This window comes from Lepisma saccharinum, chromosome 14, assembly GCF_977018435.1.
Source record: "Lepisma saccharinum chromosome 14, izLepSacc3.1, whole genome shotgun sequence".
NCBI lineage: Eukaryota > Metazoa > Arthropoda > Insecta > Zygentoma > Lepismatidae > Lepisma > Lepisma saccharinum.
The window spans coordinates 32,620,347-32,764,525 of record NC_139242.1 but is presented as its reverse complement, the minus strand read 5'-3'; the positions used below and the strand labels follow the sequence as shown (position 1 = coordinate 32,764,525).

Here is a 144,179-nt window from a genome sequence, read left to right as displayed (position 1 = left end):
AATCGTAAACAGCAAGTGCTTACAGGCCTACAACGGAACATGGAAATCTGTTAGATCTCGATAATTAGAGATAAATGTACACAAAAGGAAAGGAACGATAATTCCATGCGTGACATGATGAACGAGACTGAAAACGTGAAGTGATCCTTTCAAAGAGAGGAACAATGTAAACCTTCCCTGTCGTGACTCCCACACAACTTCCTAAGTGAATGCAGCTTGAAAAAGGTAAAGTTGGACCTAAATGCCACATCAGGCATACGATATGGGTCACTGCTCTTTGAATAATTCAAATTAGGTGACCCGCTTTACGATTTACACTCACGTGTTCCCTATGCATTTCACGTTATTAACAACCACACGGATTCCGTGGATACTCGTATAAATCTGATTTGCATCTCGATACCGTGTAAAGTACCGCTCCAGTACAGAAAGGGATTTTTAAGAAACTGTAAAAATTGGAGAAAATAAGATTGGTGTTCATTTTGTTGTATTTAAAAGAAGTAAACAGATTACATGAAAACAATTAATTAAGTATTATTTTAGATTATTCACAAACGAACTGTGTAGTTTTCAAAATGAAAATAATTAATGTCAAAATATATATATACCTTCAGAAACAATATAATCTTGTAACGTGTGAGAGCTTTGAATATGCCGGCCCCCGTTGCGGAGTGGTTAGCATATCGCGCTACGACGCCAGGGATCCCGGGTTCGAATCCCTTCAATGGGCATGGATGTTTGTGAGCTTCCATTCATCAATTTCATCATATCACCCATCCCCATCTTCGCAAATTAGCCAAAAGTGGCACAAGAAGGCGAAGTAAAATAAAGCAAAGCCTTGATCATTGTTCTGCAGCAGGTTTTTTTGGGATGGTTGAAACTAGTAGAATTTGTCATCACCACCAAACATTATAGTGGTTTTGTTTGTACTGTTATTAGAGATAATTCGTAACGTGATGACTCTCAATTGGTTTTCAGTATTCATGTCTTTACAAGTACATTGTGTTTGCCAAGTCATAATGAAGTATTTAATTTTTTAGTTCCTATACCCATACGATTATTTTCATAATATCTAAAATAAAAGCTCTTACGGACATTAATCTAAGTGTAGTTAAACTCCCTTGTGTGTGTATATGTATATGTATATATATATATATATATATATATATATATATATATATATATATATATATATATATATATATATATATATATATATATATATACTATATTGTTATTGCAAAGTTAACATTCATTATGAAACACTAGCAATCATCTTTACTTGCACGGACTCAAAACTCAATTAGCACAATGTCCGGATTAACGGAACAAATGTGTGGGTTCAATATATTATGTACGAAAAGTGAACATATATGCAACAGAAGAGGAAACACTTTAAAAACTTATATATACAAATGACAGAAAGGTGAATATCCATTTCCAGCTTTTAAACCTAAGCACTTCCTCAATTGTGATGTTCACATTGCATAAAATTTATTGCCGCTATTATGTTAGTACCGAATGTCTCTCTTCATAGTCGGTCATCTATTTATACATCATGGCAGTATTACGTTGTACACCTGTCTTCCCGTACATCATGATAATGAACTTCTCTTTTACACAATACATTAAATGTATGAGTCCCTTGTAACTAATTTCTATGCTTGCCAATATGCGTTTTATTGCTACCTTGAGACGTTACGGTTTTTCATTCTTTCCAAAGTACGATTTACAGCTAGCCACTCAAGGGTGTCTGCACGTACAGAGAGAACACACACACAGGGAGAAAGAGGCAGAAGGAAAATAGAGAGAAAATGAGACTGAACTAGAGAAAGTGCCGGAGATAAGGGAGGAAGAAAGAGCGCAGAAGAAGAGGTAGATAGAGAGAAACAAGTAGGTAGATAGAGACACTGAAGCAGATGGAGAGAGAAAGAAAGATAAGGAGGCAAGGAAATAAATAAATAAAGAAATTTCGAAAGAATGAGAGAGGGAGGGGGAGCAAAGAAAGAAATAAAGAAACGCGGAATAATGAGAGAGAGAAAGAGGGGAGAAGCAGGGAGCGAAATAAAGACACTACTAAGGAATGAGAGAGAGAGAGAGAGAGAGAGAGAGAGAGAAAGAGAATGAGGAAAGCAGGGAAAGTAAGAAACCGCGGAAGAATAAGAGAGAGAGAGAGAGAGAGAGAGTGAAGCAGAGAAAGAAACAGATAAAGAAACAGAGGAAGAATGAGAGAGAGGAAAAAACGTAAAACAGAATAGAGAGAAAGAGCCAGAAATAGAAAATCTCATCAGACATGGAAACAAACCCACAGGAAAACATTTCGTGACGACATCCCCTAACCACTAAATAAAAATGACGCAGGCAAGCCATCCAGGCATGTATCAAACAAATTAAATCGAAAAGCTGTTCCTTTCATGACTACACGTAGATAGAGGAGAGATGTTATGAAAAGAACTGGTTCCATTGTGTTGTAATTTTGAACAAATTTTCCATCAGGAAAGCCTACCAGCTCTCGTTAATAGCAGGTGCAAACCAATTTGACTTGATCCCGCAAGATACGATGAGTGTGTCTTCTCACATTTTAATTGTTTGTCCTAATCACTTCACGAATGGACGTGGACTTGCAATAATGGAATATTACCAATCTGTACTGTATACATTTCTTTAGCATGTTTTCAGTAGACACAAAACTAATAGACACGTTGTTATTTAAGTACTATTCCGCCTAACAATTTTACAACGTGTTTTATAGGATGTTGGGCACTTCCAGACGCCCCTGTCCTGGTTTCAAACATATAAAACAAGAACGAAAATAGCGATAATACTAGAATAAATCAGACTAATTAAGACAAATATGTATGCACATTACATCTGTTAAATACAACAGCATTCGACAAATACTAAAACATCTCTAGATTATATTGTGGTGATTCACCTTCAAAACACACAAAACTGATATAAAATCAAAATACCGAGTGAAGAATTTCATGCACAATCTTATCCGATTAAACGTTGCACGAATTATGTTTAGAATTTTCGTCGCTCTAGGAATTTTAAATGCTCGATTACATGCCGCATACTCATGCACGGATATCAGTTTATTTCTGAAGTACAATACCACTGTGACAATACCTCAAGAGCAAGAAAGGAACTTAATTGCTACATTTTTATCAGTGTGTGCAAGTCGTGTGGCGTGAAATATGACAAAGAAAGACATTCTAGATTATTCTCGCTTACGAAGAAAATTAATTTTGGATCTGGGGTTACGGTTCTTAATCACGTTTTGCTTCGTGGAAAACATTATCATTTACCTGATACATCGATAACTCAGTTGATGTAGATTGTTATTTCAGGCGATACATAATGATTTCTCACATGCAGTGCTTTTATTATAAATACAGTAACACCTCGTTAATCCGGACCCCGATAAGCCGGACTTAGCTTAATCCGAACAAAGAAAAGCAGAACGCAAGGTTTTAAATTTGGCTAGAAGTCAACAAGAGAACTTCCCAAAGAAAAGGCAGTCAACCACTGATGAAATTCTGTTTCTCGCAGACTTTGTACTGCACTGTATAGCAGGCCCGTACTCAGGATTTTTTTTAGGGGGGAGGGCAGACCCATAGGCGAATTTTACATAAATTTCCTCTCATATTATACATTGTATATATACATATATATGTGTGTGGGGGGTGTATAGGAGAGGGTTGGTAGAGAAATTTGCTCATTTTGTTACGAAATGTTGAAGAACAGCATTTTCTAACCTATATGTATGCAACCACGTGATAAATATTTGCAGTTGACACTGACATTGGTTTCTGTCAGAGAGCGAAAAAAAATGTATGATACGGGTAGACTACATGTGTGCGTAATGCAAACAATTCAAATAGCCTACAAAAGGCAACATATGTGTGTGGGGTTGATAGATAAGGGTTCACACCCACTTTCCAAAGTCCCTGACTTTTCCTGGTATTTTACATAACTGTGTAATGATTTAACATGCTAAAAAATAAGAGTTACACTTCAACACGTTTGTTGAACATTTTTGAAAATAAATGAAAAATTAAATGAAAGAACCTTTTTATAAGCAGTATTACCCAAAAAGGAAGATTGTTGGGAAGATAAAACGAAACGTGTTTCCGGTTACAAATTCTGCGAAGCAAAAATCATATAATTCCCCTGACTTTTCCAGGTTTTAAAAGCTTTTTTAAAAAAATAATTTGTTTCCAATGACCTCAGTCCTAGCCTTGTTGTCCTGACTCCTCCAGTTGTCCAGGACTTTGGACAACTTCCTCGCTACTTGACCAACCCCGATGACTCCGGGATGGAGTCGAAAGCTTGGACAGACTTCTAAAGTGTCTTTTATCATGCTGTTTATTTGTTTTGTGCGGTTTTTGACATGAACATATCTACACAAGGTTGTTATTTCTATGAACTTGTGCCAATTTTCAATATCACTCAAACCCTGTAAATAAATAATCTGAAGGGAACGGCTAAGTGACTTCACCCTGGCAGTGTGTCTGCTGGCGTAATATTGTTTCTATGGTGTATTTTCGCTTTTAGGATCTTATTCGACAGTAAAAATAAATGCCAGTGGCAACCAAGAAGCTAATAAATGGGGATGCATACATGTGGGATAGAAAATGCCATTATAAACTGTTCGTATCATCGAATGTTTTGGCCTTGTCTTCTGCACACTGTGAAAGTTGTCTCTTGTACGGTCACACCACTGTGTATTTATGTTCAAGCCAATTACGGTACAAGTAGAAAAGAAGAAAAGTTGCAGTAAAACAAATTTCGATTGACAGAATTTCGTAAATAATAATGTACTTATTTCTTGAGTGTTTTGGACAAATAACAATATATGTTAAAAGTACTTCAGGCAATTCCCCCCCCCCAAATCTAGCAACGATTCTACTGTGAAGTGGATTCTCCTACTTACATAATATTAATTAACCCTAAGCCATTGAGTGGTAGAATGGACAGTTGTAGAAAACCCCTGATGTTGGAGAAAGAAAACAAAGCTTTTTATCCTTCTGCTCAGTGGTGGCGAAAAGGGATCACAGACTCTTCTTACGGTGCGGGTTGACTCTTGTATTGCATTCATTGAGGAACCTATCTTCCATAATGTAAAGAGTATAGAAGATTCCCCTCTATTCTAATTATGTGAAACATTTGTGACACTATAATAGAAGAAACCATTCAATAATCAAGGGGTTCCTATTTGTCGAGTGTTAAACAATTGTTTTTGACTCATAAAAAGTTCAGACAATTTTAATAATGTATACAGTTTTCTACAGAAAGTCCTACATAACCAGTACAATGTCTGTAGTGGCGCAAGAGTCTTTCTTCCCTTATGGCAAGTAGTGTCCGAGCAGAGGCAAAAATGTCAGGACTTGGACTAAAAGGAATGGACTGTCCCGACTAAATCGGAATGTCTGATAGCCTTGCCTCAATGGTTATAGAACTAAAATAGCCCAATTTTGCAGACTGCAAACTTCTAGAGCCTGCCTCCAGAAACAACCTATTCATTTGTGCAAGGACAAAATCGAAATTCATGCAAAATTTGAAAAACCATCAATGTAATTTTTGTAGCTTTTATACGTTCAAAACGGCTCGAGACGAGGGGACATCGCCCCCTGGCTCCCCCTTGGTTACGGGCCTGCTGTATAATGTATTTCGGCCTATGCCCTTTAAATACACCATAATAAACGTGTTTTGTTGCTATAAACGGAGTTTTAATGCACTTTCTACTGTTCCGGTCAACTTATCCCCCAATTATTCGGATTAACTAGGTTTTACTGTATCTCAAGCGGTTGTAGTTTCTTGTATAACTGAAGATTACACGGTATTGTTTTATTGGAAGAGACAAAGTTGTCTGGATATTCTACATTTCTCCAGTGGACAAAGAGATGGAGATAGATTAAGATATTATCACTCATTAAACTTTGGTAGATCTATCAGTCTATCAATTTTATCTTTGTAATCCCAGTAGTTTCTGAATTTTTGATAAATGACTGTGACTAACAGACAACAGGACTTAATTCAACTGTACTGATTACTACTATCCTATATGGTTGGCATTGTTTCGTGTAAAGAATCAATTACATTCTCAATGGGACATGCTGCCTCTCCGATGGCGTAGTGGTAACGTTGTCGACCTGTAATAAAGGGTCCCGGGTCGATACCAGATAGAGGTTCTTTAAATTGTAGGTCCAGTCTCTATTTGCCTCTCTGTGCGTTAAGTGTACTAAAAAACACCCTCAAATATACAAACTAATTAGGAAGATACTGTCGCTAATGTACTCTAACGTATACGGAATATACAGTCTACATGAGATAAATATACTCTAGATTGTGCGTACGAGTATGTAATATTTCCATTGTATTAGGATTAGTGGTAGCCTAGCTTCTAAAATAGTTGCTTTGTAATCAAGGATTGATTGATTGATTTAGTTAATTTTACTTCGCGTTTTGTGCTTCTTGGTTAATTTGCGAAGATGGGGATGAGTGAGGAAATGATTAAATTGATGAATAGACATTCACAAACAACCAAGCCCGAGCGGGATTCGAACCCGGGACCCTTGTAATCAAGGAATCGCAACTTCAAATCCCAGTACGATCTCGAAGATTCTCATCGTGTATGTGCTATATTATTAACCACCGTATAAAGAATGCAGGTCATTTTATATAAGACAACAATTTAATACATGGCTCGAAATTGTACAAGTCTACATAATAACTCCATACTTGACAACGAATAAACTCTTAACATCTACTTACAGAAACATTATAACAGTATAGATATTCCATAATCCATCTACTACAATACAGAAATACTGCTTCAATTCCATTTAAACTCTGGGCATAAACTAGACTTGAATATAATATTTTTGCAAACGTCCAACTTCATTTCCTTCCATCCGTATAATATGGAAATAAATCATCACGTTACACATTTCTCAGCAGTCAATTTCGCTTGGAAGTCGGTTAACCCAAATAGTCAGTCCTTCAACATATTGAGATATGAAAGTCAAGACAGTATTCCTGCAACGGAGAATTTTAGGTTAAAAATTTCATTTTCAGGACTAAGCTACACTGTTCACACGCGCTGCCTCTTTTTCTTCTTGCATCTTGTGTGAAACCCAAGCAAGTAGCATGTGACGCCTTTCTAAAAAAAAACATGTTAAGTCTTTGCACATAGTGGCAGGTTTTCCTTAACGTGGAAAACTTGGCACAGAGGGAATCTTCCTTCTGATTTTAATGCTTTTCTCGAAATAAGGTCACCAGGTAACGCTCATCGCCAAGATCTAGATTGATATCTGGTGCTGTTGAATAAACCTGATGTGAAATTTCCAGTATCCGAATTACAAGTTCTCGCTTTTTAACGACAACTTAGTTCTCATGGGAAACGCAACCGAAGACAAAATGAAGTGTTTTGTTTCATTTCTACTCGCTTGATTTCTGTTAGCCAGATATAGAAGTAAATTTCTGCTGCATGATATCTTGTATTTCGTCTGTGTGATAAAAAAAATAACATTAGATACGTTATGATTATGACAGGGCTTCTCCACCACACCAACACACTGTTTCGAATTAATTTTTCTACACGTTGTAAGGACTGTAAGTGTAGCCAGAATTCAGGGCCATATTGTTTTCATGTGGTCAAGCTGGCAACACCACCACACAGCTGCTTTGTCTCAAATGAACGGTTTCACACGGAATTGTTCATAATCTAAGTTCGGCCAAGCCGTCGAAGACCTTCAAAGGCCATCAAAATGTATGGTGGCATCATGAGAAGTAACCTTTTAATTCATGAATCAGGAGTCAGAGATTTTTGCTTTTATTTTACCAGTCCCAATTTGCAATCTGATGAGTTGCTAAGAAAACTAAACTGCTAGTTTTGAAGACAATTTTTAATTGTAAATTGAAGTTTATAGATTTCGAGAGTTATTACTCCAGATTTTCAATCGATAGTCTGTGTTAGTCCCGCCAAGCCAAATGGTTACTGACTTCTGTAGGGGAGTGGTTAGCACAGCGCACTACGACGCCAGGGATTCGAATCCCGGGTAAGACATGGATGTTTGTGTTTGTCCTCAATGAGAAAATAGAGAATTGAGTGAAACGTGTATAGGCTATATGAAAACAGAGAAAATGAAAATGGTTAGCGCTGTCGCGTTCAGTTCGAGAGATCCCGGGTTCGATTCCTGGTGAGAACCTTCAAATCTTCGGTGTTGACCCAGCATCGTGAGAATAATTGTGGATCTGCTTAACAAGAAGTAGCGGGCTCAGGTCTCCAAGGCCAGAAAACAGCGGCGACGGGACTCGATGCGCTGACCACTCGTCACTAACTGAAAAAGCCCCTTGGCAGGCTTTGGTTTGAGTTGTTCAGAAGCATTAATATGTTCCTTCACAAGCTATGTATCCTCAATTATCCACTTTGGTACTTACAAAGCAGTTCTGAGAAGCTCCTGTATATATTTTAAAACAGCGTGGGAATGTTTTTCACTTTCATGACCAGAACGAGAAGAAAACGACAAATGAGTTTTCACTTCTCAAATTACCATGCTGTTATATGTGGTGGAATTCCCACCTCGGATGGTCATTGTGGAAAAGAGTGCTCGTGCAAGAAGTGAGATTGGCAACCAGCAGATTCAAAATGACAAATATTGTACACTAATCCTCCACTTTAAAGGCACACACGCGCGTTTTCCCGAATGTGACAGTAAACGGGATGCGTGTTCGAGGAAACATGGGAAAAAGCACCTTGCATAACGCACCGGGAAAAACAACAAACGTGTAGCACTTCTCGCCCCCGCGACACGAATACAAAGCGTCGGTTTAAGCTAATGTTGCTGGAACCAGTAACGAGACCATGAACTTGTTTTGGCTTCTCAATCCATGTCGTTGTCCTTGTTCGAACTGTCTCGCTCTAGAGTAAGGCACGGATAGATTTCGAAAGTTTATCAGTACGAACGTCTTAGTTTTCGTCATCTGGACCGAAGACCATTGCAGCGTTTTTCGCCAAAGTTCTTAATTTAAAACTGTGTGCAATTTTATGTGTGCCACACAGGCAGTGGCGTAGCAACATATCGCGAGCTCCCCCTTTTTAAATTTGAAATCTCAACGTGCAAAATCTTCAGGGATACATCAGCAAATTATCATATTTAAGTAGTAATAAATTACTGAAGAAAATGATATTTAATAATTTAATATCTTTCTTCCTTTTCCGGGAGCTGAAATATGAAGCTGTAGCAAGGAAGTAAGAACTGCTTATATTATCCATCGCCTTCTTGAGTTGCAAACAATCTAAGCATTTAAATGCCTCGCATTTGCTTCGTGGCAATTGGAGTTGCTTTATTGTTAACATATTAAAATTGGGAGTGCAAGGTCGAGAGAAAGAAGATAAGACAAGACAAATTGCTTTTTATTCGAGAAAATAATTAATAGGTAAAAATGTCCACGCAAGTTATCGTGAAATTTGGGTAAATGTTTCACATGAGAAATATGACAATTCTTACTTTTTCCGGCCCTCCTTAGGCTTAGAGCCCGCCCGCCTGCATATTACGCCCCTGATTTGAGGTATCTTAACGTTTAACTAGAGTTTAAAGCCAGATAAAAACAAAGTGCTATAATTTTATTGCCTATAAAAATTAGACTTTTCCATCTTTCTTCCCCACACTTCTCTGTAATACATTTTTTGTATCAACCCAATGAGGCGCGAAGCCCCCGGGCGGTCGCCCACTTCGCCCACCCCTTGCTACGCCACTGTGCGCAAGCACTCTGATTAAGAGGGGCAAAATCCTTCATGAAAGTTCAGTCGGAGAAAGAAATACCTCATTCCATCTCACTGTTTTATTGTATTGGTAAGTAGCAAACAGGGGCGTATATATAGTGTGTGTCCGGACCCACCGAAAATCGCTCTTATTAGCTCTTATTAGAAAAATTCCGTTCAAAACAACTACACATAATTTATTCATTTCCAATCTATGGCGCCCGACCCTGTGGCCGAGCGGTTAGCACATCGCGCTGCGACGCCAAGGGTCCCGGGTTCGAATCCCGATCGGGCTTGGTTGTTTGTGAATGTCCATTCATCAATTTCATCCTTTCATCACTCATCCTCATCTTCGCAAATTAGCCAAGAGGCACAAAACGCGAAGTAAAATAAACTAAATCAATCAAATCAATCAATCCAATCTATGGCTAATTTATTTTGCGACCAGTGTAACACAACTAGGCTGATGAATAAAATGCGTGATTAATAACAAATATTTCCAATTACATAGGAAATAAAGCCGCCGTAGTTCCTTGGAACTTTCGTCGGCTTGAAAATACTTCATTTTTTAAAGAGAATAATATTGTTTAATAACGGTCTCTACACTAAATTTTTAAGTGAGAGTATTAGAAGAGGAAACTGCCCCCTTGCCCCCCTGTGTGCCTCATACTGCTAAAGATAGGGAGAAAGGGAGAGAGAGAGAATGAGAAAAGGAAAGAGAGAGAGAGATAGGGGAAGAGGGAGAGATAGAGGAGGAAAGAGAGAGAGAGAGATAGGGGAAGAGGGAGAGATAGAGGAGGAAAGATAGAGAGAGAGAGAGAGAGATAGAAAGAGAATGGAAGGAAGGGAGAGGGAAAGAGAAAACGAATGTGAGAGAATGGGACATATAGATCGAGAGAGAGAGAGAGAGAGATAGAGAGAGAGAGAGAGAGAGAGAGATAGAGAGAGAGAATGAAAGAAACAAAAAGAAAGAGAGCTAGAGCAGCTTTTATTGGTTAACATCTTAGTTCGCTGAGACCTTGTTTCGGCTCTACTAGCGGTCGCAAAGCAGCATTTTCTATGCTCTGTGTGTGTATGTAGCTATCCACTAGTAGACATGAAAAGCTCGTGATCACTGATTCTTTCAGACATGGTCGTTCATGAACTGCAGAGGCACCAAATTAATTGAAGGGATCGAGTGTAAAACATGGTCAATTTCATTTTGGTTATTTTTGTGTTACAAAGTAAAATGTGCCATCCTTCAATTTTCGAGTGAAATTGTCATGTCATACAATTGGCATTGGACTCAGTGAAGCCTTCTGAAATTGGTAAACACAACACGAAAACAATTTATCTACAGTATAGCTTCTAATAACCTTTTTTCTTAATGAACTCAGGAATGACCAAAATATCACCATGGGTTACACCCGAGCCATTCTATTAAGTCAATTTACTAATTTTCCAACTTTACATTGCATAGCATAAAAAGCCAAATTATGTATTAACATATATTCCCAGGAAGGTATGCAATGTTCCGGTATGAATCAGCCCACACACCGGCATGAACGTATCCAGATTTTTTTCCAGGAGGGATATGCAATGTTTTTCCCCCCTCGAGGGGAGGACACACGAGGAAAAATACCCCCATAATAATGTTGCCTCCTCAGAAACACCCCTTTAGTTTATTACGTTCCTTCGACCCCGTTATAATAATTAAAGTAGATTAATGTGACTGAAATTGTATGTGTGATGACAGTTCCTAGGGGGGACATGGTCTCTCTCCCTTGGCCCCGCTTCCGGACGTTTATGTCCACCGTGTTCCCTACTAGTGTCGTTGTAGGCTTCCTGATCTACGAAACAACTAACTCCATATGTTCTATGAGCGCCTTCCCGATGCCGTAGTTGTAGCGTTGTCGATTTGTAATCAAGGTTTTCCGAGTTCAATACCCGGTGGAGGCACATAGTGGTTCGCATCCCACTTTAAACTGTAGGTCCAGTCATGATCAACACGAAATCAACCAACCAACCATATGTTCTATGTATCGAACCCAGGACCACTACGCCATCGGAGAGGAGCCCTGTATTTGTTTGTGATGCCTAGATTGATTTGTAAATAATGTATGATTGCGGTCTCAGTTTGCTTGTGGCCTGGAGTGCATGATTGTATGATTTTCTTAATTAACTTTTATTTCTGATTTTACATTGACATATCACAAGATTACTTGATTCTGATTTGGACTTTATAGCCAAAATAATTACTTTGAGTATTTTTTTTTAAAAAAATGTGAAACTTGACAAATTTCCAGTGAAGAGAAACATTCAATAATTTATTTTCAAGAAACAAGTAACCGGAGAGGGGGAAAGCAGTATCCAAGGGAATTCCCTCTTGTCACCCCCCTTTAAATTCCACCCTACGTGCTGAACCATTTACAGAATCATTATTTTTATCACTATCCGCCACTGCTCTCAGATCGTGACGTTGGCAGTCATCGTATGATTAATGGTAATATGTGGAGCAACATATTCAAGCTTATGCTTATCTCCTTACTATTAGCATCATATCTTGGTGTTCACAGCTGGTGTGACCTTCACTAGGTAAGAAACAATCAGCATGTAGATAATAGAAGCATGTAAAGAATATCCGCTGCTCCTGCGCAAAGAGTATAGTTACTCAGAAATAAGACATGTTTGCACGTGTGCTGCACCCGCCCATATATATCATGTGTTACAAGAAGAGTAGATATATTAGAAAATGTTGGGAAAGGATAACTTGCCCAGTGTAGTATATCTATCCCCCTGATATTGGAAATTTTTCATTCTTATCAATTATTTCGTCATCAATGTTGGACGAAAGTAATAAATTTGGAACTGCGACCTTGAATTATAATACAGGGTGTCCCAATAAAATGTATACATACTTTGAATGAATATGACGTTAGTGTTTATTAAGATACAGTTAATTTTCAACATTTAAAATAATCTACAGAGATGAATATTTTTCTCTGTTAACGCCTGTTTCCAGCAAGACGTAACTATAAAAGTAACTCAAGTTAGTTTTCAATTTCAAGTACCAGTAACTGTGAGTTACTTTTCAAATGAATAACTGTACTTAGTTACTTTTTGATCCAAGTAACTGCAACTCACTTACATTTAAAAAGTAACTTTCCGAACTCTGATATTTTCGTAATTAGTTATCTTAAATCATTTTCAATTTTCCGCGCAGATGAACTGTTAGCAGTAGTCATTCCTTTCTCACTGTAACTTCAATATTTTTGCACATCGTTTAGCAATGTCGCAGATCAATATAAGTGAACTTGAATAACTAACAGTATATCATGTAAAGTCATAATTCAATCCATCTAAACAAAAGTTCCGAGTTCCGAGTTCCGAACCAAGGCAAGTCAAAATATTTTGCGGTTCGTGCTTATCTGTATTGTCATCTCATTTACATTGGCATGCTGGCTGACCTTGTACACCGTTATCACACAATGCATCTAGACCCTGACTACTAGTAATGTATCCTAGACTTTTTCCGCGCTTAGAAGGGACTGCACTGTAAACACAAGGGCAAAGGTATTACTCCGCCAGGCTTCAGCGATTGGATGATCGTAAAGCTTCTGCTGCTTCCACCACGTGTGAGAGAAAGTTGGAGCGAAAACAATGTTACAAGCTACGAGAAATTAAATAAAAAAGAAAACTATAACTATTCACAAGATAAGCTGAACTTCTGTACTTAAGAATTTAATTTGAAGATATAAAAGTGTTTTACTTGCCTAAGCAGAGTCAGATAGAAAGTCGATTCCTTCTATAGATTCCCCCCCCCCCCCTTTCACTGTTGGTGCCACCGCTACTGCTATCAGCTGGATTGATAACAAGTTGGTCAACAACCGTGTCGCACTTGTAATCTGATTCCCAGAACCGTTCCTCTTCTTTCTTCAATATGCAATACAATAAGGCGTCTGCCTTTGCCGGTCGGGTTTCTTAGCCCTGTGGTTAATCCTGAGAGGAAAGCCTGTTTTTTAGATTTTACGGCAGAATCTACCCACACCTTAGAAACAGTATGACCTTCATTCACCCACGTTTCATCAAGGAAATACAACTTTCGCCCCTCCCGCCTGTATTCGCGTATTTTCCTCAGGTAGTTCCGGCGCCACAACAATAGGCTATGTCTTCTCGGTCAACATTAATATTTTTTTTCTGTTGCGTTGCACAAACTCGAAGCTGATTTCTTTCAGAAGTGAGTGGAAACTTGTTTTCTTAAGGTTCGGCAGATCCGGATCACTATTCACACTCACCAACACTTTATTTATTGTTGGCGCTTCGTTCCTCTCCAAAAAGTGATGAACCTTACGACGGATGGCACTTCTCACAAACTCATCGCACTGAACTTGTAACACAGGCTTTTGACGTTGACGCTTTTTCCCTGGTGTTGTTAATATGCCCTTATTTAGAACCTCGCTGCGCGCAGATTTTACAGTCTTAAACGACACACCAGTAAACTCAGATGTCAATTTCATCACGTCCTGGATAACCATAGTTGGATATTTCTCGCAAAACTTTGCGAACACATTCAATACAATTTGTTTCTCGCCGCTTTTCAACGGTTTCCCACTGCAGTGTTTAACGTAGCCAACGCGAACATCCATCTCGCACAAATTGAAATTCCCTCCCGCCTGCCCAGCCTTTACGCATGCGTGTTGTACCCAGAGTAAAAATTGTCACCTCTTGTGTATTTATGCCAACCTGGAGTTTATTTACATACTAAATATTGGTAATGATAATTCTAGAGTACGATAATTACAATTGTGTTGAAGGAATGTTCTATTCTTGCAAGTCAGAAAGTGGACTATATTTTGTTGCGCATGGCAGGGTCTGTTGTTCAAGCAGACTCAATGAGAAGTGTTGCCAATCCACCTATTCTTTTGCTAAAATTAGCTGTTTTGAACTTTTTGGTCCTGCATTGGTGACAATAATGGCTTTCAGATATTTGCACAGTAGTATCATACTTATATGATTTCATTCAAAAATAGACACGGAAGTGACCTATTTTTCGTTTGTTTATTTATTTTCTTTAACAGCATTATTAATCCTTGTGGTATTGTTGCAGATGTTCCTATTCGAACGTTCTCTACGTCGCTGTTTGTAAATATGATGATAGATTTTCAAAATTTTGAAAAATGGAAGAAATAAAGTGGCTGAAGTTCCATTTCGTTGGTAATTTTCGATTCGTCAAACCTCTTACGATTTTTGAGTAAATTAGACGAAATTCTGCACATCTATTCTCTACGTCCATTGCAAGACAGCGTCTACTTCATTTTTTGATAGCATAAAAAATAAAATCGCGGATCCACGATATTGGATTTTTTTTTCAAATTCTCTTGCAATTTTTGTCAATTTGCGTGAAATTTGGAAAACTCTAAAAATGATTTTTTTTATTTGATTTGGTGTTTTAAGTTCACTTTATGCACAGTAAGGCTAATCGTGACTGGACCTACAGTTTAAAGTGGGATCCGAACCACTATGTGCCTCAACCGGGTATCGAACCCGGGAACCCTTGATTACAAGGCGATGACGCTACCACTGCGCCATCGGGGATGCTGGAAAACTCTAAAAATGTATGCAAAGCTACTCTAGTTATGTGACTATGTTTATACTACATATATATATATATATATATATATATATATATATATATATATATATATATATATATATATATATATTTAATAAACCTACGGATATACAAAGACATCGCGCTGCGATGCCAAGGGTCCCGGGTTCGAATCCCGGTCGGGCTTGGTTGTTTGTGAATATCCATTCATCAATTTCATCATTTCATCACTCATCCCATCTTCGCAAATTAGCCAAGAGGCACAAAACGCGAAGTAAAATAAAACTAAATCAATCAATTAATCAACGGATATACAAAGATTACACTCGGAAAGAACTGGCCATACAAAAAATGGCTTTTATTGTGAGGGAAGTGAGGAGGAAAATTTGTATTCTTTATTCTATGAAAACTAGCAACAAATAGGGCATGACATGTCCACATTGTGATTATGGTGATTATCCATAAAAAGCATTTCTACAATATAATGTAGAACCCTACACACTGTGAGAATTCGCTTTTCGCTATATTCTGCAGTTATTGGTTGGCAACACTGTATTCATACATGTGCATTTGTTTACCGTACAGTTCCTTCTAAGCGCGGATCCAGGTTAGTTCCAAGGTAGATTAGCGGCCTTAGCTAACCAGCTTGTTGCCTTCACACATGCACAGCTTTGTGTCGATTAAGTCCAGGGTCCGTTCTTGTCATTAAGGCAAGTAAATAATGCAAGTTATCTGAAGACCTCGGTCATTATGCAGCGCTGAAAAGGCGTATATACATACATATATAAATATAATAACGTAATAGTGTATATTCCGTATGACAGTGACTAAGTATTTGTAAAGCTAGTTTCTTTTATACAACTTGCAACACGCGGTGCATATTGACGTTAACCTAGAAATAGTACTAACTTTCATTATTTTTAATAATAAACCTAGTATGTTGAAATATAAAAGTATAAACACTTACACTTAAAAAAATATGTTATCAAGATATTTGCTTGCAACGAAGATACGCTACATGTTTATATGAAGATTGAATTTATATTTCTACTTTTTTATCAAACCTTATATTCGTCCAACTGTTAATTCTGTTAATCTTATCAGGAGTGTCGGCGATTCCGATTGGGGAGAGGGGCGTAGAGGCAGTTGACCCCCCCCCCCCCCACTTGGTCTCTTAATGCTAACTAAGCCTTCTCTAGTATGAGAAAGTAAACTGTCTTGCCCCCTCCCCTTATAGTTTTGGTACCCAACCGCCGGTACTGCTTACCAGTGTGATATTTGAAAAATGTCAGTTCATCGTCCATCCTTTTCATCGTCACCATTAAACCAAGAGGTAAAAAGCGACATAAAATATCCAAGATAGACATATTTATTTCTGCAGCATTTATGAGGAAAACATAGCAGCTTTCGCCCTACGTAAATAAAAACAATTACAATATCAGAACTCTTCTAACTAATAGGCCTATAGGCCTATGTTAAGGCTACGAGGGCCAGTTTCCAAGTCTAGCAAGTCGCGAGAACCCGAAACTGGTCGTCCCCCACCAACCTTTCCTCGCTGCCAGCTGGAGAAAGAGAGGCTGTGCCCTGAATGGTTGTAGGAGGAGGAGAAAACAGCATTATGCTTATGTGAGTATTATTTTACTTGTTTTCATGGGAATATCAAACTTCCGATGATGTAGAAAAACATATGAAAGGAATAAAAAACATTCTCAGTATTTCATTTGCGGTTGGAAAAGTCAAAATGTTCGTTTGATTAGACGGAACTTAAAGTTGAAGTTACCTCTCCATAAGATATACATGGGATCCTGTACAGTAGAATAGGTAAGACAAGAAACTCCTCGCGGCCTCACGCCCAAGCCATACGTAGGGGAAGGACGCACAGAAGCAGGGTTGGCAGTGCATACGGGTCAAATGTCTACGCAGAACGAGAACACAAGAAAAGTAAGCAAGACGATCTGAGTGGTATGGTGGTAAACATACAACTGAATGACCGCGTTCTGCTAAGATGGAATCAATTTTGAACATCTTCAAACTGGGTTTGTTAATTTTCACCAAGGAATACAATTCTGGTGTGCGTCAAAGGGTTGTTGTTTTGAACGAGCCACTGAATGAATCATAATGTCTTTTCGGGAGGAGGAAGAAGTCGCAGGATTTATTTGTACGTTATGGCATGAGGAGTTGTCAACAACAACAACACTGTTTCGTGTCAAATTTGTGATAAACTTGTCCCGGACCCTGTGGCTGAGTGGTTAGCACATCGCGCTGCGACGCCAAGGGTCCCGGGTTCGAATCCCGCTCGGTCATGGTTGTTTGTAAATGTCCATTCATCAATTTCATCATTTCATCACTCATCCCCATCTTCGCAAATTAGCCAAGAGGCACAAAACGCGAAGTAAAATAAAATATATCAAATAATAATAATAAAAGAATTGGCATTCATATCATGGTATTAATCGCCAAAAGATTTTCCAGATTTGAACATTAACCTCCAGCATGTACAACAATTACACGTTGCCCTTTAGACACCGGTGCTTTGACGGCAGCCGCGGTTCCATCCACCCAAGCTTCTTTCTTTGTTGTCGAGCTGTGAAAATAAGTCCGTCAACGTAAACAATGGGTCGTCTTTGTCGACGAAAGATTTTTATGGCTTTGAGGTACGATGAACGTAAACTTCTTATTTCGTCCTTTTCTATAAGCAATTGTCTATTATTTTCTGCTTTTCCCACTTAAACTCTAGGTCACGTATTATCTTGCGCACACACCAGACACTGCCTTGGAACTCTATTCTTTGTTTCAAAACCCTTCGGATACCTTCCCCGTCCGTAAGGTGAAATTCGTGCACAACACGCCTAACAACACACTTATCGAACTCGTCTATATGACTTTTGATTTTTCGGCGAGATCGTGTTATATGGGGCGTATGAAAGTGTTTCTTCAACGTAGTGCATGCTTTACTTTCTATTAGTACAATTCTTCTCACACCTGCTGAATGAAACACCACATGCGCGAGCCACCCTCCTTTGCAACTGGTTTTCGGACATACGAACTCCCACCTCGTCTTTCATAAATACAAATATATTATATACAATTTCTCGCCCTTGGCTGTGGATTACTTTCCGTCCACCGAGTTTACTTGCTTTCTCTGAACTGCAAGCTTCCATGCTAGCAAGTACACTGCACACAAAACAAACACACACTTTAAATGAAGACAGGCAAGTCGATCGCGTTGTTTCTCGGTGCTCACACAACATTAAGACGTTCGGCAACCCTGCCTGTGTGCACGATAGGGGAAGTTCGCGCATGCGCTTGCCGCGTTTCCGATCCAGCACATCGGTGGGAGAGTTTCTTGTCTCACCTCTTCTACTGTAAATACTTATTCATCATATTTCTCACAGATCGTATCTAGCTTAATAATCAACTTAAAAATACTGCTCCCACTTCCGACATGGCGAGGAATTCATGCTCTCTTTTGCCTCTGTCGTTTTTTGTTTTCTAAATAGCAGTTCATATTTCGACGTTATTGAAGTAAATGCCCACGGTGCGAAACTCTCCCTCGTAGCCTTAATACAGGTAAAGTAGAGAGAATGGCCAAACTATAGAATGTGAAACGTGAAAATGAATGTCATATTAATAAAATAAGGCTAATACAAACAATTTTACAATTTTATGTAGGAGATTAGCTTTAGAAGAAAAGGAAGAAAAATCACCCATGTTCATCACCAGTAAAAATCGACGTAAATTGACTTCTTGTTACAGTTGTATTGTACAGCTTTTTTCACGATATTATTATTATTATCGAGGCGAAAATTTGGGGGAGGGGGGATGACGATAGGAAGTTTAAAACATGAGGTGCATCCAGGGTCGGATTAAGACGAAATTGGGCCTGATGCTTAACGTAAAATTGATAGCATTAACTTGAAATCTTCGGTGAACAATAAACACAACGACGTTATAGTTACGTCACAGCGCAAAGAATAATAGTAACTGTATAATAAGTAACGTTGTGTCTAGACGTCCGAAATTGGGGCTCCAAATTTCATTCTAAGATTTATTTTCAGGCTAAAATAGCAAAAGAAAACTGTCCAGCTTTCGGAATATTCTCGTCTGTTTTCATCTGGGCCTATTTCAGGAATGGGCCTAATGCTGCAGCATCAATAGCACCCGCCTTAATCCGTTACTGGGTGTATCACATCCCCATCTTACGCCGTTGTGGAGTGGGTGCTTTCCGTAATTGATATTGTCACGTCAGTATCCGGTACGAAAGATCTTGGATATGCATTGGTAGCAGCAGCGTCTAAGTTGGGGAAGGTGAAAGGGGGAAACAGAACGAGAACCTCAGGTTCCAGAAGGCTAGAAAATACCCTTTATGTAAATTTTATTGAATCTGGAAATTAGGGGGCGAATGTCCTCATTGGCCCCGTCAAGTTACGCCTATGATTGCTATATTAACATCAACGGGTCCATCGCTGAAAGAAAAGACAGGAACAACCAGTTCCATTAACGGAGGTTTGATGGCACCGCAGCTTTGGTTCCAGGTCATTTCCCTTTCTACCCAGAATGCAATCATCCATACTGGAAGGACACTGCCGCTTGTCATGATGGCGTTCTTAACAGCTGTTGCGTCACATTTGAAGAAAAAGACAAAAGAAAAAGTAGGTTATATCGACAGAAAAGGTGCCCAAAACCCGCATCATGAGTGTGAAAGGAAATAAAATGGTTTTGAAGTAGAACAGTATATACAGGGTGGCCATAAAATGCGGAACCAATTTGAGAAATGATGAACGCAGCACATTTCCTTGATGCAAAACGTGCTCCCAACCAGTCTCAACACACCTTCCTCGAACTCTTCAACGTGTTTTCTTGACTTCTCTTTAAACGGTGAGGTTCCAAAGCAACGGTTGCGTTGATTTTAGCAATTTCCCAAGTGCGCTATGACATATTCATATGACCTGTCTCCTGTTGATTTTGATTTGATTTTCTTTAATTAACTTCGATTTTTGTGCGACTTTAGGCTAATTTGCGAAGATGGGGATGAATGATCATATGATGAAATTGATCAATAGACACTCACAAACATCCATGCCCAGGCCGGGATTCGAACCCGGGACCCTGGTGTCGCAGCGCTAACCACTCCGCCAAGGTTTAAGTTCACTTTATGCACAGTAAGGCTAATCGAGACGACGTACAGTTTAAAGTGGAATCCGGACCACTATGTGCCTCCACCGGATATCGAAACCGGGACCCCTTGATTACAAGGCATGACGCAACCACTGCGCCATCGGGGGTTTCCTGTTGAATTCGACCGCAACTGCTAGGCACGTAACTAGCAGCTGCGTGACCACGGGGAGGGGGTTGGTGTGGGCCATAACCCCCCCCCCCCCCCCGCTTTGCCCCAGTATTCCCAAAAAAGAACATCAAATACAGGAAAAGTTGACAAAATGAGAACCGACTACTTAAAAAATGTATACGTAACCCTCCGCATCTTTCTAAAATCCTGGGCACGCCACTGGACTACTAGAACTACATTTCGGAAGAGGTACGAACCAAGTGTCTCGCAATAATAATAATATTCATCGTGAATATCATAATTATAATAATAATAATGCAGTTTAGAAATAATAGATTAATAAGATAAATATGTATATTAATAATAACGATATTAAAATAGGATAAATTGATAATTATTATTATTATTATTATTACATAAAGAGCTACATAGACGACAGAGAATAGAGATTTAACAGTATGTATTCATTATCTACCTTATGTCTAGTTAAGATAGCTAAAGTATGTACAGAAACAACTGTCCTACCAGAAATTAATGCCAAAATATTTTAAAATTGATTATTTGAGGGAAACCTTCACTCCCACTCCTGTAAATTCATCGATATTATCATGACACTACCTGGCTTAAACACTCAACGAACAATGAACAATAATGTACGACTCGCGAGTTATAATTAACCAATTAACAGAATAGTATGCATTCTCTCTTTCAAGTTGTGCATCATCTCTTGACATTATCTTTGAACGAATTCTTTCACAGTCTTTTCTCACAGTAATCTTTGTTAGCATGTAGACAATAGCATGGTGAAGGGAAGAGATGTACACTTTCAGATTGTTCATGAACATTATTCGCATCATTTGTTCTGAATCACTGTGAAATATGTGACAGTGAGATTTAGTTCAAGCAATACTACTCACAGTATTGAGGAATATGTCAGTATGTCGTTCTGAAATCGATATTACTTCTGTACTATTGCCTTACTAATTATGAATTTCAGCAGGCTCTTACTTGGATACTAGCAAGAAATGAATTATACAGGATTAGGTATAATAAAAAGTTGCTTTCTGTTTTTCTCTCTTCTTCTTTATATATATATATATATATATATATATATATATATTATTTTTTATCTCTTTCTCCAATGTCTCAACCCACTTTTTCTTCCTGTTTCTCTCGTTGTTCCCTCTTTTATCTGGTGTTTCCCTTCTTGTGCTTTCCCTCTCCTTCCTAATGTTTTGTTTTCTTCTTCCTCTGTTTTCTTTCTTTTGCATTCCCACTCTTTTCTTCTGCTTGTTTACCTTGTTTTGCTTTCACTCCCTTTCCTTCTTTGTCCTTTTTCTGTTTTGCTTTCCCTCGCTTTCTTTGTTTGTCTGTTTCCTTTGTTTCGCTTGCTCTCCTTCTCCTTCTTCCTCTGTTACCCTCCCTCTTTTTTCCTTCTTTCTCTGTTTTCTTTCTATTTGCTCTCACTCTTTTTAATTAATCTGTTTCTCCTGAAGTGCTTTCCCTCTCTTTCCTTCTTCCCCAGTTTCCCCCTTTTATGCCCTCCCCCTCTCTGCCCTTCCTTCTCTGTTTCATTTTGTTTTGTTTGCCTTCTCTTTTATTCTTTTGCTTTCTATATTTCTTGCTTTGCTCCCCTTCTCTCTTTCCTCTGATTCTCTTGTTTCCATTTACTCTCTTTTCTTTTCTCTATCACTTTCTCTTTTTTCGTATCTTATTTTTCTGTCTTTCTGAATCTTTGCATGCTTGCTTCTGTGTGTGAATTTTACTCTGATGAAGCTATCTGGATAGACAGAGACGGTGATTATTTGGCGAGTTTTTTTTTAATTATTTAGTTTCGCCTTTAAACAGTCCCACCTTTGACAGCCAATAGAAGAACTTAGAACTTAGTAATTAAGTTTGGATCAAGCAGCAATGAAAATGTGTGGAAGGAATGTGTTTCCAACAAATAATGACGTTCACAGCAGAGTTAAATTGGCTGGAAGAAAACACCGAATGAAACGAAACTTTCAATCCTCAAACCATGCAAATTTGAAACAAAACTGCACAAGCGTGGCACTTTGACATATTCTTATCTTATCGACACTCCTATAGAAACGACTTGCTGTAATCTACCATGATGATCGTAAAACGAACATGTTGTTGTAAAACATAGAATGTGATTTTTTTATTTGCTCTTTCATTGAGAGATAATGGTGCGGGATAATACATCGTTAGTCATTTCCTTTTGACAACAATATCAGTCTAAGAATATAATCGGCAGTTCTAGCTGCATTCAAACGAACACACGTTTGAAATGTTCGAATCGTTCTACTGTAGTACAACCTGCAAACAACGGGTTTTACTGCAAGAACACGGTTTAATCGCAATTTCTCGTCCCCACAGCAGCAAAATGCTGTTCATAGCTGTACAAGAAAGCAAACATCACATCGCCAGCGGATTAGGTTTGGGTGGTATCAAGGGCAGACAAAATATTTTCAGAAATTCTTTTCAAAGCTCTCTTTTCTAGGGCTGAGCCGATACCACCTTGAACCGATTCCGACCGATACCGATGCTTGAAAATTCCAATAATTAAAAGTTTTTCAAAATATTGATTAATGTTAGTGTATATGTATTCCACGCTAATTCTGTTCATCAAGATTTTTGCTTTAAAATATTCAAGAATTAATCAATAATCAACAAAATTCAGTTTTCCACACAAAACTGGTGTAAAATAAAAAGAAACTTCGAATTTTACCTAATTTCCAGGAAAAACCCTCCACGATAGAGTCGCGCGGTACTTTTGCAAAGCCGTGAAATACCAAAATGCCAGAAATGTATCGGCCGGTATTGGTAAATATATTCCAACTGATACTTTCCCACGGCATCGGTATCGTCTCAGCACTACTTGTTTCCCCCTTCTTTCAGTATTACTGTCGCTCCATTTCTCTCTCTCTACCTCTTTCATTCCTTCTTTCCATTCTCTCCAATCTATTTCTCTCGCATTCTCTTTCTCCCATTCCTTCCCACTTTTATCTCTTTCTCAATCATCTTCTCCCTTTTCTGTCATTTCTTCTCTTCTCATTCCTTTCCCTCCTATTCTAATTCTCCCTACTTTATTAATCTCCCAGTCCCAGTCGTTTAACTTATTCTCTTTCTTTCATTTTTCTCTCTCATCACCTTATTCTATCTCTGCATAAACTTGGCTTCAATACACGGATTGGTTATGGTAATGTATTACTGCACTTTTGGAACCATATTTTATAAATATACCAATCTGCTTCCATTGGAAGTTGCTTGTTGATGAGCCCAAAGCTCCAGATGTAACATCCTCCCAACAGCCCCTTAACAATTCCCAAAAATTCATAAACACCCCCTTAAAATTTGTCACAAAATGACGACTTATCTTAATTTTGGCCCTAAAATTACACTTACAACCTCCTAAAGATGAACTTTCACCACCCCAGATGGAAAATTCAGGGTGAACCCCTGCAAGGCTCATCCAGAGCCGAGTAGTAGGAAAGGTGCACCGCGCCATATGGGGGTTATGTGGAGGTAGGGCCCCATATATTCTTGATCTCGGCCATTTGTGGAGTTGACGTGCCCAGCAACACGCTCCGGCCACCTCTACCCCCAGGTACCCATTTATTTAAGGTGGGCGAACCACTGAATCTCTGTAGGTAGGAGCAAGGCCGGAAAAATTCCGACCTTTGATCACCCACCTAGGAAGTCGAACCCGGGACTCCTGCGTGGCAGCCTTTACAAACTAGACCGCCATGACTCCTGAGTGGTAAGTAAAATTTCATAGAGAAGGGAGAAATTTGAGCGAATGTTTGATGCATGCGGATACATAACCGATTACAGGAATGAATTAAAATAAAACCCGTTGTTGTCACGGTAGTATCTTTTATCACAAGCAACCAAAAGGACAATTGATTCAAGATTTACACGAGGCATTTCGTAAGTTTCCTTATCTCTGCTTGAGATATATTTTACCAGACATCATTTATCTAATTATGATAGCACACGCGTGTAGATTAAAATATAGCTGATGAGAATTCAACTTCTAATGAACGTGGTTGTAAAGTGGGAAGCAGAACGTGAGGCATTACCAACAGTAAGGATAAATTCCAAATCCCCAATGCTAAAAAATGAATTCAACTAACAGAGATCGATTCACATATAAATCCGAAATAAACTGCAGTAAATTATACATGTTGGGGGTTATTTTAGTATTTTTTCTACTCTCTACGTTCATTGTGACGACACGGCTGTTGTGCCAACGAATTTAGTACGCCGTTTTCAATCATGGGTGCCTCCATAAACTTTTGCAAGAGGGTTTAGACCACTGGCATAACATTGAACATTAGAAATAATATTAAATTAAAAATTTGTTATTATATACTATTACCTTCATTGCAAAATTATTATTTTTACCCTACGCTGTGTGACCTCGGGTAACCATTTATTCTCCGGATTAAGTAAGTAGCAACGTAGCATACATTGGCGTCACAGGATTTCCGAAAGGGCATGATTACATATACTTTTACTAGTAGTAAGACCTCAGTTTGTCATTCTTTCCTGCCTTTGACGTTCTTTTTTTTTCTTTTAGGAATACTGGGCCAAATGGGTCCACCTAGTCACGCCATTGGTAGTACTATATGAAACAAGAAGTTGTTGTTTGCGGATTTAATTTGTATTACTTCGCTTTTCTGCCACTTTTGGCTAGTCGCGAAGGTGAGGATGGATGATGATATGATGACATTTATGAAGGACACTCACAAAGAATACCCGTGCACAACCCGGGATTGCTGGTGTCATAGGACGCTGTGTTAACCACTACACCATGTAGGTCGGCATGAAGTTCTTATCTGGGTTCTTCTGCCGGAATATTAATTAATTGCGCTCAGTATGGGCACCAGGAAAAATGGGTGGAGACATTAAAAAGTATGTACAAGAGGATTTTCTAGGAATCAGTCAGTATACACGTAAATACAACACACACAAGTGTATTTTTCTTTGCTTACCAGGGATTGGTAGGGAGGGACGGACAAGTTGACCAGAGGGTTGTCCGCTTCCTTTGTCTCCTTCTGGCGCTATCACTGCCTGGGTACCTGGGCTTTATCACTCTTGCCAATTACCTAATTTTTTTTTAATCCTTTTTGCTTTTCTTCTAATTGAGGACCACAGGGAAAGAACGTGCTTTGTCCATTTTCTTGATTTTGCAGCAGAACACATCATTTCCTTGTTATGACCACGTTAATAATAATATTGCTAATAATGATAATCCGTGGCTCGACAGCCCTGGAAGGGTCTTGGCCGCTACCTACCTCCCACAATCCTACCTAGAGGTGTGGAGTTATTCAACCGGTAATGGGGTGACGTGGGGTAAATACGTCGAACCCTCAATCATTATAGGAGATTTTCCAGACCGGATTACACTACTCACTCGTAGCTCCCCAATTTCCTCACGATGGTGGGTTGCCACCGGTCCCATACACAGGCCGAAAACCCAGAGACCGAACCCATGCCGTATACGCAACCAAAACCTCTTTGTACTGGACGGAAAAAAAAAACATGTTCTATACTTGTACAATTCCTAGTTAGGAAGAACCTTCACAGAACTATTTGATAGCACCTTTACCTCAATTTGGCTAAAAATAGACAAAGCAAGTTCTTTCCCTGTGGTCTTCAATTCGAAATGCCACTTTTCGAGGTTGATGACCAGTTCGACCCCTTTCCCTCGCGACTAAGTGCTGAAAGTGAGGAGAGGGAAATCAGAGGATGGCATCTCCCCCTCCGAAAAAAAAAATATGTAGAATCCCTCTAGTTATGTTCATTTGCATACTAAGCATACCCTGACCCACCGCATTGTCTCCACGTTGATTCATAGAATCATCCCCCCCTTATCCACAAATTAAGACAAACAGCCTCCCCGCCCCTTTCCCAAGCTAGGAATGTTCACTGCGAACACTAGTCTCGCCACCCGCCGAGGACTTTTAAAAGGGTAGTAGCTAAATTATTACTAAATTTTGGTTCTGGGTTAATTTGGTTGGAACATGGATTATTATTGGCGTAAACAAGCGGGGTCGGGTTGTCTGGTTAATTTCCTTCGGGGGATGGGGTTTAATTTTTCAATTGAAAGTTTGACATTTAGTCGAAGTGCTTAGCACAGCGCGCTCAGGTTCGAATCCCTGCGTGGGTATAGGTATTCATTTCCTTGTGAGTGTCCTTTGCCTTTCATCACTTATCTCTTCATCGCCGCGATTACAAAGGTGGCAGGAGAAGCGTCGCTAAATAACAAAAAAAAAAAAGACTAAAGTAATTGATTAGGTCCCTGTTCCCTCCATGAAAAAAACCCTGCTAATGACGTCTATGATGTGGACAAATCACTGAGCAGACGAACTGAATCGGCGAGAGTCTCGGTTCTTGGAGACGCTTATTTTCGCAGCCATGAGAACAGGTGAGAACACTTACCACTTTCAGCAGAAGTGAAGTACGCTCCACTTGCAAATAACCAGCCAATCAGCAGAGAGCTAGGTCCTCCTCCAGTGACGTTACATGCCGTACTTCCTTCTGTGCATATGTCACAATTTCTTACACAGACTACTTGCAGTACAAACCCATTCTTCGTACAATCTGTGTGTCTCTATTGGAGCTAATGTGGAGGACGCGTTACCCAAGTTAGAAATGTACACTTTTGGTATTCTTACCAACGCAAGTTGTTTCAGTGTGGCCTTCATGTGGATCAAGTGGTTGGTGTGAACGAAATAAGTATCAGGTGAAATGTATTTCAGGTGACATCCCTAAACATTGGCAAGAAATTCCGAGACCATGCTAAGACGCTCATTTCGTAGTCGAAGGAGGTACCTGTGTGTGTTTGCGTTTGTTTCAGTCACATTGACTTGTGTGTTACTTTGGTCACAACAAGAATTAAATGCAGAGAATAGGGATGACAGAATTAATGAAATTATTGCGGACAGGTTGGAAGTAAAGGAAAGCGGCGAGGGCGATCAAAATGTGAGAAATGTACCTGTAAGAAGTTCTTCAGTTACTAGTGAACGCTCCTTTGATGATGATCCTTCAAATTCAGTGCTACCGTATGATAAAAATGATCTGGAATCCAGTGTACTTGGTGTTAATATTTCATCAATTAATCGCATAAAACGGCATCGTCAATATGAGTCTATGATAGCAGAGGAGGAAACTGGGATTGTTCCTGGGTTAGGCGAAGGTGGAGTTCCGGCATATTTAAGTGGAAAAGAAGCAGAGATTGCAGAAGAATTAATAAAGAAAGAAGCTTTCAACATTATTTTAAGTAATAAAATTTCATACACGAGATCAGTGCCAGATGCAAGGGACCCTGCGTAAGTAGAATTTCTTATACGAATTTGATGTGATTAAATAGAATTAAGGGTAAATTTCTCGTATCGGACAAACGGATTTCTTCAAATTTACAGGAGAAATTACATACCGAATGCAGTTTCTTTAGACTTGTGGAAGTTCGGAGAAGTGTTTTCTTGCATCGTTCATTGAATTTTGCCGGTAAATCATCTATTTTTCGATATAAATGTGTGACCGATGCACGAAAGCTCTTGCATCCATTTACTTATTTTGTTCAATATATGCTTTCGTAGTTAGGTTAGGCATGCCAGGTTTGGTTCTTTTAGCATTAAAATACAGTCCCTAAATGCATTGTACTAAGGTTCCGATTTGCTTCTACATTAATTCCCACTAGTCTACGATACTTACAGTCGCTTGTCAACGGAAAATACATTGTCCATAAGAAGATTCCACTAAATAACTTTTTTTTCCCCTCGAAATGCAAACAGTGTTCATTACTTCAAGGAAGGTTCGGTACTATTGTAGTATAAGGGAAACACCTATAAATCATATTTTTTACATTGCTAACGTACTATTTTGGAATGCGGAACATTTCCTAAGGTGAAATAATGCATTTCGAAGCGATTTTACAATATCGGGAATTTCTCCATTTTGTTTGAAATTCGGCATACTCACTAAATTAGGGTTCCTAATCACGAATCTGAAGTTAAAATTTGGCGCTCACGTGTCAAACTTGCAAAATAAGAGGGTCAGTCATCGCAACCGACAATGCACAATTGCTCATTATTTATCGCAAGATTTTCCGTTTCGAATACTTACAGAACGAAATATATATATTCCTGATATTACTACGAACCTAAAATTTAACTATGTTTCCTAACCTAACCTAACAACGTGCCAATGGTTCGTGGGGCTAGCGCCAATGGTCCGTGGGGCTAGCCATAATTCAGGAATTTCTATACGTGAGCACCAAATTTTAAGTGCAGATTCGTGATTATGAGACCCAAATTAGTAAGTATCCGAAATTTCAAACACATTGGAGAAATTCCCTGTATTGTTAAATTATACCTGCATTTCTAACCAAGATAATGTCTATTTCTTCTGTACTCTCGTGCAGAAAGCAAATGGCGGCAGAAGAAACAGTGTGTCGGACAGAGATTTTCGCAGAAAACTACATGTTTTCACATTAAAATGGATCAAAACTCGATTCACGAACTTCCAGAATGCTACAGAAAATGATTTCCGTAAGTACTTTCTCCTGTAAATTTGAAGAAATCTGTTTCCCTTATACTATAATGTTACCGAAGGTTCAAATTTCGAGTGACAGTGATTGCCAAAATTCTACGATAAATAGTCTTCCTGCTAGCAGGGGCGCCGACTTGTCAAAAATAATTGGGGGGGGGGGGCTCTGATCACTGAAATAAATTAATGAATGACTCCCTCTCTCTCTAAGTTTTAGCCTCAGTGTTCGAAATCTCATAAAAGCTAGGGGTGTGCGTGATACCGAAAAGTCGGGACCTGGATCGGGAAAAAAATTTCCCATCCCGATCCCGACTTCGGGAAATGATTTCCCGACTTTTCGGGATCCCGAGCAGTCGGGAAGTACCGAATGCTCATTTTAAAATGTTGTTATTTCTCGACGTTTTCTGCATTGTAAATTTCTGGAACTTATCGTAAATTGTTAGTTTTTAATCCAGAAATCACTTAAAGTGAAAATGACGTGTAGAATTCGAGATTTTCAGAGCTTTGGGAAATTTCGAACATTTCCCGTCCCGACCAAGAAAATTCTTTCCTGCACACCCCTAATAAAAGCCCATGAATTCCTCAAAGATATCAATTTTTTTTATTCACAGTTCGAGTGCAGAATATTAATGTTACAAGTTTCGTCAACCATAATAGTAAAATATTCCCAATTTTTCATATCTGCTACCACGGAGCGCAAAACAGATCTCCCTTATATATCAATGATCTCGTTCTGAATGTCATGTGAGAGCCATTTGTAACCCGAACGTCCCATCCACTGCCCTAGCTCATGCACATCATTTTTTGAAACTCTTTTTAGTAAAAAATTTAACAATACTCATAATTACGTACTTAGTATATAGTAATAAGTCATGTGTATTGCTGTCTCTGGTCATAGCCCCCCCCCCCCAAGTTGATGGTTTAACGGTCTCAGCCCCCCAAAGTTGATGGTCTAGAACATTTCAAATGTGTATTTAAAGTTAAGTTCATGTGGCACAATTCAGAGTAAACTTTACAAGAGAAGCAAAATATTACATTAGATTCTCTTAAGCAAAATTATTGGGGGGGGGGGGCCTCTGCCCCAAACAATGCACTCCAATGATATATTTGACATGACGTGCAATAAGCATTTGAACAGAACAGTAAGAGCATAGTGCAGGGAGAAGGCTGGAGTTACGATATATTTTGTGGGTGTGTGTGTCTACAATATGACTTTGTGCTCCAGTGAAGTGTACTTCTTTCATATTAAATTTTAAGGCACTTTTGCATCATTGTAATCCTTACTTCTATTTTTCAAATATTAAATGTTTGTAAAGCTACGCAATCATTGTAATGAGTTAAAAATGATAGTTTTTAGGTGTTGAGCAGTCAGTTCAGTATCTCTACATCTAAGGCTTAGGATTTGTCCTTGTCAGAGCGTGTTCTAGTGCTGACAAACTGTATCATGCCCTAAGATAACTCAGCGTTCCTCTTTCCATTTCTCATTTCCTGTGTTCTTGGGAACTAATCTCTTGTTCGAAACTTTAATGGCCCTGTACCTCTTAATTTTCCACATAAACTTACTTTTTATACTGTGGTACCATTATTTAGTGCAAGTCAATGATAATACATAAGCAATATTTTTTAAAATTAATATTGGTATTGTTACAAAAAAAAATTGGAACAGTGTGACTTCACCATTCTTCAAGTCAGCTAATGCTATTAACCATATGTGGTGGCTCAGTAGCTGATCACTTTGGGCAGTTGAATTTCAATCTTGCCACTGAAATTCCCAGGTTCGAGCCCTTTCTTGGGAATGGGTGTTCTGTGTGAGTGTCCTTTCTTCAATTCCATCTAGGGAACACTCATTCCCTTTGTCAGAATTAGTAAAAAGGGACAGAAACAGGCCTGTAGCCAGAATTTTATTTTGGGAGGGAGGGGTCTCATCACACACACTGGATATGTAACAACAAAAATGGTGTTTATGTGCTTGTAATAACTGTAAGCTGCAAGAAAAATAACTTCTTCCAATATCTATGTACAGTAACCCACCCGACTTACATAATACGCGACTTAACGTAAATATTTTCTTTATTTATTTTTATTTAAATAAATTTTTTATATATTTTTTAAAAATAGCTCAAAATTGCTTGTTTTTTGGCACCATACCTGTAGATATGTTTTTTTTAAATATAAAAAGTATTTTTCTAGTAAACGGCCCTGTAAATTATTTAAAGCCTTTGTACCTGAATTTTAGCATTTTTTAATGATAGTTGCAAGTTATTAACTGCCATGTTTATTTGCAGTTCAATGATGGCCTTTAGGTTTAACATGAATACGCCACTACAGAGGAATGCAAAGGTTTTTTTTTTGTTGTTGTTGTATGAAAGTATTCTTACCTTTACCCTTTACCACAATCCTGTTTTTGAACTGGCTTATTATGTTTCTATTTTTTTTCCACAGATGCAAAGGCCTCACATATGACAATAATTTACCCTCAGCAAGTGTGATCATTATCTTCACAAATGAAGCCTGGAGTCCCTTAATTCGTACTATATATAGTGTTTTGCAGGGATCACCTGAAGAATTTTTGAAGGAGATTATTCTTGTTGATGACTTCAGTGATAGAGGTAGTGTACATTTTTTTGTGATGAGTCTTATATATATATATATATATAGCCTGACCAGTTAAGTCCCGATATGCGCAGATCGCTGCGGAGCACTTCCTATTATGTCATCCTCCCCACCACTCTTCGACGTACTGATCTGGCCTTGAGACTACGAGTGTAGCCAACTCAGCAAGATTAAGCTAAAACAAATGTGACAAACTATTTTTACTGTGTAGATTGTCGGTGCTGGCTCATATCAATTTATCAGTGGTTCATTTGATTTAATCCGGTCTTTGAAAATGCGTGCGGTGCGCAGATCGTAAACTGTAGTATTACGCACGCACGTTAATGTTTATTACGAAGAGAAAGTACTGTGCAAAAAATGACTCAATTTTCTGAATGCGACATCGAGCAGTGGCCGTTTTTTTTTAAAAAACTAAGTGGAGAAGGCAATCTGATAACACGCTTGCCTGTGTTCTTTTTTAAAGCACTGAAATGTTCTTGCTCTTTACTCTTGGCTGTATATTTTTGAAATGCAAAAATCAAATCATGCCGGTCCAACGAAATCCACAATCTGCTCTGGAAAGCCCCTTTGAGGACAGGCCAGAGAAATTGTTTACAATGTTGCAACATATTTGCGAAATCAGGAGTTACATAAACTTAAGTATAGTGTTGTCAGGTCTGCAAGCGCCGCCACGGGAGTATCTAAATGGATGGTTTCTTATGTTTTAAAAGAATTGGATTGGATTGTATGCACAGTAAGACTGGACGTACAGTTTAAAGTGGGATCCGAACCACTATGTGACTCCACCGGGAATCGAACCCGGGATCGCTTGATTACAAGGCGACAACGCTACTGCTGCGCCATCGGGGAGTTCAAGTTTTAAAAGAAGGAAGAGAGTCGTTGGCGAAAGATGAGCTGAAGTTCTGTAGTCCGACAAGTAGAAAACAGCCCAGGAAAAAGCGAATACACATTTTGTTGAAAATCCTCAGACCATTCCGCTCCCTCCAGGTTGCAACACTGCGAACCAATGTCGCTGCAGAGAATGGAGTGGGGAAATGTGGTGTGAGCTGCGCAACTGCTATTTGCAGCATCTTGTTTTTAAACTTGTCAGTGCTATTTAATTGTAATAATAAGTATTATAGTGGGAGTCGATCTTCCAACTAGTCTTTGCATAGTTGGAAATAATACATAAGTAACAGTAAGTAATAATGGTGCTTAATATAATTGTTGAATGAAGTAATAACTTACACTTGGGAATGCTTTTCATTTTGTTGTATTGTGCTAGGTTTACATAATTATTATGCAAGTAATTTTAATGGACAAGATAATTTTGTTATGTATGCTTGTATACCTCTCGTTAAGTCCTTTTTCGTACATTCCAAAAGCAAATGCTCTCTTCTCAGATGTTCTAGAACTCATATGTATGGGTTAGAGGGCTGCAGCGAGAGTTTTTGCTCGAGCATCCAATAGGTTGCGCAGATGACATTAGATGCATACAAACTTGACAGCTTCTTCGCTTGAATGAATAATGCCCAAACAGGCAAAACAATCGGGATAAGCTCAAAGCCCACTAGTTCGTATAACTGTAATTTGTCTCAAATGTGGATCGCGAGGTGAAAGACACAGTGAAATTGAAACTTAAGTGAACATAAATCATCCATGTTAAAATGTAGTTTATCTTACCAGTACATAGCGATATATGAAAATAAAACAAATGATTATGCACTGAAACTACCAGGGTGGATTTTTACATATATATTTCTATGATTATTGTTACATTGAAATGATTCTATTTGATTCCATACACTCAAGCGTTGGAGAGTCGAATGAGTATGAGCGACCAAAAGTGGTCCCATGCAGTACTCTAGTATGGGTCTTGCACACACAGCTGGTTTTAAGGATTAAAATGTATCACAAAAACTTTCAAGCTCGTCTTCCAGGTGGTGTTAGTTATTCATGTAAGTGGTGACACCATTAAAGTGTGCAAACGGTCCCAATGGCTTTCGGCACATGTTCCAGTGAGGTAGGACCTTAAGAGTGGCTGAAACAAATTGAATGCAAAATTCCGACATGTACAGCTGGGAGAACCTGTTGTTGATACCACTTATGTATAATATTAAATCTCAGCGGGAAAGGCAGTATATAGTAGAATATTGGAAACACTTCTACCAGCTAAGTTTTGTTGTTTTTATTTGTTCTAATCTCTTATGTCATTTGTGGATATCCAAGAGAGAATGTGTGTGAATTAGTGGAGTATGCGTTTTAACCACCTGTCTTTCTAAATGGCAGTAACTAAAAATAAGCAGATTACCCCAATTAAGCTAAGTTGATATAAGGAGGACTGAAGGTAAAAAAAAAAAAAAAAAAAAAAAAAAAAGTAAAGTGCTCCCCTGTGCTTAGCACCACGCCATGAAGGCGTATAGGGGGTGTGGGGGTAACGACCCACACTTTCTTGATCCGGTCGTGAGTGGGGGTGATGTGATCAGCATCACGCACCTGACTGCCTTTACCCCCCAGGGTTTCCCCCAGGTACCCATGTTATTCGACGCTGGATGAATGTGAGTGAAAAAAGGATCAAGAGTATACAGAACCAAAAGCTGGTAAAAATACAAATTTTGCAATAATGAATAATGGTAGCATTGAAAGACCCATTTTCAGTTGATGATAACACAGATACAACATAAAATGTAATTCCAGTATTCTATGACTACAAGATAATACGTCTAGGTGAGTATTCCGACAAGAAAAGCTGGTGTACAATTGAAAGGTGCCTTCCTTGTCCTTTCAATATATACGCAGGTGAATAACTAGGACGAACGACGCATAGCTTTATGCACAATTAGGATGGAAAAACACAACAACTTGTAGGATGATGATGAGGGAAAACACTCAAAATCAAACAAATATCACCCTTTTAAAAATCATCATAGCTTAACTGCATGGCTGGGGAGAGACCTGCGCTTGATCGCCAGCTCTGACTTCGAAGGAGACGAAGAAAGTGAGCAGAAACATCTATCGCGACACTTTAGGCTGCTCTCATACTGAACTAGGCTTGTTGGCGGTTCCTCTCTCAAACCTTTAGGCCACCCTCTGTCGTCAGCATCCTCGAGCAAAATCGCCTTCGAAAAATTATACAATCGCAGCTATAACATAAAAGAATCACGAAGACAAAGCGTCCATCCTAATCTTTACCTTCCTGTTTCCTTCGATCACCTTTCATATTCAATTTCATCTGTTCCTTCACCTTGGCTGAACTCAGTGGGCTAATGGGATGCTCTGACCCCTCTCAGGTATGGGTATAGTAATAAAAATACATGTTATAAAATTACTGTTATGTACTAACATCATTTTGACGCAGGCTATGTAAAAGGAAGACTAGATAAATTAACAACATCTGTTTATAAAGAAAGGTCTGCGTCTTCAGTAGGCTTCTTGAAGGGCAATTGTTTTTCTGAAGATGGTTTGTTTTTAAGATTCTTTCATAAATTTATATGTCTTTGTTACAGATCTCCAAGAAACAAGGGACTGAACAAATTTCCTTTTTATCATCAAATCTATGCAACACTTGCAGTTCATATTACATTTACTGAACATGGATCAAGCTGTCACATCCGTTATATAAAATTACCAAGTGCTTGCTTGAAACTTTCTGAACTCTCCCCGACATAAGGAAGTATAACTATAACTTGACTGGTAAAACTTTAAGTATTGACTCCGATTTAATATTAATAAGTTGTTCCAAACTAATTGGACAATATGGTCTGGGTTAAAGATATGTGAAGAAATACAAACCTGCGATAATTCGGAAAAATATTAGAGACATCGACTTGATAACGGGTATGGCAACTTGTTAGCATGTTCATATGGTGAACCTAACCATGCCAGGTATCAATAATGAATAACCTGATAAATATTTACTAATAATGGAGACAAAACAATCTGAACTTATTCTTCCGTATTATGGCATGTTAGCATGTCCACAGGGCGAACCTACTCATACGGCAGAATAACAATAAGTTCTGATATACGAGTTAAATTTAACATTATTATTCGAAGATTTAATTTAAAATGTCAGAGAACTTCAAAGTGCAATTTAAATGAACTTGTTCTTTTGTATGGTGACATGTTAGCATGTCCACAGGGTGAACCTACACCTACCCATACGACAGAATAACAATGTCTCTAAGTCAATTTGAGAACAAGGACTGAGTTCTTGAACCCTCCCATAAAGGGAGCTGACTATTTAAGATGTTAATCCATTGGATTTGGTGATGAAAATTCCCCAGAATTAGGTTTCGAGGCTGTATTTTATACCTCCACATGTCAAGCAGAGTGCCTCCCGTGACATAAAAGATAAACATACAGCTGTGATATAGAGAACTAATTTGTGTACAATGGCAATATTTTAAAGATTAAACAGTATGTTCCATAAGGTTGATTTTTCTATGCCTAAAACAACAATTATAACCCTTGACGTTTCTATAATATTCTCTATTACAAACTTGTCACATTTTTAAAGAATTGCTTTTGAATGTACATAAGGCTCATGATACAAATAACCTGAAATTTAGCTCTTATGGCTTTCATAATTTTTTATTCTAAAACTGAGAACATATTTTTAACTAATTGTCAACAATTAAAGAGTTTGCATTCATGACACTCACAAATAGCAAACACGAAACTTTTCAAAGACATAATTATGTAACTAGGTCGACCATTAAATATCATAACTTTTATAAAGTTTATGGTGAATATAAGAAGCAAAAATATTAAGAATAACACTAAATATGACCAAATCTTTGATAGGATTCGGGAGGATCATGTCACAATGTATGTAGTACCAGCATTCGATAAGTTACCTTTGCTTCAAAAATTAACACGTTACTATTAATTTTGAACATAATATATTATATGTGTTTTCTGTATTAGAATCTTAAGCATAGCAGCTGTAGTTGTTTTGAGATCTTAACTAACCGTGTAAATTAATGAGAAGACATTTTCAGTATGACTCCATTCACTGGTGGGCTCCACTTTACTGAGGGATAGAGTAAGCTGATACCTGCTTCACCAAGAGTGCAAGATATCAAGTCCCTTTCATATGGCTTTTATTTGTGCTGTGATCCCTTTCCAGCCCCTGATTTCATCTTTAATCATGACATTTGAGGTTCAGTCATGTGATTTTAGAATTACTTTTAGAGTCTGATTAGGGGCTTGTCATTGTTACTGACTTCATCGGTTGTACAGTCTCGGACACTTCTATGTTGTAACGATCCCATTGGAAGTCAAAGGGATTGTTATAATCCAGAAGTGTCCATGACTGTACATAAGATATTTGCATTTGTTTTTCTATCGGTGTTTCAATTTTCCAAAAGAGAATGTCATGAAAATGAGAAAGTGTATGTTTTTGTTAATTCCAGTTGAACTTCAGGAGAAGCTTGAGTACTATATTGAAACACGTTTCTCCAAGAAAGTTCGACTCCATCGCCTCAAGGAACGGTCAGGGTTAATTCGAGCCAGACTTGCTGGTGCCAAAATTGCTCAAGGGGATGTTCTTATATTCCTGGATTCTCACTGCGAAGTAAATATAAAGTGGTGAGTACTAATCAAGAATAAGGGAATGTGATTGTACTTTGATTTGTTTTTTCCCTTCAAGAACAAGGTGCAAGGTTACTAATGTGGTTGCCATCTTGAACTCAGTTGCAAAGGACTAGCCACATGATTTCAAGGTTGTGTGGGAGGTCTCATAGGTGTATGGAGAGGGAAGGGATGTATGTTGAATATTTAATAATAATATGGTGTTTATCTGAAAAATTTAATGCGCTATACATAATTGCTTGTGGATTGAAGCAAATTTCAATATTTTTTTTGACATTGAGTAAAAATTAAACATTATTTATGTATAATTAGGGAGCCGCAGTGGTCTATTCGGTAGGGCATCCCCTGGGTTCGATTCCCAGGGTAGGTGATCTAAGGTGGCTCTAGGGCTCACCCAGCCTCATCTAAATGGGTACTTGGCAAACAGAGGGTAAAGGCAGCCAGAGCATGGTGCCGATGACACACCTCCAACATGATCGAGATCGATAGAATGTGTGTGGACTTACCCCCACATCCCCCTAGATGTGCCTGATGGCATGGTGCAAAGTGCATGGGGAGCTCTACCATACATAATTAGATATATGCAGCACAGAAATATATTGGAACAATCTGTTTGCAGTGTTTATGCTGCCTCATTGACTGAGCACTGTAAAGTTATGGTGGAAGTCATGGATTTTTATTTTGCATCTTAATTTAGTTTTCTTAATTATTTTCTTAGGTTGGAACCATTGCTGCAGAGGATAAAAGAAAAAAGAGATGCTGTGCTTGTGCCAATTATAGATGTGATAGATGATAAAACCTTAGAATATTACCATGGGAATGGGAAATTCTTTCAGATAGGTGGCTTCACGTGGAGTGGCCATTTCACTTGGATCGATGTGCCACCCTGGGAGGAGCAGAGAAGAAAAGTTTCTACAGGCCCTACAAGGTACGTAATATAGTTATATAATAATAATAATAACAGTAATATAATTAAAACAATATGGCTACCATCCAAGAGACCTGGATATAATCACGGGTGATTTTTAAGGTATTTTCTCATTTTCAAGTACTCAGTGTTCTCATTTCTTCTTACTCATTTTGTTTCATATTTATAATTTACATTCTGTCCTTCTGTATGAATTATTATATGCAAATATATATTTTTTTTTTATAATTATTTTCAGAACTCCGACCATGGCAGGTGGACTGTTTGCTATTGACAGAAACTACTTTTGGGAAGTTGGGTCCTATGATCCGGAGATGGATGTGTGGGGAGGAGAGAATTTAGAAATGTCATTTAGGGTAAGTGCAGGAAAGTGGTTTTAGTCTTCTACAAATTAAGTTTCTACTATTTTTTCCCCCTATTCCATGATTGGAAAGAAATAAAGTAAATCTAGTTAATGCGAGCAGTAATTTCTAAGGCTGAGCCAATACCTATATGATGCTCTAATTGGATCGCACAGATGCCAATACTGATGCTTGAAAATTACAGTAATTAAAAGCTGTTTAAAATACTGAATAATATTAGTAGGTGAGCATTCCACTTTAACGATACACATCAATTGACATCAGTTTTGCTTCAAAATATTCAAGAATTATATCAGAATAGCAAAATAAATTAAAACTTTGAATTTTTCATAACCTCCAGGAAGTGTTGTGTGATATTTTTGAAGACCTGAGAAAGCCCTAAATGCTGGAAATGTATCCGCCAGTATCTGCAAATAAAATCCATTTCAGAGTTTCCAATATGGTACATTGGTATCAGCTCAACCTTATGATTGTGTCATTGTGTGTGAAATGCAAACCATCAAAATATACAGTGGCTCGTTTTAGCTTTTCATGTTTAATATAGTATTACGTATTCATTTACATTCATGAGAGTAACAGAATAAAATATTTATTTACTTGAAAAAAATTTCAACTTTGCTTGAAAAAAATTTTGCTTGATTTAGTTCAAGCTTGTGGGTAACTGAATGCTTAGTGCTCTTCCCTCTGATGTGGGCAGTCCTGGGTTTTATCACTGCTGGAAATTTTGTTTTAGACCAAATTTTGTGATCACTACTAGGAAGGTGATTGAAGGTAAAAGTAGCCGAATCCTGTCTTGAAAGCCATTGACAGACTTAAGGGTTGTTGCACCACAGTTTTTAGTAGTGTGGATTTTGACACCATTCACAAACTGCTGTTTGTTTGGACCCAGATGTAGATTTTTGCTCGGAGCACAGAATTATATGTATTTGTATTATTTAGTGTCACATTTGTACCACAATTGGCTAATTGTGACGAATGATGCTCAGATGAAATTGATGAACCCAGGAATATTCCTCTACCAGGAAACATGTGATTACAAGATGACAGTTTTTATGTGTGACAGACCATCATTATTACACTAAGAAATAAATTGATTGTATCATGAGATTAATTTAAAATATGTTATTAATTTGTTTGCAAATCTTTACAGGTGTGGCAGTGTGGTGGCACTCTAGAGACGATCCCTTGTTCTCGTGTTGGCCACATATTTCGTAACTTTCACCCTTATACTTTCCCTGGAAATAAAGACACTCATGGAATCAACACAGCTCGTTTGGTAGAGGTCTGGATGGATGATTATAAAAGACTGTTTTACCTGTATCGTCCAGATCTTGAGGTCAGTATATTATACTTTGTAATTCATATGTATTGTGTTCAAGATTTTACTTTGATTGCTTGATTTGGTGTTTTTAAGTTCACCGTATGCACATTAAGGCTAATCGGGACTGGACCTGCAGTTTAAAGTGGGATCCGAACCACCATATGCCTCCACCGGGTATTGAACCTGGGACCCCCTGATTACAAGGTGACGATGCTACCACTGCACCATTGCGGAGGCACCAATATTTTACTTTGACTACTATCTTTTATCTGTATGTCTTGTTATGTGTGGAGACTTATCTTAGTTTTAGGATAGACAGGTACACTTAATGCCTAGTGATACATTTGAGAAGAGTCGAAAGCTCATGCTATTTTTGTTTAGGTGAAGGATAGGTTGGAAATACTTTCATGCTAGGACTTAAAGAAAAGTTTGGAGTTTGATGCCGCAGACATGGCTACCAGACAAAACTAATGTTATATGAAACAATATAGGAAATACCTCAAGCTCTAATACTAAGATGGCGAAATGGGAAGACATCGTCATTTCATTCAATGCTTGATCCTTAGAGGCACGTATTTTTGGTAAATAAAAAAGCAAAATTTCGGTATGAAAACAGAGCAATTTCGGGTTCAAAAGCGGTAAGTAAAATAAAGTTTTGGTGTTATATAATCCTAAATTTGATATAAAAACTGCACTTATTACACAAAATAAACTTATCCCTTCTAATAGCACATTTATGTAGTTACCAGAGTATTAAGTTTATTCCTGTGTAAGGATTCCATTTTCAAATATTTACAGCAGAATTTATAAATTTTCCGTGAATTGCATAACTCACAGGATACTTCAGACTTCAGAAAGTGTTGTGTCGGTATATAAACGGTAAATTTCGTGTTTATGTTTAAGAGTCAATTTCGCATTTTGCAGTTCATTTCGCATTATTTCGTGACAAAACAGGGTAGAAAATGCACCTCAGACCTTTCAGAAACATGAAAAATGAACATTACAGCATGTTATTTCATATTTCGTGTTTTCGTCAAAAAATAAATTTGCATGCCTCTATTGATCCTATGTCTTCTTGTATTTGAAGAAGAGGGTAGGAAAATGTGATCAATGGTTGTGTCCAATTTATGAAGATAGTGTTGGTTCTTTGAAAAGTTAATAGTTGATAAGATTGATAGATATAATTTATTTTACTTTGTTTTTCTTCCACTTTTGGCTAATTGTGAAGACCAGGATGAATGGTGATAAGGGAATGAAGGGACAATCACAAAACATTTAGAGACGACACAACATGAGCCCCGTAGAGGATTATACTGGCTGCGAGTCTAGTCACCAGAGCCTCGCTAGTCTGCAAAATGTACTACGTGGAAGGGAGGTTGACATGTGGGTGGGTGTCTTTGGAGAGGGTCATCCCTTATACTGCAAGAGTTTGATGAAAGAACACTAACTATAGTAGGATGAAATCTGTACTAATTATACCCTGTTCCATCTATCTCTGAAGCAAGGCTGTGCATAGCGTCAGAGAAGGGGAGGAAATCAAGTGGGCAGAGTGAAGCAGTACATGTTGCTGCGAAGGCTGATAATTGCAGTCGCTTGTTCCCCCTCCACATAATAACATTCCCTCTCACGTGTTCATTAGGAGAGCTGTCTCGCTTCACTACCTGTGCAGAGACTTTGTTTTTGTTTGCCTACTCCAGACATAGCTGGGACAGGGTATAATAACTGCACAGGTGAAAACTGAGCCAAGATTTTTTTCTCAATTTTTTTCAAATTCACTGAACAGTTTTCTCAATATGAACTCTTATAAAATTCTTCATCGAATACTTTTTCTGTTCATAGAACATAATTGTTTCATTTTGTCCAGTGGACAAGTGGACTTGGAGGTTATCAGTAAATACAGAATAACACCCAGTATGAAGCAAAACATTTGAAAATTATGAATGCTTTATTAGCAGCTAAGACTCCCCCATTCCCTATTTTATCTTCTATGGTAAGGACATGCAGCTTTCAGCATGCATGATAAAAAATACAGCATTTGTTTGTGCACAGCATCAAAAAGAATTAACAATGGTGGAGATTAAGATTAAAGGTAATTAAGATAAATCTCCATTAATTCTGATATTTATTATTATTTTCAGAATTTCTGCCAAAATACCAACAAAATTTTTTATATAGTGAGTATTCAAAGAGAAATTTATCAGCTTTATTATATGTATTTAAGTCAGCATTTCCATTTTTTTCTTCTTTTCAGAACATTGATTTCGGTGATGTAAGTGGAAGGAAGGAGCTAAGAAACAGACTGAAGTGCCATAGCTTCAAGTGGTATTTAGACAATGTAATCCCTCAGAAGTTTATTTTAGACGAGAACGTTCAGGCTTATGGTCGGGTAAGCAGTAATGCATTTTCTTACATAATTCACTGACTGTACAAGTTTTTAAACTTTAAAACCAGCTTTCTGTGCTTAGTCCATGCAACACCATGCCACTCAAGTAATATGGTGCAAAATCAAGGAATGTTCAGAGAATGCTTGAAGTACTAATCTTGAAGCCCCCTTCAAGTCAGAGAAATTCAAAATGAAAGTAAGAGATTTTGTGAAGTTGGTTATTCATATGCATATTTATGAAATGTGCATGCCCAAAAGCAGTTAAGTTGCATGCCTTCCAGCCCATACTATTGGGTGGGATAGATTAATTGATACTCTGTTTGTATTGACAATTGGCATACATATTTATTGCCATAAGGATCCTGAATATCTATAAATTGCCTGTACTTTTGTGCAAAATTCTACTATTTTAATTATTTTTAAAAAATTAATATATACATATAATTTATGCATACTTGTTTTGCTTGCAAGTAAATCTCTAAATATGCAGTTCTTTTTGCAAAACAAAACCAATTGCAGTCACATGATTACTGTATTGTACATGCATACATTAAGAATGAACCGTTCAGGTTTTTCATGGAACATTTGTTATTAGTTATTACATATTCGATTGGTAGAATGTTACTTATGGATATCAGTAAATTTTGTATAGTTATTGGCAAAGTTTCGTGTGTACATATTTTTAATTTTCCCCCTTGTGTTTAATGTTTTGACTCTGAAAGTTATTTCATAAAATATCTGTCCTGGCAGTTTCAGCCCGCAATCATCTATTTCATTTCATATATCACTGTGTGTTGGTAAGATATACTAAACTACATTTTAACATGAACATAATGGCTATGTTTACTTAAGTTTCAATTTCACTTCATGATCCATACTTGAGGGTCCACTACCACAGGCAAATTGCAGTTATATGTGTACTACTGGGTTTCCAGTGTATACCACTCGTTTTGCCTGTCTGAGTGTTATTTGCTCGAGCGAAGAAGCTCAATTGCAAACACTATCTAGCATCATCTGTGCGAACTATTTGGCACGCTCGAGTGAAATCTCACTGCAGCACTGTAATCTCTCTTTTTTTAAAAAAAAAAGTGGTATGGAGTTAATTATATGCTGAAATGTAACAAAGTCCTGGTGAAAAAAAAAGTGTGAACCTACATTGCTCTTTCCGCTTCTATTACTAACTTGTTACCAAAAGCAAACTGACATATCTTAACTTTTCAGGTCTTAGAATATCAGAATGATTCTTCGACGTAAGTGTCATTGGTGAAAACTCAGACATACAAAAGGTTCAGTGGAACCTAAAGCTTAAGCATGCTTGTATTCTGCACAATACCAGATGTACAAACATAACAAAATTATTAAGAATAAGTATTGTAAGTGATAAGTTTTCACTTTTAGTACTGTTTATGGTGCATTCTTGAACAAAACACTATATCCACCATTTTGAACAGTCTTCCCGAGGTGTGAAGGGTGATGTTGGGATGGTTATAGGTTAGTTTTGATTTTTATCTTCTTCTTTGAGTTTCCCTCACCCCCCCCCCCCCGCCCAATTTTATATCTTTTCTTATTTGGTTTGTACATGCACCATCTGTATTCTATTATTGTGTATTTCTTAAATAGGAATTGTAGCTTTCCTGGCAACGTGATTCGAACAGATGTTCTCATGTTACCAGTCTGGCTAAGCCTGCATTTATTTCCAGTGTTTTGAGCCGTATCCATTGCCCAAGAAGGCATGAACCTCTTGGTTCATGGAATTCACTTCTTGATAAAAGCATGACATCTGCCAATGATACACTGATATCCAGAGAGATATATCACAGGACACAGTCTAAAACCCATCCCATGATCCTTGCATATTTATTAGGGATGGGACAGATTTATCGGTACTCTCAGTATCAGCCAATATAGGCATTCGGTTTATCTGTAAAATTACCGAATATTTTACCGATCCCAATATATCTATAAATATCTTATAATGTGTTGCAAAATTCTGCCATTTTGTTGTTATTTTTATTGATAATCTCCATGCCTTACTTTTTAAAAAGTTCTCACCTGGAAACTCATATTTATTAAGAACCATTTAGGTTATTCAAGGACGATTTGGAATTCTATATCAGATCTGTAGAATATTAGGTATTGGTAAATTTTATATTGGTACTTTATCGGTATTAGCCAAAATTTCATATTGGCCCATCCTTTATTTATACGTGTACTTGACCTTCACTAAACATTCTCTGATGATGAGATCAATGTATGTGCTCAAAATATTGGAAAAAATTGGAAATAAACACTGACATGCATGTTTCTATAAATTGCTTGTTACTCACTAAAGCTTGGATAAAGTTTCTGGTTCAAGTTCATCTGTTTTTCAGTAAAATATTGAACAAGTCTTTGATATTTAATTTTGTGTATCCTTTCAAACAATTTATAAATTTACACATTCTTATTTGGTAATTTTTCTATTGGATATTGGGATAGCCGTATCCCCCCTGCTTTTTTTTTCTTTCTTTTTTTTACTCTTTGCTGTCAAAAATTGTGTTCATTATATCTAGATGAAATGTCTTGTTTTGATTGGTCAATAGGTGCATGAGTATATTCCTGAATTGTGTGAAGGTGGTTTAGTTCTGTTTATGGTATAGTAGTAACTTTTATGGAGTGCATATTTAATAATTTTTTAAGTTCTTGAGTAATGCATAAAAGGGAATCCAGTCAATTATGTATGTACTAAATATAGGTAACTTGTGGATGAAAACGTATCACTTACATTATCTATTTTTAGTAATGTTGGCACAAGTCATAAGCTATGCATTAATAACTGTTTATAAATTTAAAAATTACCATGTGAAATGCAAATTAATATTTGTATATTGTGTTTAAAGCTGTGTGTTATTTGCAGGTTTGTAGCTGTAGTTGTGACATAGGAAATGCATTTCTCTTCTCTATCAAAGCAACAGAACTTCCTTTATAGGTGAAGGGATTGTGGATCTGAAGGTGGTGGTTGGTTCAGATAATCCCCTCCCCCTCTTAAAATACTAAATTTTTAACAGGTTTGTGTTGTACTAACCCCATAATCCATATTATGTACATTATGTAATTATATATTTATTATTATTAATATATTTTTAAAACAAAACTAACAATTCATCATGGAATTTAACTTGATGTGGGAAGATAGTCAGAACACTAGACATGAGGTCCAGTTCTTCCAGATAATGCATTGTTCAATTAACATTAATTAAGATATGGTTTGTCTTGGGCTTCATATTTTTTTGTGTGGATGACAGTTGCATCATATCTTAGGGAGAAAAAGAAAAAATCGTGCATGTTGTATATGTAGCTTTGAATATGGTATGCACATTGAACCATATCCTTCGTGGGATATGACGAGATAATTGCAAGTAACAGAAAATACTTATCTTTAGCAAGTAATTTAGCAATCAAACATTCAATACATAATCTGTGAAATTTTACAAGTACATTACGGTAATGGATTATGTTTGAATGACAGCTAACTCTTGTGTAGTTAAAAGTGACATATATTTAACTAAAATTGTGTAGCAAGAAGTTCCATCATTGTTACAAGCATACGGACAAAGCATGCCTGCTGTGATTCAATTCTATGGCCATGGTACTACTACAAAATTTGTTACATTTTACCCCGAATTCGGGGAAGATAAAGCTTGGTAAAAATGAATAAAATTCTTCTCAGGTGATGTTTCACTACCAAGTGATTCATTACTTGTAATACAAAAGTAGCTTAAAGTTGAATTTTGAAGACATTGTTTGAAACTCTGTTGCCACATATAGATATAGATGCAATGTATAATGAATGCATGAAAAAAAGGATTGCTTTTTTTTTTTGCAGAAATGAAAACTTACAAATATACCTTTTCATTAATTCTGCTGCTTTTAAAGGTGTAATGTAATTTTTTTTAAAAAAAATCCAACTTTGTCATTACATTCGTATAGTTATCACATGAGTCAAAATCTTAAAAGTTCCATACAAATTATATGACACACTTTATGCAGATCAAATTTACATCAGGTATCGACTATTATTTACAAAGTAATCTCAAGGGTGCAACACGGATCAAGTGGGCTTCACAACACAGTTTTTGTAATTTTTAAAGTTGACACCTCCTTCATACTTTTGCACCAGTGAAGAACAGTGGTTTCTTGCCCTCTGGAAGCCTAAAACGTATGTAAATTCACTTTCAAATGAAAATTCAATATATCTATGCATGATTACCATGCTAGCAAGTTCACGAATGGAGGGAGAAGTATGACAATGGCTTCAGTTTGCAGGCAGATGGGTGGAAAGACTTTCGCAATGGGTCGTAAGTGACTGCTTTACATCCTAAAGATTCTTCTCCCGAGATATAGAGGCACTAACTCAACACTTGAAAATACATGTGGATCAACAATGGATATATACTAAAATGCTGTAAATTTGTGCAACTCTACATGCAGAAATCGACTAGATAAAAAGAAAAAAAACTAAAACAAATTAAGGTTTTCATTTGTACATAATTATTTTTAACATGTGGTTTTTGGTTAGGTTTGGAAAGATGAAAGATATGCATCATGAAAAAGGAATAGCATGTGCAGTATTCATCCTTATGTCATCACTACCTCAGCCTTCATATCATTGTCACCTGTTGCTCAACTAAGAGGATCCTATGGTAGTACACCTTGGGATTTGCTTGCTTGAGGCTCTTGTTCCAAGACCTCTGCGGGGCTTGTGGGTTGCCTTGTCTGCCTGTACCATATCACAGCCTCTGCTTTTATAAATTGTCAAGTCATTTTAATACTAAACATTTTAAATTTGTTCTTGATATATAATGTTTTAGCATGCTGCTAATAAGGAATCGTTCTCCATAATGTTATTTTTCTAATCCATTTAGATTTTGCTACAGGGCTTCAGTCTCCGTATAAGGGAAGGGTGCAAGTAACCTCAGTACTCGAGCACCCATTATAATTTTAAATAATCAGATATGGGTAATACTAGGTCAATGGAAATCATGTGGCAATATTGACTCCTTGGTTCATTTACTCTACGTAATTAAATAATTAACAAACTAGAACAAAATAATCTAAGACATAGCAACTGCATACTTGTTTTTTTATTCAAAAGTAAGTTAGTATATGAATAGTGTATGTAGTGATCAATGTAAACATAGTGTGAGATGGATATATTGTGCTGCCTCAATTTCTATAGTTATGAAAATATCTTTAAAAAATCCCTCATTCTTTTTCTTTCCGTACGGAACTTTACTGTGGCAATAAGATTAAAACCTTGCCACTCCTTCATTTTCCCAGTACTCATTGTGCTTTGGTGTAATTATTAGTATTTAACCATAGAAAACAAAATTCCACGAAACAACATAGACGATTTAATCGGTCAGAATGAACCGCGCATCCCCTGTGCTAGTAACTTCCTAGGTTTCAGAATGGGAGGTCCGTAACAGTTGGACAATCGGCTACCTTGTTCGTGTGCATCTGTATGGGAGGGTGCGTCGTAATTTTTATAAGGTTTTTGTGATAATGTAAGTTTCCTTTGTGATATGTGAACTTGTGTCTTTCCGTATATTTTTGTTCTAAATAATATGTTTGTGTGTTTGCTGAAAGGAAGATTGCAGAAAAAGATGAGTTTGTTTTTAAGTCCACTTTTTGCACAGGAAAGCTAATCGGAACTGGACCTGCAGTATAAAGTGGGATCCTAACCATTATGTGTGCATCCAGTATTGACCCCGGGACAAAATGCTATTAGGAAAATTAGTAGAAGAATCATACTCATAATCATACTGAATATACATCCTAGCACTAAAAAGGTTCCTTCTCCACGTAGAAGCATAGCGTTTTCCAAATTCTAAATTTTCAAACTGTAATATTCAAATTGTATCTAAAGATAATCTGTTCGCCGGTTACGTGGAGATAGGTAATTAACTCTGATAAACTTACTTTTCATTTTTCCACGTAAATTTCTTTCGCGATCGATTTCGCCACCCATCTGGTGGCTTCGTCAGGCGTGTACTGTCTTGCTGCAGGCAGCATGGTTCCTTCTTCCGCTTGTGCTCGTGCTCTACGCCCGCTTGGGAACGGCAGAAAGTGAAAGGACTACGTCAACTAGCACCACGCTGCCCGCAGCAAGACAGTAAATGTCTGACGAAGCCACCAGACGGGTGGTGAAATCGATCGCGAATGAAATTTATGCAGAAAAATGAAAAGGAAGTTTAGCAGAGTTAATGTAATATTCAAGTTTGTACCTAACAGATTTCTATTTGTAAAATTGCTTGTGGATTAACATTACAAGATATTATACATGTTTCATAACATTTAACTAACTATCAAACAAAAAAAATAAAGCTTCTTGTTTATTTTTTAAAAATTAAATCAAAAACACTATTTTTTAAATTTTTTCCCCCAAGACCTTATACAAAATATATTTTTTTAAATAAATAATGTCCCTAAAAACTATCAAAATATATGATTTTAAAATTATATAAACATAATTTAATAGCATCAAACACAAAAGTTATGAAAAGTTAATATTTAAGTAGATTTTTTAAAAATATATAAAATTGACTCTTAAAGTTAAAGATGGTTTTGTGTTTATGTTTCTCACACAGTTTTGTATTCTAGTGTTAATGTCACATTTGTACTTTTTAAAAGTTAATTGCTGTGATGAGCATTAAGGGTGGTTAGAACAAACACAATGTTTCCAACAGGACAAACTCAAAACCTTTTAAGATGGTCATGGGTTAAAATAGTATAAAAGTTTAATGTCTAGACACATACCTTAACAAATAACAGTCTGAATTTTCAAACTCATGTGGGTTCTACATCAGATAGTGGGAATGGAGTAAGTGTTACATGTTGGTTAAAAAAGTAACTTGGATGATGGTAAAAATTCGAACTGTTATTTTAAGGTGTGTGTCTAGAAACTAAGTTTTTTTCCTTGACAATGAGTGTTCAAGCTTTGTAATTTTCTTGTGAGTGAGAGAGCTATTCACAAAGCAGTGGATAGTTAGAAAATAAATATTTGAACCAAAAATATTTATATATATATATATACACATACATACTAGAGAAGAAAAGGGTTTGACAAAATAGGACAGGTCTCCCTGATGGCATAGTGATAACGTAGCACAGTGGTTCAGATTCCATTTTAAACTGTAGGTCAGATTAGCCTTTCTGTGCATAAAGTAGACGTAAAACAACAATTCAAACAAACAAAATAGGACAAAACACAAGTTCATAGTGGGCCTTCCATTTTCTTAATTTTTATCCACATTCAACATGTGATACTCCTTTCATGGCCAAGTTAAATTTTGGTACCATAGTATGGTTTTTAAGATTACACAATATGCTAGATTTTCATTGGCATAAATACAGACATGAATTTAAATGTTTTTCCCCCATAGATTTTGTTCCATGACATAAATAAATATATAGAAAACATAACTTCTCAAAGAGGCAAATATGAAACTTCAAATTTGAGTTGCATCTTAAATAAACTTATTGCAATTTATTTTCATTAATAGCATAGTTTACATCAAAAGCTTTCTCCTGCAGGTACGCAGTCCCTTGACCGACTTGTGTTTGGATGTCCTCGGAAGGGAAGATGGGGAAAACGATTTTGACCTTGCAGTGTATAATTGTTCATTATCTCCACTCCAAAACGAGGTAATTTGATTTGAAAAAAAGCCCTGTTCCTTTGGTACGAGAGAGAGAAATGCATATCCTTTAGTTTTTACAGAGTTGTGTACATAATTAGGTTTTGATTCTAGGTTCACGTGAAACATCATTCACCCAATCTTTGTCTCGACAGTCTTCAGAGGAAAGATAGGGGCAATTTGGGAGTTTATGTATGTCACAAAAAGGTTTATGTAAGCCAGGTAAGCCTTAAGTATTACAATTTTGTAACATTCATTTGATGTTTATGGTTTTGCTGTATGGAAAGTCATTGTTTGCTTTGTGTTTGTCTGTCGCATGTAGTCATAGGAATTTGTAGATTTTCTTTTATCCGGCCTTGTCTATACCTGCTGCAAAATTAGTTTGGTATTGAGAGCTGAAGGAACATGCGTCACAGTGTTGCCATATCATGCGGTACGGTACGGTACTCAGTGCAGCTGTCTGACGCTGTGTCGAGGAAAATGTGTTATGAAAAGGAACAACAATGATGAAATGTGTTATTGTTTTTCGAGGAAAACTGAATAACAATGATGAATGTGTTATTGTTTTCTCTCTTCATTTCCATCTCCCTTACAACATGAACGAATTAACGAAACGAGCATTGTTTACAGGTTACCTTTTCAATCAATTCTGTATATACACTTTCAATAATCATTTCTTTCCGAAGTCACCTTTTCAATCAATTCTGTATATACACTTTCAATAATCATTTCTTTCCGAAGTCACCGTTAAAGTCTGCCCATCTTTCAATTATACCACAACTGAAGGGCACAAAGTCCAGTTGGTGGGGCATCTGACTTTCACGCGTGAGACCCGCGCTGGTTTGTGGAACTTTTTCAAATATCCCGAGCGGCTCCGGGGTCGACTCAGCCCAAGTGAGTACCTGGGGCAAACCTGCGGTAAAGGCGGTTGGTGAACCACATCACCGCATCACCTCCATAATATGGCTTAAGTCGAGGTCGAGAATGTGTGGAGCTCTACCTCCACATCCCCATATGCCTCCATACTTTATTTTGCATCCATTATTTTTTTATGTATGAGAATCCCAGATATTTTATGACTGTCCTTAAAGATGTTTACTGACCTTGAAAAAATGCCGAATCTTTCAATGAAACGTGCAGCTTCCCAACAGTGGGATGATCTTTCCTCCTATAATAAGAGTAAATATGGCGACGAATAGCATCTTGCTGAAAGGTATTTAAATTTGTCATGCGTTTACTGATATTCCTCTTCTTTCCTGGGGTTTTAAATTTTGAAGCCTCGCATTTATTTATTTATTTATTTCTACCACATTATATTTTTCTTTCCCTATGGTAACAATAGTGTTCTTAGACACGCCGAAAGCAGCAGCAGTCCTGTCCAGAACTTTATTTACAGAAATGATTGGACTTCCATTGTCTTTCTCTTGCTCAAAGTATTTGCGCTCAGAACAAACCATCTCCCGCGTTTGTCCTTTGAGAAGAATTCCTTTTTCTTTTAGTGCATGGTCTCTTTGGTACATTGTCATCTCGAGTATTGCCTCCTTGACATTCTGCACACAAGCTCACGACACACTCAAGCAGAACACAGAAAATTATGTACAAAAAATAACACGCTATATACAACAAAGAATACTCTAAATTCAATAAACACTAAACAAACGGACCGGTTAAAATATCACAGCAACGCAACGCAATAAACAACACGTCCTCTCCCAACAACATGAAATCTGATCGCAGCGGCAACACCGAGATAAATGTTTTCTGTTGCTAGGTAACCAGGGCTTGGGTGAAGCACTGGGAAGATTTTGATTGGCTCGCATGCCAGCAACCCACCCTCCTGCAGTGACGTAGACCCGATTTCAACACGTGCTTCACAAGCATCAATACCAAACTAATTTTGCGGCAGGTATAATATCGTTGTATGAGAACCAGAGGAAATAATGTATTCTTAGGAATATGTCTGGTCCTGCACTGTGGCCGTATGGTTGAAGATGCAAGCTTTGGGCTCCAGCTATGGGACGTGCAGGTTTGAGTCTCCTGGGAGAAATGTAACAACTTTTCTCCTGAGATTTCGAGAGCTACAAATGAGTAGTGTAACCCGGTCATGGAAATCTACAATAACGACTGGGAGTTAGTTGTGCTGATCACAAATCACCAGGTAACTTGGTTGGATGATCTACCTCTGGTGGGAGCGAGGCTGGCAGTCTGTAGATAGGCACTGGCAGGCTGTTATGCTACAGGTTATTGTTATTATTAAAGGGATATGTCTTCTGACTCTTAAAAAGAGTCAGTAAATTGGAGATTCATGACTCCAACTTACTGCTAAGAATTAGAAGTGGAAATATGTTGATCTGACTCCCAAGTGGAGCTCTTCGGAGATGATATTTTAAACAAAACCGAAACTGCATTTTTGGAGTAACATCCCGCTGGTTCTCTTATGACGACAGGTGTGCTAGAGACCTATGGTGATTGATGAATTTGGTAATAGTTTATTTTTCAGTCAACATTCCTCTATAATTAGCTGCACCTCACCCAGTTCCCATCAGTGGGTACTTAGGGGTAGAGGTGGTTGGAACATGGTACTAATCACATAATTTTGTATGGTAGTGATCGAGAATATGTGGAACCTTGACACCCACAATGTGCCTTTATGACACAGAGAACTACTTTAAATCTTCATGGGCTGTAAGGCACTCAAATGTCAACATCTGTTCTATGTCATACACTGTGGACTGCATTTTGCAAGGCTCTGGCACCTGGACACACAATCAGTATAATCCTCTGTGGAACTCGTTTTGTGTCATCCGTGTGTTTTTGTGATTATCCCTTCACCTCATCACTTCATCCTCATCGTCACAATTAGTCAAAGGTGTCAGAAAAGTGAAGTAAAGTAAACCAATTCAGTCAGTTAAATCTGTGTATTGCCTTGACTCCAATTTGGAAGACATGTTGCACCCAAGAAAAAAGGTAAATTTTTATTGTGTTCACAAAGTAAATTTCACACTGATTAACTTTATTTGCTTTCTAATGCTTGCATGTGTGCCCAGACATATTTCCACTGAGTTAATACATAATCTCCTAAGTTACGTGAATGAAAGTATGACATTGTCAAAGCTTGCACAAAAGTTATGAAAATGATGCCCATCTCCTTCTAGTCCTCTAAAAGTTGGTTTCTGTTGTCCACGTTTAGGCAAACACTGCTATAAATGTCATCCTTGTTCACTTGAAGATCAAAACAGGACAGAGTATATTAACACTTAAAACTAATTCAAAAAAGATTCAACCTGATGAAAAATGAATAAATTCTGTTATTCCAGTGCATCTTACTTGATATTTTAACATGGAACTATTTAGTTAAATTTGTTAACTGTTAGAAATGTTTTTTATCTTCCTTTCATAAAATTGACATACTGAAACAGAAGTTCTTTCAGCAAGGCAAAATGAGATCCAGAAACTACATGAACACAAAAATGTTGGTTTTTACTAAAACTATGGACTCCATAGACAAGCCTTGTGTAGATATTGATCATTAAAAGCATCAGTTATAATACTCATTACTAATAGAAACTGATGATGACGAAAGCAAAAATAATTAATATTATCCAACATTTATTAATTAGTAGGAAATAAAACTGCCTTCGTAATTGTTGTGAAATTTGTTTTTCCATATTGTTGTAAGAATAGCCACTTTCAACAGCTGAATATAAAATTCAAAAGTTATTAAAAGATATTAATTCATGTAGTTCAAGATTTCTTCTTCAGAACGAAAAGTTGAACTGTCAACAGTAGATGAGAAAAAAAACTTCCGTAATTTATCATATATGTAAAGGTCTTGTGTGTTTATGCATGTCACTGTGATCAGCAAGTTATGTTGTCTTCTTTACCTCATATTGTACCCTGCTATGTGCTGATCAACTTTTAATGCTCAGGATGAAATCTGAATCATTTAGAATGTCTTAACTCCCAACAGAATATTCATTTGCGATGAAATATTTAGAAAACATACATGATAATCCAAAATCTTGTGACAAAGTGTCAGTACAGGTTGGTTTTTCTGTTAGGCTTGTCACACAATACATCAGACATGGTGCAGCAAAGTGTCTTGAGATGCCACAGAACAAGCTGAATGAATGCAATGCACATTTCAATTTTCTTTTATTGAAGGGCGAGGTTCAGCCTGCAGCTGTTCTGATACCTAACCCCATCAAGGAAAGAAACACAGAACTGTGCTTGCAACCAATGTTCTCTTGTTGCTTCTATCCAATACACTGCATCGTGTTTGATGTATTGGACAGCAAAAACATAAGAAATAAATGGCAGTTGAGTATCATCACTTTGTGATAACCAGCCTTTGAAAACATTGTTATGTTGCGACAAGGTAATGGGATGAAACATATTGGTACCATGATGTGTTTGTAACTCTTGACTTTTCTTTCCCTGCAGTTTTTCTCTTTGACCAACAAGGGAGAACTTCGTAGAGAAGAAACATGTGCTGATGTTCCATCTTACCTCATCACGACGAAAGAAAAAGTGAAAATGTACAAGTGCCATGGGCAGAAGGGAAATCAAGAATGGAAAACTCTGAAGGTAAAGTCAAAATATTCTTATAGATGAATAAGTATTATAATCTAAGGTAGGTGGGGGAGCAAGTGAGATATCTGAAAAAAAGTTTGTGTAATTCGAATGGTGATATTGTAGTGATATTTTATTACAAACAATATTGTTTTCTGCAATTTGAATGCTGTCAGTTACAGCAATTAACTGCCATGTCCAACTAAACGACAGAATGCTTTCACAAAAGTCATTAAAATCATGTTGACTGCTGCAACTATGGGTATGGGGGACAAGATTGGGAAGAAAATATTAATAATTCTGATGCTCGCGACAGAAAATATTCTCCATTTCCTGACCAGGTTCATACATTTTTTAAATTCCCTGATGCTGTGAAAATCTTGAATTGTACACACTATTTCTCCTTCACATTATTGTTTTTCACTTCTGGAGTAAAAACTGTTAATTTCATGAAATTTCAGACACTTATATTGTAGACAATATCAAGAATTAACCTATTTTAAATAAGATCCTTTGGAATTTCTCTGCTGTTCGGGATTACAAAAAGTCAGGTAATCATTTCTCGAAGTTGGGATCTAACCTTGATAATTCACATCCCGCTATTTTGAATTATTACAGTACCTTTCAGCATGTAAAACCGTGGATCAGAGGTACCATGAAGGAGAGTAGGTTCAGTGGTTTCCATTTAATATCTGTGCATTGTGAAAAAAATACCAAAAAACATTGAACTATTCATCAACAAAGTGATAGATGTTTTTAAAAGTAAGCAAGGCGATTACAGTTTCTATTTAAATAGTATACTCAAGTCTTAACTTGTATACAACACCAATGTATTTTCAGTTCAATTTGAATTTTATGATTTGTAAATAATAATAATAGTAATAATAAAAGCTTCTGTGACTGAAGGGCAAGATATGAAATCTTGCTCTGCCCCCCCATCCCCCCCGAGAAAAATCCTGCGTGCACCCTTGATTATATTTTAATGTAAGTATTATGAAGTTATCCTCTATAAGTATGATAGATTCTTTCGGGATGTGCTTGCATGCATACGATTCTTAAATTAGCAATTAAATAATATTAATGTGGTTTTGTTGCAATTTTTGAACAGGAAGTGTTATTTTGTGAACTGTAGCCATTATTGACTGATAAACGATCATATGTATTGTATATTGTGAAGAGCGCACTGATTGAAAACTGGGGTTTTATGCATCCCAGTGGGATGATTGGTTACTGTATTTACTATAAAAACTTCCTGCACTTTATTGCAAATCGTGTAGTGCTTTTTTAAGCATGCTGAAATAAGCTTGTAATTTGGAAAATTAATTTTTACCCTTCTATATTTCAGACTGGTCACTTGTTGCATGTAGCAAGTGGCAAATGTTTGGATTCCTTTGGACTTCAAAATGAACAGGATGTGTATGTGACAGAGTGTAGCAACAGCCCAACACAGATATGGTTGTTTGACCATTATGCCACAGACAAATAGAAGAACATCTTGTGGGTGCCAGACTGACCAAAAGAACATCATCTTTGTCAAGATGCTTTTCTGTAAATTTTTTTGTTTGTTTGTTGTTGGTAACAGGCTGCTCCTAACCACAATGCCATATCGGTGTAAAACCAGTGTGCCTAAGTCACTTTGTTTTTTGTTTTTCAACAATTTACAGTTCTAACACATCACATGATGAATTTTTGGTAGTCATTCCTATTTTGAGGCAGCTCTAGTGCTCAGGGGTATCAATAGTGTGTAATCTGTGGAGATTCTGAACTTTTGCTGGTGCAATATCTATTTACAAGTAATTGGAGAAATGGAATAAATGATTAATGTTATATATGCTGTTTTTCTGTGTGCTTGGGTGAGTGATTTGGAGAACATTCAATGACAAAGCTCTTAGTGTTTAAGAGAACCCAGAAACTTGAGAACTTCTATTCAGTAAGAGCTGGTATCTTTCTTCAAGAATAATCACATTGTAAGAAACCATGTGCCTACCAGTAAAAAAAAAAAAAGTGTATTTATTTGTGTTGCAGCTGAGTGTCGTGTATTTTTAGTATCAAGCCTTCTGTAATAGGGAAGATGCAAGAATTATGATGGGACTGAATAAACATTTGAATTGGAATAAAAATACTTGATGCTTCAGCTGAATAATTCCCACAAGGAAGGTGTTTATTGACATCTCCCAGCCATTAGGGATTATGTGAAAATGCATGGCAGTTAGAAGTGTGATAATTTCCTCTGGAATACCAACAGAGTATAAATGAATTAATGTTCATTATATTTTCTTGACTAAGATTGTATGTAGGTGCCCAATGTTAAAACTCCTTTTACATTACTAGAAATGTAATGATGTGAAGCTGAAAGAATATTCCACTAAACCTGTTCTTTTATCTATTGTTCGAAAGTGAGAAGGAAAGTTTAAGAAACAGGCAAATTTTGATATGTATTGGCATGTAGAATTGTGATGCGAGAGGTGCTGCATAGGTGTTTTGGATCTGAATTGTTTTTCTTCCATGTGGTCCTGAAGCTCTTGCACGAGTGCAAATTGGTTCATTTCACTTTTGTTTTGGTGTCTTGTGGTTCAATACACCCATGTGCCACTTCTTGAGGGTTAAATATTTTTAGCTCATCTCAAAGTTTTTGTCGGACCAAATCTCTCAAGATATGGTTAAAAAAAAATAACTTCCATGACTAATATTGAAACATAGGCAACCAAAATATCGAAATTTTGCATGTTTTTTAAACTAGCATTCTCTACGTTCATGTGATTTTATGTATTGATTCTCCTTGTACTGGCCATACTTTTACCTTTTGTGTGACTAGAATCTGTTCATCCTCCTGTTGTAACAATGAAGTTAGTTTCTTCACAATTTTTCCTACTACATTGCATGATGGAATAAGTGTGGGCGTGTACGTATTTTTTTATACAGGTGCTTTCAAAGAAGGATTCTTTTTTGATGTGTTGGGAATACATTGTTAATTTGTTACAAGTTACGGAAAAAATTGTGATCAATATAGATATATTTCTGAGCATTTGTTTCATTTACTTCTTACCCATTGCCACATCAAAATGATTTGATATGTAGAAAATATGCAACCATGACTTGTTCACATGTGAGATCAGTGGGCTCTTTAATTCAAATTATTCAGTAAATCAAATAGAAGTTTATTTCCCTTGAAATTCCTATTGAAATGAATGTTAAAAATTCATATGCAATTCAAATTTTTGAACCTTTTATTCGGATAATTCAAAGATGGCTATCCAGAGACAGCCGTAGGCAAGAGGAAGTTTGCTGGTATGCAGCCTCCACCCTCTCCTCAATATCGTTCCTTTGCCCACCCCTTATTGGTGAAGGTGTTTGTCATTGAACCTGCTCCCTCACTAGTGATTTGTGAAAGTCTGATCTGCCCTCGGTTGTCATTATAATTAGTCAGTACATTTTTCAGTGTCAAAGCGTGGCATGTATACAACATTAGAGGAAAAAGTAGTTCTAAGGGAAGTGGAGTGAGATGCGAGGAAGAAAATTGAAATCACTAACAAAAATATAGGATACTACCAAACACATTATCGACCTACATTAAAAATAAAGAAAACTTATGGAGAGGATGATGGGAGGAAACAAAATTTATAATAGGCAGTTAATTTCCACATATTGATTTTTTTTTGTTTTTTTTTTTACCTGTAACAAGGTCCACTGCATGTTCATTATTTTTGTTTATACAGTAGTTTTGTTTTTGATTTTCTTTAATAATGCATGTTTTTGTTAATTCAAATTTTGGATAATTCAAATCATCTTTGTCCCCCCTTGGATTTCGAATTAGTGTCCACTGTATTTAGCTTATATTGGGTTGATGCAGAAGTTCGTAGCGTTTGTGTTTGGTATGGCAACACTGCAGTGTTAAGAGTTTATCGTTTAATGTTAATCAACTGGAGTAGCATTGTTGTGCTTGTGAATATGCATTGGATTTTACAGACTTGAAGAAAAAGACAGTGTTATTTATGGGCTAAACAACAATAAGGGGGGGGGGGAGAATCTGATATATTCTTCTGTCAAGAGTTTAACATAGGGGCAAAGGCAGCTCAAAACATTTGTGCCTTTACGGGGAGAATGACAATGTGTAAAGCAGGGCAAGGGCAAGAATATGGTTTTGCCATTACAAAGAGGGCATTTTTGACTTTAGCATTTCTCCACGTTCAGGAAGACCATCGGGCTTTAATGAAGACAGTTAAAATGCTTTAATCCATGAGGATTCACATCAGTTGACTTGAGAATTAGCAAATGTGATGAACTGTAACCATTCAACCGTGCGACATTTGCATTCAATGGGTGAGGTTCAGGATACTGCATGCTTTAAATGAAAACAACCAAATCAGCGAGTACGCCAAAAAGACAACATCAAGTGCTCAGACACACTGCACGCCCACACACTGATAACTTGACAAAAGCTGCTATCCAGGAGCTTGGTTGGGTAGTTATTCCACATCTTCCTTACCTCGTCCCTTCATCTTGCGCCCTTGGATTGCTACTTTTTCAGCTCGCAATCCATCAATCTTCAAGGAAGCTCCTTTGGTACGAACATGTTCTTCAAACTTGGCTGGACTACACTTTTAACCCAGAGTCAGCCGATTTCTTCAGGCGTTGAACTGAAATGCCCCAGCGTTGGTAGACAGTCATAGTCATATAAAATTAATTTATTTTATTCATTTGCTATCAGTGGCAATTAAGGGGCCAGTCAGGATATAACCTGATTTCTGGAATTTTTGCAGCTTTTTCGAAACACTGGGGACATGTTACATTTTGTTGTGATTACGTGCAGATTTCAAGTGGTTAACACCCGCACATCCGATGCCACAGTCAGGTTTCAATAACATTGTAGATCTTTTCTTGGGGGCATTAAAGAAAACACTAAAAATAACTATCAGTTTGTTATTCGAGCATGTCATAAAATCATATATACATTAGCGTATGAAAAACAACTGCAATATCATCAGTTTTGGAGATGACATGTTAAATGCCGTCATCAGTTTTGGAGATATGACATGTTAAATGCTGTCATGTCACATGGTGCTGGTACATATTATCCGCCAGCCATCCTCGAGAGGTTAATTGGATGCTTTCGACTTTCATATGTACAACATTAATTTTACACACAACAGAATACCATTTTAAAAAAATTTAGTTTTGTATCTATGTGAAAACTGACGTCTGACAAACATGAAGCAGCCAATATTTAATTTATAATAAAATTGCATTATTTCTTAGGCCCACTTCAGAGGGAAGCATTTCCTTTAAGATTTTTGGTAGCATAAATGCTATGTAAATGCTTCCAAAAATCTTACAGCAGATAGTAGTTTACACGGAAGCATTTCATGGAACATTTTGGTTAGCTTTTGCGATTACAATATATATTATGTACAGCACGAAAGGCACGTCTAGTTACACCCTCTATGGTTAGTGCAAGATTTTTACAATTGAAATAACTAAAACATTCTTCCATGTCTGTACTGTATACGTTATAAAGTATGTATTTAAGCAACACAATTGCTAAAACCTTTTAACACTTTCTGATCTGACGGTTTTCATGCGTCTTTTACCTGTGGACAGACATTTTAGGACATTTTTAAAAAATCCAGAAAAATATACTATTAATGGTATCACAATGTATTATATATGAAATGAAAGCTTAGATTCTGTTCTAATAGATTCAGCTAGATGTTATATTTTTATAATTTACACATTTGCAATATTTATTGAAAAAAATATGTATTTTTGAAAAATCAGCATAAACACGCACTATGCACGTTATCAAAAAATACAATGAAATAACGTTAAGCCTTTACCCAACCAGCATAAGACACACTCTGGTGGCGAAAAACAGAACTATCTCCAAGCGTGTGCAACGATAATCGCATAAGGTTCGGGCAAATAAATTTAAACGCAACGGAAATACGGTGATCGTATCCTAGCCGATTGGCGACCGGAACGGGTGTTTTACTCTGCTCGCAGCACATCAGATTCTCGACCAGAAAGTGTTAACAGCAAATGTTATTCCTCTTGGTTGAATAGTTATCGGCTTTTCAAAATGTAATATGTTGTTTACATCTGCACTCGTGACCCAGAGCTCGTTTCCGATTGGTTATGCTACAGATATAGGACAGATTCTATCCTTGAGAAATGCCATAAGATTTTTTTACTTCATAAGGTAACCTTTTGGTAATTGCATAAATGTTAAGGAAAATGCTTTCGTCTAAAGCGGGCCTTACTCTCAGTAGTGTCCAAAATAATTATAGCCTATACAGACAACTACTCTGTACTCTTGTACAAGACTAGAAATGAAAGATTGGGTGCATGAGGTTTAGAACCAGACAAAACTCAAGTGTAGTGTGCCAAACCATGCAATGGCCATAGTAGCACCAAAAAATCTAAAATTTCTTCCCTGAAGTCAGCTGGAAGGTGACTATGTATATTTTATACCTTTCTAGTTGTCTTATTCAAGTAACCAATTTCCCTCATTTTCAGCAGGAATTAAATCCAAATTTGTTTCACGGAATGCATTCGGTGGGTACCAAATCAAACCACATGCTGCTAAAGGGTAGCTACTCTAGGACCATGATAAAATTCAAGTATAATTCCCATTTTTCAAGGCGAACTTCAAGCACATGTTTTCTCTCCTTTTCAACCTTACTTATTACCGCTTCTCAACATCCACACACAAATATCTTAATAATAAACATGCTTCCAAAAGTTAAGCACGCGATCAACAAAATCAACAAAAATGGAAAAGTAAAGCTTTGATTAACACAAAATTGCACATGAAGGTAGAAAATGTCTTTATGCATTAGAGAAAACAAGAATTGTGTACAAAGTTAAAAAAAAAATAATTTACTTTTCGTAAGTTATATGATGACGTCACATTTGGGTCATTAACATAATGATGTTTGAAGGCAAACAAAACTAACATTAATATGACACGTGACCACCCTGGACCTTCACACAAACTTTGCAATGATTTTCCATGCTTTCAATGAAGTGATCAACCATCACAGATGTGAGCAATGGCCATTCCTCCATTAGGGCAGTTTCCAACTCTCTGAGACTGGCTGGAGGAGGTAAACATGCAGACAGCATGCCCGAAGGCATCCCAAAAGTTTTCAATGGGATTAAGGTTGGGGGAATATGCCGGTCACTCCCTACGAGAAATGCCCTCAATTTCCAGAAACTCGTCAACCATGTTGGCTCCATGGGAACGGATATTATTGTCCATAAGGAGGAAATCAGGACCAACTGCTGCAGCGTAGTCTCTCACAATGGGGTCTAGGACTTCATCCCGATATCGCGCAGCCGTCGCAGAACCGCCTTTAAAGATGTCATGATGCTGCTACCTCTGAATGCGTGATGTTCTTGGTCTGATTGCATGTGCCTCGTTCTCTCCAGACTCTTACACGCTTACCATCTGATTCCAGGGCAAATCTGGACTCATCCGTGAACAGGACATTGCACCAATCTGAGACAGTCCAATTGATATGTTGACGACACCATTTTAATCTTGCCCCTCTGGCTTGGATGGTTAGTGCAATACGAACACGTGGTACTTGGGAGTACAATCCCTTCATGTGGAGCTTTCGGCGCACAGTACTGGCAGATATTGTCTTACCAAGTGCCACTGCAACCATGGATGTAACAGTTGTGGAGATCGCTCGTTGATTCCGCTTGGATACTATAGCAATATATCGATCATCAGAGGGGGCGGTAAACCTTGGACGACCAGGCACAGGTCTCCGGACAACTGTTTGACTTGTTTGCAATTGTTTCCATAATCGAGAATTTACCGAATGATCAACGCCAAAGAAAATGGCGACATCTTTGATTGACTGTCCTGCTCGAATGCATCTGACAGCACGCCAGCGCTCACTGTCATTCGTCTTCTTTCAGCCATAGAAACACGAATATTATCAAAAATAATCCTACAAAAGTTATAAACACTTTGTATCAGCTTTTAAATGCTCCTCAAACCCTTCAGAATGCTGGCGTCTTCAACGAAAGTGTGATGATTCTTGCACGAAATCCTCGCTTTTATGCTATTTCAAGAGCACAGATTAAGCACCTAGGTACAGATGATTGACTCTCTACTTACAAAAAGGAAGCTACACATAAAAACTTAATCTACATCCGCAGCAATTTTCAGCCACTCAAATGCAAATAAATACGCATTCGAAAATTTGCATTGCGTGCTTAACTTTTGGAAAGCAGTGTATAAAGGGTCTATGTGATTCCAACAACCAAAAATTCTAATTCAATTAAACGGTATACGTAATATAATTAAAATATCTAATTTTAGGTACCGAGTTTCTATTTACAATCAGAGGCGCAACCACTAATTTTTGTCTGAGGGAGGGGGGGCAAGTACCAGGATAAACATACTAAAAATAACTTTACTTACGTTTAGAAAATTTCGTACTTCCGCATTGCACAATTTAATGGTTAAATCCTATTAATTTCGAAGATCCCCTGTCTTCATTCACAAAAGGGTACGGCGTAGTGTTAATTATAATGTTATTATTGATTTGCTTTATTTTACTTCGCTCCTTGTGCCACTTTTGGCTAATTTGCGAAGATGGGGATGAGTGATATGATGAAATAGATGAATGGACACTCACAAACATCCATGGCCAAGCTGGGATTCAAACCCAGGACCAACACTGTTATTATTATTATTAGTAGTATTAGTAGTAGTACACATTATTATCCTCGTAAATTATGCAAAAAGGGGGGAGAAGTTGGTGCTAAAGCATTTGTGTTCGAACAAATGATTTGAGTTATTTTTTCAACACATTCAATTTCACATTAATAATGGAAATCGAGCACACAAACTACTTTTGAGACAGAAAATGCTTGATAAATGCATTCCAAATATAATTCTTTTTTATATTAACATGTATAACTTTCATGCATGATGTATGTTTCACATCTATGAAACATGGAGTGACGTGGATACTAAATTGTGTACATATTGGAAGTTTCTTTAATACATATTATATACAATATATATTATTTACATACATTACACAACCAATTCATCCATCTCCTCACAATTAACCAACAGCAAAAATTACATAAATTGTCTCTCAAATGTGCATGCTCTCTATCCTCAAAACAATTGTTCATGTATTTGAAACAAAATCAATTAAGACAAGTCTTATTTCCCTGTCTGGTAATTTACAAAACAATACATTACAGAAAACAACCATATATTGAGAGTGAATCGAGCAAGAAAATTTTACAAAAGTATTTTTATTTGCATAAAATGTGAAGTTGTGGGTGGTAATTGCCCCCTGCAGGTTCACTTTGCTGTCAATGTTTGTCTCCCCTTGTTCCCCTACAACTCATTTCCGTCCAAGGTTGGGAGTGCAATGCTTCACTATGGTTGCGCCACTGTTTACAATTTCACATAATCAGACTCAAAATACATCTACAAACAAAAGTCACAGATGTTATGAGATGTACTAATCTACAAAAAATTGTTAATTGTCAAACTCAAATTTACCTATCAACCTCAAGATATCTTGCAATAATCTTTCATCTGTCAGATTGTTCTGGAAAGGACAGTAACAAAGTAAACGGATTGAGAGAATTGTTATAGTTTTCACACAGCCTTCGTTGCCTTCCTAGATAAAAATGAAACTTTGAAAAACTTGCCTCAGGGCATTTATAAATGCATGTATAATTTGAATAGGATTTGGATTAATAAAAGTTGTAATTTTTCACGTCTACGGAGAAAAATTCAAGTAGAATTCATACATCATTCCTGGAATTCAAGGAATTACCATTGAGTAGCCTCCCTGTGTTATGAAGACATGCATTGTTGCTCTTCGCAGTCAATCCACGAACTTCCACTATAACAGAACAGAACTTTGGAAGGACTGGAAGAAATACACTCTTGTACAAATACTTTCTAATTGTTTTCATTCTTGTACATTTTAACAAACTAAAACATTATGCAATATTGTCGTGCAATTTCACCACTTCACCATGGCTTTCAAATTTATCATACAATTGACTCACACTTTCAAGGTCACTGTCACTAAGCACAACCCTCCTATGGGGTAAATAGTCCACTTCTGCATACTTGATATTATATCCTAAGTCCTCCAATTTCTTTCTCACTCTCTGAAGGTATTTGGCATCACATAAGAACTGTAATAGAGGAGAATGGATATAGGGCACAAATATGTCAACATAAACTTCTTCGAAACAATCTGGAATGTAGTAGAAATATAAGTGATACATCAAAATTAAAGCTACCTAATACTGTAACACTTTTTAAAAATGTATACATCTCTACTCTAGCCAGTGTTTCAAATTTTACAGAATCTTGTTTACAGCCTCAAAAGTTGCTGAAATTAGAGTGAACGTTATGCAAAAAATGTTTGTCCGAGATTATGTTGGGTGTTCATCAGGTGAAAATATCATTGAAATTATGCAAAATTTTTACTAATTTTGCTGACAGCATTGTTGTGACAAATGGTACTATGATTAAACTATGATAAAATAATTATATCATGTACAATTATGACTATTTTAAAGCAAAAATGAAGTAGACTAATATACTATAGTTCCAAGATATTAATTCATTCCTATCTTCTTTCCTTCCTTCTTCCAGCATCTTTATTAATTCATTCCTATCTTCTTTCCTTCCTTCTTCCATCTTCTTTATTAATTCATTCCTATCTTCTTTCCTTCCTTCTTCCATTTCTGGAACCAACTACAAAGTACATCCATATTAAAACTAACACTACCCGATTTGCAATTCTTGCAAACCTCTGGATGTTGGCAAATTGGTGCATCCTAAATGAAAATACGTCTCTCATTTCCTACACTGAACTATTTAGTCCAAGGGCCTATCTTTATCATTACAACTACTCACTTTATCCATTAATTGTCTTGCTTTGGCTTTGCAATATTCTCCATCACTGCAAAAATCTTATGTAGTTACATTTGTGTGTATTCAGTCTTCGTAACACTAGAGAAATTTCTCATGATGTCACTATTTGCAATGAACTTCTTTGTCATACAATAATACAGCTATATTTATTCTTCTACAAAGTTCCACGTTCTGATATTTACGCACATTTCTTCATCGAAGCTCCCATGTCTCTGAAGTATGTGACTGACCCAAAGATGTTCATTTATTTCATTTATTATTTATTGTTTAATTTTGTGTTTAACATGCATTATGATATTTATGTTGTTATCAATTACTATTTTGTTATGTTCCAAAACGTTGTTGAATTAATAAGATGTATAAATAACTATTGATAATGTGAAATTGCGATGTATAAATTTCTATACATATTTTGAGCATAGCACCGAAAAACAAAACACAGTAGATCAATAAGTGAAAAATATATTGAAATTATATATAGTTACGTCCGAGTTTTCTTTGAATTTAACAAACTGTAAGTAGATTTGGATAAAGATAAATACTAGGATGTTTCGTTGAAGTGTGTGTGAAAGACTTGCTTCAATAATTTGGCGCCTACAGCCAGGATTGAAAAAAAAGGACAATCTTCTGCTGCGTGGTGAGAAGTTTGCACAATGGTAGTTATAGACTTTTAAAATTTTATTTTGTCTTCGAGTTTAAATTTGTTTAACATGTTGCGAAGGCAAAATTGGCGACCCTAAATATTTTATTTATGTTTATTATTATTCTGTGCAATCATGGCAGATAAATCTAAGGAAACGAAGCCTAGACATTCACGTAGGCTAAAATCTAATGTTGCATATGAAGGAACCTACTTAAATAGTAGTAATTCTCACGATGGTGATATTTGTGATGTACAGTCAGGTAAGATTGAAGGAGTGACGTGTTGTGATAAGCTCGATAATGACCTGAGGTATGTGCAATGTTTTGATTGCCGTTCGTGGTATCATATTTCATGTTTGAAGCTTTCCGTCACACATTGGACAATTTATTCCACCACTAAGGAAAAATACTGTTGTAACAAATGTGATTCCAGTTACGATCCTTACCAATTGCCGGTGTATTTGGAAAGTATAAATCCTAATTTAAATGACATACTAAACAGCATTAGAAGCATACAATTAGCTGTTGTAAGTTCTAATCAGGAACTTAAGACTCAGTTTGAACAGTCTAATCAGGAATTTAAACAGTCTAATCAAGAACTCAAACAGTCTAATCAGGAACTTAAGGCTCAGTTTGAACAGTCTAATCAGGAACTTAAGACTCAGTTTGAACAGTCTAATCAGGAACTTAAGACTCAGTTTGAACAGTCTAATCAGGAACTTAAGACTCAGTTTGAACAGTCTAATCAGGAATTTAAACAGTCTAATCAAGAACTCAACAGTCTAATCAGGAACTTAGATCAGAATTAAATCTGTCTAATGAAAATATTCAGGTTAAACTTGACGTTATATCTTTAAAACAAGCTGAATTATCTAGTGCACATACACAGTTATCTTCACAGCTTGATGTCAAATTTGAAGCTGTTAATCATGATATTAGTCATGTTAACAATCGGCTTAATATTTTAATGTCTGAATTTAAGGACAAAATAGATTCGGTTAGTACAGCGTGTTTACAATCAACTACACGTCTTGAATCTGTGTTTGATAATAAATGTCGTAATGTTGATGTCAAACTATCTGAATTTGAAAATGTGCAATTATCATTGAAAGAACACGTTCTTGATTATGACCAACGTTTAGATAATCTCAATTCAAATTGCAATGACTGCTCTGCTAATATAGTTGATCTTATATCTAGAGTCACTATTTTAGAAAGTAAAAGCGATGTTAATGCTGATGTACATAAGCATATTTCTCATTGTACAGAAAAGTTCCAACAGTTTAATTCCCATATTGAAGGTATAGAACAAAATATCAAAAAGCTTCAAACTGATGGCAAGGATTTAACAGTCAAAGATAATTATAACGATAATGATGAAGGTAGCGTAGCCCTTGCACATAATTCCTCTGCTCGTAATTCTGTTGTTACAAATAGTAATAGTAGAACAAAATCAATTGTTGTGGATAATACAGAATCTAATACATGTCGAAATGGAAGAACCCAGTGTGATATTGGACTCAGTACTTCGTCTAGTGATGTATCAGATGATTCTTCTAAGAAAGTTTCCGGTAAGAAGAATGTTACTAACACTCGTGCTCGTAAACATGTCCGTTGGAAGCACAAGTATAATAAATCTGTAAGATCTAGCTCTGACGAAACTTCCGTAAAGAAATTTCGAAGTGACGACGCAGAAGGTCTATTCCCAAAACGAGAGTTAGGTGCTGAGAAATATAACTACACTGATGCTTGCTATCAACTGTTTGGTACAAATGCACATCCTACTTCTAGTTCTGTGTTTACTAAGAATAATGACAATGTTAGTAATGTACCTAGTCTTACCATAAATACTGTCCCAAAGTTGTAAGTAAATAGACACAAAATGGTGAGAGATATTGTAATATCAGAATAACATGAGGTGCATGGATGCATTATGAACCAAAATCACAAATAATTATTCGAAATGGCCACCTTTAGCACTGACACACTTCTGAAGTCTTCGTGGCCACTCATCAATGGAATTACGCAACACATCAAGTGGAAACTCCGCAGCTGCCTTCTGAAGAGACCGCTTTAAACTGTCAATATTGGGATGTCTCTTCTTGCAAGCCATCTCTTGAAGCTTGGACCACAATTTGTAGTCCAAAGGGTTTAAGTCTGGACTGGCAGAGGGCCAATCTGACGTGGAAATGAAGTCAGGAACATTTGCCTCCAACCACTGCTGGGTGGTGAGTGCTTTGTGTGCTGGGGCTGAGTCCTGCTGGAAGCTCCAGTTCTCTCCATGGAAGATGGTGTCGGTAAGATTCTTGCATCGTTCTTCGAGCACTGTGTGCTGGTACACTTTGGCTGATGTTTTTACCCCTTTTTCACAGAAATGGAGCGTGCCCTCATAGCAAATGTTCCAGACTTCATTTCCACTTAAGATTGGCCTTCTGCAAGTCTGGACCTATACCCTTTGGACTACAAATTGTGGTCCAAGCTTCAGGAGATGGCTTGGAAGAACAGACATCCCAATATTGAAAGTTTAAAGCGGTCGGTCTCTTCTGAAGGCAGTTGCTCATTTTCCAGTCGATGTGTTGCGTAATTCAATTGATGCGTGGCCACGAAGACTTCAGAAGTGTGTCAGTGCTAAAGGTGGCCATTTCGAATAATTATTTGTGATTTTGGTTCATAATGCATCCATGCACCTCATGTTATTCTGATATTACAATATCTCTCACCATTTTGTGTCTATTTACTTACAACTTTGGGACAGTATTTATGGTAAGACTAGGTACATAATAATGCACATTGTCATCTGGATCAAAGCGTTAAGTCTCCTTGTATGTGGTGTGATTTTAACCCACAAATACCAGAACCTAACCCACAAAATGATTGTGTTAGTAATATTTATCGTGATGCAAGTGTATACCATGTTCAGTTTCGAACAATCACGATGATCATCAGTCGTCTGTAAATGGTTCTAGATTGCATAATTATGGTAACACAGGGTTAAACGGAGCAAATCATATTTGTTATAATCAGCCGTATAGTTCGAGGGGAAGAAGTGATCATCCTATAATTAGAAATACATGCAATGGAGAAGGAAATGCAAGAAGTGGACGTTTAAAATTAAGTGAATTATCTCTATTGCCTAAGTTCTCGGGAAAGATAGAGCAACAATCAGCGAGAGAATATATTGAACAGCTGGATAACATATTAAATGTTGTAGGAGTGCCAACAGATATGAAACTGCAAAGTATTCAACAATGCTTCATTGGGAGAGCTGGTTATTGGTTTCGGACTCATAAATATTATTTTAATTCTTTTGATCAGTTTGTACAAGAATTCATTAATCAGTTTGCTTCTTCGGAAGTTATCCAATCACAACTCTCCGTATTGAGGAATCACAAATACGATCCCAGTGTACATGGCAGTTTAGAGACTTTTGCTTTAAAAACTCACTCTAGTTATTGTAATTTGGTTGAAAATCCTCAAGATATAGATGTTGTGCAATTAATACTTAGCCAATTACCTGATAATATTGCCAATCACATTACTTGTCACGAAATTCGTTCAGTAGATCAACTGACTAGCATGTTAAGAAGATTAGATGTAATAAAATTTAGTAGAAAGGGTCTTGTTGTTCTTCCTAATGAAGACAACGAACGTGAAAATATTCCAAAGATTTTTAAGAACTCTGAACAAAATAGAGGCAAGTTAAATGTGCGGCAAGTTAACGTTTGACGTTCGAAGACCACTAGTGTTTGTACTCAGACTCCAACTAGTAGTGAGTTAGAAACCGATGCTGTTATCAATCAAGGTTACGAAAATAGGCTGGGAAACAATCTTCGAGGTCGATATTTCAACAATTTTAGGCGAACCTCGAATAATTATGGACATCATGGAAATTTTACTGCACGTAACAATTATAATAGCTTCAGATCTAGAAACGGAGGACAATTCCGAAATAATTACAGGCAAAATAATTCTCGTTCACCTACAGGACAATTTAATGATGAAAATTTGCTCAATCAATCGCGATTCTATTACATGAATGAAAATCGCAGTGCTAATAATAATACAAAACCATATCAGCGTTTTCCTGCAAATTCAAATTCATTACATTCTCAACCTGAAGCAGCAAGTTTGGTATCACAAATTAATTCTGATTCTACAAGAATGGCAAATCGTGAACAAAATACTTCGCGAATAGATCAAGTACAAGGATCGATACAGCAACAAATTCCTAACTCTGCATCTTTAAATTAGTTGCGCAGAAGGAAGTGCCTCAATCGCTCTGCTGTCCTGTTAAGAGGCAACGTTCAATTGATGATAGTGTTAGTGAAGAAGATCATATTAATGTTGTAAATAATGCGAGTTCATCTTTCAAAACGTTTGAAATAAACTTTCTGTTCGACGACGAACCCGACTGGACTTTTAATGAGGATGGTGTTCCTATTCCTGTAACGGAAGTTCCAATTATACATGGGCTCATGTGTAAATTACCTATTACTTGTATAATAGACTCTGGAAGTCAAGCAAATGTTTTAAATTACGAAGTTTGGTGCAAAATAACATCATTGATTGGTAATCTTAGATTAGACAAGGTTGAAGATATTAGATTGTCTGGATTTGTTGGAAGTAAAAAGTGCAAGATTGCTGGTTGCAAAACGATAAGCCTTCAAATTGATGATGAATATTTTCCTATGGAATTCTTTATTATAAAGGAACTTAACGCTGATGTTATTTTGGGAGTTCCATTCTTACGAAAGTATAAGGCTATAGTAGATCTCAGGTCACAGCACATAAGTTTAGTAAGTTCTTCAGGTAAGGAAATTTGTGCTTCATTAAATAATGAAGATTCTAATTTGTTACACTCTAAATGTGATGAATATTGTAGCTCTACGATTAAGAATGAACCTGAATCCGAAGCAAATAAATTGAAGTGTTGTGGATTGTTAAATTATGTGCCTGTATCAGATATCGAATACATACCTTCTAAGAGCGATATTTACAATAAAGTTTTTGAAATTAACGACATAAATGAGGTACAAAAACAAGATTTACTTTCACTTTTATGGAAGTATCATAACCAATTTTCCGATAGACCAAGACATGCAAATGTAGACGTATATAAGATACAATTGGACACAGAAATACCTGTATCTACTGCACCATATCCCATTCCGATTTCTAGAAGAAAACCTTTGGAAGAAGAACTTGCCAAATGGGAAAGTTGGGGCATAATTTACCAAGAATCTTCGCCATATTTAAATCCTTTGCACATAGTCCCGAAACAGGGGGTCTGTAGAGGCCAGTTGTGGATTTTAGGAATTTAAATAAGCATGTTATTAGTCCGCAAGTTAGAGTGGAGCCAATCAATGAAATGTTGCAACGCTTTTTGGGAGCGCACTATTTTTCTTCTATTGACTTATCTTGTGGATATTTTCAGATCCCGTTAAGTCCTGATTCATATATTTATACTGCTTTCTCATATCGTGGAAGGCAGTATCTCTTTCGATATCTTCCTTTTGGTATAAAATCTGCAGTTTCTGTTTTCCAAGACAGAATGAATAAGATATTCACAAGGGAATTTAATGATTATGTTGTTTGCTACTTGGATGACCTCTTGATCTTCAGTAAAACTTGGCAGGAACATTTACGGCATATAGAAGCTGTTATTCAGAAACTCAAGGAGGCTAATATGTCAATTAAGTTTTCGAAGTGCAAATTTTCATGTAAGGAAATTTCTTTTCTTGGCCATATAGTTTCTGGAAGCCAAATTAAAGTTGATCCAAGCAAGAATTCTGCAATAATAAATTTTCCGACACCTAATAACAAAAGAGCTCTTCGTAAATTCCTTGGCTTGGTCAACTGGAGACGAAAATTTATAAATAAATTTGCAGAAACTGCTCAGCCACTTTATGAACTTCTGAAATCTGATGTTCCTTGGATGTGGAAGGAATTGCATTCAAAGGCATTTGAGAAGTTACGTGAGTTAGTTATATCTCCCGAGGGTTTAGCACAACCTGATTTTTCAAAACCTTTCAACATAAATGTAGATGGCTCGAAGAAGGGGATCGGTGCGGTTTTATGGCAAAATGGCGACACTTCAGGAGAGGATCTCAAGATTATACAATATGCAAGTAGAGTACTTCGTGGTAATGAGGTGACTTACAGTACGCACGAGATCGAATGTTTGGCAATTCTTTTTGCTTTTGAAAAATTTTATATATATGTTGCTGGAACAAAAGTTCATTTGTATACTGAGCACAAATCATTATCATGGCTGGAGTCTGCGAAGTCATTAAATCAGAGACTAAACAGATGGTCCTTAAAACTACAAGGATTTGATTATTCCGTGCATCCTATACCTGGAACTTCTAACCAAGCTGCCGATACTCTTAGTAGGTATCCTGATTTATCTACAGGCGTTCCTCTCATCAATGAATTATACATTAATTATTTGAATTTAGATATTGTTGATGAAGACACAGTTGACTTTTGGAAGGAGAGTCAAAGACTGGATCAATGCTGTTCTGAAATTATATGGCATTTAAAGGAAGGCAATACTCCGAAAGGATCCAAAGAGATTTACACATTCCATGACGGTCTTCTGTTTCTCAAGCACTTTCCAGACGATAAGTGGAAACTGGTAGTTCCAAGGGAGTTGGTACCTAAAATTCTACATTGACTTCACGATAAGCAAGGACATTTTGGATATTTTAAGGTTCATAATAAATGCAAAGATTATTTTTATTGGCCAAAAATGAAAGATACTATTAAGGAATATCTCAGAAACTGCTTAACATGTGCAAAGACTAAGCAGGCAGTCTTAAAAATTGATAAAGAAATTTTGCATGTACATACTACAACCCCTCACAGTATGCTTTCTATAGACCTTATTGGACCTTTACCGAAATCACAAGGTTATAGCTTTATTATAACAATCGTGGACGTTATGTCGATATTTATAATGGCCTACCCTTTGAGAAAAGCTACAACCAAGGAAATTATAAATAAGTTCCAACTTCAATATTTTTATCACTATCCACTTTCTAAAGTAATTTTGTCTGACAATGGATCTCAATTTCGATCAGCTGAGTGGAAGAGTTTTGTAGAATCGAATGGAATAAAACATGTTACAACATCAGGGTATTCACCTTTCGCCAACCCAATTGAGCGATACAATAAGGAAATAATCAGGCTACTAAGACTATACACAAAGGATAATCATCAGCAGTGGTTTAAACACTTAAGTGTAATTATTGGACTTTTAAACAGTTCGGTATCTGAGGTTACAGGATTTACGCCGAATGAATTGTTTCTTCATGATAATGTCAAGAATACAGTATTTCATCAAATTAATTGGCCATCTGAACTGGAGAACGTGACATGGCAGAATAAATGTCTAATGGCAAAAACAAGAATGAAGAAAAGGGCTATAACCAAAACGAAGAAAGAGGATGGAAGGAGTATCACAATCACAGTCAACGATATTGTTCTTGTTAAAAACCACGAGAAGAGCAGCTTCCTTAATAAGAAAATTCACAAATTTCTGGATTTATGGTTAGGTCCTTACTTAGTTAAAAATATTAAGAACAATTATGTGGAACTTATGTCTCTAGATGGGAAGAAATCTGTAAATAAGCAAAATTTGTCTAATGTAAAGAAGTTTAATTGTTCAGCCGACAGGAAAACAGAGTTGCTTAAATTTGCTTAAATAATTCTTGAATGTAGTTAAGTTAAGGTAACTACGGACACTTCTACAATGAAAAATGTTGGATATTTGCATAGTCAATAATATTGTTTATTCATTTAATGTACTGAATTCATGCAACTAAAACAAAATGAAGAATATGTCAGTCAAGTTTGATTCACGGAGTTCATAGTGAACTGAATTAATATTGTTTGAAAAAAAAAGTAATTTATGATGTAATTTAAAAATGCAATGTTCACAAGTTTGTAACTAAATGTAAAATTTTCGATATTTACAGAACTTAAATAAGTCAAAAATTTTCACCCGGAAGGGGTGCGTATTGTGACTGACCCAAAGATGTTCATTTATTTCATTTATTATTTATTGTTTAATTTTGTGTTTAACATGCATTATAATATTTATGTAGTTATCAATTACTATTTTGTTATGTTCCAAAACGTTGTTGAATTAATAAGATGTATAAATAACTATTGATAATGTGAAATTGCGATGTATAAATTTCTATACATATTTTGAGCATAGCAACGAAAAACAAAACACAGTAGATCAATAAGTGAAAAATATATTGAAATTATATATAGTTACGTCAGAGTTTTCTTTGAATTTAACAAACTGTAAGTAGATTTGGATAAAGATAAATACTAGGATGTTTCGTTGAAGTGTGTGTGAAAGACTTGCTTCAAGTACTTTACACTGTTTCCATTTCAAAGTATCAATATTGGTGGAAATCGGTAAAGTCTATCAGTATAGCGAACTGGTATAGGGCCAAAATTGTATCAGCTCACAATGGCATGACAAGGTGGGAGGGGAAGGGGGGGTGGGTGGCAGGAGTAAAAATCCTTTCCATTTGTCCCAGTATTTTATTAAAAAAAAGAGAAGAATATCAAAGGCTTAAATATAAAGGTGAGCATTATGCGAAGTACACAACAACTGAGAACAATTTAATATGGAAATATTGCAAGGACTTCTCCATGACGGACACAAGTACAGAAAGTATAAAGTTACACTGCTTGCATTTGCAGCTGGTGGCTGGGAAACAGAGAATCAGCAATCAGTAGAATTTTCTTCCGACTATCGGGCATTTTCGAGTCGTAAGACACCGAAATATGTCTCCTTCATAAAAATTATAGCTGCGATATTACAAAGGCTGTTGCAGAGAAGGTGAGACTAATTCCTGTATAGGAAAACAGCAACCTCCAATGGCTAGCAAATGTACTATAGCTCGACCACAAGGAAAAAAACCTTCCCTCAAAAGCGTTCGCGCATCTTCCCTGCCGTTATCGGTGCTCGGTGCAGTGTTGCCAGGTCAGACTTAAAAAAATCGGGAGATTGTTCCTTTGGAAACCAGAAGATCTGCTACAAAATCCGATGATCTAAAAGTAGCGGATGAACGACCTTCTGGTGGCGGCATAGGCGTGCACACTGGGGGGGGGGGGGGGGGGGGCAAGGGGATGTCTGAAGATTTTTTCCAGCGAGGGGGAAACAATATATTTTTATCAGGCGGGTAAACGAGGCATATTACCCCGTAATAATGTTGCCCTCTCAGAAAACACTACCTGAGTTTGAAATTATCACGTTCCTACATCCCTATTATAATAATGGATGTAAATTACTGCAACTGAAATCAACTCATACATCTGAAATAATAGGTACTTTTACGTCAACATTCATTTTCCAGAAGGGGAGGGGGTGGCGACCATCCTTGCACTTCCTTCTGGACGTCCATGCCGATATATTGATTGATTGATTTAGTTTATTTTACTTCGCGTTTTGTGCCTCTTGGCTAATTTGCGAAGATGGGGATGAGTGATGAAATGATGAAATGGATGAAAATTACATTCACAAACAACCATACCCAACCGGGATTCGAACCCGGGACCCTTGGCGTCACAGCGCGATGTGCTAACCACTCGGCCACAGGGTCGGGCCCGATATATAATTTTGTAGAAAATTAAGTATAGAATAGTATATTAAGGATAGAATATTAAGTATTTTCAAGCAACTACGGGGGAGGGGGTGCATTATTTCCTTTGTAATTTAACTATGCCGCTTCGTTCTCTAGCAAATTTCTTGTTATTAACACTCACATGCTTTATTCGTCAGTTATGCTGCCTCTATGTTGCTGCATTTAATATATAATAGTTACACACACACACACATACATGTATAAAATAATTTGCCCACGCTACGAAGTCAGTGTTTCTACCTAGTAAGGCAAGGACGTTTCATTCTGTTTGTGTTACTCCATCCATTTCATCAGTTTTTCATTCATCCATATTGACGTACTTACCCGTAGAGGCACAAAAGCGACGTAAAATAACTAAAATAGAAATAGATTTTCGGATGGGATAAAATACAACCATCTAAAAATAGTAATAGTAATAGAATAATAATAATGTCCTAGCACAATTGAGTATCGTTTGGCATAATTTCACAGTTCAAACCACTTTTCATGGCTGAGTGGTGTTCCACTCTACCTCTCCCCTCCATGTTCAAGTAAGATGAGCAGAAAATGTGTTTTTGAGCAAGCCGTTGGAGGTTCCATACCAATAGTTTATTAAGGAAATCTCCCGAGAAATCAATAGGTCTGGCAACACTAACGTGAGCCGGGCTGAAGTCTCCTTCTCGCTGTCTTTTTCCCCCACCCGCCAGCGCGATGGGGTCTGCGCAGGTTTCTTTCCTTGTGGTTCCACTATAGAGTGAAAATCTGGTTCATTAGCTGCCGATTGAGACCAAAATGAGCGCAATAGGTCAAAAAGTCGTGACTGCGTAGCAGTTAAAAAACAAGCATGTACATGGACCCCTCCAAGAATCATTAAATTTGTACAATTTGTTCCATTTGTACAATTTCACAATGCACATATTTCATACGCTGAAAGTGATAAAAAAAGCACCAGCAATTGCCATCTTTCTCTAATTCAAAAAGATTCTCTTAGAGTTTAATGTATCCAATCTTTTTAACAGTTACCCTCTAAGACACTAAGACACTACTCGGGAGCAAATTGTCCTACCTGAAATATTTTCTGTTCATCAGAATCTTCTACTTCGTGAACGTCTTCTGCATCAGCCTCTATTGCATGCTCTAACGCATGTTCTATTGTTGCATTTTCAGCTGGTACCACATTGATTACTCCTTTGTGATCAAACAGATGCATCGCGCCTCCATCAGCAAATTTGCCACTAGAATTAAACATGTTAAACATATAAACCACAACAATTAAATGACTTACTGCACCGAAACAGTGCATCATGCCAGTTTCATACTGATTAGCTTCTGAAAGAATTACACAAAATTACAAGAGTAAAACAAAGAAAAAAAGAAAAACATATGACTGGAAAATTTTTTTCAGGTTTTCAAAATACAGTGTAACCCCAAATTTACATTCCTGCATTATACATTCCATCTTCACGGTGCCAATGCAACAAAATGTACAATTCTCCCAGATTTTATATTTTAAGTATTTTTACATTAGTCCTCCGAAAAACATAAAATTGAGATTCCACTGAACATTCTTTTTAGTCTTGAATAAATTGTACAAATGGAAGCTGAGACAAAAACTTTAACGTTATTTAATCATAACCGTCATATGAGAACCAGAGGAACGTAAATGCGGCTTTCAGTTTTGTTTAAACAAACTCCTCTGAATAGCTCTATTTGGAGTAAGATTGACATACAGAAGGTTGATCTGTCTATATGTGCCCGAATTTAAACCTTCACCCCTGCTCACAGAATCTACCGATCTGAATGATTCAAACAGCAGAAGAAAGCCAAAGGCCTCTAGTATCGTGCCAAGTTCGTGTGTGTGTGGTGTGTGCACCATGGCTCCCAAAGTGAACCGATTTTGGGAAGGCTACGTCGTAGCACTTTTCCACCCTAAGTTTTCGGTGACACAAATTCAAAAACAGTACGGGGAAAATGGATGTGCATTGGGGTTAATGACCATCAAGAACATAATTAATCGACATAAACACCACGATGTTCCAGCACTTCGTTCACCCACAAAGGGGAGTAGAAAGCGACCCTGTACTGCGGTGACTCCACCTTTAGCTCGGAAGTTGCACCGAAGGGCCCTACAGGAAAACCCTCCTACGCAACGTGTGATGGCAAGACGAGTGCACGTGGCACAGTCAACTGTGACAAATTAAAGCTCCGGATGGTGTTTAAAAGTCGTGGACACTTCCTCACTGCAGCCCATCGGAGGGAGAGAGAGACTCACAGCAGGCGCCTCTACGAACGCCATCTATCCTGGGAAAAGCGGAAGTCTGTTGCCACACTCGATGAAGCATGGACTTATCTATATGATTGTGGCAAAATTCGAGCCGTAACGTACACCCCACGAGGCGCAAAAACCCGTCCTGACTTCATCCATTGGTGTAAAGCAAGTTTCGCGAAGAGATTTCTGGTTGTCGCGGGATGCTGCTATGACGGCAAGATACATCTCGTTCGACACAGAGATTTCTGCAACAAATGGCGGCAGACACCGGCATCCAGGCTATTCCCTTCCAGGACATACCAGTGAAGTCACCTGATGCCAGTTCCGTGGATTTTTATGGGTTTGGCCTATTGAAAAGAGCACTTGCATCTCATCGTGTCACCACTGTCCGTGGCCTCTGGAAATCCTGCCAGGAGGAGTGGCTCAAGATTCCCATTCCTGTACTTCAACGGAGCCTCCTACAATGGAACTTATGGTGCAGGGCTATTGCCAGGACCCGTGGTGCTCACATCGAGGGCAACCGCTGGTGGTCCCGTGGTTTTTCCTAAAGTAGGTGGGACGTCAAAATCGGACACACATAGACGGATCAACCTTCTGTATATCCACTTCTAATCCTTAGTGGTAAGGTGGAGTCTCGTATCCCCAATTTACTGACTATTTTTGAAAGCCAGACGAATTCTTAAGCAGGGCTCGAAAAATCCCGGCCGCCAAGTCGACTAAAAATTTCAGCTTAGCGACTGTGATCTTTTGCTGTAATATTGTCAGTTTTTTTTTTAAGTTTGCTTGTACGAAATTTTGAAGATTCTAAGTTCAAATTGCAGTACGGCGTAAGTTAGCAAATGTTTTTTTTTTTATCAACATATTTAGCAACTGATTTTTTTATCAATGTTGTGAACATTCCATAGAATCAGTAACAATTTCTTACTCTTTGTCCTCCAACCCCATTCCCACTTTCTCACATGATTTAGCGATGTTTTGAATACGGTGATGCTCAGCTTCTTATAGACTGAATGATTTTTGATTGATTTCCTTTATTTTTACTTTGCTTTTTGTGCCACTTTTGGCTAATTTGCGATGATGGGGATAAGTGATGATATGATGAATAAACACTCACAAACATCCATGTCCAGTCCAGAATTCAAAACCCGGACCCCCGGCATTGTAGCGTGATGTGATAACCACTCCGCCACGGGGGCCGGCTCAGCTTCTTATAGTAGGAACAATTGCTAGTAGGTGGTTTCCTGGCACCTAGCTCTGAAGAAGATTTTTCAAGCACTCTTAAGAATACATTATTTCCTCTTTCCTGTAAATTTGATAAATTGAAGTTATGTCCCTCTAGTTCTCAAACGACGAAACATGGTTAATATTTAACTTTTTGCATATATAAACACTACATCAATGCTATTTCATTTTCATTAAATTTTCCCATGCATGTTTCTTTAGGAACGGACTTTTATGTATGCTGGTTCAGAGGTTGTCAGCAGCTTGTTTCAATTCTAGGAACTCATATTGCATAAACAGAGATATTGTGATGGACGATTTGCTTGGTAACACTTATGCATCCCTCTACTATTGCATATAATGCACTGTTTACAATTTTGTCCCAACTACATTTAATTCCCTTTTTAACACAAATAATATCCTTGTTACAGAGGCCAGATTATCAAGTGCAATTTTATTTAGGTTTTACCAGTTAACCAGACTCGGTTGGATTTTATTTACTGATCCCCGCCGATACTTGATCGTTCACGGTATTGTACTGCATTCACTTGTACTTGTTTCGAGAATCCCACCCTCGAGTGTGTGCTACACTCAAGCGCATACAATGGAATATCATTTTAATGTGATAATAATTGTACACACATGTGTAAAATATCCACATTGGTAGATTCAGTCCACAATCATCCATTTCATTTCCATATATCACTGTGTATTGGTAAGACAGACAAAACCTCATTTTAATGGGATATGATGACTGTTCACTTAAGTTTCAATTTCAGTGTCTCTTTTACTTCACAATTCATATTTGAGGGCCCACTAGCACAGACAAATGACAGTTACACGTGCACTACTGGGCTCCAATTGTATACTGTTTGTTTTTCCTGTTCGAGCATTATTTGCTTGACCACAGAAGGTCTTGCTTCTGTACGTCCATGCAACCTATTTGCTACTCAAGGGAAATCCTCTTCCGGCAGGACTCTAGAGGGTATGTAAAAATGTTGCAGAACACTTTTATACAGTCTAATTATCCTAGAAGTTGTGCAAAATTTAAAGTTTCAATAGATTTGGTACAAATATTATGCAAAAAAAAAAAAAAAAAAAAAAATGGAATTTGTCATTATATAACAGGTATTTTTATGTTCTTATGTCGTTTTTTAATATCTTAATTGAAATGAAATACTTGCCCACTAATATTAATCAACATTTTTAACAACCTTTAATTGTTACAATTTCAAACATCACTTTTGGTATCGGTGGTACTATGAAGCCAGAGACACTGGGTTCAAAATATGGGGAAGACATGTTTTGCTACATCATCTGTGTCAATAACTCTTCATTGATCCTCTTTGCGGCAATGAGCCTTTGTTCTCACTTTTGTATTTGTTCTTTTTGTGTCTTCTTTATTGTTTCTTCCTGTTTGTTATTTATACAAACATTCAGTATGTAGTATATGTATCCATTGGGGTTAGGTGGCAGAACAGTCACAGGCTGAACCTAGCCCTTTTATAAAGGAAAATTGAAATTGAAATGAGGTGGGAAAGTGACATAAAATAGCCAAAATAAGAAAAGATATTAGTACCTTAATTTCTTCAACATACTAGTTAGCTCATTTTTGGTTTTTGCCACGTTTTCAGTTAGAATATCAACAAGGATTATGGAACCTCCCGGGCCTTTTATTTCTAGGACATATGGTTTTGCAGCAGTTTTTGCATTCTGAAAAGAGAATATTTAGAATAACATGACTGTCAATTGCACAGTCTAATTGTAGAAAAACAAAACAAGTGACATGCAAATTATCAGAAGAAAACATGTATGAGCATGAATATGTGTGTGTGTACACAGGGGCACACACAACACTATCTGAAATTAGATACATTTAAAATAAAGTTGCAAAAAAGTTGTATTTTTTAATGGATTTCTTCCCCAACAAAATAAGATTTTTTTTTAAAAAAATTTTTACTTTCTTTTGCCAATTGCACCTAACCCATTTAACTTAGAGTTACAGTTAAAATTTCATACAGTCAGTCTACAAAGGATGATCAAATGTGCCACTGATCAGCTACATGGGAATACTTATAATTTACTACTCATAACAAACAAACAAACAAAAAAAAATGCTTATCATTCATGTTTTGAAAGCATTGCACTGCAAAAACTTCAACCACATAAAATATACAGGCACATGGGATTCTTTTGGTAAGTTCACTTTTGTTACTGACCTGTGCATTTTTCAATGTGTTCTGTATTGTGGCAGCTGGCATGTTTTGCTTTTTGGCTTGGTCTACGACTTGTGCTAATTGTGAATTCTTTTGAGGATCTGCACTTCCACCTTCTGAAAAAAGGAAAACAATATCTATTTATTTGCACTTTTTTACACTCTTACACTGGGCGTATTCAATAAATGTTAAAAAAGGTTGATTTGTATGGACCACATGTGTAAGCCATTTAACCCGGGAGAGGTCGTGCAGGTCACCATGACCCGCACCTAAGTTTTCTTTCTTTACAATTCCGTTAGGGTCCGCAATAAGCGATTGGTGCTTGTAGTAGCTTCCTACCTTCTGTTGTTCTTTAACCCCCTGCAGACAATCTTTAGGTTGCGTGCAGGTGTCGGCAGGAAAGGGTGTGTGTGGGTCACAGTGACCCGCAGCGACCGTTAACGTTTGCGCAAATAGTCAATGCTCAGTTTGTTGCAGTAGCGTGGCATTGTTGCATCGTGCATTGTTTGAATTTCGGTGTGATGGATCCAAAAGCTATAGATCGAATTCGTCGTATGCTGAACGAAGTGGTGTCAGAAGACGAAGAAGGCCAAGAGTTAGAGTGACAAGAGCGATATTGGAAGTGACATTGACAGGAAAGAAGAAAACAGAGATAAGGTCTCGTCTGGAAATTCCAAATCTCAGCAGAAAACTGAGAACTGACATCCTTGAACTTTTGAAAGACCATGTTCAACCCTCTCTTAGTGATGACCAGGAACAAGGAACTTCAAGTAAAAGTAAAAGAAAATGTGGAAAATGTCCGAGAACTGGCAATAAGACTTCCCAATGCTGCCCCCTTTGTCAGGTGCCAATCTGTGGGAAACATGAAAAAATCACCTGTGATGACTGTTTGGAAAGAAGCAAATTATAAGGTATTTCACATGAAAATGTACTGTACATATTTAATGATTGTATTACTATTCAAAAAATTGTAATTCTTTGTTTTTTTCTAAAGCTCTTTAGTGATTACTTGAGACAATCACAGAAATGTTACAATTATTCAATATGTAATTCCAAATAACATTAGAAATAAAAAACTCAGGAAACAAATTTATATATATATATATATATATTTATTTATATTTATTAATTTGTCAAATAGGTTAAAAAATAATATCCGAAGAACAAAACAAAGAAAAATATTTACAAGTTAAAAATAGAAAAGTTTATAATTGCGGGTCACAGTGATCCACCGCGACCGCATTAAGTTGTGAAATGGGCGCGACCTCTCCCGAGTTAAAAATCTCCACTATAGTAACATAATAATAATATTGAACCTTTGATTATTGCACACGAAAAGTATAAAAGTAGGATGAATTTGATTAAAGTTAATTGTAGACTGTAATTATAAACGGAATGCAGTTACAATATGCCAATCTCTTCCATTTTACACAGAGATTTCGACAGGACTAGAAATGGGAATTTTCATGAAAAAAAACACTTTACACTCATTACCATGTCGTCGTCTATTTTCTGTCTCTGATTACAACGAGATGGAATGGGAAGGTTCCATATTCACAAACAGGAACACTGATCCCTGGATTTTGATATTTTGGTAAAAAAAAAAAAAAAAAAGGGTTCTTACTTGTGTCTAGGGAACATGCAGGAAATACTTTGGCACCCATGATACTCTGTACCTGCACTACAAAGTAAACAATTTTGCATGGTTTATGAAAGTTTCCTGTTGGTTTTAGCTCGCGGAGATGTATTATGGTGAAGTAAAGTATGTCTGTTACATTGGCTTGAAACAGTCCAGCCCAAAGGTTTCGCGCAAGTGAATATAGCACCCAATATGACAATAATAATAATAATAAAAAAAAAACGGCAGAGATAATGATCCTACCACTTCATGAACACAACACATTAATGATGGAAATCAATAAATTTACAATAAATATATTAAAATGTAGGTAACGGTTTCAATTGCTTTATGATTCTTTTTTTCTACTTCTCCTAGCAGGAAGACTAATTATCGTAGAATTTGAACCTTCCTTAAAGTAATGAGCACTGTTTGGATTTCGAAAAAAGTTATTTATGTTGAAAAAACAACTTAAAAATTACCTTACGCAAGCATGACCACTTCCTACGGACAATGTATTTTCTGTTGACAAGCGACTGTAAGTATCATACACTAGTGGGAATTAATGTAGAAGTAAATCGGAACCTTAGTAGAATGCATTTAGGGACTTTATTTTAATGCTAAGAGAACTAAACCTTGCCTGCCTAACCTAACTATGAAAGCATACATTGAACAAAATCTTAAGTAATCACGAAAACTTAGCAGTATGTGTTAACAGAAGTAAACTGAAATCAAAGCATGATAAATTGCATCGGCCAAAACGTATCCTAAAATAAGCAAATCAAATCTGGAAGACTGAAAACTTATGAAACTATGGTTAGGAGTGTTAAGTTTGGAGGGTGTTATCATTATGCTTTTTTTTTTCAATTTTTTTCAAGCTATTTGATTGATTGATTCAATTGCTTTATTTTACATCGCTTCTTGTGCCACTTTTGGCTAATTTGCAAAGATAAGGATGAGTGATGATATGATGAAATTGATGAATGGACACTCGCAACCATCCATGCCCAGGTCAGGATTCGAACCCGGGACCCCTGGCATCGTAGCATGATGTGCTAACCACTCTGCCACAGGGGCAGGATTTTAAAGCTATTTGAGTGTGCATACAACTGGTTTTTACTAATAAAAACTGTGAAAGTAGTCACAGATAGAAGGCCTCTTACTTATGTAGGCCATACTTTGGGATCAAATATCTTGGTTATTTCTGCACCTTGAAACATACTTTGGTATAATTTAACAATACAGGGAATTTCTCCAATTTGTTTGAATTTTCGGTTACTTACTAATTTGGGTCTCCTAATCACGAATCTGCACTTAAAATTTGGCGCTCACGTATAAATTTGGCGCTTATTTGGGGGCAGGTGAATCGGCCACTTTCTAACATGCCCTTAACAGGGAGTCTATAGATATAGGCGGGAAGCCGGAGCGGAGCGAAGCGGAGCGGAGGCGGGGCCGCGATAGCGGTTGGGGGCGGTAGGTCGATTACCCCAGGGGCGGAGCCCGGAACCGGCGGGAAATTCGGAAATCGAGGGTGTGGAAATAAGAACTTAATTTCGATTATTTTGCTATTTCCACGTGTGAGCGCCAAATTTTGACTGCAGATTCGTGATTAGGGGGCCAAAATTAGTGAGTATGCCGAATTTCAAACAAAATGGAGAAATTCCCTGTATTGTAAAATCGCTCCCATACTTTATACTACCGGTACTTAAAACATTGAAATCACTCAATTAAAATTTGAATTTGACATAATTCTTGCGGGGGAACAGTTGGTCAAGGGCCCCAGGCACCCTGTACTTTTGAGCAGTTTTTTTTTTTCCAGCGATGAAATTACACATACACAGGTTTGACAGGTTGTGAATCTTTCTCTAAAAATCATCAGATTAAATGTTAAGTATCCCCGAAACGTCTGAAATTCCTATATTTTCTTCTTTTTCACATTGGTACTTACGTATTCTGCATTCCTAAGGATTGTTGAAGGTGCCATTTCGTTTTTTTCACGCAAATAATCACAATTTTCGAAATATCGAGTAATTCTTGTTTGTTTGTTTTCACTTGCGATACATGCAATATGGCGGAGATATCTTGACTAGTGTTGTCGATGATCAGTGGTTATGCAGTGTTGCAACTTCTTCATCGAAAAATACCTACTTTCATGCTACTGATTTTGTATTTTTTTTTTCCAGGTTCGAAAACCCCACGAACCATTCATAAATAGCCCCACGAACCATGCATGGATAGCCTCACGAACCATTCATAAATAGCCCCACGAACCATGCATGGCAAGGTTAGGTTAGGCAAACATAGTTAAAATTGTAATGTTCTTGGAGAACAACGGTGTGGTTGGAAACGCTTACCGGGAGTTACATCATCGAACGCATGCAACATTTGATTCACGTAGTGGAAGGACATAGAGGACAAGCTTTCGTGGGTAAAACTATCAAAGCCGGGAATCGGATTGCTTCAAATTTACAGGATAAAGTACTTACGGAATTGAGTTTCTGTGTAATTTCGGAATGTCGTAGAAGTGTTTTCTCGCATTTTACAATGTATTTGGCCACTAAATCATGTATTTTTCTATAATCATGTCCGTCTGATGCACGAAAGCTGTTGCTTGAATTTCCATCCATGTACTTGAACCGGATGTTGCGAGCATCTGATGACGTAATCCCCAGTAAGTGTTTCCAAACACACAGTTTTTTCACTATATTGCCCAAAGCGAGAAAAAAACGAACAATAATTACTCGATATGTCGACAATAGATAATAATTTTGTTAAAAAAAGCGAAATCCCTTGTTAAACAATCTTTCGCAATGCAGAATAACTAAGTACGAATGTTAACAATTACAGAATAAAGGAGTTACAGACAATTCCCAGCTTTGATAGTCTTACCTTACCACCATCAGTTTCTCATTATACATAATATGATGGTCATGTCAGTTAAGATTAAGTGCCATAAAAGTCAAAATTCCCAGTATCATTTGCTTTTCCGGATTCCAAACACTTCTGCCATCGGTAACACTTTACTATACCGGAGACGGATTTCTTCAAATTTACAGGAGAAAGTACTTACGCAAATCATTTTCTGTAGCGTTGTTGATGTAGTTTTGATCCATTTTAATGCAAATGCATGTGGTTTTCTACGAAAATCTATTCCCGACGCGCTATTGCTGCTGCCGCCATTTGCTTTCTGCACGTCATCGAGAAAAACCGATGTTGTCCGTGTATGCTAAATCGAACGAAAGGAGTGCTAATGGAACCTAACCTAACAGGTCTAACCTAACCTAGTAGACATACCTCGTTCCCGTGATGGTTTGTGGGGCTATCGTGAATTTTTGGGCTAACGTCAATGGTTTAATAATTACTCTTTATGTCAAAAATTCAACTTTTTTGGTGAAAAAATTTCGTGAAATGTTCTTAATTTTTTTAAAAAATTTAGGTATTTTTCGTTAGAAATTCATTATTTCACCTAAAGAAATGTTCCGCAATGCAGAATAGTACGTTAGCAATGTATAAAATTGCGAAATAAATCATTGATAGGTGTCTCCGGTATAGTCAAGTAGTACCCTGCTATCATCTTAGAAACCGGGATTTTTTTCTTTAAAGTTGGCAAGACTAAATATGAATGTTCTATTAAAATTACATAATTTTACACAAAAAAAACAAACATAAGTGAACCTCACCTTGAATAGCGACCCGCATGAACCTTATTAGTCTTTCAAAGAGTTTCGATTTCTGGGCATCTTTTTGTGCTTTTGTATGCTTTATATTTGCCCACTTACTATGACCTGCCATATCCCTACGGAAAAGGAACGGTCCCTTTGGGAACTGAACAAACAAGTCTGCATTTGGCGACGATCTCATTACCCACAAAGACACTAAGCATCTCTTTCTTATTATATTTAATAACATTCTGAAGATTGTATGTGAAACCGAAGTCGTCGTAAACACTCAAACATATGATTTACAAGGAAGCCGCCATGATTTATTCTACACCTCGTGAAGGGTACGGTAAAGAAGCTCGTGAATTTCCTCTCACTTTCGGAAGGTTGTCTCGCGGTGCAAACGTCGCGAGCTGTTGAATGGGGGTCTCCCTTATCGAACAACGCGAGGCAACCTTGTGTTCTGACGTCAGACAAGGGATGTCTACGTTGTTATGTTAGATCTCTTAGGTTTGGTTCTCTTAGCATAAATACACTGCAAATGTATTATTTATGCTAATAGAACTAAACCTATCAAGCTTAACCCAACAACTTAGTCATTTAGTCTAACACTGATAATATCATAGAGGAGTTATGCTAAGACTCATGATCTGCATTAACAAATATTCCACTTCTGAAGCGAAGTAAATGTACAGAGTGATCACAAAGTCCCATTACCCCCTATGTATTACATAGATGTTAGTGAGCACAAAGTCCCATTTACCCCCTATGTATTACATAGATGTTAATGAATTGTTGTTTCTTATTGTTGCAGGATCTGCATCTAAATCATGGCTGATGAGTCCACTTACACCATGGAGGAACGGATCGTCATGAGCACGTGGGCTCACGAACGACCCCATACAGGAAAATCAATGAGAGATATTCAGCATGATTTTACTGTAAGGTTTCAGAAACCTTCCCCACCAAAACCAACAATTTTACGGTGGGAGAAAAAGCTCTTTGCAACTGGTTGCATAAAAGAAAAACCCCGCCCAGGACGACCATCAACACGACTGGAAACGTGTGTGGAGGCTGCAGCGTCTGTCGAACGTTCGCCAAAAAAGTCCATTCGTAAGCGGTCACAGAAATTTGGGAGTTCCATACTCGACATTACAAAAACATATGAAGAAGGATTTGAAGTTAAAGGCATTTAAATCTTTCTTTGTAAACTAATTGAGTGATAATGACATGCAAAAACGTCATCAGGCTTGTGGGCGAATGCTCGATGTCTTTACAACTTTTCCTTCAAGGGGTTAAGTGTTTTTCTCGGAAGAGTGTGCGATATATCGCAGTGCAAAAGCGAGAAACATTTATTTCTGGAGTAAAGAAAACCCACATTTTTATGAAGAACTTGAACACAACCCACCACATGTCATGATCTGGGCTGCAATGTCTGCAACCCACTTGGTGGGTCCATATTTCTTTGACGGTGCTGTGAATCAAATGTCGTTTCTCACCATGTCACGTGATCTGCAAGAACAAGGACTGCGCGGTCGTGTATGGTTCCAGCAAGATGGAGCACCAGCCCATTATGCTATTGCCGTGAGGGAATATCTCAATGAGGTATTTCCTGATACATGGATTGGACGTGGTTCTGTCCATTTGCCTGCGCCTTTGGGGTGGCCACCCCGAAGTCCTGATCTGTCATCTTGCGACAATGCATTATGGGGGTTCATTAAACAGAAGATTTCTGCCACACGTTACGAGACAGTTGACGAACTTAAGGATGCTGTTCGACGTGCATTTACTGCCAATACGCCAGCAATGTTGAGGAGAATCATACTCTGTTATGAAAACGATGGTGTACACACAGACACTCTGGACTAAATCATAACGAATAGTCACACTACCTCCGAGTTGTCCTCTGCCATGATCTCACATTAATACAATGCGACCATCTATGACGATGTGGACACGTCATGTAGGGGGTAATGGGACTTTGTGATCACTCTGTAGATAAATATATTCATATTTTCGTCATTTTTACTGATCTCCACACCAGATGTCACTGGCTGGCGTATTATACAGGTGGCTAATATAATTTACTCTCGTAATTAAAATCTACCACCGATAGACAAAGGTGTCGGTGTCGTTCAAGGGGGGACTAATGGGGTTAAGCTCTCCACCCGCATGGATCCCTATTTTATTCAGAAACTAGAACGTTTGATACTCGTAAATATGAAAAATATGACACAAGTTAGGAGACAGAATTATATTTTGTCGCTTGTGGTCGTATGACCCGCTTACCAGTGGCGTACCCAAGGGGTAATGGGAGTCATAACCGCCCGTTAGCTCAGTATTCCTAAAAAACGAACGTCAAAAGCAGGGGAAGGTGGCAAAATGAGGACTGACTGCTAAAACAAGTGTACTTAACCCCCCTTTTTGAGATTCCTGGGAACGCCACTGCTGCTTACATAGTCTTGTTACAAAAAAAGTGTACCGTGTTTCATTCCCAGAATACGTTGATATACGTTTAATAGAGGTCTAATTATTCTTTTTGTAGTTCACGGTTGTTACAAGCATTTAAACATGTTTTATGATATAACGTTTCGGGAGAACACACGCTACCTTAATTATGCATTTATTTGTAGTTCGATCAATGTCTCAGTTATAACTACACGATAAATTTAACAAAAGTACAAAAATAGAAAGTTAAAAAACAGTCGTAACTAACAACTTTCAGTTGTGCACCCCTACTCGTTTTCTTAAAAGAAATGCCTTCCTCTCTAAAATATTAATTCACGCCTACGTTTACTGTATATTTGATGCATGCAAATATGCAAATACATACGTGTAATTTGAATCAATGTAAAAACTGATACGAAAGGTTAAGGCAACAGACAAGCTGTAAAAAATTATATATGAAAATACATGAGTTTTAAGAAGTGGGCCATACCTCGCTAACAAGTCTATGATATCGATGTCCCCTGCAAGGACGGCGCTACAGGGGGCTAGGGGGAGCTGAAGCCCCCCCCCGGTAGCCCCCCTAGATTTTCGTAGCACGGTAGACGCATTTCAACAGAAAACTTAAAAAGTAAAATTTCCATTTTCCATTATGAAACTTCCATTGGGGCAAGTACAATGTTCAAGTACATTTTGTAGTTCCGTTAAATCGTAATTACTTCATTACGATGTGTTCTGAAATCAATGGGCCACTCACTGATCATTCGATACTAAGTAATTTGCCAATCAGGAGTCACCAAACTTGCTACGAAATCATCTGCCTGCTGGTAGATGGACGTATTCAGTGGCTGTGAGATTGTTCTTTCATTGTTGTTGGCAGCCTCTGTAAATCGTATCACTATTTTTCGGAATAGGTCTAACAGGTGTGACAAATGAGTTTTTATACGAGTAAGTAGGATGACGTTCAAAATCTAAGGAAGCGTTATGTTTCCTTTCTGTGTGTTAGTTCCTCGTTGGAGTACCGGCAATTGCATGAGAGTTAGAGATGTTCTCTCATTGGTTTCATCGTTATATACATTCTTAACGTCGTCGCCTTGTAATCAAGGGGTCCCGGGTTCGATATCCGGTGGAGGCACATAGTGGTTCGGATCCCAGCAACACAAGCCTTCACTGCAAATATTCGAGAGGGAGAAATACGACGTTAAAGAATGAAAGAGTACACAAACTACCTAATTCCTAAATGTTAAAACATTGGAAATATTAAAATTGGCCTCCCAGCCCCCATGGTCTAGCGATAGAATGCTGCCTTCATATCAAGGGGTCCCAGGTTCGATCCCAGTGGAGGTAAGTTTCAGTAACATTTCAGTAAGTTATTCAGATTCCACTAGAAGGGCTTCCCCTATGGCGTAATGGCAACGTCGACAACTTGTAATAAGGGTTCTCGAGTTCGATACCCAGTGGAGGCATATTGCACAGTGGTTCGGATCCCACTTTAAACTGTAGGTCCAGTCCCGATTAACCTATCTGTGCATAAAGTGGACTTCAAAAAACAATTCAATTCAATTCCACTAGAAGCTGTAGCTCTCGTCCCGATTAGCCTCTGTGCATATAATAGACCTTAATACAAATTCAATCAAGTAATCGTTGAAATACGGTGTGAATATCAGTAGGCTTGGGCAATTATCTTGCTCGCAGTCCTAGTCCTACATGTTAATTAATTATAAGTTGTGAGGTTAGGAAATAATTTCTGCAGTACCACCATAGTGGATAAACTTGATTCTGTGCAGAAGAATCAAACTTTGAAGCAAATCTAAAACTATTGATTCAATCAATTCAGGCCCGTAGCTAGAGGGGGGCAGGGGGGGCAACTGCCCCCCCTGTGAAAAATACAGAACACATTCCTACCTGGAATTCTCAATAATCTTTACAATTGTATCATGTGTAACTCCAGCAAAAACACTTATTGATTTTGTGATTTATTAGGGTGTATGGGATTCCATATAATGTCGTATCAGGATTGGGTGGGGGGAATTTCCTTCCAGATTCAGACTTCGGGAAATGATTTCGCAATTATTAGTATCTAGAACAGTTGTGACATTTTGAGTAGTCTCGTATTAAAGGTGCCTAATGTGTTCGGATGTTTTTCTTGGATGTGTTGCTATGAACTTGGAACTGCTTAAATTAATGTTTCCCAAGTCTACCTTTTGGTAATAGTGATTCATGTGGTAGAGAAAGGGAGTGGATATTTGATTCTGGTTACTTAGCATTGCTTTTCAGCCACTTCTAGCTAATCGCAACAATGAGTGATGACGTGAAATTGATGAGCGACTCATAAACAGTGTCACAACCACAGGGAGCAGGGGCCATATCCCCCCCCCCCCCGACCTTGGAGGGAAGTCCATTCTAGGGGAAGCAAACATTGAAGTAAAAAAAACAAGACTAGGAGAATCTAAGAATAGCAGGACAATTGGGTACTCACGATGGAATTAGTTTTTACGTGTTCCTTGCATTTTTCTTCGAGTCTGCCAAGGGCACAGAGGGGCAATTGCCGCCCTCGATTTCAAATTTTATTCAAATAACAATACATTTCGTAAAATTTTCTTTCTCGCTTCGCTCGCAATATCTGCTATTGTTATAGTTCAAGTTCAGAGCCATAGGTATGGGGCGGCGGGAGTCGGTCCTGGGAGTCAAACGATCTATATGAAAAAAAAAAATGTTAAAGAGAATCCCATGGCACACCGTAAAATGATTTGCGCTCTATTAAAATAATTTCTTTCTATGAAACGTAATATGAAATATTAATGATGACACTGCAATCCAAGAAGTCATTGATCAATCAAGGGATTCCTATTTGTATGTCAGGTTGCAGTTTCAAGATGATATCCCTTTTCTGTTATGTATCTGTTTTGGGGGACGGGGCAAGAGCCTCTGTGTACCCTGCTATATCTGCCAATGCGACACAATATATTTAAAATTTGCCCCCTCTAGGATTGTCTTCGCCCCCCCCCCACAAAGAATTCCTGGCTACGGGCCTGAATCAATTCTTGTTCCTTGTGAGTGGCACCTCCCAAGTGGACGGCATTTTTTCATTCCCCCGATTTTTAGCCCTAAAATCTGAATTTCAGTCGTTTACCAAGAAAAAGTAAGATATTTTATCATGGCAGAGAAAATGGCATCATTAACATACTTTCTATTCAAGGGTGGTTTGTTTATTTGATGCCTATTTTATTAAGTAAGTGCCGCTTTTCTGATGTACGAAAAGCTACAATCTTTCGCCGCTCCCTACTGTTGTAATTTGAACAGTTTAGAGTTATGGCACACTGAGGCAGACAGGAACTCAAAATAAAGACCTTTCAGCGACTGCTTGCAACGGTTGAAATATTTAAATTTGCCTTTTACGAACTTTATAAGCTTTGTGTTATTGAAATATGCACCCATCAACGGCTGCGTACGGCAAATCAAGTGTTGCCTTCATAATGGAAATGGTAATGAGAGGTTGAGTGCTATATCTATTCTGTCCTTTCAGAAAGAGCTTGCAAAATCTTTGGATATAAACAAGGTTGTAGCTGCTCATACAAACAGGCATACCTTATCGTAGTTTCTTGCTGTGGTTATTTTCTTGTTTGAACAAAAAAGTACTTACATTCTTTACATAGAAAGAGTGTTACGTGTAGTATTTATACATACGTATATCCAGCATATGAACAGTATGTTTACTGTTCATATGAATAGTAAGTATGTGTTACTACAGGTATTCCTCTCGATAATGGCTTAGGAAGAGAAAACAATACAATTATTGCATTTTATTTGACATAAAAGATTCGTGCCTGTGAAACAAAATGGAACATAACATCTCAGTGATTTATCTTTGGATCTGACTGTAAAGTATGTCAGTGGTAAAATTATACCGTAGTAAAGTATTATGTAATTACTAGGGCTCGGAAGTTGAAGACCTATAAATTGCCAAAAAAAAGACCAATAGAAAGACCTAAAAATGTAAAAAAAGGACCTAAAAACGAAAAAAAGACGTATAAAAGTGATCCAAATTAATTAATAACTTCAGTTTTAATTACATATTTAATGAATAAAAACAATACAGAATTCTGGTGGTATGGAACACACAGTGCGAAAAAACTGAAAGCTTCAAAACAAGAGAAAGTTGCCACTTACAGCGCGACCTTCCAGACAAGTTACGGTTAAAGAACCTTGTATGTACCGTACCTGCTTCAGTTGTCCAAAAATGATTTTCTCTGGTTTCAGGAATGGTTCAAATATATTTATTTATTTCTTTTGTTTTATTTCTTTACTACAGAAAGGATGTTTAAGAGATGATGAACTGATGATGATTCAAATTGTGAATGGGCAGTAAAAACGTAGTCGAAAGAAGGTGAAGTTGCAAAAAAAAAAAAAGCCGTTAAGACCTAAGAAAAGGCAAAAAAAGGACCCATAAGCCAAAAAACGCCGTAAAAAGGCAAAGAAGGACAAATAAAACCCACCTTTGTCTGGCCTACAATGACCCAAAATGAACATATATTATGTTGGGCCTCGTCTTCGGACACTAGGGAAAAAAAAGATTTTTCCTCAACTCCCAAGCTCTAGTATTTACCTTTTAGTCAATGTTAGTTAGCCCCCGAGAATTTGATTCCGAAATCTGCAGCCCCCCCCACACTTATTTTAGGCTGGCGCCGTCACTGGTCCCCTGAGAGCCAAATCACAGGGGGATAATGTTATTATTACATCTAAAATTCTTTTAATGATTTCGCGCCACTTATCCAGACCTTGTTGCAGCATTGTTTGAATATCTATGATTTTCCCAGGCACTATATGCCATATATGCGTTCAAGTGAATTCAGCACATTTCGTGTTCTCTGATTTTTTAAACTTAAACCTTTCCAATCATGAATTTTCCCTTTACACCATGCATCACTAAAGTGTTTGCCGAACCTATCGGTAAACAACCAGCACGGTTCACAATAAACAGCGTCTAAAATAGATGAGTAGCATAACCAAAATCTCTATTTTCTGTCCGGTTTTAGTGCTAGCGTAATAGTAATCGGAAGTTGAAATATTCAGCTAATGAAGGTTTTTCTTATAATCTAGTAATTCACTTTCTACTTTTCTTGTGATTAACATTTTCTGTTTGCAGTTGTAAGAGCATACAAATATATGTTTAGTTGAAAATATATTTTAACGCCGAAAATAAAACTTAGTGAACTATCGGTCTATCTTAATCTATCATTATTATTGCGCCCCCCGCACGGCAGGGGTTGCCGGGGTGTTATTTACGCCACTGTTAAACAATGAATCTGGTCAATAATGTTACATTGTCGGAGACTAACAACTGAATTTACTGTGAAATGAGCAATCACTTTTCGACTTAAATCTTATCAAACTTAAATTATACATGTCCTAAATATCATCCGGTAATTCAAAATATTTTTCTTCTCTGTAACGTTTCTTGACCTTTTCGGTTTAATTAAATTTGACAGGTCGTGGCTTACCTCACTTGTGAAAGAGAACTCCGACCATTGTGAGCCCATATGAGTTGTTCTCAACCTTCGGGAGCCTCTGGCCAGTTAAATTCGTTTTTATAAGTCGATGCCCCGACCTCAACAATGTTAATCGTGAATAGCTTTCTATTTATTAAACTTTATACGTTAACTAATACATTGAAATTTAATATTAAGAAATATTAGAGATTATTAGTTCGATTATGTGTAGGCTTGTTGACAAATATGGCTGCAAGTCGATTCACCATTTCTGCTCTAACTTAAGAAAGGCCCAGCCGTTAAAATTCAAATTTGAAGGCAGCACGGGAGACAGTCCTGTCTTAGCGGCTTTGAATTCTCACCAGCATTGGCGAGAAAGGATTTCCTCTTTTTGCTGGTGAATCCCGAACGAAAGACCATCTTTCCAGGGGGTTGCCAGCTCGGGCTGCAAGTCGCAAGCTTCATGAGAACCTCTCGCGGCCCGGTATAATGACGCAAGAACCCGGCGTTTGAGAAACACTGTCTACACTGTCATCCTCATTATTTAATCTAAACAGATGTTCTTTTGCAATTAGCGAAGCACTGCAATATTATATGAGGAAATATTACATCTCCAGACGAATGACAAAAAAATTTCCACCTTTGCCATCTCCAAGGTTGAAATTATATGCTCCTGGTAGAAATATAATCACACAACATTCGACTCAGATTATCAACAATTATGAACCCCTCTATAACCTTCCAGATACAAGAGTCGAAGGGATTGAGGGACGCGTATTACTTCCAGAATCACACAACCAGACAACAGAACAACTAAACAGGACACTTCCTTCCAAGAGCAAAGTTGGACGAACAAAATCTCAGAATCGGAAACATCGTAGTCAAAAACCAAAAACAACGTTTGAAAATGGAGGAACAGAACTTCGAAACCATTCTAATACTTCTTCTTCAGACTGAAAATGCAACGTCTGAACCCATAAGATCCAAAGCATTCCCAGTTCGAAATCTACCTACTCTTGGACATCATTATCAGACTTCCTCTAGTTACAGTACGGGCACTCGTTTGGCTCATCAATCGTCTGCTTCAAATACAGGACAACAATCAGAAATATACAAGACACTCCTTACCACGATTCCCAATTTGCGGAACTCAGTGATTAGTATAGGGAATATGCAACTACGAATCCAGATAATTCAACACATACAGTCATTGACAACACAACTTGTGGCAATCTTGGAATCGACACTTCAAGTGAAGAGGAGGGAAAAAATGATATCGAAAATGGGTACAATCTTGCAATGGAATGTCAATAATTTGTCTGCTCGGAAACTATAACTTTTTGATTTGATAAATGAATATCATCCTCACATACTTTGTCTACAGGAAGTCAAAGGTGTAATTAATGAAACCTAACACATTAAACATTATAACCTATACGGCAATCCAACAACATATCGTGGTTCGGCAATTATATATTATATTCATGAAACGATACATCATTCGGAAATAGATATTCCTTACTCTGTTCATCTTATATCTACACAAATACCATGTTTTCTACATGTAGTAATCCGCGTCAAATTATTTTCTTGTGAATGGACATTTCCACTCCTTTTTTTAAAAGCAATTTAAAAACTACACCCTGCGTTCAGTTTAAGGGGAAAACCAGACTTCCAAAGTTGCGAGGCTAGCGTTGCGCTGAAAAACACGCCCCGCCATGTTAATACGTCACTACTCAGGGAGAGCTGGTTTGTCGTCTGCTTCGAGCGTTCAGTTTACTGGGGGTAGCCCACGGTGAGCGAACATATGCAGTAGTTTCACAAATCTGTGTAGAGTTAAATAATGGAAGAAGGAACGATAATGGAAGGGAAAGCTATGCTTTATAATGGCCATTCTTCTATTAGATATCCCTGCTGCTCTGGTGAAAAATAAACGAAAGAGATCTGCTGCGTGCGTGTTTTCATCAAGTCACGAGAAAACTATTGCTTGTAAAATTGGTTACTGACCAAATTTTCAAAAATATATTTTAAAATTATATTTATCGAAATTTACCATAACCCATGTAGTGCAAAATAAGAATCTTCACATTCTTCACTTTACTTATAACGCCTATTTTTACTTTCTTTTCCATAAAGCAATTTCAGTCTGTGTTTCATTACTGTTATGCAAATTATGAGAAAATATTTTTGTGCAGATAAGAGAAAATACACTGAGAAGATTACATCAGTTGCACAGTACATTTCAAAGCTAAGTTTATGTGTAATTATCACAAGGAAATAATGTATATAACATTATATCACATACTGAAATATATTTTGAATTTTGTACTGCGAAAAAAACTGTCTCATCTCTTTCCCCGAACGCATTAATTAATTGGTTCACAATCTCATCACTAGGGATCCTATCGAGACGAGTCTTGGTTTCGTTCTCGTTGAGAGTTGTAAATGTATGTCTCGTGTTTATTTGTAAATGCCTCGTTGACAGTCTCGTCTCGGTTTCGGAGGGCAATTCTCGTTCTTGTGTCAAGTCTCGAAAAATATAGAATTGACAACTTATGCAAAGGCTTATCGTACAAACTTTCACAGTGCATAGAGATCATAAAGACAAAAAAACTTTTCTTAATTATTTTTTTTGTTTGTTTGACTCCTCGTTTCAACGCTACGGGCCTTCTAAAACTGGATATTATCCTGCTTATACGTGTATATGCAAACCAAAGTGCCGATTCAGAATTACCACGAATGAACTGGCGTTGTAATTATTATACACAAAATTCATGATTTAACTGAGGAACTCACATGTTCCAGGTTTGACTCTCGAGCTGGGCATGACTGTTCCTTTGTGAATGTCCTTTCATTGAAGTGGAAGTTGTCTGGTGGAGGAGGGGGGGTTTGCTCGAGCCTTTGGGGACAGTAGGCCTAAGGGGATACTTCTATTGTTAACGTTGGTGTTGCTCACGAGACGAGACATTTCCCGTCTCATCTCATAAAAGAAGACGGGAAAAGCGAATGTTTCGAAATGAGACGGGACAGACCAAAGTTTCGTCTCGTCTTGTGGGCAGGTTGGGCGATACTTAGATTGTGCTGGTTGGTGTTGGTGGGGATGGGGGAGTTTCATCTGCATACGTTCGTAGTCATTCTCGCGATTATCCAAAAGTGGGAAGAAATGTGACATTAGAGAAGATACATAGTAACCATTAAACAATATGAAGGAAAAGCGACGTAAAAATAGGATAAATACATAAATTTGCCATATATATATATATCTTAACTGAAGAAAACTGTCGTTTACTGCAGGAAATTTAAAAACTCCGCATACATTTTTTTTACCACCTCTTATATTGAAGAAATTGGCGTGTAAACCCGAGTGTTCTAAACGCAGGGTGCGAAATCCAGGGGGGAATTTTCCTCCACCAATGATCTTGTCCTGAAATTTCCCCCACCAATCTCTTCCGGGGAGGAGAGTTTTTGTTTTAACAAGAAACATAAACAATTAATTTGGGATTCGAATATATTTGACTGGAATAATATCGAAAACGTACAAAAAGAACGGACAACAAAGAGCCTCATCTCTAAGGACACTGAACACAGCTATCACCAGAACACAGAAATAAGACCGACTTGTTATTTCTTCTTCATTTCTCATCGGCTTTCGTTATCAACCGCGAAGTATATAAATACTTGTATATTAATAAAACACGTATTAGCATTTATATGTGTATTTTATACAGGAAATTATTATTTTCTCTTAATGTCTCTTAATTTTTGTCCCTCCCTCCTTAGGCTGTTACGTGCTGCTAATTTAATAACTAACTGATTAACTCAATTAACTCAACTGAACTGAGCTTAGCAACGCAACAACGAAGAATCTCTCGCCTCACCTGCTGGGCGAATTAAACATTACATGAAATATAATACGGTCAGGATAAGTGCCTAACAGTCAGAGTTACCGAGAATAAACCTAGAAGGATTTGATTTTAAATACCTGAAATGACGTTACATAATACTACGGTGTTTCTGAATATACATATATATTAAAGCACAGATAAATACACATTACATCTTGACCTCTTTCACTCGATCTCACATTCATTCTCTCATTCTATGGCATATTGCGACAATATGACAAATACAAAGGTTAGATTAATTACTACCTTGACCATACTCTTGCTATGTCTTGGCTACATTGCCTTTTACAATTTATCGTTTAGGATTTTCATTATAAAGTGAATAATTGTTCCTTGTGCGAACCCCTTCTATCTTTTCTGAAGGTATAAATATATTCAATGAATTATTGTTTGCTGTTAACATAAACTCTCATCTTTAACATTTGATTACTCCGCCGGAAAACAGATGTCTAGGGTTGCCATAGCACTGATTTAAGTTAAGCAATGATTTGATTTACGCAGATTCGCGGTAGATAGTCGTCGTCTTTCTCACACACGCACATGGTTGGATCTTACCTTCGCTGCATTCCCTCTGACCTGGGTTGGGTGCAAGTGGTCCTACAGTTTTGGAAGGCCTCCACGCTCCATTATTGCACCTCGCGGTTATCCTGGTTCGCGAAAGTGGATCCGTCGGCAGCTCCATCTGGCCTCATCGGATCCTGGCTTCACTCGTTCACTTCGCAGGGACGTCCAGGACGGTACACGCACACTGTCGACTCCATACGACAACTTGCGCAATAATAGGTCAGTTCTTCGCGGTCACTCGTAAGTACAGATACGTGACTTGGGCGATGAGACGAACATACGCGATGAGCCATTCGCGGTTTCACATGAATATCAAATGTTATTAACTTTTACTACTTAGGACGTTGTTTCGGACGATTGACACGGGTGGACGTGTCTGGCGTTATTCTCACATAACCACACGTATGTGAACGGATGCGTTGACGGCGAGGGGGAGAAGGACCCCCTGGTTCTATTTTGCTCTACTCCATGGCTCTGAAACACTCACTCGAGGAAAACAAATCCAGACCTCGCAGCTAGGTCGCGCGTAGCTCACACTCCGGTGGCGATTGTAGGCAAAACTGTGCAAAACTGTGTCTCGCTATTCCAAATCATCCCTTTTATTCCAGATTTGAACGTAGTGACGCTGTACCCTCTATGATCAGGTGCTTGTTTATTGTTTCTGGTGCTTTGACCGTTGTCCTCCTATCCTGGCCAATGCTCACTCAGGTCCTTAACCTCGGGCCGCAGCCCCTCGCGCAGAGATTAGACTAACTCTTCCTCTTTTGTATTCGGTCACGAAAAACAAGGACAACTCGGTAGGGTAGCGCCTCCCTTTCAATTCAGCGATGAATCTTTAATAAATCATAACTCCCGTATTTCTGTTCTGATTAGGCTCAAATCTTGGAATCAGTACTTTCATGATGTGGTCTTCCGCTGGTGAAAATCTCATCCAATTCGGTCCATTGGTTTAGAAGTTGCATTTTTCTTGATATTCCCATAAGAATGCATGTAAATCCGAATTCGGGCGAAAAACGGTGGTTGAGCAAGCTAGTGCTGGCTAAGACAGTTCGCTAGACACCTGTATTCGCGACGGATATTAATATTGCCAATTGCAATTAATTCATACTAACGGGCAATTAGATTAATTACTTGTCACTCAATATTTGACCGTTATAAGGCAAATCATTGTTCATAGCAACAGTAGTAGCTACATTAAAATCTTCAATTTGCAATTACATTTTGAATGAAGGACTGTCGATATAATTTATTGTATATTTTATAATTTAATTTCATTATTTAATAATTGACACATATTTATTGACATTATATATACGTGTGTGTGTGTGTGTATATATACCTAGGTATATAGTGTGTGTGTATGTGTGTGACTGTCTGCTGCTTCCCCCCACCAATCTGCAGTGATTTCGCACCCTGTCTAAACGTATTGTTATTTTAAAAATTGCGAAGAAAATATGACGAAAATAATTGTAATTCCAGAAAAGACATTTTTGTAACAATAATTTCTTGCCAGTCAGAACCTATGTATTGGCAATGAACAAGGCTGTTCACTGTTACCTTATCAGTATTGCTTTGTCAGCCTAATGAAAACCCTCTACCGAGTGGCTGAATTATAGTAAATACTGCCATACTGTTAGGGTATAATTCATATCCAAGAAATAGAGCACACATTATTTTTGCACTGGAAGTTATAAGAAGATACTTGTTTTACGCCGTAAGAAATGACTGTCGCTTGCACGGCCCATGCTTGTTTACGGGACGAGCAGAAGTCCTGCCTGCACTCATTTCTAAAGGATGACGTCAGGCCTGTTTACTCTGTGCAGAGGAAGTTTTCAAATCTGTGACGTTGGATGTAAATTTCAGCAGTGTTTGAAGGCGTGTATCTCGAGAACCAAAACAAATATCGCCGAGATATTTTGCACATTTCAGTTTGGTGTCATTATCAGTAAAATGAATAGATTTAAAACGTTTTTCATGTCATAGTGGAAATGTCCATTCTCTATCATCTCTTTATACATCCCATCCCATTACAGTTCTCAAAGAATAACGAGTGTTGATTTACAAGACCTCCTCAAAATAATACCTGGACCTTTCATAATTGTAGGAGATTTTAATGGAACATCATCCCATTTGGGGAGATTCTCATACAGACCGACTAGGAATCTCTATAGACATATGGATAAACAATAATCAGTTGGGGGTGACCTTCCACGCAGGCGCCCAAAAGTCAACCTCACTTCCACGTAGTGCACCCTGGACTAAAGACTAACGAGGCTCTGGCGACTGGCACTATGGCCAGTATAATTTTGTGTGTGTTGTCCTGTTTGTAGTCCTTGTGTGTGCTGAGTGCCCGTTTACGGCCTCAGCTTTTAACAGAAGTCAGAACATTTTAACATTTTTAGTTATGCAACGCTAGAGTTGTTATTTGTAATGATAAGGGGCTGGCCCCCGTATACTGTGACGGGAGCAAAATAGCCTAAGTGCTGACGCTCCCAAAATTTTAAATTCAAATTCAAAATTCAATAATCAGTTAATAATATGTAATGATGGCACGCCTACGCAACGACCATTGAACGGAAATCTTCCCTCATGCATTGATCTTACACTCATGTCCGCCAATTTATACCCAGCTTATACTTGGATTAAGGATCAAGACTTACGTGGTAGTGATCATTACCCTATTATACTTACTAATTCCCGCACCTCTTGGATTTACAAGCCTTCGATACATAGAAATAACACTCTAATGAAGCGCTGGATTAATTCTTCTATAAAATGGAGTTCATACAAGACAACATTTACACTAATGTATGAAAAGATATCACTTCAAGACAAGGAAATGATCACATATCCCGTGTTTCTACACATGATTACTTATTAAATAGAAATGAATGCGATCCGATCATCATATCGCCAGCAACAACAGTACCCCTCGATTCACTGGTAGACTCGTGAAACGTCAAAAACTAAAAAAATACGAGCGAAGCTTCACATTAGAAGACTGTTTAGAACTAAAACGGCTACAAGCCAGAGCAAAGAAAATATATAGCTATACACGCGAAACGGGAAGCATGGAAAAAAAATTGTAGCTCACTGGATAAATCGGATAGCATTCGTACTATTTGAAATAAATTAAATTCAATTCGAAAACCGGTACGAAATAAAGTGAAAAATCTAGATCGCACTTGGGGAAACAGATTTCATGCAAATATTAACTCCTCCCTCAGTGGAAGCCCATGTCTCGATCCACCCCCTTCTTAAATTTCGAATTAACGGAGGATTTTCCGATAGTGACTGACAAAGAAGTAAGACAGATTTTAGAAACATTACAAAATACCTCACCTGGTTATGATGGACAAATGTTTGACATGCTTCGACATTTACCATCCGAAGGCATTCACTGCCTTACAACATTTTTTTATGATAGCTATTGCACTGGAAAAATTCCTGAAGAGTGACGTAATCACATCCAATAGTTCTAATTCCAGTTGTAGCCAATTTGTTCGAATAAACATTGCAGCATAGAATAAACTGGATACTGGAAATGATATTTAACATTATTTAACATTTATACTCATCACATTCATTATCTAGAAACATATGGATATCAAATAATTCAATATGCTGACGATCTATGCTACTATAAACAAACTCTTGATGCAACCCAAGGTATTTTAACCTTAAATAAAACTATTACAACCTTGGAAAATTATCTTCATCAGCTGGGTCTAAATATTTTCCTTCCCAAAACTAAAATCATTATTTTTAATTCAGGTAACGGTTCTCATTACCCAAATAATGTCAAACAAATACATAACATCCAGGTGGTAGAATCTTACAGATATCTAGGGGCTTTCCTTGACAGGAAACTGAACTGGCATGTACACATACATTATCTAAAAAAGAGAGGACAAAAAATTATAAATCTTTTACGCTGCATCTCGACCACAAGGTGGGGCAGTCATCCTTCCACAATGTTATTGTTTCATAAAAACTGTTTTAGAGCCCTATTCGACTATGCTGGTTCTGCTTATGGTGGAGCAAACACAAAGCTTCTTAACGCCTTGGATGTACTGCAAAGACGGGCTCTTCGGGCCTGTCTTGGCTTGATGTCATCAAGTCCAAACGTGAGCGTTTATCTAGAAAGTAACGAACAAGCATTATACCAGCGACGAAAAACATGGTCGAGACATTTGCACCCTTTCAATAAGATATTCGCTATTCAAAGACAATGGCATATCGAAAAGGATTTAACTTATATTCCCACACGGTATTTTTTCTTATATTGTTATTTAATGGATCCCGAAGCCTACCACCTCACCTTAACGCACATAAAACCACTCATCTCTTATCTGGCAATTCCTATTGAACCACGTCTAGAGATACACTACGATGACCACTGCAGACATGAGAATTATAAAGAATTGTGGCCTAAGTTGACTTTTATATACACTGACGGTTCAAAATCCAATGATGGAGTTGGTTGTGCATTTTATGTCCCGTCGTACAATGAAATTTAAAAATATTACATTACCATAAAATACGTCAATATTTTCGGCTGAGTGTTATGTTATTCTTAGTTGTAGAACTAAGAATTAACCACTCCCTAATCCTCACTGACGCATTGAGCGTCTTGCAAGCTTTGTCGAGAACAGGCAGTGCTGCTTACAAGTTAACAACATTCGAATACTTGATTTTCTGCACGATTCAGCATCTTCGACGAAAAGGACAGAAAGTGGTTTTCGCTTATATTCGTGCGCATAGTAATCTAAATAAATACCATGACATAGTAGATGCAAATGCAAAAAAAAAGCTAGAACCCAGGACTATGTAACACCTCTTCGATTACCTTATACAGATCTCTTACCAAGAATAAAATATAAGTTACAAAAGCATTGGGAGGAGTGGTGCAAAATAGAGCTACAAAATACGACATCCTAAAAGTTGCATGCTCAAGTCAGAAATGTTAGACCTTGGTACGAAAACATGAATTGACCTCGGGCAGTGGTTGTTTTTATATTAAGAATGCGTACAGGCCATGTATTAGTAAACAAACATTTGGCTCGTTTAAAGATTGCGCCAATGCGGAGAAGATAATCAAACACTTAATCATTTATTTTTTGATTGCCCCATAAGACAACAACACCGAGACTCTCTACATAAAAACTTACAACATTCACAGGTACCATTTCCCATATCCTTATCTACATTAATATCTGAACCTCGCACTGCAGTTATTTGAATTCTTTATAGTTTCGCTAGAAAACAAATGTTTACAATCTAAACAACCATGATGATCCGCACGACAATTGAAAATAGGTTACAGAGAACAACTTATGCTTGTTTAGGCACGGTAGTAACAAGTTTGGATAATAGATGGCGGGGGATCCGGATGTGAAGATCGGCGCGTTCAGTCCTTCGGAGATAGTTCATACTTTTGACGAGAGATGGCAGCATTGATTACAGCGAGTTATTTTGTGAAAAATTGCATACGTAAGCTGCTAATTAATCAGTAAAAGGTGATAGATATATACGGTGCTTTGATTATTCATCCACTACTGGACAGAGGCACGTCGTGATATTTCTTTTCTGTGTGTCGCCGTACATCATCGACGTAGTGGAAACGCTGTTCTCTTGTAATCAAATGTCCGTAGTTCGAACTCCAGAATGTGTGTCTTCAACTACTCTTTTTAAAACATTTCTCTCTTAGATCATATGCTTTTCCTGAATGACGTCATCTGACAAGCCTGTTCTTGGTCCAACCACGCTACGAAGCACGACGCGAAGGGTCTTGGTTTAAACCCCGGGTAGAACATGGTTGTTCGTTCTCACATCCGCCTCAATATTCACCCTGGGTCGTAGAGAACGAATGACCAACATTAAATTTTAACGGCAGAAAACAGATTGTGCCGTAATGAATAAAATAACTAATCATTTAGTTCAGAACCTGGGTGATAGATTCACCTCCTTAATGGATATCTACGAGCTAGATTGCAATGGTCTATTTTGTCTTGGAAAGAAGATATGTTGGGATCGAATTTATTTTTAAATGATTCATTGATTTGGTGTTTTAAGTCCACTTTATGCACAGTAAGGATAATAGGGACTGGACCTACAGTTTAAAGTGGGATCCGAACCTCTATGTGCCTCCACCGGGTAACAAATCCGGCACCCCTTAATTACAAGGCGAGGACACTACTAATATTTACAAACACGAGACAAGACTGACACTGCTAACTCTCGTCTCGTCCTGTCTCCATATCATCCCCAGTTATTTTCTATAATGATAAAACGATATCGATTCAAAATTAATGAATTTTGTATAATTCATCAATATACGAGCACTGCTTTTGAAGAGAACAACTTGTGCTCGTTTAGGCACGGTAGTAACAAGTTTGGATAATAGATGGCGGGGGATCCCGATGTGAAGATCGGCGCGTTCAGTCCTTCGGAGATAGTTCATACTTTCGGCGAGAGATGACAGCATTGATTACAGCGAGTTATTTTGTGAAAAATTGCATACGTAACGTGCTCATCAGCAGAAGGTGATAGATATACGGTATATGCATAGATTATTCAGCCACTACTGGACATAGGCACGTCGTGATATTTTTTTCTGTGTGTCACCGTACATTCATCGATAAATTTCCACAGGGAGTAGAGAACATTAAATCAATTTTTCTTAATGATATTTTGCTCATTTTTATTTATATTTTATTCGGGCTGCCGGATGACTTACTAAATTCTGTTGCCTTGTAATCAAAGGTCCGTAGTTCGAACTCCGGACTCCACTTTAAACTGTAGGTCCAGTCCTGATTAGCCTATCAAACTATAAAGTGGACTTCTGACTTGAAGTCAGAACCTATCTATATACACATAACCACGTGACAAAGACCTATGTTTGTCACTGATATTTATTATTTCTGTTGCAAAGCGGTAACATTTGTAGTATTATACGGGATATGGTAGGCATCCTGTATAGTGTAACTCTTCGTAATTAGCCTTGTAATCAAGGGGTCCTGGGTTCGATACCCGGTGGAGGCACATAGTGGTTCGGATCCCACTTGAAACTGTAGGTCCAGTCCCGATTAGCCTTACTGTGCATAAAGTTGACTTAAAACACCATGTCAATCCAAATCTTCGTAATTAGCATCGTCGCATAATATTCCGAAACGTTTGGTATTTACGTTGATCACCGTGAACATTTCCCTCCCTTCCAACCAGTTTAGGTCAAATTTGATTAGGCGAAACGGGATATCCCATTTCGCCAAAAATGGTGGACAGGTGTCAGATCTGATAGACAGGTGCTGAGAAGCCACTTTTTAGGCGCCCATAGACCTGAATCATATCCCTTCACGTGTAATTTAATGACCGCAATTCATTTACTTGAACTGTAAATTGGAGCGATTTATTAATTTGTAGGACGAACTGTACATCCTCTTAAATAATAATAATTTTAAAAAAAACTCAGGCATGTGTATCTCAGTGATAACTCCACACTTTTCTAGTTTCCCTACTAAATTAAAGCGCAGACAAGAGTCTGTGATTAAAGTATAAACGCGCAGAGAAAAATATACACATAAAAAATTAGATAGTAAATCAGGACAACTTAAGTTAGATACTTCTGTTAATAAACAAAACATGACTTTAGTTCATTGCTCACAATTTATTAACGATTATGCAGCATCATAACAGTAGTTAAGTACAGAAATTTCCTAACATTTTTTGTACAATCATAATTTTGTTTACAACAACCAGAAAAACTCAATATGTAATGTACGCGTGTATATAGCAATAACCAATAACGTACAGAATTCTACCATTAAATTATGTCTTTGCCACTGTCTGAAGTTATTTGTACAAAGAGGTAATGTTCAACGAAAGATTCTTGAAATACGTAAAGAGTCAACAAGTTAATTAGTTTCGTCACAAAGGCTCTCCTGAGTCTAATGCAACCCAGTATAAATCTCATACGGCTCGTGTATACCGGAGTAGGGTGCAGTGCCCGAATTTCGGATACTTCAATATTTCACCCAAGAACGGCAGCAACGAAGTGCAGATTGTGAAAAACTGACACGTTTCTTTGTCCAACAGTTGCATCCTTGCGGCTGACCTTGAACGTTGCGTTTCTACGTTGTAGCTGTAGTTTTATACTTTTCGCGAGTTTTATTATAATATTTCACACTTCAAACTTAAGGCTTACAACAAAAGGTTAGTATTTACTCACTTCTTTACAAACTTCATATGATCTTAAGAGATTTATGAACTATAACTACGTAGTTTTAATCACCTTATTTCAGGGAGCGAGCTGACAGAACCCCATATTGAATAAAGCCACATTTGAATAAAGATTTCGACCGTCCGAAATTGTGCACCCTTTCTAAGTAGGCCTACTTATGATATTTTATTTATTACTCACATGTCTGGCCGAAAAATTAAAAAAAAACCTGGTCGTCAGAAGCAACGAAAGAAACTATTCAAGCAGTTAAGAAGAAAGAAATTATATTTCTAAATATGTCTAAAGTCTTTCACGAGATGTGTGCAGGAACAGAGGAAAATGGGTGGAAGACTTTCAAATGAGAATATTGTCAGTGATGGAAGGAAGTAAAATTGATCTCAGATGTTCCAATATGCATATGCACATAATACATTAATCTATATTAATTTGAGATCAGTTTGTAAGTCTATTTTTTTGTTTGTATTGAAAACTGAAATTTATAATTAGAAACCCTATCCAAAATTAGGCAACCTATTTTTCATACCCAAAATTTGCATCAAATGATTATTTTTTAAAATATCACAAATATATTATTTGAATGTAAAAGAAACTCTGGAAAACAATAATAAATACATGTACAATATAGATGAACACATTAACAGATTATTTTCTATTCATTTAGGCAATAAATTTATCATCTGAAATTAAGAATCCGAAATTCGGTTACCTTACCTTAATCACCCATTATAAACGAACTGAACTTCACATCTTTAAACAAAAAATACAAATTTCTTGAAAAACTCAAAATTAAGTGGAGATAAGTCACTACCAGGCCACGTACGCCACAGTGTAGATATTGCATTACATTTTATTCATTACACGTCATTTTTTACCATTTCAGATTAATAGCGACAAATTTAAATTAAATATTTTGTAGGAAATTGTAACCATAACCTAGCTTGGATTGAAACACAGAAAAATACACCACCTAAATGGACTAAGGCGTTGAGTGGTTTGAATTGTGGTCCGCACCACAATTCAAAGAAAACCAAGCACATCTGGAGTAACCCATTATGCTTGCAAGGTGAAGGACCCGAAAATATAAACTTGTGTCTGATGTTTTCAATTTTCTTTGAAACAATTGTGATGATGATAACAAAAGACGTTGATTATTTGTTGTAACAATATTAAAGATGATGGAAATATCCTAAGCCTGCTTTTCCTAGACCTATTCGAGATTGATTGCAATATATTAGTTTATTTTACGTCGTTTTACTGACACTTTTGGCTAATCGCGACAACGAGGATGATTGATGATATTATGAAATTGATGAAGTGACACTCACATAGAACAGTCATCCCCAGATCGGAATTCGAACCCGGGACCCCTGGAGTCGTGGCATACTGTGGTAATCAGTGCACCACGAAGGCCTACCTGAATTGAATTTTTTGGGGGTAGGAGGGGAAATCTCGCTCACAGTGTAGTGCTACAAGTACAGGCTTTTACAAGAAAGTTCTATTTTCTTTGGTACAATAATACAGAATCATTTGCAAACAACCACTCTTATAGCATGAATTCCATATATATGTGTGTGTGTGTGTGTGTGTAGAGACAGTGGCGTCCCCAATGAGGTGGTTGGTTGGGGTCATAACAACTCATTTGGTCCAGTAAAAAAGAAAATCAAAGGCAGGAAAAGATGGCAAAATGATGGCTGGCTACTAAAAAAAATATGTTTCCATCCCGCCCTTTCGAAAGTCCTTAGTGCGCCACTGTACATAGAGTTTGGTAGAGCTTTGTTTTTAAGCCCACTTTATGCACAAGAAGGATAATCGCGACTGGGGATTTGCAGTTTAAAGGGGGATCCGAACAACTTGTACTTCAACCTTGCATCAAACCCAGGACACCTTGATTACAAGGAGGTGACGTTACCACTACGCTATCCGTATAAGAAAGAGAAACGAAAACTGTCCCACAACTTGTCAAGACATGGATTGTTCCATTTGGAACAAAGATAGGGAAAGAAAGGGCTGTTCCACTTTCTGATAGGGAAGAAGTATGATAATTTACATTGACATTTCGTAACATTTTTAAAGAAAAATTCTCGAAAATGGACAAGGCCTCAATGATTTTCTATTTCCATGTGTTAGTACAGTCGGAGAAAGAATTACCTGGGCCACGGGACCTAGAATTTCGTAACGTCTTAAAGCCTGTTGTTTATGCAACCCAAATAGCAAATTATTCGGTTAAAGTTGTCTGGTGGATCTGAGTTCTCGGGAAGGATTGAGCATTGATAGCATGAGTCACATGACTCATGCCCTAGCAACAACAAACAACAGCTGGGTGCTACGTGGCCTCAAGAAGAACATTTCAGCAACTGTTTTCTTAACAAGATCTGCCACACGCTAATTGCTTAAGTCCAGTTTATGCACTGGACCTACAGATTAAAGTGGAATCCGAACCAAATGTTCCTCTATCTGGTATTGAATTCGGAAGCCTTTGATTACATGTCGAAGACGTTATCACTACGCCATCGGAGAGGCAATGGAACGCCTTGAGAAAGACACGAGTGAAACCATATTTGGCGTAAATTTTAAAAATAAGACAATATTTTGTGGTCACAGTTTTGAACCGTGAGAGAGGAATTTATATTTTTTGTCTCATCGTCCATTTCACGAGTTTATAATTCTTCCTCAGCAACACGATTAATACGAGTCGTAGAAGATAAGCGAAGTAAAATAACTGAAACAGAAATAAAAGGAGAAAGCGAAACAAATTTTATCCATAATATTCTGCAGTCACTTCAGTCGTGTTCAAGGAATGCTACCTTTAAAGAGAGCCACGGTGTCTCTCTTGTCTTTTTCCCTTCCTTTGTGCTCTCGATTCCCTCTGTCACGATTGGTCTAAAAACTATTAATGTGAAGTTAATTAAAGAATCCAAACAACGAAACAATGCACAATCAACTGCTCAACATTCCAATTTTTTTCGAATCGGAAAACAATTGAGATGCTGTAAAATCAAGCAAGATGCAGTAATAAACTGTGAATTTGGTACGGTATAGAATTAAATCGGTGAAGATGTTCCATTTGATTGGATTTTTGTTATTTAGTGTCGCTATTCTTTCACTTTCTGCAAATAGCGACGATGAAGATGAGTAATGAGTGATGATATGATGACATTGATTAACGGACACTCACCAAGAACACCCATGGTCAAGCCGAGATTCGAACCAGGGACCCATGCTGTCGTAGCGCGCTGTGCTAACTACTCCGCCACGGAGGTTGGTTAGGAGTGGACATTATACCATATTTTGTGTGCCCAATTGGGATCAATCAATGGAATGACTAGGCATATTATATTATTAATATATTCATATCATAATATCACGTCATATTATTCGGCACGAAGTAACATCAGAGACATTCAATCTTGCATTATTGCATTTCAACTATTTCTTCGACTTCAGGTTAATAACACCAATAAGATAAATTATGAAACAAATGATAATGAATGTGGGATATTTACAGTTATTTTGAATTACCTGACACAAGCAACTTTAAGCAGACTCGGTGGGCAAGCTCATTAAGTGGTCAACCTTCGATCTCGTCACCAAAGTTCCCGGGTTTGAGTACCGTCCTTGTCACAGGTGTTTGAGTATTTCGTCATTAATTTCATGTAATGGTCACTCGTCCGCGACTAGGAAGAAAAGTGATGTTACGTAACAAAACTAATAAAAATAAACATGATCGAAGAGTACTTATTTCATCTCTCACGAAATCTCCTATAAAACCGGGATATATGAAATATATGTATCTTCACATACTTTTTTGATTTCTATATTTAACTAGCCGAGACCGAGAACGGGAGAGCAATTTTCAATTCGAGAAACCGAGAGACGGAGACATTGTCAAGTCGTGCTTCTTTCTTGACATCTCCCTAATTGAGTTGTTGTTCTGTTTCTTATTGGCTTTGTATTGGTAATTATTGTCATGATTCTTCCCCTGTAGGTAAACCATAACGACGATTTATGATGAAATAGAGCAGATAAAAGGGCAAGAACAAGAGGGTCATGCCTGCCCTGGACTTTAACCCAGAACCTTACGTAACGAGATTTGAAATTCTGGAGAAGGCATCTGTGTTTCGCTTGGCTTTCTCTTTCTTCTACTTCTGTTATTTTATCATGCACGTATAATTAAAATGGATCTGAGAAAATACGTTGCGATCCATAATTGTGTTGGTTAGATGCTATAAATGTGAACTCGAACATGGAATAAATTATTCCCTTTTGTATGTGGTTGAACATGAAATTTTCTTGCACTGTGAAAATTTCTATTTTACTTTTTTCTGCACAGATAAGCTAATCTGGACTGGACCTTCAGTTTAAAATGGCATACGAACTACTACGTGCATCCACCGTGTATCGAACCCGGGATGCCTTGATTATAAGGTGACGACGTGAGAAAATATTATTCACTCGATCTATACAATAATTTATTTAAACATTTACATTTTCGTTTTCTTCTTTCTTTTTTGTTAACTACTCTTCTACGACTCTTTTTTGTCTTGGAATTTCTTCTTGTTTCAGGAAAAAAATAATACATGCAGGCTGTATACCCCCCCCCCCCTCCGTGCAAATAGATAGAAAGCTCACTCTCGAGAACTAATTTACAAATAACGTAACCATTAGGAAACAATTCGAACGTTAACTGATATAACTGCAGATGAAACAATACTTACATACTCTAACGAAATATCTATTCTTGTATAAGCTCACAGGCAACAGGTATCTGGTGAGTCATTCACTCTTGCTAACTACGTGCGAAGGTCACTGAACCAAAGGGTGGCAAACAGGCGTCTGCTCTACGAAACAAGGGTTAGCAGACGAGGCCCGTGTTCCTGTTATCAATGACGTACGAAATAAGGAGGAACATAGCGTTCATATCAAACTAGACGTGTGTTTTGGTCCCGTCATTGAATGTAGAACACTTTCTCGTCGTGGCCTTGAAGGCCTACGTAAAGGCTTCTCTGCAAGAAAGATATCTTACCATTGAGGGGAGGAAAAGTGTGTGTGTGTGTCGCGGCCCTTCAACTTTCGTATTCTTCTTCATTTCAGAACGCGTGCTGTATCGTCGATTTAATCCAATCTAGCCGTTCTAGGTTTTAGGTTCTGTTTCTGTTCGGTAATTTCACATTGTCTTCCTGCTTATGTTATTCGCGACGAAGCTTCTGGTTTCGATAATCTGAACAATAACGGGATTGTCTTGGTTGGTTGATTGAGTTGGTGTCTAAGTCCACTTTATGCACAGTAAGACTAATCGCGATTGCAGCTACAGTTTAAAGTGGTATCCGAACCACTATGTGCCTACTGCCTACACATTACTTTGCTGCTAGATATTTGCATGCTAAGATGTAGGAAGTGCTACATTTTCAGTGTGTGGAATTAAGATTTATTTCTGATACGAAGAATCGGAGAATGGAGTAGTGAGAAAAGTACACCTCGCATGTTTGAATTATAGCGCCCTCCCCCCCCCCCCCACACAGGATATCAGCCGTGGTTTTTATAACGAAATATAACATGGATGAATTGTGTCAAGAGAAACTGGAGCCTATTCACATCCCTACGGAACTTGGAAAAAAGTCGACTTAGAAATTGGAAAGTTCTGTTCCGACAAAATCGGGACGTATAGTAAATGAAAAAGCAAAGTGCTACTTGTGCTTTGCAGCAAGCCATGAAGGCGTGTAGGGGGTGCGGAATTAGGGTCCCACACTTTCTTGTTACGGCCGAAGGTGGGGATAATGTGATCAGCACCACGCCCCTGGCCGCCTTTACCTCCCCCTCCAAGTTTCCTACAGGTACCCACTTTATACGATGCTGGGTGGGCGCCGGAGCCACTTGAACAGGTGGACAAAATTCCAATTCTCCCCAGACGGGGATCGAACTCAAATCTCTCGCATGGTAATCAAACTCCCTAACGACCGAGCTACTGCAGCACATATAGTATAGTAGCCTTTGTAATTAAGGCAAGAATTATTTTAGCGTTACGTTCAACGGTTTTAGGGGAATAATTTTCGGACATAGGCTATAACTCTTGTCGGTTCTGCAACCTGGCTTGAGAAAAGGCGATTTTATGACGAACAACATTCCACCTGACAAGTCACGTGACTTTCCTACAATTCCTGTGTCTGTTGGCTATTGCATGAAAGACGAGTTGCTCTTGAGACAGACAGAATCACCCGATCACCTAAAGGTGCAATGTGTGTTGCCTACCTTTCCGGCATTATTTACTGCCATTAAAGTCTTATGGGGAAGAACTTTTTCCACCACTGTACATATACTTAGTTTATTTTTTGCTTGATGCTGTTTTGAGATAAGCCTAATTCTAAAGTTGCCGATTTTGCAATTTTTGGGTATTTAAAGGGTTATATCTGCTAACAGCATCAATATCCAAAGTAATATGATATATCAAGTATAGCTTGTCCTAATAGTGAACTTCAATGTCCAGTAAACAATTTTTTTTGGGTACTGTTGCTTAATCAAGATATTAAAGGCCGAAAACAGGAAAAAACGGCATTTTGGACCCTCTTTGTTGCCGCATAACAATCAAAAGCAACAATGCCCCATAAAAATGTATATAATGTATATAAGCAAATTGTCTTATATTAACAGTATATCAAAATAAAAGTTTGGGATATGTTGCTTTCCAAACTTAACTCATTTTTCACTTTTTATGAAGAAATGGAGGGTATGACCTTGAACTTCAACATTTTCTACAGGGGAGGGAAATATTTTTAGGGTCTCAAAATTGCACAATATTCATTTCTCATTACCTACTTCAACATATAAAAAATCACGGTGATCAAAAAATACAAATATCACTTTTTTGTTCGAATTTCAAAATATTGGCTCTTAACAAATAAAATATTTGTGAAATGATGTAAAAATTAAGATTTTTTTTCTCATTACGCCTATATTTTCACAGCCTCTCTCGTGAATATTGTCCCTTTTGAAACGGTGTATTGAACGTTCAGTGGAAAATGATACTCAAGTTGTATTTACACTTGTAAACATAAACATGTTTACACAACATAAACGTGCTAGTAGGGTTAAAAATTATTTATCAGATTCGAATTCTAAAAAAGTGCAAAACAATTACTATCCTGATAAATGTTGAAAGCTTCCAGTTATTCTCGTGAATTTATCATATTGTGAAAACATTAAATCGTCCGGAAGTAAAATTTACTTCCAGTTTATGAGCTTTACCTACTACAATGATCGTGATAAAGCATATAATTTTCATGCACGTCATGCGGCAATTTCGAATGTACATTTGTTTACATTTGCATAATGTGGGACAAATAAGCAGAAAGTTCAAATTTACACACGTCCAGTAACACAATTGATTGTTTGCAGCAGTTGGTTGTCGGAACAGGGTAAACATTTGCACTCCATCTGGTGTCGAAATGCCACACTAGGTGGGAGATGTAGAAGGTGGAGTTGATACGATAGTCTGTACCTGAAGGTTGCCTGTCTCCTTTTATGTTGGTAATCTTTGGAGCGGTACCTCGACAGATAAAATTGTAATTGTTGTACTCTGTAATTAAAAATGTCATAAAAAATAGCGACAACTTTGGTTGACATCAACTACGCACTACCAGTAGAAAGAGCCAACTTCTAGGGAATTCCACAGAAAGTTGTCCTACTACATGTAAATAAAAATGAATCAATCTGGAAATTATTATTGCTTTTAATTGCATTAAGGTTTAAATGAATGCATATAATTTGCATATTTCACAAGCCAAAAATATTAGCATCTGTACCGTACATGCTCCATAGATAAATGAAGTTAAACTTCGCTACATTTTTAAATCATCATACATGTAACACATTTTCGATAATGCTTTTCATGCATTCAGGTTACGTCGTCATACTTAGGTTTTGTCATTTGTTAGAAGGCACCACAAAGCACTTCATAATTCTAAGAAATCAGTTCATTACGAACATTTTAATCCAATCACATGTCTGTGTGAATGAACGCTGTCGAAATTAGCTATCAGTATGTGGTCACCATATAATAAGTTGGACACATGGATGTGTGAAATATTATCAAATGGACCCTGCCCGGGGCCTCCGAGATACTTATATACGGGCTTCACACCAGCTTCCGTGACGTCACAGGATTAGTCATGCATTGTAAGAGTATAGGTAATATTTAGTTTTCTGAGTAAATAGTTCTCTCTTATTCATTCAGAACGTTGCTTTCACCAGAAGAACATTTCAAATGTTATATGACATTAGAAAATACGTAAATAATATTGATTAAAGTAAAATCCAATCTTTATCGTTCTGCATAATGCACCTTTATTTTTCAAATTACCAATGGAAAAAATGCGATATAGTAGTCATTCCATGACAAATCAACACAGATATGTGCAATTTCCAACCTGACCATCTCCGATTTTTATGAAATTTGGGGAGTTGAAACTATGTATGGAACTTAGTAAGTATGAAAAATTTTAGTTTCATTGTTCTTGTAATTCTTAAATTATTCAAGGTCAAAGTTAGCAGAAATTGCCCTTTTTGAGCCCTCTTAGCTATACTAAATGTGCTGTAACTCCGCCCCTATTTCGCCTAGGAAGCTCAAATAAAGCTTATTGTACAGGGAATTGAACAAGCTCTCCAGTGATATTTAACAAGCCTACCTTTGGATAAAAATATAATTTTGTCACGTGACCTTGACCTCTGACCTTGAATATCTCAAAACATGTAATCTCCAAAAATTGTGAAAAAATATATTTGGTCCCTCAAGCATTACTATAAAACATATCAAAAAATCATTCTGGGACTGCAATGGGATCAGAAGATACAAAATAATATGTGTAACTATGTGACTGATAAAAGCCTCATTACATGAACTATGACGAGTCAAAAGTCCTTTAACACCCCCTACAAAATGTAAATGAGTTATCCTGGTCATGAAATAAATAGGTTAGGCACAGGGAGATCTCTAGCTGTGTGTGTCAAGCGCAGGTTCAGCATATTGTTAACCGCCATATTGAATTCAACGTCAAAATTTCAAAGGATAGGGGGTGATGTGATATATCAAATCAGGCTAGAATTTCACGAGAAATGAAGCAGCGATGGTTTTTCTAACTTATCTTTAGCCAGGAAAAAGTTATTACTGCATGCTTGTAACCATTATCTTCATTTCTCGTGAAATTCTAGCCTGATTTGATATATCACATCACCCCCTATCCTTTGAAATTTTGGCGTTGAATTCAATATGGCGGTCAACAATATGCTGGACCTGCGCTTGACACACACAGCTAGAGATCTCCCTGTGCCTAACCTATTTATTTCATGACCAGGATAACTCCTTTACATTTTGTAGGGGGTGTTAAAGGACTTTTGACTCGTCATAGTTCATGTAATGAGGCTTTTATCAGTCACATAGTTACACATATTATTTTGTATCTTCTGATCCCATTGCAGTCCCAGAATGATTTTTTGATATGTTTTATAGTAATGCTTGAGGGACCAAATATATTTTTTCACAATTTTTGTGATGACATGTTTTGCTACGTTGAGATATTCAAGGTCAAAGGTCAAGGTCACGTGACAAAATTATATTTTTATCCAAAGGTAGGCTTGTTAAATATCACTGGAAAGCTTGTTCAATTCCCTGTACAATAAGCTTTGCTTTGAGCTTCCTAGGCGAAATAGGGGCGGAGTTACAGCACATTTAGTATAGCTAAGAGGGCTCAAAAAGGGCAATTTCTGCTAATTTTGACCTTGAATAATTTAAGAATTACAAGACAAATGAAACTAAAAATTTTCATACTTACCAAGTTCCATACATAGTTTCAACTCCCCAAATTTCATGAAAATCGGAGTTGGTCAGGTTGGGGGCTGTGTTGATTTCGCATGGAATGACTCATAGATAAAATTTCATCGTACATTTGGAACTTACTGTAAGTTCGTAAATAATTATCATCGTTAGTAGATATATAATTGCTGTGGAATAAAAACTTACGGTCCAAGTTATGTATGCAAGATAATTTTGTAGGTTGAGGAAAGCGTGGAATTTCGTATTAAATAAGCTTTCCAACCTTGGAGACTTAATTCACCGTGTCTAATTTGAATAAGTATTTAATTTTCTAGATATCTGGTAAATATTCGGATGCACAAGTTCGGTTACATTTTTTAAAAATCATTTTTCGCATCAAAATCTTACATGCAATCAAAGAGAGAGAGTGTAGAAATACTAATGCAACCAACGTACTAGCCTAACCTATTCGCAATACCTACATTAGATGCTAAGAACCCTAATCTTAAATGAACTAACAGTAATTCAAGCCTATGAAAAGGGAATTACGATCACACGGAAAAAGAAACTCGTTGAGAATATTAACGCAACATGCAAGCAACTTACTTTAATTAAGAAGTCCAAAGCAAAAAGTAAGAAGACACAATAAACCTCATGCTCTATCAGTTTATTGTTAAAAGAATATCGTATTCTAAAGTCTTTATAATTATATCCCTTTTCAGTAAACAAGCTAGTTAATGGTAAAAACCAAGAGACAATTATTTTTCAGGATAAGTCGTAACCTATATCAGCGTGTGTTTCATTCATCCCTAACAACGCATTTACTTCTAACTGTACCTGGACATGTACTGAAATCGTGTCATGCAATATTCGCTGACATGTAAGTTGATAATTATATTTTCCCCTTATACTTGTGATATTTAGAACATGTTGAGATAATATCTCGCTCTCCTACTTTTCCACAGAGCATAAATGTAAATAGAGCAAATGTGTTACATGAAATCACAATGACTGACTATGCAAATGTATTAATCGTTATTCTTTACATAGTGAATTTTCACTTTAGCAACTTGTCTACATTTCCAAATACCTTAAATGTTGCTGACACAAGTACACGTTTCTATATAGTTCGCTAACTACATCGCAATAATCAAAAAGATCTTCCTGTCTTTGACAGAAATAATCGACAAAGGGAAAATATAACATCCATACTGAGTAAAAAGGTAAAAAATTATCCACAATATATTTGTGAAATAGGCAATAAAATTGAATCAAGTCGTAAAATTTTATTGATGTAGGCCAATATTATATTTCTATCACCTCGTGTATATAATGAAGCACAAAATTCTTGTAAATTGGAACATAGCATGAAGAAGTAAGTGAATATCCTCTACTGTGACTAGAAAGTAAAATGTGTTAAAGATGTGACTCTTGCACTTTGAACTGCACAATTTCAGACAACGTATGAGCAATAATAAGGACATATAAATAACAATCAACATTTTTTTTCGTGTTAAATAAAGGAATATATTAGTTACATGGTCGGCATCAATGTAATTAATATTACAATTGAGCTCTGTTCACAAATTCTTAAATGTCGTGTACTTTGCACTGGTTGAACACAGACTTTTTTTACTAACATATAATTAAATGTTGTATTATATACAAACGCATACATTTACTTGGGACTGATCAGGATACAACTATGTTCAATATGCCATAACAATTTGTTATTCTTACTCTGAAGTAAATAGATTTACAGGAACTCTTTACTGTAGAAATTGTTTATTCAAATACATGTATTTTCCCAAAACGCACGACTAATCCTTTGACGTCATCAATCCTTTTAACATCACAGGTTGCGGCCCGTATACGGAGTATACACGAAGTATACGCATAATACTGGTACTCAATGCGGTAAGGCGTACTATTCTATACAGGAAAGAATGTAACAAATTTAATTTCAAATCTCAATGTAAGCAACAATTATGAAATGTTTACTTTGTATGTACAAATCTTGAGAATTCCCTAAATGGAATGGACTTTACAAAGAGTAGAAACCTCGGAAAAATATATCAAGAGAACAAAAATAGAGGTACAGTTAATATAGTTCCTCTCTCCCAGTCTCTTCCCCAAAGACAAGGAGTTCGTAAATCATGCTAACATAAATTGATATTAATAATACAATAGACGAAATCTACCTGCTCATTGATCTATTATATAGTCTTATACACTGCTCTCCATAAATTAAGCAACAAATGGTGATCATCCAATAGAATGAAACACAAGGCCGGAGGGTGTACATATTTTATTTGTAACGAAAGTGACCGTTGTCTGACACTAATAAGGGATATGATCCCTAACGCATTCGTTGCTTTCTTTCAGCGTGCCCACCACTCTTCTTCTCTTTTCTCCAACTGTTTTCTCTTGTACCTCACATTTTCTTGTTGTTGCTTAATTTCTGGAGGGCAGTGTATATATATTTTTAATGAAGTATAGTGGGTCGTAAACAATGGTCTATTTTGTAATGACGTAACTTCTAATAGCTGCAAGTTCCGATAAATATGAACTGCGTAGTAAGTTGCAGACATGAACTCACGATACACATTGACCGGAAGTAGGAAATAACTGCTGTAAATTTTTAACATTAAATTGCTGCTGTTTGCGATACAGTAAAATGTCGTCATGTAAGTACCTTCTATGCACATATTTAGAGCAATTTATCAAAGTAATGTCTTTCTCCTAGCTCGGACACAATGAAAGATATACTACTTTCTTTCGAAATATGGCTGGGTCATATTGACGTTTAAAATGCTATTTTGTAGAATATTATTATTTTATTACCCTGTTGTTTAATGATTTATGAAGTAATTATCGAAGTGAAATATTGATGGGAATATGTATATATACATTCACGTGGAAAAATCGCTTGCTAATGGATGCGTACATTAACATAATAAATCTGTTATTCGCCTGAACAGGACGTCCGCCATCTTGTTTATTTTCACATAGTGTAGACGCTTCTACCGCAGCAAAATTACTTCGTGCAGGTAGTAAGTTTTGTGCATATCAAAATTACGTAATATATGGTTGGTTTGTTTCCCCTGGTGGCAACAGGGGGTGAAAAAATCCGCAGACATTGGGTGCATCGCGAGTAAACACGTTGCAGTGGCCGTCTCTGGTAAAAACTATAGTGTGGGAAAAGATCGTGCAGTCACTCTTCACAGCCTGAAGAAGCTGGGCCTAGGTACCGGTATGAAGGAGAGTATGAATCACATCAATGACACCGAAAGTCAAAATAGTGACATAGAAGACATGGATACACAAGAAGTAGAAGCTGTAGAGACACCTAATGATGTTGGGGGAGTGGATAGCAGTGGGGATAATAGACAATTGAATGGTGAAATGCAGGATCAAAACGTTTCTCAAGATGCAGAAATGGAAGAAGATGAAGCTCGTTCTGAAGCCACTTTTCGCTATACAGTGCAGACTTTTAGTAAGTTGAAGGAATCGCAGTTATCGCCACCATGCTATGTAAGGAACTTACCATGGAAAATTATGGTGATGCCACGCACTAGTCAGACTCAAGATAGACAGCCACAGAAAAATTTGGGTTTTTTTCTTCAGTGCAATGGAGAATCAGAATCCTCGTCGTGGAGTTGTTATGCTATGGCAGAATTAAGACTAATAAGTCAACGTGAGGGTGGTAAGCCGTTTACAAGAAACATCCAACATTTGTTCTATAGCAATGAAAATGATTTGGGTTTCAGTGATTTTATGGCATGGCATGTTGTACTGGATCCTGAGAAGGGCTACATAAAGAATGACAGCATTACACTAGAGGTTCATGTGCAAGCTGATGCCCCTCATGGAGTGTGTTGGGATTCAAAAAAGCATAGTGGTTATGTTGGACTGAAAAATCAAGGTGCTACATGTTACATGAACTCTTTGTTACAGACCTTGTATTTTACAAACCAGCTCCGCAAAGCAGTGTACAAGATGCCAACTGAAAGTGACGATTCAACAAAAAGTGTTGCCTTAGCACTTCAGCGAGTGTTTCATGAACTTCAGTTTAGTGATAAGCCTGTAGGGACAGAAAAGTTAACCAAATCTTTTGGGTGGGAAACACTAGATTCATTTATGCAGCATGATGTGCAGGAGTTCTTGAGGGTGTTGTTAGACAAGTTGGAAAGCAAAATGAAAGGAACCTGTGTAGAAGGGACAGTGCCAAAACTTTTTGAAGGTAAGATGGTTTCTTTTATTAAGTGCAAGAATGTGGACTACACTTCTTCCAGGGTAGAAACGTTTTATGATATTCAACTGAATATAAAAGGGAAGAAGAATATTGAGGAATCTTTCAAGGATTATATAGCTAAAGAACTTCTGGACGGTGATAACAAATATGATGCTGGGGAACATGGGCTGCAGGAAGCAGAAAAAGGTGTTATTTTTGCTTCTTTTCCACCTGTTTTGCATCTTCATCTTATGAGATTTCAGTATGATCCTATCGCTAATTGCTCAGTCAAGTTTAATGATAGATTTGAATTCTATGAGAAAATCAATCTAGATGCTTATTTGCAAAAGAGGGAAGAAACGTCTGCAGAATATACACTTCATGCTGTGTTAGTGCATAGTGGAGATAATCATGGAGGCCATTACGTTGTCTTCATTAATCCCAAAGGTGATGGGAAGTGGTGCAAATTTGATGACGATGTTGTTGCAAGGTGTACAAAGCAAGAAGCAATAGAACATAATTACGGAGGTCATGATGATGATATAAATATGACTGTGAAGCATTGTACAAATGCATACATGTTGGTGTATATCAGGGATAGTGAGTTAAAGAATGTCCTGCAGGAAGTCAAGGAAGATGATATTCCACAGGAACTTGTAGAAAGATTGCAAAAGGATAAAAGATTGGAGCAGATTCTACGAAAGGAACGAAACGAGGCACACTTGTACATGACGGTACAAGTTTTATTGGAGGATAGTTTTGACGGACATCAAGGGAATGATCTATTTGACTCAGACAAAGTGCAGTATTTGTCATTCCATGTTAAGAAACAGACTACACTTAAAGAGTTGATCGAAATATTTTCAGAAAGTTTGAAGTATCCTCTGGAGCAAATTCGGCCCTGGCTATTCAGTTATCGCTCAAATCAAACTTGCAGACCCACTTTGATTGATGTAGAAGCTGATCTTCTTCGGTCTGTCATAGATGTTGCGGAAAATGCTAGTCTCTGGAGTATTTTCTTGGAAATAGTTCCCCCAGATTCTGGTCTCCAAGCTTTGCCTCCGTTCGACAAAGATTCTGATGTGTTGCTATTCTTCAAGTTGTACGATCCCAAAAACAAAAGGATCCATTATTGTGGTCACCACTATATGCTTGTTGCAGCAAAGGTACAAGAATTAATACCACTACTTAATGAAAGGGCAGGTTTCCCTCCAGACACCGAATTATTGTTGTTTGAAGAAATCAAGCCCAACGTGGTTGAAAGGATTGAGAACTATAATGAGCGTCTGGATAAAGTTCTAGAAGAACTGATGGATGGATATATTATAGTGTTTCAGAAAGATGAAAGGGATGATCTGTACGAATTGCCAACTTGTAGAGATTATTTTATTGATCTGTTTTATCAAGTGGAAGTAACATTTTGTGATAAGACAATTCCTAATGATCCCGGATTTACGATGGAATTGTCACAAAGAATGAACTACGACCAAATGGCAAAAGCTGTTGCACAGAGACTAGGTACTGATCCATACTTGCTACAGTTCTTTAAGTCGCAAAACTACAAAGATAGTCCAGGACATCCATTGCGTTATACAATTGAGGGCACACTGAAAGATTTGTTAGTTTATTGTAAACCAAAGCAACCCAAGAAGGTTTACTACCAGCATCTTAGCATTAGGATCAATGAGCTAGAGAATAAGAAACAATTCAAATGTGTCTGGGTGGCCCCTAACCTAAAAGATGAGAAGGAGTTGATATTGTACCCAAACAAAAATGGCACCGTTGCTGATCTGCTAGAAGAAGCTAGGCGACAGGTCGAACTCTCTGAGAATGGTTCGGGAAAACTTAGGCTGTGTGAAGTCCATTGTAACAAAATTCTCTATGGCCAAAGAGAGGATATACTGCTTGAAAATCTGAACACAGCTGGGACAAAGATTTATAGGATAGAAGAAATTCCCCAGGATGAAGTAAATTTGGCGGAGGACGAAATGCTAATTCCAGTTGCCCACTTCCACAAAGATGTGTTTCCAACATTTGGCATACCGTTTCTTCTGAAGGTTAAGCAGGGTGAATATTTTTCCAAAGTAAAGGACAGGATACAAAAGAAGTTAGGTGTACCAGATAAAGAGTACGAAAAATACAAGTTTGCAATAGTCATTATGGGTAGGCCAAACTTCATTACTGAAGATTCGGACATTATGATAAATTTGACAGAATTCAAGCCACACTTCAATCAAGGAGGAGCAGCCACCCCGATACCATGGCTTGGGTTGGAACACGTCAACAAGGCACCTAAGAGATCAATGTATAGTTATTTGGAAAATGCTATCAAGATTTACAATTGAGGTGTTTTTCGTGTCAGGATAGATATGACTGCTGCCCGTTTTTAGACTTTATACATGTAATGCTACTGGAATTCGAACTTGTATATGGATTGTAGCATAAGACTGAAATTGGACATCCTTGTGTGACTTTATTTATTTTTCTTGTAATAGCGCTTGCAACTATAACTATTTCATTTTTGAATGACATTCTGGTGCTTTTCTTCATACAGTGTAATTAACCTCTTTGAAATCTGTAATCATGTGCGATCCTTGTTTCCGAAATAGGAAATTTTATAGTGGATATCAGTGTATACTGTATATATGTAATACGTATATCATTTCGAAGAAACAAATTATAATTATATCTCCAGGTTGAGATATACGGAACACTGCTTCATATCAGTGTTCATGGCTATTTTGCGTCTTGTAATTTTTCTTCACACAACTTAGTTTTTAAATGCTTATTCATGTTGTCTCAAAATATGACATAGATCTAGGATTACTTTATTTTTTCATCATGCCTAGCTTCCATTTATGGCAACAGGGAACTACCCTACAACGGTGCCTTAGAACATTTGCACAGTAGCCTAATGTAAAAATTAAACTCAAAACGATTTTTATGAAAATATTTACTTTGTAAATAGAATAAAACTTCAAAAGGAACAAGGAAGAAATAGATTACAATCAACAAAGAAATATCTGAAAATTCTTGACCGAATGTCTTTATTTATTTAGCATCTTCGTCCTTCCTTGTCTGAGACGTCGAATTGTCAAGAAATTATTGCATAAATTCATCAATAACAAAAATATTACTTCTACTTATTCTGTCATGTAGCATTTGTCCAATAAAACTCTTCATTTTTGTCTCCATTCATACATCCATTCTGAACAGAATCATCTGATTTGTGGTTACGTTAATATAGCTGTGGATGGAAAGTAGGCAATTAGTATAAAATTAGAATGTGATTGCAAAATATGTACACTACCGACCAAAATAATATAACGTGTTGTTTTTTAGTGGTAATATGAATTTGTTACTCTTGTCATATTATTTTAATTGGCGACACAAGTTTCAAAGATGGCTAATACACAACCAAAAATAATATGCTCACATCAAAGATTACAAGGTGGTAGCGATAATGGTATGATCCTAAAGGGTGGGAGCTATGGCATTTCTTTTAGGAGTCAGAAACTTTTAAATACCAGACTTTTTTGGGAGAGGGGGTTCCGGATCAAAGGGTGAGGGGCAATGATATCCTAGGGATGTGATTATAGTTACGAGTGAGCCTACATACAGCCCATGTAAACAAACATGTAGAGACAACGAATTTCGTTTCAAATAAGAAATAGAACAACTCACAATGAGATTATTGACCACGATAAACATGATTTCTAATCAAGTGTCAGTAAAATAAAGAATTGTCTCTCCCTGCATCTAATCCAAGAATTCAGTGATCGATTAAGGCGAGTCCTGCTATAGATGTAAAAAAGTTTAATTGAAAATAATCTCTTCACAGTAGATTTTTTATTGTTCTGTGACATTCCTACAGAGAAAACTTTAATCCGAGTAAAACTATATGGATGAAAAACAACTGTTCATAATGCCACACCGTATTTTAGACTACGCTTGTCACGGTTCTATTAATTACACACAGATATACAAGAACTGCCAGACGTTCAATACGCGGTAGATCGAAAGCAATGTTTTTAATTTAGCGCTGGTGCTGCCTCACCGTGGATGGTTATTATCGATTGTTTTTTTATAGCAGCGATAAAGGCAGCAGGGCAGAATTGGAAACGATTCTAGTTAATGGAATCTTATACAACAGAACCTTAGTGAGTAATATTTAATTAACGATTTCTTGAACCGAATGAAATCCTTGCTAACAGCGAAATGCATTTCATTACCGTACTGTAACGACTGCCTTGGTAGCTTGACATGATTCTCGTGTTAAAGAGGGGAAAGTATAATGGATAATAATAACGGAAGAAAATGAGAGAAAAAAAACGGGATAATGACCGTAATATTCCGTGCTCTTTCGCCATGGAAACAAAAGAATAAGTAAGAGGATTCATAGCAGTATGGTAGTACAGCGCCGTCTTAGTTCCCATGTTACAAGGACGCAACATTTATCACAGACCTCTTCCTCCTACACTAGCGCCTCCAGTGTTGGCTCCCGAAATTTGAGATGTTTAAGCTCCATTACAGGCCCGTTCACAGCGGAAACTTTTCTCATTAGCCATTCGTTGGAGGGAGTGCTGGCGTTTTTTTCTTCTTGGGTAGTTTCTTTTCTCTTTTTAACGCCAATTTTGATATTTCCTTCCCACAAAAAGGACTTGGGTGTGGCAGTTGATAAATCAGCGGAATTAGGGAATAGCAAAATAACAAGTCGGGACCGGAGAAACGAGTTTTTGAGTTTTCTTGAAGACTTCGTTGTACTGGAAGAGGGCAGGAAAAGAAGAAAAAAGGAAAAGAATGAAAATTATGTAGCTGCCTTAACCAGACGTGGGTCGAGCCAATTAGAATACTTTAACTCGGTCAACAAATTAAAAATTCAACGATTGCGGTGTACACATAAGTTGGAACAAAATTTTGAGGGAGGGGAAATTCCCACGAATAACAAAATAGGCTTCGCAACAGCCCAGTTTCTTTTACTCTTTGCAACTCGCCACATTTCACATTTTCAATTTGAGCAGTTTCGAAGACATCGGAAGATAAAAATTTAATCAATATTTTATTATATATTGCTTTACTTTCATAGATAGAAGTACGAGTCAATCGAAGTAATTTATGTTGCATTAAATTAGCATTTACTCAGTGGCGGCGATTGGGTTCCAAAACTAGGGGGGGGGGAAGGTGCAAAAACGGGGGTGGGCAAAGACAGTTTACTTTCCCTTGGTAGATAAGGTTTAGCATAGTGCAGGAACAACAGTTGCAAAACATAGGGGGGGGGGCAACTTCCCCCTAACCTCCGCCACTGAATTTACTAGGTCTTCAGCTTGAGATAATATTAGATCTTCACTTTGTTAGTTTGCGAGATAGGGTTTAGTCACTTCAGATCGATTGTGGTCTCTCATGGTCAGACACAGTTAATTTATATTTTTTTAGTGAGTTATTATTTCATAGTTCTATCAGTCCACCAGATTACCTCTCTTCAGCTCTTGCAGTTTCAGAAGTATCAATAGTTGACATTAACGGTGTGACACGACTGTCGGATAAGAATAGTTTAGAAAACACGTCCGCAGGTTTATTTCCAGGAAGGGACAAGCAAGGTATTTTTTCCGGGGGTGCCTCAAAAAACACTTCCTCGGTTTGAAGTCATCATGTTCCTGCAACGGTCTTGCAGTATTTTTTAACGTGTATTACTCTGACTGAAAATTACATTGTATGTGTGAAATATATAATATTTGGTCGATTTCATTTTCCAGGAGGGGCCATGGCCCCCTTGTCCCTCCTTCCGGACGTCCACGATACCTCATGCCATATGAATCAGTAAATACGTGGGACGTCTTGCATCATATGATACTGACAATTAAAATAGTTGAATTTTCAACCTATTTTAATAATTTCCTTCAAAAATCTTGAGAGCCAGAGCTAATTGACAATTCTCATTGTCAGATTCGTATAAAGAATTCTCGAATTATAATTCGGGTACTTTGGTTTCACAAACTTTTTGGCTGTTTGGCTGCTGTAAAGTGAGTTATTGTTATATTCAGTTCGATCTTTATAACTGGCTCGGTTGCCAATCGCGTTAAATACCGCCTTTCAGTCTCACCACCAAAGTCCCCGGGTTTGACTCCGGGCCTGGACCAGTGTTCTTTATAAGCGTCCTTTCACCAATTTCATCTGGTCATCACTCACCCTCATGGTCGCGATTAGTCAAAGAAAACGACGTTAAATGACAGAAAATTCAAAAATAGAGGTTCGATCTTTATATTTGAAAACATACATAAATTAGCTTAAATATCACACATGAAGCTAGATTAAGTATGTAATTTTTTCGTTGTGCAAGGAAAGTCAACCTCTATTTACCCTCCTTGACGGCGTCGAGGCTTGCTATTACAAGCTAACAGCGAAACACTTTGGCGTGCATTACAAGAAATCTCTTAACAAGTTGATCTGGCAACGCTGGTGAAGCGATTTGGTGGTAACAGGAACAGTGGTGCTTTTGATAGGATCTCAAGCAGCAGACAGACCACTTGGCCAAGTGAAATAAAACGCGTAAAAAAGAAGTTGTGGGCAATATGACGAATGGCCATGAAAGAGGGTGCTGTTTATGCAAAGAGAAAGGTTCCCCCTGTACCGTTTTAGTTTCTGTAAGGTTCAACTGGGATACTGCAAGCAGTCCGCGGAATATCATGATAGAGAACGGTTCTGTGCAACTAGGACGTTAGTGGTTTTACATGTTGAAAAATGTACAATTTAAGACAGTTTGGCGAAGTGTTGTTGCTTGCGTTTTCACTTCTGCAGATTTCCATCACTGATGAAGGTAACTATTAACTAGAATATACTCGTAATCAACTGCTGCAACATTTATTGTAGACATGTCGAATTGTGTTTCGAATTAGTTGAAGTTCGGGTCAATTTCACGATCAGTGTGATGGCTGACATGCTTGTACTTGTCTATGGGGCAAGAGATATTTGTACCCTTGCTGCAATAATATTTTAGACGCCTTTTGAACTGGATACCATTTTTTTTAAAAAAAATGAAAGAAGCAGGATATAAAATGTACATAATTGATTATAATTGTGAAATTTAGTAGAAAGTACAACATATCGCAACTATGTTTCGGAAATTCGCAATGCTAAATGCAAAAATCTATGTAGTACATTAGCATGAGATTTTTCTTGATTTACGTTGCATTTCTGCTCCTTTATTCTAGTGAAGTGAGATTAAACGAAAATGATAAATAATAAACAGAAACTGAAAACCCGGGATCAGGTCAGGATTCGAAACCGGAAGCCTTGGTATCAGCAATGTGTGCCGATCAAATCAACCGGTTCACTTGTGGAGGTGGTTAAAGAAGAATTAATTTGCTATTAGTACTACTGCTAGTTAACCATAGTATAGAATAAAATATTCGAATACGTTTCTGAAAGGAACGAAAGTATCGTAGAGTAAAATACGAAACAACGCGTAAGTAAAACTTCCAAAATAATTATACATTTTCTGTGATAAAAGTAATAGGCCTCTAGATGCAAAAAGTGTGCCCCCCCATGTCATGTTGCTCAAGCTGCGCTTGCTCCATGAATTGGTTGATACAAAATTGTGCAAGGACAATTTTTGTTTGGGCGTACATACTTGTAGCCACAGAGTGAAGTTAGCAAAATGTTAAAAATCAAGGCTTGTGCATGTATTTTTCATTGGCATGTATAGTGACATGCGTAAACATTATCCTGTAATTTTCAATTACAGTTTTCATTCATTATTGTCTTACAATCTACGTGCTTTTAATTGAAGGAGTTGTACGCAATGTTATCAAGAAAATTTGTTCGTGCTTGGGTGCGCTAAACCGGAGTGCCCTTGAATATTTCTGATTTTACAAGCGTGACTGTTTGTTCCAAAAAGAGTTGGCTTTGTCTAGACAAGAATTCATTGAGGTTACTGCTGCATAACATAATAAATATATTCCAAAATCATGTAGCAATTTAAGCTAAGAGATTAGCGTATTGTTATTTTGATATAATTTTGTAGGTATTAAATGAATATATACCTGCAATCAGGAGTGCCCACAGAGGGGATTTTTTTGGGGGACAAGATTTTATACCAATTCTATATATCTTCATACAAAAATGGGGGGGATAATTTCGTTTAATTGACTTGTTATTGGTTTTTAGTTATGGTTATTATGCACAGTTTTTCTACCTACCTGTGGGTGATCGCGGTGATGGGGTTGAAGTGAAACATGTGAAGAAATAACAAGTTATATCAGCGTTTCATTAAAAAATGACACAACTGACGAAGTTTTATAGTGCCTAAAATAACCTATTTTGCTTGTTAGAACCTATTTTAGGTTTGTGTGCCTAAATTAAACCTTTTTTTAGGTTTCTATATTTTTTTAGGTTTTACAGGATTTTTATATCTCACAGAAGTATTTATTAGGTTTGGTGGTGAAATAATTCAATGACTCGTGTGTTTGAAACATGTTTTCTGTCTATTTCCCTCCCTCCAAGTATCTGATCTTTATCAAAACATTAAAGAAAACAAAAAAGTCTGACGTCACTGTTATCTGCAGGTAACAGTGACGTCAGAAAGAGGACAGTTCCCCCATACTTTTTACCCCTGCACTATATGCTCTTAATTCTAAGCCTTGCCTACTAAGATGAAGTAAACTGTCCTTCCCTCCCCTCTCCCCATTCTCAGTTTTGGCACCCAATCGTCTCTACTGCCTGCACAGTCCCAAGTGCAAACTTTTTGATCTGTCCGGCCTTGCCCACTCTCGTGTCAGTTTGGTCCTTCTTGGCATTCACGCCTTGCGAAGAAATGTTTTAGCATTCAAATTTGCACTACTGACTATGTTTCTGTTGAAAGATAATTTTCAGCCCATGAAATGATCCTCACAGACAAAAGGTGGAGTTTGAGTGTGGATAACGCAAAAACATTCATGGTGGTCACTAGTATAATTCCTGGTTTTTGAAGGCGAACTTTCCAAAACTTCAAGGATACAAGTAGATGTTTTCTCTATTCCAACCTTACGTATTACCGACTCTCACCCTCCCTTCCACACACAAAAATATTGACAATATACCAAAAAATTTACCTAATCAACTTCAAGATATATTATTTTGTAATAATCTTTCGTCTGTCAGATATTGTTCTGTAAAAGACACTAACACAGTAAACGGATTGAGAAAATTTAGTTTTATTTTCCATGTAGCTTTCTTTTTCTTCCTAAAAAAAGCTAAACTGAGAGAAACTTGCCTCAGGGCATTTATAAACATGTATAAATTTAACGGGATTTGGATTAATAAAAGTTGCAATTTTTCACGTCTACCGAGAAAAAATTGGAATAGAGAAAACATCCGCTTGTACCTTATTTCATGTTCTGCCAAAATTCATGAATAATTTCCAGAGCCAATAATTCACGCATAATTCCCGGGATTCGAGGAATTCCAAGTGAGTATCCACCCTGATATTGTGCAGCAACTTATACATACGTATTTCATTTTTCATATCAACAAGTAACATTTTCTAACAGCACAAGTGCAGTATTATAATAATTTGTAGATAATTTTTGAAAATGATATAAGGAAATGAAAATTTGTTTAGAAAATTAATATTTGGTTATTACGGTTCTTGTGAAATTTTGTTTTTAACGATTGTGCCTAATCAGTATTTTTCAGAAATTTTGTACCAAATTAAGTCTCTTTGCAACCTATTTCAGGATTTTTGGAACCTAATTTTAGAACCTATTTTAGGATTTTTAGAGCCTATTTTAGGATTTTTAGAGCCTATTTTAGGAACCTAGAACCGAGGTCTAGGTTAGCAAACATGAAAGTGAGCCTAGAGTACCTAAAGTAAACATATATTGCTTAAATATGTCTGTATTATATTGTAAGCAAATTTTGTCTGACCAAAATAATTCGAAATAAATAATTCGGCATAAAGGGGGGGGAGGGGAGTGCGTCATAGGCCTTGGGGGGATGGCCACCCCTGACTGCAATAAACGTATTTTTTAACAGTAACACTTAAAGTATTTAAAAAAATAAGGCTATTATATTTCTTATTTAAAGCCATAAATATGTAATATGATCTAGGTTTTTATTGGGGGTGGAAAGTTGGGCTGCGTCAAAAATCCACCTCTCCCGGGCCTTCAACCGCCCCTGAATATCCTTCTGTTCCTACACACAGTGACGCTACAATCTGAGGGCATATTTCAAAGGGCCTTTTTCGCCCAATCATTACCGTCATCAATATAATAATAATAACAACAACAACAACAAGCAGTAATATTTCGTTGGCCCATGTTCTAATGTATGAAAAATGTTAAACCACATACGTACGTGCTACTCGCTACCGACTAGATGTCCCAGCTTTCTGACCCTGGACAGGTATGAATGCACAATTGTGTTTGTTACTTTACCAATTTCATAAGTTCACAATTCATCTTCCTTGCCGCTATTAACCGAAGTAACAGAAAAAATATGGCTTTGGAACTGGAATCTACTGCACTAATATCGAGACTGAAATGTTCAGATTTCACCGAATTTTTGGTTTTCATCGAATTTCCCTTCATGTGGCAACACTGCCTATATACAATTGACATGTTTAAGTGTTTTTAATTTGTAGCGGCTACAGCTTTCATTGTCTCTTATGTATAAAAGTAATTCATATAATTTCTGCTAGCAAATAGCTTTTTTAATCTTTTAAGTACAAGCATTTAATCAGTGCAATGGCCAAGGTAAATGTGGGTTCGAGGTTTTATATCCCTCCTGCACGCTCACGTACCGACAAATTAGAGCCGCTGCCACCTATTGGCCGTTTTTTGCAGCTGGAACCATCAGGTCCGCAGCCTTTACAACCACCGAAAGAGGGCCTCAATTTACAATTAATCAAGTCAAGCACAGGCCCTCGTGCATGTAAGCATGCAAACGCTTAAGGTTTAATGCCATAGAAAAGCCATTACAAGCCATAGATCGAGGCGGTTGACACAGAAACATCGAGGAGTAAGTAGCGAACAGCTCCCCAGATGGCAGTTGATTCACTTACCTCAACGGCAGTGATGTGGCGGTTGTTGTTGTCATCGTCGGGTCCCAAGAGTCCAGTGATTCGTCTGGCGACGGGCAGCGGGTAATTGCCCCGCAGTTACTCTAGTAATGAAATGCTGATTACCCGAATGACAGTTTCATTGTAAGCCCTGTGTAAGAGGGGGAGAAGTGAGGGACTGAAATCGGGGAGGTGGGCGGGTAATTCCGAACAGGGCGCGTTTCTAAATAACACACACACATGGACACCATTCGAGCTCTCTATGGTGCAGATAACGTCACATAATTAAGCCTCACATGAGAGGAAATTAGGCAAATAAACCAGGCTTGAAAGAGGACACAGGATGATGGGAGAGAGGAAAAAAAAGAGGCAAACTTTCAATGTTGTGCTGTGGTCAGAGGCACAAGCCCTCCACCTCGCCACCTCTTTCCAGCGAGCGACCCCCGACTAACAGGTGATGTTGTTTTGTTTACAACGTGCATCCAACAGCAAATTGAAAGCCGTTCAACGTATCACGGTTCCCATTTCGCCTCGCCTCTAAGTTTCAGCGCCAAGAATCTGTGTGATGCAATTCGGGCATTGCAGATATACTGCTCCCAGGGTTAGGATATGACAATTACATTTCGCAGTTATAGTTTTCGCCACCGCGAATCATATAGCAGGACATGATTTATACTATGTACCAATAGCAAAATCATCCCCAAATAACAATTCAATTTACTGCTTCCTGAATTACCGAGTTGGTCGAAATTTTTCCACATCAGAACACATTTCTTCTTACTTATCTACAAATAATGCGTGTTATTGTAATGATAGCCGGCCTCCGTCGCGCAGTGGTTAGCACAGGCATGGTGGTTCGTTGTTAGTGTCCCTTCATCAATTCCATCATATCATAACTCATCCTCATCTTCGCGATTGTGAAGTAAATGAAAACAAGAAATGAAATATTATATTGACAGCTCATATTTGGATACCAGCATATTATTTGACAAACGAGTATGTCTCTACGTAGTCCCGCATTCAAGAAATGAGACCATGCAAGCTGGATGGCTGAGCCCGTTATGTGGCCAACTTTAGAACTCGCAACCGAAGATCTTGAGTTGGAGTCCCGGCGTGGACATGGGTGTTTTTTGTGTGTCCCTTCATTACTTTAATCTAATCATCACTCATCCTCATCGTTGTGATTAGCTAATAGTGGTAGAAATGCGACGTAAAATCACAAAAACATACCCAGATGACCATCCTCTCGAAGGGGGTTTGGAAAGGCATTAAATTGTTGTCTTACTTTAATGCGACTGGCGGAGTTCCCCAATGTGCAAATTATTTTACGAATTTAGAATTTATATTAAGAATGCTACTACCTCTCGTAGCTCCTACGGAACAAAAAAATGACTGTCATTATATCCAACCAGAACTAAATTCCAGCCCCCTTGTTAAAATAAGATATCGATAATTTATACTCCCTTCGACTCTCTCTGGAGCGGAGGGGGAGGAAAGGGGATTCGGTTTTTTTTTTAACTTGAAGATCATAGAGGTATACCTTGCCAAATTTCAGTCTGCTATTCAAACATTAACTGCACTGTACTTAACAAAGATCACACACTCAAATATATGGGCCAAACGCAAGACCTTACATGGCTCCCACTGAAGCGAATAGTTAGCGCTTTCAGGGCTCCCCTATGGTGCAGTGGTAGCGTCGTCGCCTTGTAATCGATACCCGGTGGAGGCACAAGTGGTTCGGATCCCACTTTAAACTGTAGGTCCAGTCCTGATTAGCCTTACTGTGCATAAAGTGGACTTAAAACACCAACTCAATCATCAATCAAAGTTAGTGCTTTCACCTCTGGTGCCAGAGGCACCGAGTTCATCAGAAGCTACAAAATTTCAGTGTTGACCCGTCGGAATAGTAACGGGCTCCAGTGTGAAAGGATTAGTAGTTCGATCCTGCGAATCAAGGTTATTTCTATTAGCCACGCCCACTGTGGATTTCTCCATGTGGGTTTTGCAAATACGCGTCCCAGATGAGTGCGCAAGCGTCCTCTTAATCTGAACATGCTCCAAGTCGCCTGCATCGAAAATCTACCTTTAAGAGAGCTTTCAGTCCAAACTGACAAGCGACAGTCGACACGTGTGACTTGGAAACGAACCGTCAGAAGTAAATGCAACCTTTCCTACCAAACAGACAACAAGCTGTGTGTGTGTCACTCAGCAAGGCCGTTTTCTCACTGCGTTGCGCATGCTCAACCTTAGTCGTGGATGCGCAAAGAATGCTTTTTTCTTCTTTTTTTTTTTACCTAGAACTATGCTTGTCCCAAGATCTACGAGGTCCTGCCAGTTGATACCTTACCATATTGACCAGCAAAATGTCCGAAGAAAACCTTAATGAGCAGCCATCCAGATAAAAATATTCACAGCATCAGCGTGAACATCGAGCGCCGAATGGTCTGATGGGTAGTTTGTCACGAAACGCATCACAGTTGCGCAGAGGTTGAAAACCATGCTTCCACTCCATTGCCCCGTAATGCTCGCCGTCGTCTCCCCTAGCAAACTGTTTCTCCCAAAATATCTCCTGGGCTTCCGAACTGATGACACGAAAGAATGAAACGGTTGAATTCGGTAGAAATGCCCAGAGGGTGGGTGGAAATGCAGAACGCGGACCCATTTTGCAACGCCCCTTTTTTGTTCTTATCTCATCGAAGTAAAAGTTCGATTTGTTCTTAACGTCCTTCTCTTCCTCTCGTCTCCCATCCTCTTTTTCTCCCCATGTCCGCAGCGGTCGTAGATTTCGCATAGATTTGACGTCCTGAGGAGTTCCTGACGGCCGGATGACGACACTTCAGCTCTTTGAAATACGACGCACGGTTTTCGCAAACAAACTTTCTATGCCCTAATCCTACAGCTTCTACGCTCTCTATGAGTCAGTGTTTCCAACCCGATGGCGATGAAAAACCATGCATTGTGTACAAAAGGGACGGCAAGAAAACAGGCAATGACCTGAATGAAAACTCTTGCTTTACCTAACTACACATTAAAGATGAGACAATAGTAAAGCGTAAGAAAGTTTTCTGATTGTTACCTTTGTTTTATCCCGTTTTATTTATCCTCTTAAGAGAACTAACAAGAAATTTAAACTTTGTTCAATCTCATCTATGCATAGAATCTGTTGTTACGTCCTTGTACACCCAACGGCGAAAGAAACAGAAGGCAAATTGTTCTCCATCATTTTCATTCGGTCTGTATTACACAATTTGATGACAAAGAATTGAAATAATGACATCAATAAGCAGAGAACAATGCGTGCTTCGAACCAACATAGTTTTAATTCCTTAAAACAACAGAGGATGTACCGTAGCGTTCCTCTGAACGCGGGGATCTTAAATAGGGATGTAACTTGCCCCTCCCGATTAGTACTTGTTGATGGTAGAGACAGCCCTGAACGGGCAGGTACAAATATCTAACTATTCATTAAAATAGACTCATGATTCGTTTCTAGACTGAAGTGAGCAATGCAAATGGCAGAATGGGTGTAGACTAGCTTACCCTGTTCGGTTTAGAAATAAGACCAGTAGCTCCTGCTTCTCCGATGATTCCAGATTAAAGACCTCGTGTCGCTCCCATGCGCACCTATTTAAACCCTCGCTTGGCCTCTCGTCACCTCTTGCCAAAGGCCAGTGTTCTTACCATTTCCTGTAGAAAGCTTATCCATCACATTTCTGAACAGGGGCTGACAAGGTCTGCCAGGGTCAATATTTCTTAATCGAACAGGGTATGGTACGACACTCCCTCTTGCGAGACAATTTCCCAAAATTGAAATTGTAATCATTAAAAGTTTAAATTGAACCTTCTGCCATTCACCAAAATTTAAAAGGTTTTTGTTTATTACATGAAAAAAAAGGTTACATAAAATAAAATAATAAAAAAATGTCGGAGACCCTTCACCGAAAATTAAATTGAACAGAATTAAGCTCAAGCTTGAATGCTGAAAGAAAGTCTTTTGTTTTCATTAGCCACACGCTGGAAGAGTCTTTCGTAATCAACAATGCTGACGGTTGGTCAACATGCGATAGCAAGTGTTGTTCGCAGGTCCGTGGAGTCGGCGGAAAGTTCAACACACTGCATCGTAACGCGAGATACAATATAGGATGTAGAAGAAAAAAGTAATGAAAATATCGGTGGACAATTTGCCTACTATTGTCTTTGCCGTTGACTGTACAGTGAAATCTATGAGTATTACCTTGCAAATTGTCCATGACTATTTTCATTAATTTTTCTCTTACGTCTCATGTGTTTTTAAGCGATGGATTTTTAAGTATGCTGGTGCAGAAGTTATCAACAGCTTGTTTTGAGTTTTCTTTTAATTCTTGAAGCTCCAATTGGGTCAAATAAAGTGCACGAACGTGGTGATGGACAATTTGCACGCTAATACTCATGGATCCCACTGTACAATTTCACTAACTTAATTATGTTAAAGATGTATAAGCTGCAAGGTTAAAAAACTTTGATGTATGGAAGATTTTATAAAGTTCGAATATAAACTTAATTGTCAAATGTATATATATCTTTATATGTAAATGTACAAGCCCCAATCGTAAATTTATTCCTTTCGATGCAACAAACCAATGGCGGTGTATTTAATTTTTTTCTCGATTTGGAAAGATTTGATTAAGTCAAGGAATATCTACATTCATTTGAATAATTTATCAAGTTCAATCTATGTATATTCAGATAATTTGGCTGTAGGAATTATACCCCGGCTACGGGAGCCGAGGAAAATAGCTGTGGGAGCGTAACACAGTTGATAAAAATTCCTAAGATAAGCATTTTCTCGTATTCAGAAATTGTAACGACCTTCCCAGTGGCATACTGGTACCATCCATCGTGGCCTTGTAATCAAAGGGTCCCGGGTTCGATACCTGGTGGTGGCACATTGTGGTTCGGATTCCATTTTAAACTGTAGGTCCAATTAGTCTATCTATGTATCAAGAACTCAAAGATAATGAGACAGCATTTTTCAAAGATTAAATTTAAAGTCCTGTTATTGCAGGGTGGCTACTCATCGGGAATTCCGGGAATTATGCGTGAATTATAATCTCCGGGAATTATGCGTGAATTCTATGTGAAATTTTCTCCGTAGACGTGAAAAATTGCAACCTTTATTAATCCAAATCACATTGAGTTTACTTTATAAATGCTCCGAGATAAATTTTTGACACTTGAGCTTTTATTTTTATCGAGGAAGGGAACAAAAAGAAAGCTGTGTGGAAAGTAAATCAAAATTATCTCAATCTGTTTGCTTCGTTAGTGTCCTTTGCAGAACAATAATCTATCTGACAGACGGAAGATTATTGCAAGATAAGATATCTTGAATTTGATTAGGTAAAGTTGAGTTTGAAATTCTCATACAATTGACATTTTCGTAAGTTAATATGTCCTGTAATATTTGTGACTTGTGTTTGTAGATGCATTTCGAGTCTGAGTATGTGAAATGGCAAATGTAAACTCTGCACCTTAAATATATATATATATACCGTTTAATTGAATTGAATCAGAATTTTCGGATACATTGGAATCACAAAAACCTTTTATATTGTTAATATACTGTATTTGTTGGGGGGTGGGGTGAGAGGAGGGGAAAGGGGCTGGAATAGAGAAAACATCGGCTTGTACCCTTGAATTTTTGGAAAGTTCGCCTTGAAAACCGGGAATTATACTTGAATTTTATCATGGTCCTAGAATGGGCAGCCTGTATTGTCTCCAGAAGTTTAATACTTGTTGATGTTGGAAATTTCGTAGATTGGAATGAATATTCAGAGAAATTAAACTTTTTTACAAAATCTGCTTAAGCTTGTACCCCGAATATAAATTACAGTATAATCTGATGACTAAAAACGCTTCACCATCTAAAAAGAAGGCTGTAAAAAAAACCCCAAAAAACCGCCCTTCGTGAAGAAGTTATGAATGCTGGTGGGAAAGAGGATCTCATCGTTTCGGGTTAAGTTTTATGTCCTTCGTGTTATTTGACCTTATTTATAGATGTCGATATCCTAGAATGGTACACAATATGTGTATATTTGTGCGATTCTGGTTGCCGAACTACAAGGGGTTACGATTGCAATGTACGTCTGCTCGTGTTTGTACGAACATAACAACGTCATTACATTGCTGTGGTAGGAGAGAGGGGACTGGGACGGATATCCTATGTGGTGGTATAAAACTATAGCAAGTGGCAACACTTGTCACCAACGGCAATGGTGCCTCTGGAAACGTTACTCATTTGTTTCCCCCGTCTCCTCCGAGCGGCCCGTGGCTGAACATAGCCCTGATCGTATCGGCAAATGTCCTTCATCAGGCATCGCTTCCGTTCATCTTGGAAGCGAGGCTGCAGTTCGATGTCACGTTGCTGGAAGTCTGATGTCCGGCGAGAAGAAAAGAGAAGAAAAAAAACAGGGATAAAACGAGATGGGGAAATTCTGAGGAATGAGACCGCCTCGGGTATGAATATTATTATTAAAGTCTGATATCTTACTGACTTTACGGAGGGAAGTCTCTCTCTCTCTCTCTCAAGACAACGGCAATGTAATTCTTTCCATTTTTTTAACGCCCGAAGACACTTTTTTCCCCGAGAGTTCTCTCCGTTCTTTGCTGTCAAAGCTTTTGTCCCTTTTGTCACCACGGAAGATGACAAATGTACCAGGCATTAGCTCGCCCTTAAAGGCTTCAGAGCAAGGAAATGACGATAAGAAGCTGCAAGGCAAATTAAATGACTTCGTCTCTGCGTGGAGTAGGATGGAAGGGGTGATGCGCTGATACATTCATTTTTACAATGCGCAAATTAAGCTTTTCTGGTTTTCCTGGTCAGAAGGGGAGGTTCGTGGGGGTTCCCAATCTCATTGGTGGATCCCAGTAAGTGTGGAGTCAAATTCCAAGCATGACTAAAGCTTATCGCTCAACAACAAGACCCCACAACCGCCGTTTGGAACCTTCCATGCGTCTTTCGTAGAATGCCCGCAGATGCAGCGCGCGCCGTGTACTGGAAATTAATTTCTTATTCACTAGGGCAAGGCATGTAACAGTGCTATGTAATGACCAAACAATTTGCTTAAAAATACCAAATAAAATGCACTTATGACCTGAAAATACGTGAGCCAGAAATATAAAAAGTGACCGATTTATTTTTCCCGCATCGTGGCCGTAAGGCGTTAGACTTTGACTCGGGCTGCGGGTGCGGGCAGGTTCCAGTTTCCTGGGGAAAGCGTAATAACGTTTCTCCTGAGATTTCGGTCTGTGTACAGGAATGACTGCGGGTTCGTCGTGCTGACCACACGTTACACCGTTACTGGTTAGGTGACCGTCCACCTCTGCTGAGGTGGCTGGGAGTGAGGTCGGCAGTCGATATGTACGACCTGGTCCTCTCAGGCTGTTGCGATGAATAACATTTTTATCATTTTGTAACACAATTAAGCCTTATTTCCATTTCAGAAAAACACTACACTATACACGTGACGTTTCCCCCCTTATCGGAGTCTTCCTCAGAATAGGAAAACTTAGTCTAAAGAAGACCCTGATATAGGGTGGAAAAGTCACGTGTGTTGTGTGTTTTTGACGTAAATAATGCCGTGGTCAGCATGTTTAATTTTTAAAAAGAAGAAAAAAACCTTTGCCTATTCTTAATTCCTCAACAGGTAATGAGCTAATTCTATTAGAGAACAATTTTATAGATAACAGTGCAAAAGGTTTAAATTTACTGTAGCTCGTTCGGGAAGGGGAGGGGGTGAGAAAACCTTACACTCTGATTATTGCAGAACAGGCAATTTACCAAAAAAAAAAAAAAAGAAAAATTATCGTGTAATGTTATTGAAAACAGAAATTGCAGTAGCTTATCATTTTTGCCCATGTTTATAACAATTATGGAGCTACATAAAAGTAATAGAAACAGCCTGCACTTTTGAAAGCCAGAAAACAGCGGCGATGGGACCCGGCGACATCCAGTGGAAAACCCTCATGCCAGAACCTGGCCATCAAGGGCCCTTTGCGGCACATATTATAGAATTGGGTTCTCTTTAAATAACTGAAAAAAAAACTAAATTAGAGATATTCTCCTTCATTGCATGACTACTAACACTAATACTGACTAAAAACTAAAAAATAATACTTCTATTTAAGAAAATGTGTTCATGATCAACACCATTCCTTCATTTTCTCTGGTTGTACAAAATTGCAAAGTTCAACGGTATTCGTCTCGGAGTCCAACAAATGCCTTTTGATAGATATGGGTATCCTGGAACGGTATGCAATACACGCAAAACTGGTGTGTGATTCTGGTTGCTGGACTGCAAGGGTTTAGGTTTACGAATGCCATAAACTTCTGCTCGTGCCTGTACGATCTTGTGAACAGCTTCGTATTTCTGGGGAAGGAAAAGGAGGGGGTGTGCAAGGGGGAAAAGCGTCATTGTGGCTGTTACGCCTCTGGTCGACTCAGTAAGCCAGTGCTTTTATCTGCCCGCCGGAACATTCACACAAATTTTGCTGTAATTTATAATCGTTTTGAATAAATTTAATCCTACTTTTTACTGACACGAATTAACTTATGGTTTGAAAATTCTGTATAGACCTCTCCTACAGCCTATATTCATTCTTCTATTAAACACAGGTTGCCAGCATTATGCAAGAGTCACTGAGAAAATGATAATTGCAGTTACTACGAGATATTAATCGAAATCAAAGGTACGGAAGATTCGATAATATCAAATCGTTTTCTTAACGGTCGATTGGAGATGAATCGATTTTGAAAAGCGATTGGACGAAACGAGAGGAAACGAGAGCGGAGAAGAGATAGAGGTTGTTGGGGGGGGGGGGGGGAGAAAAAGAATCTCGTTTAGTTTCTGTGGAGACAAAGAAGTGTACGTCCACGTCTTCCCCTCACCGGAAAATGGAATTCCAGCGTCTCACTCAATATATCCCCGCTAGAGTGCTCTGTATTCAGGTTTGGGTTCCTCTCGTCTGAGGAATGTGAAGATGAACTCGGAGGTAAAAGAGAAAATAAAGAAGAAGGGGGAAAAAGATGAGGGCAAAGAATGAGGAAACGGTCAGGACGAAGATATCAGAGGAAAAATATATATCAAGGGACCTGGCAGATGAAAGAAAAATGAAGGATTAAAGCGCTTATGGAAAGTGCAGCTTGAAATCGTGTTGCCGTTTAAAATGAAAGATTCCTCCGCCCTTGCAACTGTTGCGGGGCAACCGTTGAGATAGTGACGGGGAAAATTCTGTACAGGCGACTTCTTGCGTCCGTGGATCCCAGGCAAAAGTTTGCAGCTATTTCTCTTCCTTTAAAGATAAGAGAGAAAGTACTTTAGATATCGTTGCTCCTATGCGAAGACCACGAATATGCAAATTTTGACTAGTGCAGTTCCTATCATTTGTTTATAGATTCTTACGCTAACTAATATGATCTAACAATACAGACATAAGTAGGTACATATTTTAGCGATGTCATTTATCCAAATCTATGACTTGCCTCCCCGATGGCGTAGTGGTAACGTCGTCGCCTTGTAATCAAGGGGTCCCGAGTTGGATACCCGGTGGAGGCACAGTGGCTCCGATCACACTTTAAGCTTCATGTCCAGTCCAGATTAGCTTTCTGTGCATAAAGTGGACTTAAAACAACAAAATTCAATTCCAAATGTAAATGTTTTGAATCTTAAAGGGCTTTTTCTCAAAATGTAAGATTTAGGTTATTCGCTGTTTTGGCATTGGTGCGACCACGTGTTTGTTTACAATAGTGAAATATTAATTACAGGAGAGTATTGTCAATCCGATCATTCCTAAGTTTAACCTTCCTGTGTTGTAAAAATTAGTTATATCATGTTATATCATCACTATTTTATTTTCTTTTATTGCTACATATACAATACTATGAACCTATTTCACTTCCCTTAGAAATGGACTTTTGGATAGATCTTTACACTCTTGAACATGAAGACACTATTCGCATTAACCCGGTGGACGCACATTGCGCTGTGGTTCGGATCCCACTTTTAACTGTAGGCCCAGTCCCGATTAGCCTATCTGTGCATAAAGTGGACTTAAAACAACAAATCAAACAAACAAACAATTTGCATTAATATTGTTTATGAGAAAATATTGTATGGCTTAACTGTATATGGACAATAAATAAAAAGTGGTGTTTAGTCTGTATTTCATCATTTATTACTATCAGCTTGAACGTCGCAGAAATTAACTGAAGATCAATTGAAGAGTTTTTTAAATGGAGATATCGTTCTCCATTATCTATTCACATCTATTAATGAGAAAAGGCGTATTTTCAGCTCTATTTGAACAGATGCTGTCTTTAATCAACATTCTCTAAATCTATCATTAAAATTGCCAACCTCCGTGGTGTAGTAGTTAGCACAGCTTGTTACAACGCCATGGTTCCAGGGTTCGAATCCTGGTCTGGGCATGTGTGTTCTTCGTGGGTGTCTCTTCACCAATTTCATTAATATAAATACTCATCCTCACATTCACGATTAGCCAAAAGTGGTAAAAAAGCGAATTAAAAGACAAATAAATCAATCTAAAAAAATAATGACCACCCCCTTTTGCGTTTAATACTGTTCAGCGAGTCTCAAAAGTTGCTTACAATTACTAAAAAATATCCGTTAGTATTTCCTTGAATGGTATGCAATCTAGCCTACAGCTTCTTGAGAGCGAAACACATTTTTGATGCTGACTATACATATAAAAATAGAATGATCACGTCTACACCGGAGTTGAGATACTGAATTAGTTATTTTTGCGACACTTTAAGAATGGGCAAAGCCTCCATGCACACCCCCTCTTTGGCATCGCCGCAGAATACATTCCGTTTAGAAAAACGAGTCGAGGACTTCATTGTTTTAGTTCAACTCTCGCCTTTCTTCCGAAGAGAAAGAACGCAGTGAACGAACTGGGTGGAAGTGTTGCGAGGGGTGGAAGGAAAGTGGGAAGGGGTGGTATCTAAATCATTGCTTTAAAAATGGGTCGCACCCGAGCAAGAACCATACATCTCCAAGACAAATCGCTCTTGAAACACGAAATGGCTAACCAAAGGGAAGCTATTTTTTTTCTTGCTCGCTGGTCAAATTGATACATGATAAAAAGCGATTCGATTGCAGTCTGCTCTCGGGCGTAAATTCATCGTTGAATGAGTTTGAACGAATTTTCCTCGCTTAGATCTCTTTAGTAGAGTTCTTATTGGTTATATGCTATTAAAGGGTGTGTTCTGGGTAAATTAAACGTAAACTTTCCCTGTCACCAGCGAGGTTTGGCCGGGAAGGTCTTGTGTTGAAAGTGACGTGTTGTCATCGCATCGAGTCCCATTGTCATCAACTTTCTACGTCAGAACCAGCTAAATACTTGTTTCAAAGTATACTCTGTTACAGGAGTCTGTGGAGCAAGCGAACGCAAACAATTAACTCTTGTCTACTCAAGGGGCACAGGCGCCTCGGGAAGTCGCCCGGACCTTAAGCCACTCCTGTTCTTACAGCACAATATCAGTTGTCAGGGACGTCGTTAGGGGAGGGTCCAGAGGGCCTTGGCCCTACAAGTTCCAACTGTGGCCCCCAAACAAAATTTTGAAC

At 37.6% G+C, this 144,179-nt stretch overlaps 2 protein-coding genes and 1 pseudogene across 4 annotated transcripts; 2 read left to right on the top strand and 1 right to left on the bottom strand.

Moving 5' to 3' along the window:
* The first annotated feature begins 27,219 nt into the window (after positions 1-27,219).
* LOC145998774 (polypeptide N-acetylgalactosaminyltransferase 1-like) lies at positions 27,220-57,662 on the top strand. Of its 3 annotated transcripts, none has more exons than XM_083135356.1 (10): positions 27,220-27,992; positions 31,654-31,820; positions 37,221-37,395; positions 38,117-38,326; positions 38,565-38,682; positions 39,839-40,024; positions 42,261-42,395; positions 49,968-50,078; positions 54,512-54,655; positions 55,986-57,662. In XM_083135356.1, the coding sequence occupies exons 1-10, from the start codon at positions 27,460-27,462 to the stop codon at positions 56,124-56,126; spliced, it is 1,920 nt and encodes a 639-aa protein (XP_082991482.1). In that variant the 5' UTR covers positions 27,220-27,459; the 3' UTR covers positions 56,127-57,662. The 3 variants fall into 3 exon arrangements, 2 of the variants coding, with proteins under 2 accessions (XP_082991482.1, XP_082991483.1); XM_083135357.1 differs by lacking the exon at positions 49,968-50,078 and adding an exon at positions 50,183-50,290 and having other exon boundaries at positions 27,221-27,992; XR_014443345.1 differs by lacking the exons at positions 54,512-54,655; positions 55,986-57,662 and adding an exon at positions 45,289-45,439 and having other exon boundaries at positions 49,968-50,042.
* Positions 57,663-64,305: 6,643 nt separating this feature from the next.
* Positions 64,306-87,240, bottom strand: LOC145998465 (translational activator of cytochrome c oxidase 1). The gene is made up of 5 exons (XM_083134876.1): positions 86,870-87,240; positions 81,575-81,687; positions 80,935-81,068; positions 76,932-77,100; positions 64,306-64,828 (listed from the first exon to the last, which is right to left on the bottom strand). The coding sequence occupies exons 1-5, from the start codon at positions 87,096-87,098 to the stop codon at positions 64,628-64,630; spliced, it is 846 nt and encodes a 281-aa protein (XP_082991002.1). The 5' UTR covers positions 87,099-87,240; the 3' UTR covers positions 64,306-64,627.
* Positions 87,241-120,116: 32,876 nt separating this feature from the next.
* Positions 120,117-124,226, top strand: LOC145998773 (ubiquitin carboxyl-terminal hydrolase 7 pseudogene; annotated as a pseudogene).
* Positions 124,227-144,179: the final 19,953 nt, after the last annotated feature.

What these genes read in the sequence shown, in the direction of transcription:
- LOC145998774 (XM_083135356.1), top strand. Translation starts at nt 27,460, where the DNA reads ATGCTAAGACGCTCATTTCGTAGTCGAAGGAGGTACCTGTGTGTGTTT. An exon ending in TGCGAAGTAAATATAAAGTG is followed by an intron (nt 37,396 to 38,116) that starts GTGAGTACTAAT and finishes TTATTTTCTTAG; the next exon opens with GTTGGAACCATTGCTGCAGA. An exon ending in TGTATCGTCCAGATCTTGAG is followed by an intron (nt 40,025 to 42,260) that starts GTCAGTATATTA and finishes TCTTCTTTTCAG; the next exon opens with AACATTGATTTCGGTGATGT.
- LOC145998465 (XM_083134876.1), bottom strand. Translation starts at nt 87,098, where the DNA reads ATGTTATTAAATATAATAAGAAAGAGATGCTTAGTGTCTTTGTGGGTA. An exon ending in CATGCGGGTCGCTATTCAAG is followed by an intron (nt 81,688 to 86,869) that starts GTGAGGTTCACT and finishes TCCTTTTTTCAG; the next exon opens with AAGGTGGAAGTGCAGATCCT. An exon ending in ACACATTGAAAAATGCACAG is followed by an intron (nt 81,069 to 81,574) that starts GTCAGTAACAAA and finishes TTCTCTTTTCAG; the next exon opens with AATGCAAAAACTGCTGCAAA.